Genomic DNA, 144,179 nt, shown 5'->3' on the forward strand with positions numbered 1-144,179 from the left:
GGTTTTTCCCTGCGTTAACTCTCCTTTATTTTGGGGACTCAGGGTAAAATGTCTTCCATGTTGTCAAGAGTGTTATTTCAGGTTCCAGGGTTATGGAGATTAAATATTACCCAACATCTTGTTGGAGAATGCGGGCATGCAGAGCTGGAAAGCTGAAGGCTTTCCCCAGGAGCAGAGGGGGGCTGGTTAGCTCCATGGAGGGGTTTCTGTGCCCAGCTCTCGCATGACGATTCATGGACATTACAAATAATCTCTCTCTCTCTGTGTGTGTCGTCCTTTAAGGTAATATGGGATAAATCTAAAATTACCTATCAATAATGAACCATGATGATTATTTATGATGATTATTATGAACCTTGTAATAAACAGTAAAAAGAGTTTATGAAAAATTATTATTTTAAATCTTGAAGTGTCCTTCATCTTGGGACGGAACAGCAGACCGATAAAAGCAGTCAGATTAAAGATGGTTTTCAGACTTTATGTCTGCTGTAATGGATAATCTGTGGGACAGAAGTTCAGCCAAGACAGCGTGACCTAGCTGGGGAAGTGTGACCTTTGAGTCACAAAATGAGGCCATTCATGTCGCTACATAAACAATAGATATAATAGATTGAAAGTGCCACACTCTAATCAGCTAATTAATCCAAAACATCTAAGTTGAATTACTGGGGGGAAAAAAGCACTTTTGCGTAGGGATGTGAATCTCAGAGCAACTCACGATTTGATTCGATTCCGATTCTCGGGGTGCCGATTCGATTCAGAATCGATTCTTGATTTAAATTGATTCACAATCAATGTTAACAAAGAGTGTCAGCTCCAGGATGAACTTGTCATGTTCCTGGGCAGAGGTGAGTCACACCTTCTCCTCTCACCAGACTCTAAGCTAATTCTCCACAGGTGAGGAGCAGGGGGAGCGGCAGCTGCAGGAGATTTCCCAATCAGGGACGCGGGTTCAAAAGGAGGATGGAGACACATCACGTTGCCGGATGATTGCACCAGTTTAGGTAGCACCAGCCATTGACCTTGATCAAGTTTGTTCGTGTTTTTGACTCGTGTTTGACCATTGGATTTATGACCTCGGAGTGTGTTTTTGGATTACGATTTGGATTATCCCTCACGCCTGCTTTTGTTCCACTCAGGATCCTCTCCTCATCTCCTCACCCTCGCTGTCTATGTTCCCTGGATAACACACATCACGTCCCGTCCTCCTCCGCTGCTCCTATTTGGCTTCCCTCTGCTACCTCGCCTCTCCTGGACTTCTCACCCTCTGCCCAACGTCCTTCCTGGCTTCCTCTCATCATCTCATCAACCTGAGCACTTCAGAGACTCGAGCCGTATTGCTCATCCCACAGGACTTCCCTGTGCGGTTTCAGTTCCCGTTTTTATAGTAAAGACATTTTACTTTACTGCTTTGGACTACGTGTGTTGATTCTGCATGTCTTGGGTTAGACACTTACCTCGAGCCATGACAGAACTACTTTGTTGTGCAAGTTAGTAAAAGCTATGGGAATTTTTTTATTTTACTTTAAACTGGTCAAGTATGTGTAGAAACAAGTTTAACATTTGAACAAGTTCAACCTGTTTAAAAAGTGCCTCAAATTTCTTACAAAGGAAAATGTGTTCTCTCATTTATCAATAACTTCAAATAAATACATGAGTAATCCTGAGTACTCACTTAACAACTTAGAAAATAAATATGAGAATATCTCAAATTTCTGAGTATGGAAAAAAATTATATCCTAGTCCCCACTTATCAGCAGATTCAAAAATAAATCATCCCAAGTTATGGGATCACAAAAGTAAACGGAGTACTAACTCTCCTAACAAAGACCAAAAAACAGACAAAAGTGCATCTCAAACCTATAACATGCCAAACATTTGAGTTCCTGGAATCGATTCTGAACCTTTATAAATAAGAATCCCGATTCAGACTTGAATAGATTTTTTTCAGCACCTCTACTTTTGCGTGATACTCTAATTTCTCACGTTTCACCTGAATGTCATCATGAACAACCAGAACAATTACATCAAACTTTTTAGCAACTCACAAAGGGGGAGGGGGACACGAGGAATAACAAGAAACTATTTGTGTCCCTCTATAGAGGGACACAAATAAAAAAATTATCTAATTAATCAGATGTTTTGTATTTGATTAATTTTGATTAGTCGCATTTTAATAGTTCAACACAATTTGCCTCCAAGCAATTAAAAAATAATAAAAATTGTGAGGCACACATTCCTACAAATTAATGAGTATAATTGTGTAACCACATGGTCTGGTTGATTACTGGTGAAGGGTCTCAGTCATCCAGATCACGGTAATCCAAAAGGGTTGAAATCAAAACAACTGGACTTGATTGGTTTCATGAAGACGTTTCATTTCTCATCCGAGGAGTTTTGTCATTACTGACTGGAAGATGGAAGTCAAGCTTATAAACTGTAGCTGTTTATGAATTGAAGAAATGCACTCCTCAGTGTCAAATGGTTTTAATGACAAGGATGAAGGAGCCCTGTGACGACATACAAAGCTGAGTGAGCAGAACTAACGGCAGCGTGAAGCAGCAGCATGGGCTGAAGAACAAAGCTAAGCAATGTGATAAAATAGGTAAATAAATGCAGCGCAGCTTAGCATGCATACCATCGACATATATACTAGACAATTCGATTCCAAAGCTCCAATAACAAGTTTTTTGTCTATAATGGGAGGTGGCCACCACCACCATTTTGACCGTGTCACAGGTTCCGTCCAGCCCAGACAATTCCATAAAAGGGAAGAGAGGAGGAGCTGAGGGTGGGGCTGTAAGGCTGGGATCGACTGACGACACCCGGTCGAACTAGCTACAAGCTAACCTGAAGCTAACCCTGGCTAACCCAAAGCTAACACAGAGGTGGGAGCCGAGCTAACGGATGTAGCCACCTAGCTACAACCCAACCGGAGCTAACTGTGGAACACAGACATCTACCTGAACCTCACACGAAGTTTAGGTGGAGGTTTTCGGCGCTTTTTCGTGAAAAGTACCTGGATTAAAAAAGTATTAAATCGGTAAGTTTATAATTTATTTCCGTAATGAACCCATATTTTGCTTTGAGCAACTTTTCAGTACCGTATTTTCCGGGCTATTCAAGTTCAATTCAATTCAAGTTTATTTATATAGCGCCAAATCACGACAAGAGTCGTCTCAAGGCACTTCACATAATAAACATTCCAATTCACAGTTCATTAAGCCAATCAGAAATAATGTTTCCTATATAAGGAACCCAGCAAATTGCATCAAGTCACTGACTAGTGTCAGTGACTATACAGCAATCCTCATACTAAGCAAGCATGCAGCGACAGTGGAGAGGAAAACTCCCTTTTAACAGGAAGAAACCTCCAGAGAATCCTGGCTCAGTATAAGCAGCCATCCTCCACGACTCACTGGGGATGGAGAAGACAGAGCACACACACACACACACACACACACACACACACACACACACACACACACACACACACACACACACACACACACACACAGACAGACACGTAATGTGTCAATAGTTATATTGTGATGTCTTAGTAAATATTCTATTTGGTGAAAGATAAACTTTATTGTATTTATCCCAGTGGATCTATAATTAAATGGATAAACTAGCATTAGCACATCAAAAGTCAATGAAAACAAAAAGTTATTACCAGGAGAGAGAGAATGTATTAGTGGTTAGCAGCAGTGTGCTAGTCGATGGCCCCCTCCATGAGGCCACCACAGCTCAGCAGAACGTCATTGTAGCTTCTTCTGGGGAGAAAAACACTCAGAAAGTGGTCCGAGAGGACTGGATTATGTGGAAAGATTGTTATTTCCTCACACTCAATGCCATAAGTCAGAACAAGGTCCAATGTATGATGGCAGGAGTGGGTGGAGCTATGTATTCTTTGAGTAAAACCAATTGAGTCTAAGTCGCTCCTGAGTCGCACCAGCCATTAAATGTATAATCAAGAATAAAAAATATATTTAAGTCGTATTTTGGGGGGACATTTTATTATTTTTCTTACAAAATCTGAGACTAAGCGTTTCACATTGCAAGACAAGCACCGGTAACCATAACAGAATGAACAATGCGGGCGCAGCAGCGCGCCATGGTCTCCAGCCAGCAGAGGACAGGATGGCGGTGTTTCAAACCCTCCCGGCGGGCGAGGAGAGCTCATTCCTGGGCTGGAGCCGGCCCTCAGCACCCCGCCACAGGCTACAGCAGATGCTGGCGGTGTTTGAAACCCTCCCAGCGGGACAGGGGAACTCATTCTTGGGCGGGTCGGAGTCGGCCCGCAGCAGCGCGGTGTAGCCTACATATTTTGTTATATAAGTCGCTCCGGAGTATAAGTAGCAGGACCGGCCAGACTATGTAAAAAAGTACGAGTTATCGTCCGGAAAATACGGTAGTTATTAGTATTCGAGCTAAATTAGCAGCCTAAATACATTTCATATATTTCCTAAATGTAATACCTGTTTGTATCTTGTACAGCCAAGTAGCCTTTATTCTGGACTCAGTACAATTTACCAAACGTAAAAAGACATTATACAGATGAAGTAAGTGTCAGACTCGAAGACTGGGTTCGGGAGTAAGAGCTTTATTTAGACTGCTGGTTGAAAGCGGTGCTGAAAAGGCTGGAGGTTGGATGAGGTCTGAGTAGGAAAGGTGGAGGTTTAGCTGTATTAGCTTCTGAATACTCTGATCATGGATCACGGTGGAACGATGACTGAGTGAAGAGCCGGTGTGGCGTCTTCCATATATAGACATGGATTGACGTAGGTGCAACATGGAGGGAATCCCCGCGAGGGGCATGCTGGGTAATGTGGTCCAAGACGGAAGCCGGTCAGCTAGGAGAGCCCGGCCTGGGGGCTTGGACTCTGACAGGACCCCCCGGTCCAGGGACGGCTCCAGAAGTCCCCGGGCCACCTCGGTGGGCCCAGAAGTCAGAGATGAGCAGGGTCCAAGATGGAGCGGGCCGGCTCCCAGGAGCGTTCCTCGGGGCCGTAGTCTGCCCAATCTACGAGGTACTGCCAGCCCGACCCCGGCGGCGAGCGTCCAGAATGCGCCGGACGGTGTAGATGGGCTCACCGTCGAGGAAGCGGGCCGGCAGAGGCGCTGGAGCCTGAGGCGGCAGGAGGGAGGATTCCACGTAGGCTTGAGCCGGGAGGTGTGGAAGGTGGGATGGACGCGAAGGCTTGTAGGCAGCCGCAGCCCGTACGTGACCGGGTTGATGACCTTCTGCACGGGGTAGGGCTCGAGGAACGGGGGAGCGAGCTTCCTGGAACCGGCACGGACCCGGAGGCCTGCAGTGGACACCCAGACCTTGTCCCCTGGAGCATAGGAGGGACCCGAGCGGTGCCTGCGGAGGTGTTGGTGTGAGTAATGGGCGTTGGCCCGGGTAATGGAGGCCCTCGCCTTGATCCATGCGTTCTTGCAGCGCCGCACCAGGGATTGAGCGGCTGGCACCGCGACTTCGGGTTCTTGGTGGGCAAAGACTGGGGGCTGGTAGCCGTAGCAGACCTCGAAAGGGGACATCTGAGTGGCCGAGGAGGTGTGGAGATTATGAGACAGTTCCGCCCAGAGGAGGTACTTAGGCCACTGCGAAGGCTGGGCCGAGACAAAGCAGCGGAGGTACCGACCCAACTGTTTGTTCGCCCGCTCCGATTGACCGTTGGTCTGTGGGTGATAGCCCGAAGACAGACTGACAGAAGCTCCCACTAGATGGCAGAAGGCCTTCCAGAAATGGGCCGTAAACTGGGGGCCACGATCTGAGACCACGTCGACCGGGAACCCGTGGAGACGCACCACGTTCTCCAGAAACAGTTCAGCAGTGCGTCGGGCCGAGGGGAGGCCCGGGAGGGCGAGGAAGTGAACAGCCTTGGGAAATCGATCAGTGACCGTCAGGATGGTGTTGAGGTCGTTTACCGGCGGGAGACCTGTGACGAAGTCCAGTCCCACATGGGACCAGGGGTGGCTGGGCACCGGAAGAGGTCTGAGGGTGCCAACCGGAGCCTGCGTGGATGCCTTAGAGCGGGCGCAGACGTCACAGGCGCTCGTGAATTCCTTAACGTCCCTCTCCATACGTGGCCACCAGAGAGCCCGTTTCAGGAACTTGAGAGTCCGAGAGAAGCCCGCATGACCAGACAGGCGTGATGAGTGGGCCCAGGCCAAGGCCTCACTGCGACAGGCCGTGGGGACGTAGAGACGACCGGCGGGGGTCTCTGGCGGCGCTGGGTCATCCCGGAGGGCGTTTTGAATGGCCTCCTCCAACGGCCACCCAAGGTGGGCCACAAAACGATGCTCCGGGAGGATGGGCGCCGGCTCAGACGTGGGCGCTGAATGTGTGAACTGGCGGGAGAGGGCGTCCGCCTTCTGGTTCTTTGTCCCAGGGCGATAGGCGAGATGGAACTCGTAGGGTTCGAAGAAGAGGGCCCAGCGAGCCTGGCGAGGATTTAGCTGCTTGGCGGACCGTATGTGGGTTAGGTTCTGGTGGTCAGTCCAGATGGTGAACGGCTTAGTGGTGCCCAGAAGCCACTGCCTCCATTCCTCCAACGCCCATTTTATGGCCAGCAGCTCGCGATCCCCTACGTCGTACTTCTGCTGGGTGGTGGAAAACTTCCTGGAGAAGTAGGCGCAGGGATGTAGCCTGTCATCTGGGCCGCCTTGGGACAGGATGGCACCGGCGCCGACATCCGAGGCGTCGATCTCGACCACAAAAGGGACTGCCTGATCCGGATGGCGCAGGATAGGAGCCGATGTGAAACGAACGACTAGGTAGTGGAAGGCCCGAACGGCCTCTGGGGTGAGCCGGAACGGTTGACCAGGTGGGCTCGGTCGGGTGAGAGAGGTGAGAGGTGCTTCAATGGTGCTAAAGTCTTTGATAAATCGACGGTAAAAGTTGCCGAAACCCAGAAAACTCGGCAGTTGCTTCAGGCTGGTTGGTTGGGGCCAGTCCTTCACCGCCTGGACTTTCTGAGGGTCCATAGTCAGACCTTGATCCGAAATCAGGTAGCCCAGGAATAAAACGTACCGCTGGTGGAAGGAGCACTTCTCGGGCTTACAGAACAGGTTGTTGTCCAGAAGCCGGGTCAGGACAGCGCGAACATGGTGGTGGTGTTCGGCCTCTGACTTGGAGTAGATCAGGATGTCATCCAGGTAGGCAAACACCCACTGTCCCAACATGTCACGGAGGACATCATTGATGAAGCGTTGGAAAACGGCGGGGTTATTGCACAGTCCGAAGGGCATGACCTGGTACTCCCAGTGACCGGTGGGGGGTGATGAACGCCGTCTTCCACTCATCTCCAGCTTTGATACGGACCAGGTTGTAGGCGCTCCGGAGGTCCAGCTTGGTGAAAATCCACTCCTGGGAGATGGCATCCAGGGCGGACGTGAGGAGCGGCAGAGGATGGCGATCTCTGACTGTGATCTTGTTCAGTCCTCTGTAGTCTATACAGGGGCGGAGATCACCCTCCTTTTACCTCACAAAGAAGAAGCCTGCAGCACCTGGGGACGACGAGGGTCGGATGAAACCCTGCTGGAGGGCCTGGTCGATATAGTCCTCTATAGCTCTGGACTCGGTGGGAGAGAGAGAAAAAAGGCGCCCCCGGGGTGGACTGGTCCCTGGCTGGAGCTTGATCTCCATGTCGTATGGACGGTGAGGCGGCAGCGCGATGGCTCGCTGCTTATCGAACACTGCGGCCAGGTCCCGACAGGGCAGTGGTAGATTGGGTGGTGCGGAACCGGAGCCACCCTCCGGGCAGTCAGGTCGAGGTGGAGGAGGAGAGAGGTGGGTCCGGCACTGGGCCCCCCATTCCAGAAGGCGAGCTTGGGACCAGGAGATCCGTGGGTCGTGGAGGCGGAGCCAGGGAAACCCCAGGATCAGAGGAGAGGAGGGAGCACGGATGATCAGGAAATGGAGGGTTTCCCGGTGGCCCTGGACTGTCATCTGGAGAGACTGCGTTCGGTTTTGGACAGGGTAAGGCTGGAGGGGCCTGCCGTCCACCGTAGTCACTGGTACAACCCTCACCAAGGGGGTAGTGGGGATCCGTAGGCGTTTAGCCAGGTCCACATCCATAAAATTGACAGCGGCACCTGAGTCCACCAGCGCGTGCATCTGGAGCGAGGTCTCGCCGTATGGGAGGGTGATGTGCAGAAGGAGCCGATTGGAAAGGGCAGGGGCTGGAGGCAACCCAGGCTGAGCGACCCCGAGACTCAGTGGGTTCCTTCGTTTCCCGAACGAAGTGGGCAGTTCATGCGTCTGTGGTCGGGGGAGCCACAGTAGGCACAGAGACCCTCACTATTGCGAGGAAGGTGGCCCAGTTGCATGGGCTCCTCAGCAGCAACGGGTCCGGAAGCAGGCGTGGGGGGATGCGGAAAAGGTCCAGGCGCCCTGGATGGGCGAATGAGAGGCTTGGGCCGAACCAAACCCCGCTGATCTATGCGCAACGCCAGATCCACCACTTCATCCAGGGTCTGGGGCAGCTCTTTTCCCGCCATCTCATCCCAGATGTAGGTTGCCAGTCCCTCCAAGAAGACAGCTCGAAGGGCAGAGTCATCCCACCGCAGCTTGGTGGAGATGGTGCGGAACTCCGACGCATATGCGCACACAGAGCGCTCCTTCTGGCGGAGTTTTAGGAGTCGTGCCTCTGCCCCCATTTCGCTGCTGGGTGGAACAAATGTCTTTCTGAGGGCAGCCACGAATGCAGTGTAGTCATTGCAGTCCGGTGATTTGGAATTGTAGAGCGCAGCAGCCCACTCTGCCGCGCATCCGGTGAGCAGGGAGGTGAGCTGTGCCACCCGAGAACGCGCAGTGGGGAAGCGTCCTGGGTGGCACTCGAACTGCATCTCGAGGGTAGCGAGCAGACCGTCTGGACTCCCCGTCTCTCCATTCCACTTCTCCGGGAGACTGAAGTGTGGCTCTCCCGTCGGTGGAGTGAGGGCTTGCAGGTGGAGAGCATGAACCTGCTGCTGGAGTGCCGTGACGGCAGTAGACACCTGCATGGAGAGATCGGTCTGGGAGTTCAGTCTGGTGTTAAGCCGGTCGACCTGGGCGTGGAGCTGAACGTTCTCGTTCACCAGTTGCTCCATCTTTCTCGTCACCTGCTCGAACTCCGCTGGATTAATGGACTCAGTCATCCTGTCAGACTCGAAGACTGGGTTCGGGAGTAAGAGCTTTATTTAGGCTGCTGGTTGAAAGCGGTGCTGAAAAGGCTGGAGGTTGGATGAGGTCTGAGTAGGAAAGGTGGAGGTTAAGCTGTATTAGCTTCTGAATACTCTGATCATGGATCACGGTGGAACGATGACTGAGTGAAGAGCCAGTGTGGCGTCTTCCATATATAGACATGGATTGACGCAGGTGCAACGTGGAGGGAATCCCCGCGAGGGGCATGCTGGGTAATGTGGTCTAAGACGGAAGCCGGTCAGCTGGGAGAGCCCGGCCTGGGGCCTTGGACTCTGACAGTAAGCACAAGATAACTTACTGGAAGAAACGGAATTATCATGAGAACCAGAACAAGAGAGCCCGATAACAGTCATGTGAAAATAATAATGAAAAAGTATGTATGTGTTGAGGGTCTGACCTCATGAGGAAATTACTATGCAGTGATTTTCTCCAAAATGACTGTGCTTAAATTGCTCTGAAAAGCAAATAATCACATCAGCGCCAAGAAACTTCATTTCCCATGATGCTTTGCACACGGAAGCATTGTGATGACGTCACCGCCTAGTACCAGAAACACGTTCTGCGCATGTGCGGGAAGCCGTGGAGCTTTTCCCGCGAACTAAGACCATAAATCTTCAGCAGAGACAAAGAATCCTCGTTCTTTTGCCCAGGATACCTGGCGGTAAGGACACGCTTGCCAACGCTCCGACAACTTGAGCACGCGGAAGCTCTAAGTGCCAAGTTGAGCCCACGGAACTGCTGGAAACTAAACTGCAAGCCCATCAGATCTGCTCGTTTCTGCTCCCCTCCAGCTGATGTTTGAGGACACAGAACTGCGGAGGAAAGCAACAACTCCATCAAGCACGCTGTAAGTTATAACTCAGCACAGAAAGAAACTTTGCTGTCTCTGTCCAGCCCGTGGAGAAACACTCGTGAACGCCAAACAACGGAGAAAGCATCAAACCGACGGACGACGCCGAAAGCTGCGGAGAAACACGGAGAACCGTCAAATCAAAGAGGGAGGGACGCCTCGCTCTTCTGGTGATCAGCAACTCATCTCTTTCTCTCTCTCCTTCTTCTTCCGTTAACTCTATAGTCCAGAATAAGCAATAAAACCGCGCTATTGCTTAAAAAGTAGCTTCGTGTTTTCCTCTTTCGTCCCAAACACGTCCGTCGGGTCATTTTGAAAGAATAAACTGCTTATTGATCATTGTTTGGTATCTTAAAATGGTTTCTGTCATGGCCAGGCTGAAACTAAAAGATATTAATTTGTGATTAATCTTTTGTGTTGTTTCATGATCTTTGGAAATGTTTTGAGTGATTTAAGGTTAAGTTACTACTGATTCTAAGTGCTTTGGAAGTTAAAGTGCAAGTTGCCACCCACACTTTAGCCAGACAAAGGGGTCAGCCATCTTGTATTCAAGACTCCATTTTGAATCCATACACACGCACACACACACACACACTACTCCTTTGTGAGAACAAAGGACCCCATTCATACATCCTCCATCACATGCAAACACATCCATCTTCAATCATATCACACGGTTATTATTCATCTATTCCACTGTTTATTCATTTGACAAATTGTTAATTAAATGTTATAAAATTCAGATTTTTGTGTCCAGTAGCTTTGTTGTGTCGAAGAGAAGTCTCTGCTCCGAGGATTCTACGAACTTCAAGAAAGACTGATAAGAGTTTTGGATTCATTTCCCTTTCTAATTAAAGGGTGGTGCCCCGAAGATATCTAAGAATATCTTAATTAATTAATAAATCAGTAAATAGTTCCATATTTACAGAATTTATTGAAGAATCCAAAAGTAAGTTAAAGCTTACGAATTGTTCGCTCCTAATAACCCCAACATTTTATTGGTGCCCCGTGTGAGGCTTGGATACACAGAGATTTCTATCCGGCACAAACAAACAAATAAATCCAAAGAGCTTGAATTAAAAATAATCCGTTGTTCAGCCTTGAACCAGCAACAGAGTGGTGCTGATTTCGCTGAGCAGGAAGCTGCATCGAACTCTCACCAGTAACTCAGTGCTTCTTTAAAGGTGCAACGTGTAAATTAATTCTGGTTGACCTTTTAGGTTAAAAATTCAGTTTTTCCTTAAAGGTGCAACGTGTAATTAATTCTGGCTAACCTTTTAGGTTAAAATTCAGCTTTTCCTTAAAGGTGCAACGTGTAATTAATTCTGGCTAACCTTTTAGGTTAAAATTCAGTTTTTCCTTAAAGGTGCAACGTGTAATTAATTCTGGCTAACCTTTTAGGTTAAAATTCAGTTCCTCATTAAAGGTGCAGCGTGTAAGTAATTCTGACTAACCCTTTTAGGCTAAAATTAACTGCTAATTTAGCGACTTTAACTCACAGTGGCTATTGTAACTAACTGAAACCTTCACTCAAAGACTGATAACACCTTGTTTGCTAATATTCTGAAGGAATAACTAGCATATTTAACACTGCAAGTGTTGTAAGACGTTGCTACGGCAACGCACCAGCTTTTGCTAAAATACTGAAAGGAATAGTATTTTAAGCGTCAGTCACGGCATTCCGTGCAATCTTAAAACGCTAAAACCTGTGCGCACAAAGGTTAATTTAGTGTTTTTCTGCTACAAAGCTAGCAGTTGCTGCCCAAAAGGTGCAGTTTGAGCTATCTGCAGAAGCTCTACTAGGCTATTTTTGGTTCGGTTGTTAAAATGGAGGGACAGAGTAGTGAACTGACCAACTCCCAGCAACCAGGTGGCGCTGCGGCCCACGACTATGAACCTGGCCTACTTTCTGGACAAATATTGTCCAAACTGGTCGCGGTTGCTCGAGAACCCGACTACCCTTCTAGGGATTTCACTGAAGAACAGCGTAGCGTCGAGCTAGAAGCTGTAATCGATCAAATAGAAAACCCGGATGGTACAAAACCAATCCAGGTTCACTTAGCTAAGTTAGCCTTGATCCTCTATCAGAGAGGACTCCAACGCGGTCAGAAGATCATGAACCTCCAGAGTATGCTAGCTGAAAAACAGCGAAATGGAAGGCTGATCGAGGAAGACAACACCAGCACCGATTCTGGGGAAGATGGGGAGAAGACCCCGCCCCCTTCTGCTGATGACAACAGACAGTGGGAAGGGGGGGAACACCGTGACTCTGAGGCTGAGCCAGAGTGCTCTCCCACACCGGTACGAAAGCAAGCCGGCAAAGCCAACCAGGGTCCGCCCAGGACGATCGCCAAAGACCAATTGGTTTCCTCCACCCAAGGTAGCGAGGGACCGCCGTCCCGCCGTAAAGGTAGGCTACCTCCTGATACGGCTCCATACGATAATCAACAGTATGTGGTGTGGGACTCTCTGGACGGACGCACGCCGCAGGGGAGAGATGAAGCTTATCTGTCCCAACCTTCGGCCCCATTCCCTACACACACTATAGGGCATTCAGGACCATCTAGGGGCCGAGGGCAGTTCGCCCTCGAACCCCAGGTTGGACCACCACCCTCATCTTCACGGCCTTCTCAATCTGTGAGAAGTCGACCAGCTGAGCGGCACCTCTATTTAGACCGCTCCCCCAGTCCACGAAGGGTGCAAGGTGCCGATTGGGGTTATGCACCCCAAGCTGCACCTCAACCATCTACCCATCCTAGCTACTCCGGTATTCGGCATGCCGATAACCAGCAGCATGACAGAGCATACTACGCAGACGTGCCCCGGGAGGAGGACCTCCCGGGACACCCACGTGACGTGCCAGCAGCCCGCCACAGCATGCCAGACCCCAATTTGGGTCCCAGGAGTCAACATTGGGAGCCCAGAGCACACCAGCGATATCCAGCGCCCTCTGAGACAGACCGTGGGTCAGAGTCAGAGGATGACGCGCCGTACCGTGAGTCAGGGCTCCGTGTACGTCAAATTGAATCGCTAGCTAAAGACATAGAACGCTTTGATCCTAACACCAATGAATCCAATGTCGACGATTATCTCAGGGAGATAGAACGTTGTCTGCTTGATCTTCCAGCACCCTCTTCAAGGGAAAAGCTCAAGCTAATTTGGAAAACCACATCTAGAACGGTGCACGGTTTCATGGAAACTCTACCACCTGACATTCGAGATCGGTACTCCTCGCTCTGCCGAGCGTTGAGGGATGAATACGCCACTTATGCAGACTCTGCGTCAGCTACAATGGGGGCCTTCTCCATCAAACACGGGAGGAACGAACCCCCCAGAGAGTATTATCGCCGACTCAAAAGTGCTTATTTCCAAGGTCGAAACGGCCCTGGGCTCGAGGAAGACCCTGCCTTCAGATCCCTGTTCATTCACAACCTGCACGAGTGTGTTCGCTCCGAAGTCTCAATGTATTGTCGGATGAAAAAACTGACAACTCAGGAGATTAGGAGATACGCTCAACAGGCTTGGGAAGCCGGCGGAAAGCCCCAAAAGCCTGACGCACGTCACCGCGTCATGCACCTAGCTCCCGACGCCGAGCCGCGTTTGGAGCTTGAAGGCACAGAAGCTCCACCCACTAAGCCAAAATCTGCTAAACCTAGACCTGTTAAACCGCGAGAGCAGTCCCAATCTCCTCAACAGGGGAAGGGGGGTGCTGATTGGCCGCCTAGGTCTGGACAATCAGACAGGAAGTGGCCCAACCAAAACCAACGGCAGGCAGGTCGGAACAGTGGAAGGTTTAAGGAGCGCCGCCCACAGGTAGGTCCTGAACACGAGTCCGCAGGTGAGTACTTGACTAAAGCCGACGTCCAGGAGATGTTTCAGCAGTTTCTAGCTAAACAGAAGGAACAGCTGAGATCTGCAGAAGAAACCCTTGCACCAAAGTCGTCTTCTAAGAAGCCAGACCCAGAGCCAACGTCCACATGACTAGGCGTGGCTCAACCCCCCAGCGTGGCCAGGACCTACCTGATCAGCTGGGGGAACACTACTGGTAGATCACAGGAGTCTCCTGAAATCTACCCCCCAGAGAAACCTGATACTAAATTTCTGAAGTTCCTTGGTGACTTAACAAACCATGATCATGCTCGCCGTTTGTACTGTAGCACCAACGTAGGTGGATGCAGACAGGTTGATGCTCTGCTGGATACCGGCTCAGAAATCACCCTGATGTGCTCCACGCTGTTCCATCGCGTGTCTGACACCATGCGGTCACTCGGGAAACCAGTCCAGGTAGAGCCCTGTGACCTGAAAATCACCAGCTACACCCAGACCCGGGAGTGTATCACTCACCGGGCGTGGCTGGATATCACCTTCCAAGACATGACTCTGGTTCACCCGTTTTATGTCTGCCAGCTAGACCCTGAACCACTTCTCGTTGGTCAGGACCTGCTTGAACGTCTAGCTCCCCTCATCGACTGCCAGAAGGGTCAACTCTGGGCCCAGGTGGACACACCTAAGCCCTGGAACCCAGATAGCAGCCGATCATCCTCCATTCTTGAAGTCAGCCTAAGTGAGCCGCAAAACCCTTGTTCCAAGGTCATGCCCCTCCCTACGGCTCCCACAGACGATGACCGCCTGCAAAGGCACGAAACCGCTCCTGGAACTCCGCTCCGCGCACATTCATCTTTTCTCTGCTCGCTGAAGAACGTCAGCCTGCAGCCATATGCACCACACATAGTTGGTGGTCTTACCATCAACTGCACCCACATCTCAGATGCTCGCCTTGCTCTTTGGTCTGAAAAGTCAGCCATCAGCCAGCAGACGTTTGAACACCTGCGTCAGAAGGACCCCCTTCTGGTCAGTGTGACACGTAGCCATCGGCTCCTGTCACCTACTTGGCCGCAGAGGCTCCTGAAAGCGCCAGAGGTCTGCTCTCTGACTATCCAGCTTGGAGCAAGACAGCTCACACATACATTCAGCATCATACCACAGCTTGATCCACCTGCACTCATCGGAGCAGATCTGCTGGTTCGACTCGGTGCCCAGCTGGACACTTGCAATCAAGTCCTTTGGGCCCGAGCCACACCATCCTCTGAGCCTCGCTCAGAAGGCCCTGAACACTTGCTGTCCGGTCAGACCATTCCACAGGCCTGCCGTGCAGTGGTTGAGGCCAGCACGGTTCTGCCCCCACAGGTAAAAGGAGTGCCTGTTCGTCTGACTCTGATGAAGCATCAGAAGCTGCCAGGCACACAGGCCTTCTTCCAGCCATCACCACACTTCTTGGAGCTCAACTTAGCCGTCTGTGGCACGCCACTCTTGGAGCTGAACAATCGTTCTGCCTACTTGTTGGTCGAAAATCCGACCCGGAGTCCTATCCACATGCCGGCAGGAAAGCCCTTGGGCATGCTGATAGATAGCTCATTCCATGACTTTGAACTTTTAGTCCCCGTGATCGGACAACTTCCGTTGTTCTTGAACGACAGACAGGTTGGTGCAGACACATTCAGTACTTTCCCTTCACAAATGATTACCATCAAGCGACATGAAGCCCTTCCTAAGGAACCCATTTGCAGTGCAACCTTAGATACTGACAGCGGTCAGTGTCTAACGGTTTTTGCAATAAATACTCAACCCTCTGAGTCACCGGTTGAAAGCCCGGAACACCAGAGACCCTCCTCCTCTGAACCTTATGACGGCTTCGAGGCCGAAGTCAGCCAGCAGCTTGACAAAGCGGATGCGCTGGAGTCAGAGGAGCAGAGAGCAGAGCTTAGAAGCCTGTTCTATGAGTTTCAGTCCGTCTTATCCAGGGACTCCCTGGACTGTGGACTCACAAACCTGCACACGGTTCGCATTCCGACGAACCCGAATGCCCCTCCTACTTTTGTACGTCAGTACAAGATTCCCCTCGCTGCTTATGAGTCGATCCAGGAGATCCTCGATCAGCTGAAGGAGAAAAACATCATCAGAGAGTGTAACTCCACTTACAACTCTCCCATCTGGCCGGTTCTGAAACCGACTGGGAAATGGCGTCTCACCATAGACTATCGTGCACTGAACAAACAAGTACCTCTCTCCAGGTGGCCTATGATCCATTTAGATCAGGAGCTAGCCAGAGTCAGAGATGCTCGTTTCTTCTCTACGGTTGACATAGCCAACGGCTTCTGGACCATGAAGGTTGAGCCGGCGGACCAGTATAAACTGGCTTTCTCCTTTGGAAATCGCCAATATCCTTTGAACCGCTGCCCCTTTGGCTACTCTAACTCACCTGCCGAGTTCAACATCTTCCTCCACAAAGCCATGTCAGATGCTGCTTCCAGAGGGAACCTCATATATGTCGATGACATCTTGATGAGGAGTCGAACCTTCGAGGAGCACCTGGCCGAACTCCGTCACGTGCTGCAACAGCTCGCTGACGCCGGAGCTAAATTGGCGATTCTCAAGGGACAGTGGTGTCGAACCAAAGTGGAGTATGTTGGACTGCTGGTTGGCCCTAATGGAGTCAAGCCCCAAGCGGGACGCATTAGAGCCATTCAGGACATCAAAGCCCCAGCTAATCTGACTGAACTCAGGAGCTTCCTCGGAGTCTGCAACTACTCCAGGCAGTTCATTGAGGAGTACGCTGAAATAGCGAGGCCCCTCACCGAGCTACTTCGGAACGACACACCTTTCGTGTGGGACAGACCCCAAGAACACTCCTTCCAGTTCCTAAAACAGAAGTTGGCGTCCGCACCCTGTCTGGCTTACCCAGACAAGGATAAAGAGTTCTACATAGAGGCTACTTTCTCCTCTCACTGCCTGAGCGCTGCTTTGAAGCAGAAACACGATCAGGACATGAGAGTTGTGGCATACGCCAGCAAGCCTCTGAGCAAGGTGGAACTCCAATTCTCAGACTGCGAGAGAGCTCTCCTCTCTACAGTCTGGGCCGTCGAACACTTTCGTAGTTACATCGGTGGACAGAAAGTGATCATTGAAACGTGTCATCAGCCTGTCACCTTCCTAAACAGCCAGCGTCTGCGCGAAGGAAGAGTGTCAAACAGCCGCATTGCGACGTGGATGATGGTGCTCCAAGGATACAACATTGAGGTCAAGTATGGTCAGAACACCAAGCTAGCGCTAGGACAAGGGCTAGCTGGCTGCCAGCACTGTGACTCTGACTCCGTCATGGGTCCCCTGGACACACCTGCCGCAGTCTACCCAACCGCATCCAATCATCGCTACTTTGATGAAAATGTTTGCCAAGGGCTTCCGAAAGTTTACACTGACGGATGTGCCTATCTTCACGAAGGCCAGCTCCGTGCTGGGGTTGGAGTCGTTTGGGTGGACTGTGACACTAAGCAACCAAATCACTACCGGTTGGGCCAAAAGTCTAGTCAGTACGCCGAAATTGCTGCAGTGTTGATAACCCTCCAGCAGGCGGCAGCCTTGGACATCACTCAAATCGTCCTTTGCTCTGATTCAAACTACGCTAGACACAGCTTCACCTCTCACTTCCCCATGTGGAAGGAGAACCACATGAAAAACGCCAGGAACAGAGACGTGAAACACTCGGAGTTATTCCTAGCGTGTGATCTGCTCACCACTGAGAAAGGCATAATGGTCTACTGGAAAAAGGTCAAAGGTCACTCCAGGACCCTAGGTCCAGAGAAAGATGGTAATGACGAAGCTGACCGCCTTGCTAAGCTCGGTGCTGACCAGGGAACCTGCTGGGAATTCAAAGACGAGTGGCTTCCACCCAAGGCCGTTCACGAGGTCTGCGCGATAACTCGTCGCCATGCTAAACAGGCAGACGAACCTCGGACCGTTGAGGTACCCGTGTTTCTAGGCAGACAACCACATGACGCGGACCTAGTCACCATGCAGGAACAAGATCCTGACCTGAAGCTCATCCGCGAGCTTCTCCAAAAGGGCCCGATGTCTAAACAACCATCACCACCTATTGGTGCAAGCCAAGATTTGGTAAACCTGCATCGTCAACTCGCGCACCTGAAACTACAAGTCGATTTGTTAGTTTACATGCGTGACGATCACAGTCCGCCGCGCTGGGTTGTTCCACTCGACCACAGAGGAGTGATGATTGCCTACGCCCACGACACTCCGGTTGGAGGTCACCGTGGAGCAAAAGCTACCCTCGCGTCACTGACAGAAGTAGCATATTGGCCATCGATGTCCAAGGACGTACACAGCTATGTCCAAGGCTGCCTCATCTGTGCCCAGTTTCAACCCTCCCAGCCGCTTGCTAGAGCACCACTGCAACGCAGGGGAATAACCTTCCCTTGGTCCCACCTGCAGATCGACTGGGTTGGACCGGTTCCCAAATCGGCAAGAGGAAACAAATATATGCTAACTGTAACTTGCAGTTTCACAAAGTGGGTTGAGTGCCTTCCAGCGCCAAACGATACAGCCGTCACAACCGCTGTACTGCTGATTAACCACGTTTTCAGTCGATGGGGACTTCCACTCTGCATTGACTCTGACCGAGGAACTCATTTCACATCCAGTGTAATGACGTCCCTGTTTGAACTTTTGGGAGTGGAAGTGAGATTCCACCTCCCCTATCACCCACAGTCATCCGGACAGGTCGAACGGATGAACCGCACGGTCGTCTCTATGCTCAAAAAGTACGTCTGCTCCACTGGGAAGGACTGGGACGTCAAGCTCCCTCTGGTCCTGATGGCCATACGGTCCACTCCCCAGCGATCCACAGGGGTTACGCCCTTTGAGATGATGACCGGCAGACTGATGACTCTACCACTGCACCTCCTGTATCACCCAGAGGATGTCAGTGTTGCCACTGCCTATACCGCTCATCAGTATGTGGCAGACTTGAAAACACACCTCAGAGCTACGTTCGCGCACGCTCAGAAGAAACTGGAGACCAACGTAGAAGGCGCTAAAGCCTACTACGACCAAAAGACAACCAGCCGCGAATACGAGGTGGGTGACAAAGTATTCTACTTTCGGTTCGCCCAACCGGCACGCAAAGCTAAGAAGTTCCTGCCCTGCTGGTCAGGACCATTTGAGATCGTGGCAAAACTCTCTCCAGTTGCATACAGGTTACGCATCACCAAAGCGAGACAGGAGCCTGTCTACAAATGGGTGCATGCAAACCAAATCAAACCCTACGTCAAACCATCCCCGCGGGTACAGAGACCAGACTCCCCGCAGGAGGTAGACGTAGTCGCTACATAGTTCTATGCATGGAAATGGAAAAGGGGGGGAAGTGCACGTTTAACCCACTAACATGTACTAACCGACAAAGAACCAAGCCCCCCCCGCCGTCATTTTCACTAACCAAGAGAAACTCCTCCTAGAACGCTAACAGGAAGTACTTACTAAAACCTTACAGGGTACTCTTGTAACTGTCAACCTACATTCTGCTCTGATTAATGAATCTCTACGTGCAATCAAGACTTTGTCTGAAACCATACATCAGGATATTGTGTACACATGAGTGGTGAGAGATTTGATGCAGGACCTGCTCAGGGAAGTAAGTTCCACGCTGGACAGCTTGGTTGAAAGTCGTATTTCCCCGTACTTGGTACCACTGGACCTGCTCAAAGATAGCTTGACAGCTGCTACCCCTCTACTGTGCACCTTTCACAAATCCACCTAGCGTACAGCCTAAGTAGTGCAATGCCCATTCACGTTGGAAAAAAAAATTAGAACTCGGTTTCCTGTTAAACGTTCCCATAATTGTGACACCTCACATCTATAGGTTTAGGTCGATGCTGAACATTGGTATTTGAAAGGACGGTAGGCATTTCCACTTTGAACTAGAAACCTGACACTCCATCACCTCAACCTCGAACAGCATGACTCAGAGATTGAGATCATGGACGCTTTCCGGGGTTGTAAATTTGCCTTCGATTTAGAAATTGACCAACAATTACTGATTGAAGGAACCAAATTTGTTAAGTTCACACAAAACCCGCGTGAACTTACTTTGACGCCCAAGACGCTACATTGACACAGATTATACAACTTTAATCTGCACATTGGTCGCCCTGGGGATGGAATGGCTCATCACGGCCGTGATAGCTTATTCCGCCTACAGGCGTGTTAATAAACTCCAAGATAAGATGCACTTGCTCACCTACGGTGTGCCTCGTGACCGCGTTCTGGGAGACTCCAAGCGTGAATGTACCACACCTGTCTAAAGGGGGTGAGCAACGTTTTCTTTATTATTTTGTAACCCTAAGAGTAGTTCTCATTTTAGTCTACCTCACATATTTATCTGAGTGTTGCAGTATGTCACATTCTTTATAAGCTACACACTGAATGTATGACCTAAGAATGTATTTTATGAGACCTCAAGGTTGCTATGAATTTTCTTGGATGTTATATGTTTTTTTTTTTGGGTTTTCTGTATTTTTGTTTCTTACTTGGTCACATATTGACTAGTGGTTATGTGCCGGCCCAGCTCAGTCTGTCAATGACTCTGTCTGACGCACCAGCACATTGTAGTACCTCTTAGTTTAATGGTCCTTGTTTTAGCCCAAAGACTGTCCTGATCCGCCCTTTGGACCAAAAAGGGGGGAATCTTGGGACCACATAGGTCAATGCGCGTTTGCGAACTATGGACCTCGTACATCACCGCGTGCTCCATAAACTGAACTGTATGGCCGGCGGTGAGATGCCTTTGTGTCCACTCGTGGAGTTAACCGCCCACCGACCTTCCTCCTTCTAGACTACTACCTCTCGCATGGACGACATCATCATTGCGTACCACCTGCGTGAGTGGCTTCTTCTCGTTATGCGCGTTGGGGACTATCCCGTTTCCTATCCTCTTTGTGCCTGACAAAGACAAAGACCAAAGGCGCCAGGATCCAAGACAAAGACCAAAGACAAAGGCGTCCAAGGAGACCAACGTCCTAAGGGACAAACCCACCTGTGCTTCCGACAATCAAGTCGACCTACGTTCATGAGGAACAAACCCATCTGTGCTTCCGACGATCGAGCTTTGGGCGCGATCCCCGAAACCAAAAGGGGGAATGTTGAGGGTCTGACCTCATGAGGAAATTACTATGCAGTGATTTTCTCCAAAATGACTGTGCTTAAATTGCTCTGAAAAGCAAATAATCACATCAGCGCCAAGAAACTTCATTTCCCATGATGCTTTGCACACGGAAGCATTGTGATGACGTCACCGCCTAGTACCAGAAACACGTTCTGCGCATGTGCGGGAAGCCGTGGAGCTTTTCCCGCGAACTAAGACCATAAATCTTCAGCAGAGACAAAGAATCCTCGTTCTTTTGCCCAGGATACCTGGCGGTAAGGACACGCTTGTCAACGCTCCGACAACTTGAGCACGCGGAAGCTCTAAGTGCCAAGTTGAGCCCACGGAACTGCTGGAAACTAAACTGCAAGCCCATCAGATCTGCTCGTTTCTGCTCCCCTCCAGCTGATGTTTGAGGACACAGAACTGCGGAGGAAAGCAACAACTCCATCAAGCACGCTGTAAGTTATAACTCAGCACAGAAAGAAACTTTGCTGTCTCTGTCCAGCCCGTGGAGAAACACTCGTGAACGCCAAACAACGGAGAAAGCATCAAACCGACGGACGACGCCGAAAGCTGCGGAGAAACACGGAGAACCGTCAAATCAAAGAGGGAGGGACGCCTCGCTCTTCTGGTGATCAGCAACTCATCTCTTTCTCTCTCTCCTTCTTCTTCCGTTAACTCTATAGTCCAGAATAAGCAATAAAACCGCGCTATTGCTTAAAAAGTAGCTTCGTGTTTTCCTCTTTCGTCCCAAACACGTCCGTCGGGTCATTTTGAAAGAATAAACTGCTTATTGATCATTGTTTGGTATCTTAAAATGGTTTCTGTCATGGCCAGGCTGAAACTAAAAGATATTAATTTGTGATTAATCTTTTGTGTTGTTTCATGATCTTTGGAAATGTTTTGAGTGATTTAAGGTTAAGTTACTACTGATTCTAAGTGCTTTGGAAGTTAAAGTGCAAGTTGCCACCCACACTTTAGCCAGACAAAGGGGTCAGCCATCTTGTATTCAAGACTCCATTTTGAATCCATACACACACACACACACACACACACACTACTCCTTTGTGAGAACAAAGGACCCCATTCATACATCCTCCATCACATGCAAACACATCCATCTTCAATCATATCACACGGTTATTATTCATCTATTCCACTGTTTATTCATTTGACAAATTGTTAATTAAATGTTATACAATTCAGATTTTTGTGTCCAGTAGCTTTGTTGTGTCGAAGAGAAGTCTCTGCTCCGAGGATTCTACGAACTTCAAGAAAGACTGATAAGAGTTTTGGATTCATTTCCCTTTCTAATTAAAGGGTGGTGCCCCGAAGATATCTAAGAATATCTTAATTAATTAATAAATCAGTAAATAGTTCCATATTTACAGAATTTATTGAAGAATCCAAAAGTAAGTTAAAGCTTACGAATTGTTCGCTCCTAATAACCCCAACATATGTATAATAGAAATAAAAATATATTAGAATTAGTGTAACTCACTGTGATCCAAACATTAAATCAGCCGTAGCGGAGATTAAATGAGGTCTGGGAGTTTTTAAGTTTCATTCTTTTATTACATTTTTTTCTTAAATCTGTTAAAAGGTCACCATGGCAGCCTTTGTGTCTCCAACATCAGCTACACAACGCTGCAAGTGTAAGTTCCAAATACCTGCCTCGACCACTTCATGAATGATTTTGTACTTTAAACAGCTAGGCCAAACCTGTTATTTTTTTTCTCCATAGCCATTTGGATCATCGTGACAGCTGAGTGAGGTGTGGTGCCCAGAGAGCTGCAGAGACCCTCTGACACAACCTTGGCCTCCCTGACGTCCGTGTCTCCTGGTTCGGTTGGGGCGGACTGAGGTGGAAAGACCTTCTCCCCTTCTTTTTCCACTCCCTGCATGGAAGAGCAGCTCCTCGTGTCATCATTCACTGCGGCGGCAATGACATGGGGGTGGTCAGCAGTGTGAAGCTGGTGAACATGATGAAGGAGGACCTGCACCGGCTTCACCTCCTCCACCCTCATGACCATCATCATGTTGCCCATCACCCAAAGGCGTAGATGGAGGGCAGGTGTAAAACCTGCCAAAATTGAGTAGGCCAGGAGGTTCGCCAACAGTGTAATGGCTACTTTTATTTCTAGTTTAAATGGTGCCGTTGTTGTGCATCCTCACCTCAGAAATGACAGTCCAGGGATATTTTTGTCAGACAGAGTTCATTTCACAAATAGGGGAAATTATATATTTTTAACTAATATTGCCGATTGTCTTAAAGGCCAGCTCCAAAAGCAGTGAAAGACTTCCAGGTGGGAGTCTCGCTGCTTTTGAATTTGGCCTTTATGACTGATTCATTTTCAGGCAAACAGGATAAACATATCCCTGACTGTTATAGCTAATGTGTTGATGTAATTTATCTGTAGCCATTACACTGTTGAACTGTTCTTCCTTCAAACCACAATGTTGCACTCACTCTGCAGCTCTCTGGGCCCATTTTATTACTTTTTTTTTATGTGCCGACACTTTGTGCCCTGTTTTATAAAATGTAGTGTAAAAAATAAATGTTTTTGCTCAATTACTGGAATTTCTTTGGTTAAGACAAAAAAGTGAGGGATAATCATTTACAAGTTATTTGTACAACAGGCCCATTTTAAATCCCAACAGTTTCTTAGCAGACAATAGAAATGTGTTCTTTACTCAATCAATCAATCAATCAATCAATCAATCAATCAATCAATCAAAGCTTTATTTATAAAGCGCCTTCCGCTACCCTGTCAGGAAGCCCAAAGCGCTGAACATTGTACAGTTGTATGTAAATATATTGAATAAATCAACAATAAAAGAAATTCAAATTACAAAATACAAAATGGAAATTACAAGATAGATGAAACATTCTGGTAAAGGACAAATGTGTGAAACACATTTGGATTGAGTGGATGGATTGAGTGTACCAATGAAAACTGTGGAATGGATTCAACATAAAAGAGGGCCAAAATCAAACATGTTCTGGAAACGCCAAGCGGAGGAGGTGTGTTTTTAGGTGATTCTTAAAGACTGGCAGAGAAGGGGACAGCCTAACTGAGGGTGGCAACTGGTTCCAGAGTGACGGTGCTAGGACTGAGAAAGCCCGGTCCCCACGGGTACGACACCTAGACCGAGGGACAGCGAGCAGGCCTTGGTCAGAGGAGCGCAGAGCACGTGATGGGGAATGTTTGTTCAGGAGTGAGGCTAGATAGGGGGGACCACCACCCTGGAAGAAATGATAAACAAAGACGAGGATTTTGAATTGTGAGCGATAGCAAATCAGAAGCCAGTGCAGAGAGGCCAGAACCGGACTGATGTGGTCCCGTTTCCTGGTCCCAGTCAGGAACCTGGCAGCGCTGTTCTGCACAACCTGTAGGTGATGCAGTGATGACTGACACAACCCTGCATATAGAGAGTTGCAGTAGTCAAGCCGAGAAATAACAAAGGCATGCAGTACCCGCTCCAGGTGGGCTCTCGACAGCATAGGCTTGATTTTAGCAAGGCGTCTCAGGTGAAAGAAACTGGACCGGATCACAGAATTGATGTGAGCATCAAATTTAAGTCCTACACCAAGTTTCACCCCCAAACTGGTAACAACTGGTTTTGAGTATGGAGAAAGAGGGCCAAGATCAGCATAACGATCCACATTCCTGCTGTTGGGGTGAAAAACAATGAGCTCTGTCTTTCCCTAATTCAGATGTAGATAGTTGGACATTAGCCAAGACTTCACCTCATTAACACAGGAGACAAAGGACTGAATAGAGTGACCTTTCTCCTGACACAATGGAGAGTAAATCTGGCAATCGTCAGCATACAGATGGAATGATAGGCCATGTTTACGAAAGATTGACCCCAGAGGTAGCAGATAAATGGCAAACAAAAGAGGACCAAGGATCGACCCCTGCGGGACCCCCCAGCGGAGCCCCTCCCAAGAAGAAAAAACATCACCCAGTTTAACGCAGAATGACCTGTTTTGGAGATACGATCTAAACCAATCCAGAGCTGACCCTTTGATCCCAACCCATCGTTCCAAGCGATCGAGTAGAATCGCGTGGTCAACTGTGTCGACTACCGGAGTTACTAACTGTGTCGACTACCGGAGTTACTAACTTTACTTGGTTTAAAAATCTTACTAAAATAAACAGAGTGCCGTATTGCAAAACCCAATCATACTCGTTATGTAAACATTAGCTTTGTAGATATTTTTTACAGATATATATTTGTGTGCAACAAACACCAAACAAATAATTTGTCATTCTTTATTGAAAAACAATAAAATACAGGTATAGAGAAAGTGTGGGAAAATGATAATGTGAAAGTATTGCACTTTAAATGTAATACTATTTATCTTTAAAAAGAAAAACTCTACAAATGTCATGTACAGCAACATGACAGAAGAATGGTGGTCTGTCTGTCAGAATGTGCTGAACAGATTTGCTCTATCAAGAGGAGCCTTAATGTGTACGAGGTTCCCCTTGAGTAGTATTGGTTTGGGTTATGTATCGCCACATCAGCATGTAAATGCTGAACCAATCTGGAATAAAGACTGCTGATAGAGGATAAACAAGTGTAACGTTATGACAGAGAAAGAGAGAAAAATTAATACAACTAGGAAACCAACATAAAAACAGCAACCAGCAGCTGCACCTGTGAAGAAACATTTCTAAGAATCATCAAGAAAACGTGGGATGAACAACTATAAACATGTAAACCATGAACCACAAACATAATGAACAACAAACATCAACAAGCATGTGTTCGTGTGTGTGCTGGAATGTGAAGTGTTAGACCTCCAAGGATCAGGTGCACTCTGGAACGGCCCCAGGCACCAGAAAACCTTGCTACAGATAAGTCAGCAAGGCCACATCCAGAATCGGGCTGACACAGGTCATGGGCCACAGGACACAGGAATCACACAGCATTTCCACCTGAAACAGAATCATTAAAATTAGAATCAAATACAATACGTTGTTCAGTATGACATCAAATGGATTTTTAAAGAAGGCAATCAGACTTCTTAGTTTTCATGAATATAGGAGGGTTGATCTTAAGCCTGATTCATGCTTCTCCTGCGTCAGTGCAGAGACACGCAACTCCATTATCCGTCCTTAGTATGGCATACAGACTTCTAACATCAAGCACTATCAACCAACTCACCGAGCTGCTGTATTTCTGCGGTCAGGTCAGGCTTGGGGAGGAATTATGACACGTCTCTAAATAAAGTAAAAATTTCTAGTGCAGAGTGGAGCCAACCCCATAGAAGCACTGATTTGATCTCATTTCAGAGAAAAATAGAACAGGTTAGATGCACCTAATAAATAAAATTACTAACAAACTCAGGAATCTGTTGCTTCACTGTTCTGGTGCTGAAAATATCACTGAGGCCCTGTCCACACGTAGCCGGGGATCTGCCAAAACGTAGATATTTTTCTACGTTTTGGTCTGTCATCCACACAAAAACGGAGTTTTTTCACACGAAAACGGATCTTTTTAAAAACTCCGGCCAAAGTGAAGATCTGTGTTTTCTCCGTTTTGGGTGTCTGCGTGTGGACAGACAAAACTGGAGTTTTAAGGTCCGCAACGTCACTTTCCGTGACAAAAAAATGCTGACATCACGTGTGCGACCTGTGTTTACACTAGCCGACAGCATGGATGCCCTCAGAGCTGCGCTCGCTTTATCAATTGTCCAAGCGCTTTTTGCTGGTTTGTTTTTGCAAGCGGAATTACTGCTCCTTGCGGAAGACCACAGACGAAGGACGAGGTTAAGAACGGGGGAAGTACTGCCGCCTACAGGTCTGGCATGTCCTTAACAACGTATTTATCTGGGAACGTGTGGACAGTTTTCTTTTAAAACGAGGTGGTGTGGATGCAAGTTTTTGGAGGGGCGGATATTCGTTTTTTAAAAAAGCCGGCTACGTGTGGACTAGGCCTAATGCGGACCAAAGGAGATACACAGATGAATGCACCTCCTATTTATTATTTGGAGACTACATTTACTGCAGCTGGCAGACGCAGAGATTTTTTCTATTGATACACAGATTTTACAGAATCATTTTAAATTTTAATAGGGGAAGACTGCAGGAGGGAGCGGTAAAATACAGGGGGTCCCCAGCAAAAACAAGAAACTTTACGAGTCTGATGAAACTTGCTGGTGTTCCTTCAGCAGGCCCGGTGGCAGCTCCAACGACCCAGTGGCTGTGCTGGGACAATGTTATCGAGCTCAGTCCGACTCGGCAGAGGGTGAACGAGCCAAGGCGGTGGGATTTAAGTGAAACCCTGTATGCCCTATAGACTTATGGAGACTAACATCAAGCACTATCAAACAACTCACCGAGCTGCAGTATTTCTCCGGTCAGATCTGTCTCCGAGTCCGAGAGCTCCACGAGCGGTCAGCCCGCGCAGCAGCTAGGCGCCGCATCGGGGCCTGACCGCTGGGGAGAACCGGATGGAAGAATGAAACACAGAAGTGTCCCTCCAAGCGCTCCGTCATATTTCAGCGATTTCAACCCATTTTATGTTAAATGCACTGGGTTTTACCCATCGACATATGCCCTATTAATTATTTTACCGTGTTTTACATCTAAATTTCATGGTCAAACAGTACATGCTACATGTTAAAATGATAGTTAGCTAGCTACTTCGATAAACTCAGCTAGTTTAAAGGCGGCAGTGACCTAAAATACATACATTTAATTTAACTTACCGAAAAAAAAATGAAGTGGAGACTCCTTGGATGCTCTATTAGTGCAATTAATGCCACAGCAAGTCATTTTGTCTAACAATTGCACAACTAATATCCAAAACAGAATTCACAAGCACAGAGACTCAAAATCCCGAAACAGTTTCCAGGAGAGACCGAGGCTGTACTGAGGCCTTTCCACGGAGCTAGCTCTGTGGTCACGTGGGTCTGAGGCGGTGGTCACGTGTGTCGGATGCTCATTAATTATACAGAATTTTAGGCTTTCAATACACTTAAACAGAAGAGTGAGAAAAAATTCACCCCCCTCAGAGTTGTCATGAGTGTAAACAAGATAATTTAGACAAAAAACATGTTCTGGTACCAGGCTGTAAACATGTTTATTTCTGCTGTGAAATTGGTATTTTTAACATGGGAGTCAATGAGGATTTGCTCGCTTCTGATACCAGCCCCCAGCGGATGAGGGTGGAACTGCAATTTCTGGTACTTCCGGGTTGGGACCAATTTTAGAGCTGCATTGTGGGGGCTTGATGCATACTGACAACCCTACTAACACAGAAAGTCGCCACAACGTCGCATTTTGCGACGTTTCGTTTGTGACGTAGTGACAACGTGGCTGCTACGTTTAGGTTACTACGTTCCACAGGGGACGTTGTTGTTACATTGCTGAAACGTCACACTACAACGTCCTCCAAAAGTCGCTTTATAACCTCTGTTAAATGTCCTCTCTGTAACTTATTCGGCACTTTGAATAACAACGTTGCTGCTACGTTGTTACAACGTGATAACTGTAGTTCCAGAATAAATAAAATTTGAGAGATTTTATCATCAAATTAGATTTTCAGCTTATCCATGAAAAATAACACACAAAGATATTTAATCTTTGGGTATTTTAATTGTTTTTTATTATTATTAGAGTTTTGACAATAATTAAATAAACAATTAGTAGTTGCAGTACTTGAATCATGTTTATAGCTAAAATGTCTTTCTAATTTAAAAAAGTTGGACTTTATATTTTATGGAAAAAAAAATTCTAAACTTTGTTTACTGAAAAACTCATTTTTGCTGTTTACAAATGTTACTTTCTAAAATCCACCAGCAAGGAAATGTAGGCTAATTTACATGTTACTTGCCTCACAGCATTCCAATGGAATGGCTTGTTGCAACAACCCTGTTCCAGCCAGTTATCTGATTTGTTATGGTCATCACATGTTCCACACCATCTTCCAATCAGCTTACTCTGCCTCTTTTTTTGTTCTTATTTCATCCCTTCTTTAATTCCACAAGATTTCCAGTTAGTTGCTCTTTGCTATTTGGCTACTTCGGATTTATTTGTCAACCACTCACTCCTTAGTTCGCTTGCTTCAGGTAAGAAAAAGTTTTATCATGTTCTAAATTTGGTTTACAAAAGGCAATAGCATATATCTGCCCTCAAACAATAGCTACCGCATGGTAGCTTACCTACTGTAGTTTATTCGGTCTGTTCAAGTAAAATCAAACAAACTAACTGGACTTTTCGCTTGAATTAGAATAATATCAATCTAATTTTAAGCAAGATGACTCTGTAACTATTCTATTGATATAACTACAACCAGTGTATTTGTAGAGTTAGCAGTCCAGCTACCGTTAGCCACAAGGTAGCCCCATTGCTAAGCGGTCATTACACGTGTTCTCACATGTCTGCTCGATCAGTAAACCTCTGGGCTAATGTTCTGCCCTAAACGTTTTGCGGCTCAGTGGTTTTTAATAATTAGGTAATGTTTATTGGTGTTTAAGCAAGCCTTTTCACTGTGTCTGTCGACTTTATTGAGATCTTGTGTAGAGAGATGGCCATGTTTAGCTAAACATGAATGGAGCGTTAGAAATTTGTGTTTGGGGCAGGGGGCGTGATGGACTTTTAGCCATTTGAGCAAGGATGTATCTAAAATATCCCAAGGACTGGACTTGGGCAACCCAGTCTTCCAAACTAGCAAAAGAACAAAGAATCAAATTGTTTAGTTAGCTAGTATTAAACATTGTAACACAAAGTATTGCTTTAGTTTGAGATGTGTAGTCAAAAGCTAAATTTTCATAAACAATGGGTGAGTTTGTTGTTTTTTGAACATGCAGTTTATGCAGAAATTCCTGTGGCTATGTGTCTGTGTAAACTTGGTTGGAAACTAATCTCTTTTCCAAAATCTTAGGTGCATTATTGTTACTGGACAGCAAACAAAACCACATTCAGGAACCTAAATGTGGAACATCCATCTCCTGATTGGACTCAACATAGAGTAAGGCTATTTCAGCGCCAAACAGGTACTGCAACTACTACTTGGCCATCACATTTAAATGGTTTCCTTCGAATCTTTTCATATGAACATGACTGTTATGCTTATTAAGAGGAATATGAAGAAGCCAAGTGTCTTGCCAGGCAGTAGCTGGAAGATTCCCAAGCCGAGAGTGAGAGAGAGAGAGGTGACCAAACGAAAGGTTAAGAACAATAAGCGGTACCTGTCCAGCTCTGATGATGAAGCAGGTAATGTTTCTGTCATAAACATGTTGTATATTCTTTTTAATAATATAAAATAGCAACAAAAAAAAAACATATCTGTTTGCTTTCAGGTCCATGCTCTACTGAGAGAACGAGAGGTTAGTTTTGAGCCGATGTTCTACTGCTAGAACTTGTGTTTTTAACTAAATCTAATTTTATTTTGTGGGGTGCAGAGCTCCATAGTAATTTTCTAGCCCAATAATGTTGTCGTTTTTTTTCTGTTTTTTTTTTTTTTTTTTTTTTTCATTTTTTGCAGTTCCCATGGCAGAGAGAACGCTGTTGCTGATAGAACCATCCAGCAGAGATGGTGTGTATATTTTCCTTTATGTTTATTTAATTTATTCAGGCCATACTTCAATTTGTCCTCTAGACTGCCCACCAGCTTCTTTAGACTGCTGTCAAATTTATTTGTTTAATTTAGTTTTGATATGTTTTGCCCCCTTCAGTTCCTGTTTCGAAGAGGACAACACTGCCAGCTGAGTCCCTCAACGGTGAAGGTACACATTTTATCTTCTGCTGTAACTAAAATGTCTACTGATTTGTATATTTGCCTTTTAAAACTTTGCACTACTACTATTAAAATGTGTTTTGTCAACTCATAGATTTAATGGCCACAAGTACACCAAGGCAAAGGGTCACCCCAAGGCAAAAAGCCACTGAAGGCAAGTAACTTAAAATACCTCTACCAAAACCTAGAGTGGTGTATTAAAATGTTTTGGTAGATTTTTTTTTGAGAACTTATAATTTTATCATTTCAGATCAAGCAGCAGGCATCGCTGATGCTTTAAGGAATAATGCTGCAATCACAGGTGAGATTGAGTTTCCCCTTTTTAAAAGGTCCACTTATAAGTTAAATCTATTATTTGTGTTGTAATTTATGATTCTTCTTTTGTCCAAGATATCTGCAAGTCACTGCTAATAAAAGTGAACATGATGGAGGGGAAAATGCACACCATGGAGAAGCTGCTCCATAATGTGGCTTCTCGGCATTCTGAGAGCCAAACTCAAGATGATCTGCGCCTGGAGCCTTGTAAAGATGCGGAGGACTTTACCTTGCTTGACAATAACTTGCAGGACAAGGCATATTTCCAGCAAGCTGTAAGTAAACAATTGTAGACATTCAGAAAATGGTTTTAATGAAATCTGATATTTTATTTGATCAACTTTGTACAATTTATAAGGTCCGTTTTCTAAGCCTCATTGGAGGACGGAAGCTGGGAGAAAATACAAGACGGACCATGCTGGCTGTCGCCAGCAATGCTGTTTGGTGTGGATACAGCCTGCATGGGAAGAAGCAGAAAGCCAAGCTGTGTAACCTTAAAATATTCAGGCTGATCAAACGTGAGTTGATGCTTTTTACTGGACATGTTTTATAGAATTTCATTAAATCTTACAGCTGTCAGAACTGTAAAACAGTTTAAGTAATCTTAAGGTTTCCTGTATATCACCTGTCTGTTCCCAGGTGCTGTGAAGACCTTGCTTCCAGACTCCACAGATAAGGACATAGAGGTGCAAATAATGGAAGTCCTTACGCATGCTCCCCAGAAAGTCAGAAGAGAGGTAATTGATTTATGACTGAAAGCTTGTTGGAGACATTTATGTGTTAATTGCTCACTAATGTATACCTCCTTTTTTTTCCTTCAGGCTGAAGCACAGCATCGTGCCACACAAATGGAGGCCCATTCTTCTGAGGAGGACTAAGTGAACCTGCACCCTTTCTGTTTTATTTTTCTCAGTTTTGTTCACAATTTTAGATTTTTCTATTTTTATATATTTTTTTTGATCATTTTTTTTAAAGCGCCTTGTGGTTTTTATTTTGAGAGGCGCTATAAAAATGTTTTGTTTAAATTGTGTATGCAAGTGTCAAATCTTTATGTAATAAAAAGCTGAAAAGTCAGTTTATTGTCCATCCTGTGAAATTACATCTGATCCTGCTGCCTACTATTCCATTCAATTCAAAAATACTTTATTAATCCCAGAGGGAAATTGATTGCTGTAGTAGCTCAGAATAATAATAATAATCAAGTCATCAGAGTTGTTGTATATTACAATGGCTGTTGGCAGGAAGGATCCTCAAGTCTTGTGAAGAGAATGCTCAGGGTTGTCCATAATTTTCTTGATTCTCTGGAGAATCCTTTGCATTATCTCCTCCAGTGGTTCCGAAACGAAAACATATGCATACTAAACATATGCAGTAGAGCTTTTAAATGAAATCATGACACCGCTGTCCTATATTACTTGTTTTTAAGGTTTTTATACATTTGTTTTTCCATTCTGGTTGTTTTTGCTGTTAATCTGCCATTAGTTTTGCACTATAATTTTCTGTGGTAAATAATAAAGGTGAAAAAAAAGGTTAACCTGAAAACGTCTCTGCAACGTGCCACAAACATTTAGTTGGTACGTTGTCACAACGTTATAATAGCGATGTTGTCACAACATTGCAGTAAAGTTGTGGATATGTCGCGACAACGTTCCAGCAACGTCCTATGTGACGTTCTGACAACGTCGTAGCGGAATTTCACTTTGGAAGTCGCTACTACGTAACATGCGACGTTCCTGCAACATCACAAGGTGTCAGAAAATACGTTGCGACTACGTTGTTGCAACGGACCTGTGTTAGTAGGGAAGGTGACCATTACATTAGCTTAACAAGCAGGTGAAGACTTAGAGATACAAGTCGAACAGTAGCATAGATAGACAGCAGTGTGATGGTTGGGCAGCAGCAATCCAAATGAGAGGCAGCAGTATGTACAGTGAGGGATAGTAACATGTACGTGACTTCAGGCACATCCCTGAATACACCTTTTTCCCTCGAGGCTTGATCACAGCACACCCTAGTGGCCAGTGGTGACCTCTGCACCAACCCCCCCCCAGTCCAGAAAGCCGTGTGACACACCGGCGCAGTGGACTCATGACCTAACCCACTGGCCAGTTTCAGGTACATACCGCTTGGGTGGCCGTCTTACCCGACCGGAGCCCGCTGGCTGGGAGGAGGGAGGTGATGGGCACTGTTACGGGGTTGCGCCGCTTGGGCAGCATCCCCGTTGGCTACGTCTGGAGGATTCGGTACCGGCTGGGCGGTGCCGGGGTTTGTGCCTTGGGGCTCGGGTGGTGTGTGTGACTGATCTGGCAGGGGTCCCGCTGACCCCCGGTTGGCGGGACCTAAGTCGTGTGTCTCGTCGTTGGACGCAGGCAGGGGCGCAGCACTCTCTGGGTGAGTGCGAGGGGTGGCCGGGGTGAAGGCGCGGAGAAAGCGCCGGTTGCGCAGGGTGAGGCAGCCAGACCCATCAATCCTGACACGGTATTGGTCGTGTCCTAGTGACTCTACTACCACCCCAGATCTGCCCCATGCCCGCGGGCTACCGCCAACTAGGTTCTGGAGGAACACCGCCTCCCCGACTACGAGAGGGCGGAGCGGTCGTACGTGTTCTCTCAGAGACTCAGTGGTACGGGCCATCCGAGTCCGGAGGACCTCTTCCTTCGCCGCCCATGCCTGACGCCAGAGCGGAGGGATGTGAGGGTTGGAGAACTTCTCCAGCCTATTAACAAATGACAGCGAGTCCCTGAGGGAGCGACCAAAGATGATTTGTGCGGGCGACTGGTCGCAGTCGGGGTCAGGCATATTACGCAGTTGCAACATTGCACGCAGAAAGCGGCCATGGTCGAGGCTCCCGGTCGGGCCGGTGTTTGAGATTAGTAGGCGCTTCGCCATCTTGACAGCCACCTCCGCCCTTCCATTAGACTGGGGGAACCCAACCGAGGACATGCGGTGCTTGACCTGCCATAAGCAGAGGAAATCCACTGTGCGCCCTGCCGAGAACTCCGGGCCTCCGTCACTTGACAACTCCTCGGGCACACCAAATGTGGCGAAGAAAGCCCTTAAGTGACGGATAAGCCCAATGGAGCCCCCGAGATTGGTGCCCGCGGGAGAGCTCATGACTTCCACCCAGCCAGAGAGGTGATCGCCAACGACCAGGTAGTGGTGACCCCTGTAGTTGAAGAAGTCTGCAAACACCTCCTCAAATGGCGTGGATGGCGGTGATGCCGGCATGGGAGGTGTGGCCGCCTGCGAGGGGGCATTGCGGTTACAGTCTGCGCATCGCTCCCTGGTCAACTGGATGTCGTTAGACATCCCAGGCTAGTATACAATGGAGCAGGCCCGTCGTTCCATTGCCGACTTGCCCTGATGGACGATGTGGAGGTGCTGAAGTACCGCACGATGAAGGGACGTGGGGACAACGATGCGGTCACAGTACAGCAGGACCCCATCTTGCGCATACACTGACTCACAGACCTTAGACAGGTCGGCCAGCGCCGGGTCCTTTGGGTCAGTGCTGCCCCCGTCTTCAATGAGGTGCAGGAGGTGGGAGAGGCATGCCTCCGTGGCCGTCTCCTGTGCGAGGAGTGGCCATGCAATGGCAGCAGACTCCAGTGCATCGCTGCAAATGGATGAAATATGCACCGACTCCTCGCTATCAGTCACATTCCATATGCCCATGCCGCGGCCCTCATCAGAGCCAGAGGGCGAGGGATACCTGGAGGCTGTGTCGGCAGTGCAGTTGCTCTTGTCAGGCAAGTGTACAATGTGAAAGCGCCATGGGAGTGTGCGCTGTTTGAGCCTGAACAGGTGAGAGTTAGTTATCTCATCCAATGTCCGGTCCCCAAGGATCTTCACCAGGGGCTTATGGTTGGTGACCACGACCAGATTGTCGCACCCCTGTGTGAAGTATCTGGTCTGCTCCAGACCCCATGCTGCAGCCAGGGCCTCCCCCTCAATAGCGACGTATGGCTGCTCAGCAGAGGAGAGAAAGCGTGAGCCGGCCAGAGTAATTTTCCATCCATCCCATGGTGGGTTTTCAAAAGTAACAAATGGTGGTAGACAGGATATGATTTAAATGCAAATAACCCCCTTCGAGCTGACGCCCATTAAGCATCCTCATTCAAGAATCTAGTAGCTCCTCCTTAAACCTTTTGGTACATTCAGAACTTGTTTTTGCCAAATGCAAACACGTTTTTTTTTTTCAGTAAACAAAGGTTAGAAACGTTTTTTTCATAAAATAAAAAGTCCCATTTTTTTTTATTAGAAAGACATTTTAGCTATGAACATGATTCAAATACTGCAACTACTAATTGTTTATTTAATTATTGTCAAAACTCTAACAATAATAAAAAACAAAGCATTAAAAGACCAAATTAAATTATATCTTTGTGTGTTATTTTTCATGTGTGTTGAGGAAAACATTTTTAATTTTAACAAATCCAGATTAGAATCACAAAATATGGACAAGCAGAAAATCTAATTTGATGATAAAATCTCTCTTAAATTTTATTTATTGTGGAACTACAGTTATCACGTTGTAACAACGTAGCAGCAACGTTGTTATTCAAAGTGCCGACTAAGTTACAGAGAGGACATTTAACAGAAGTTGTAAAGCGACTTTCTGAGGACGTTGTAGTGTGACGTTTCGGCAATGTACCAACAACGTCCCCGTGGAACGTAGTAACCTAAACGTAGCAGCTACGTTGTCACTACGTCACAAACGAAACGTCGGGAGTTATTGCTGAGCTCCGGCTGGCAAATGTATTGAAAATGAAAGTAAACACGGGCAATAAGGTTTGCTTTTTGAACAAAATCAGCTGAGATGGCAGACTGGAGCGCCGCAACGCTCCATGAGCCTCTCCGTTAGAGCTGAAGCTCAGATCACCAGAGACTGCACAGGGACTGATGGGGACAGACACCTTTGGGAGCTGCTTGTTAAAAAAAAACTTAACGATCACGGCTTCAATCACAATAAAAAGCAAGTTATGTCCAAGATAAACGGAAGTCTGCGGCAGCGCAAAGACCGCCCCATACCCCCTTTATGCCGCCATCACCTAATCTTTTATAAAATTGCCACGATTGCACCACATTACCGCCACGGTCTGATCTTATAAACAACCTTTATCCTCCCTAGGGAGCCGCGGCAAATCCCATTTTGCAAACGCTCTCGTCCTGTAAAAACTGCTTAAGTCAGACTTCCTGCTTCTAATCAACACAATGACTCCCTCTCAATAAAGGCTAACGACTCATCAGGGGGTAGAGGAGGGGTACTCAGAGTAGTTTCTGCTCATTAAATAACAACAGACAAATAGACAAAGCTTGACTCTCCCATATTCCAGTCAGCATGGACAAAGCTCCTTGGATGAGAAGCGAAACATCTTCAAGAAACCAAAGAAGCCCAGTAGCATTCATTAGAACCCTTTTAGATTACCCTGACCAGGGTGACTGAGAACCTTCACCTGTAATCAACCAATCAAAGTCCAGTTGCCTTCATCTGTTTGATTACTTTGGTCTCATCATAAAAGTAAACATTTTGGGAGTTGTTGGGATGTGTACATATTAGTACAAGTGTTTTTGATGAAGTGTAACTGATGTAAGTGTACTTAACTGAGCACTAGGTGGTAGAAGAGCACTGCTAATATGTATATAGAGGTGTAGTGTAGAGTTCAGGGGAAGTTCTGCTGAGGGTTATGTTGAGGGTATGCCCTCATGAGAAATTGCTGCAGTAATTTTCTCCAAAAGACTGCTAAATTGCTTTGAAAAGCAGATATTAAACATCAGCGCCAAAAGACACTTCATTTCCCATGATGCTTTGCACACGGAAGCAATGTGAAGACGTCACCGCCTAATACCAGAAAAACGTTCTGCGCATGTGCAGGAGCTCATGGAGCTTTCCCGCGACTTCAAAGGCTATAAATCACAACGGAACAAAGAAACTTTGTTCTTTTGCCCAGTTCTCTGGCTGTGAAGGACACGCTCGGTCGTACGCTCCGACTAACTTGAGCACGCAGGAAGTCTAAGTGCTCCATCAAACTCACGAAACCGCTGGAAAACTAAGCTACAAGCCCATCAGGTCTGTTAAACCGCTCACTGCCTTAGCTGCTGAAGAGGAAGAACACACCGAACCGGGCTGGAAAAATCAGCAACTCCGTCAAACTCACGGAAAACGCCGAAAACAGAGGAGAAAGCCATCAAACCGACGGACGACGCCGAAAACTGCGGAGAAACACGGAGAACCGTCAAATCAAACGGCGGGGGACGCCTTGCTGTTCTGGTGATCAGAAAACTCATCTATTTCTCTCTCTCCTTCTTTTCTTCTCCCGTTTCCTCTATAGTCCAGAATAAGCAATAAAACCGCGCTATTGCTTAAAAGTAGTTTCGTGTTTTCCTCTTTCGTTCCCAAATACGTCCGTCGGGTCATTTTGAAAGAATAAACTGCTTATTGATCATTGTTTGGTATCTTAAAATGGTTTCTGCTATGGCCAAGCGGTTAAACTAAAAATATATTAATTCAGGATTAACCTTTTGTGTTGTTTCATGACCATTTTGAATTGTTTTGAGTGATTTTAAGGTTAAGTTACTTCTGATTCTAAGTGCTTTGGAAGTTAAAGTGCAAGTTGCCACCCACACTTTAGCCAGACAAAGGGGTCAGCCATCTTGTATTCAAGACTCCATTTTGAATCCATACACACGCACACACACACCACTCCTTTGTGAGAACAAAGGACCCCATTCATACATCCTCCATCACACGCAAACACATCCATCTTCAATTATATCACGTGGTTATTATTCATTTATTCCACTGTTTATTCATTTGACAAATTGTTAATTAAATGTTATAAAATTCAGATTTTTGCCTCCAGTAGATTTGTTGTGTCGAAGCGAAGTCTCTGCTCCAAGGATTATACGAACTTCAAGAAAGACTGATAAGGTTTTGGATTCATTTCCCTTTCTAATTAAAGGGATGGTGCCCCGTAGATATCTAAGAATATCTTAATTGATTAATAAATCAGTAAATATTCCCATATTTACAGAATTTATTGAAGAATCCAAAAGTAAGTTAAAACTTACTAATTATTCGCTCCTAATAACCCCAACAGTTACAAGACGAACGCCGTGTATGCGTGTCCCTCCTGATGTAATAAAGTTCGTACAGATAAAGTTACTGCCTGCCTGCTTTTTACCAACTACAAAACACAACGGGAAAAGGTTAATTGTTTCCCTTTCTTATTTTTCACATGTATCTTTTGCTGCTTGTATGTTTTTTTTTTTTACCTTGTATTATAGTTCTTGTCTTTATTCTTTTCTCATGGAAACTGTTCCTGTTGACAACCCACTGCTGGAAAACTGAATTTACTAGAGAAAATAATAAAGTCATTTGCAATCTAAATTGTTACTTTAAGTCTTTAAAAGTTCTTTACTCCTTTTGTAAATGTTTGCCTCTCGTTCATGGAGCGTTCTCAATTCAACCTATACAGGGCTGTTTAAATGGTAAATGGCCTGTATTTGACATAGCGCCTTCTAGAGTCCTGGAACCCCCCAAGGCGCTTTACAACACAATCAGTCATTCACCCATTCACACACTGATGGGGATGAGCTACGATGTAGCCAAAGCTGCCCTGGGGTGCACTGACAGAGGCGAGGCAGCCGAGCACGGGCGCCACCGGTCCCTCCGACCACCACCAGCAGGCAACGTGGGTTAAGTGTCTTGCCCAAGGACACAACGACAGCGACAGACCGAGTGGGGCTCAAACCTGCAACCTAAAGTTAAAGTTAAGTTAAAGTCCCATTAGTTGTCACACACACAGGTGTGTGTGCGAAATTTGTTCTCCGCATTTGACCCATCCCCTGGTGGAGCGGTGAGCTGCAGACACAGCCGCGCTCGGGAACTATTTGGTGGTTTAACCCCCCAATCCAACCCCGTAATGCTGAGTGTCAAGCAGGGAGGCATTGGGTCCCATTTTTTCAAAGTAACCTTCCGATTACGGCGCAAGCACTTAACTCCTGTGCCACCACCGCCCTACATATATAGCGTATAGCGCCTTCTTAGAGTTCTACAACCCCCCAAGGTGCTTCACAACACAATCAGTCATTCACCCATTTACACACACACATTCACCCTGGTGGGGATGTGCTATGAAGCAGCCATAGCTGCCCTGGGGTACACTGTGTAATGTACCAAGTGGTCAATTTTCCACCACCAAACAGACCAGAAAGTAACCTTTCCTTTGCAGACACGAAAACCCCGTCTGTCTGGGCTCCAACTTCCACAACAAGACTCGGACATGTCCGAACGGTGCACCGTTCTGGCTACCACAAGAAGCCAAAGCATCTTTGCTCAAGGCCTCAAGTCAGACTGCTGCTTTCTCACTGAATAAAGTCAAACTCCTGGCAGCTCCTACATGACTTTAAAGCTTATAAGATACAATAATCATATGTGTTGAGTGAACATGATGTTTAAATCAAAAGTTTGAATAATCTGTGCCTAAATCAATGATGGCTTTACAATGAATATTGTTCCTGCAATGATCCAATTCAGATCTCATCTACACCAGATCAGTATGTTTGACTTAACAAGTTAATCGATATCTACACTCATACACATTACTTAATGTTAATATTCACTTCACATAAGTGTTTTAAAACATTCTCATTCACTAAATGTCTACCACCTTTGTATCTGAAGGAAAGTTTTGGTAAAGCCCTCTGTAACGGAACAGAATGACTGTTTTTTCCCTCCTCTGCACAAGACTAGTCTGCATGAGAGACAGTCTCAAGGTGTCATGCATTCCTCCTAACCTGCTTATTTTCAGCTCAACAGAAGAACAAAGAATGAACTCTTTTCTTTTAATCAATCAAAGAACTCTATTTTAATAAAGCTAATCCATCAAAGTGTTAGTCAATAAATAATATGTGAAACCAAAATATTAATTACTTTATTATGATCCTATAGAATATAAAGGTACTGTGACTTTAAGTGTTCCAACAGGACTCATTTCACGTAGCGTTAAAAAGACATGACGCATTACTTTCACTGATCCAATCAGAATCTTACAGATTTGACGGAGGCGTGGTTCTGATAGTGTTTGGTAATTTTTCATTCGACAATAAACCACAACATCCGAGGTATAAAACGACGCCACGTCATCTCTAACTCCAGTTCAAAGCGTTCCAGAGAAGGCGATGGAGTGGCCAATCCTGATCTACAACTCTTTAACCGAAAGAACCAACGACAAGCTGAAAAATTTGTTGCTATTCCAACTGCGGCAACAGTTCCTTTCAGAATAAAAGCTGAACCATCAAGACCCAGGCTTGGGTCTCACCAGACGCCAACAAACTGTCGTGTACCCGGAAGTAACTCACAGACTGGACTGATCGGAACCGCTGCTTTTCCTACCGGCTCGGTTCCAGAGAGGGTCGAGCTGGACCTCGATATTCCTGATCTATCGGGGACTTCCTGAAGGGTAGGTAGACCGGCAGATGGTGTCTCATGTGTTCATGGACCTCCTAACCAAAGCTTAATGCGAAGACATCACCTTCAGTTCCCGTCAGAACTAATCGCTTCTTCGGATTTGCTGGTTCTGATCAACATCACACGTCATCCATTCACCGCCTCATCCACTTTAGTTACACCATACATTTAGTTTTAAAGTCAGTCTAGTTTAATTTGTTAGTAATAAAATTCTTAACTTTTAAACTTGACTCTCTCTCTTCTGTTGTCTCGGAGTGAATACGAAGCGGTTACCTAATCCCTGCAATAAAAGTTCCAATCTTCTGGTTTAAATAACCTCACCGATCCGTAAGGTGGATTTCATATTTCCTATGGAATCCCACGCCTTATGGCTCATTGAATAACCTGTACTCCAATTCATTACACCTCAAACATGTCAAATTCTGATTTGCCAAAAGTTATAAACAAGGAGTTCAATAAAACAAGAATTCCTTCCAGATTAATTCCGTTTCTAGCCGATTCCCATTTCAGCATTTCGGGGAAGAAGCATTTTTGAAACCATCTTCTCCTTTCTCCTTGACCTCCAGTCAAAGCCTCTCTGCAACGCTGCGAGTGATGTCAGACAAACGGTTCTTCTAAGAGCCGAGCAAACAGACTTAAACAAGCATTCCAGCTTGCTGTCATCACCTGGAGAGATCTCAGAGTAGACGGGTCCTATCGGAGCTAATCCACGGGTTCCTGGTACCGAGAGGTTCACTCCATCAGCAGTGTCCATCACGACCTCTTGACCCCTTGGATTGCAGGAGAATCTCCACAAAAGGGTGCGTGGCCTTGGCACAGATTGTGTCGGATGGTTTTATAAACCAATTACTGAATAGTCTGACTTACAACCCAGACTTCACAAATTCTCTCAGATCCAAAGAACGGTTTTGCTCAAACATCTAGCTTCCATTACAACATTCCACACATCACATTACGTCATACCCATTACATTACATCTCATTATTCATACTTGGTCATGTATGACCCCTAGTTTAGGAAAAATAAATTCATTTTTATAAACTACATACTTGACTGTCTGAATTAATATGAAGTGTGTTTATGGTCCCTGAATAAGTACAGCAACTAGAATCTTCTGATTAAACATTCAAAGATCAATCAGGTTGATATTTCATATTTATATGAAATCATCACATCTTATCGGTCATATCAATAAAAATGTAGTCAATCATTTTCACTACAACTGACAGAGGCGGGGCCTGCTGAACACTGGCGCCATCAGTCCCTCCGACCACCACCAGTAGGCAGGGAGAGTTAAGTGTCTTGCTCAAGGACACAACAGCAGCATTCTCAGGCGGGAGCTGGGATCAAACCTACCCTCTGTACCTCCCACTGCCCAGTAACATGCATACAATTCAGCTTACACAACTTATTTCCACGTTAGCACTGGTTGTGGCTCATCACTTTGTACCAAACTCCTATCAGAGAATTATTGGTCAACTTTCAATGTATTGTTAAATCTCTGGCAGGAGCTGGAATCTAACCTACAACCTTCCCATTACTGGATAACCATCCCTACCTCCTGAGCTACTGCTGACCTGCATGACCCTCCACTAGCATTATGAAGTCTCAAACGATCTCTTTACAAAAATCCTTACATTTATTTCACAATTACATTTTAGTTGAAATACTGCCAGATAATTCTGTCTCATTTATTGCATCTGCCTTGAAGCAAAGCCTTCACGTTAGCGACTAAACAGAGGCTCGAAATCTTCAGGAACAAAACGGGTTTTCTGCGTACTTGTGTTCTTATTACGAAGGTCTTCTGTCTGCAAAACCTGCACATTATTACAATCAATCTGTGACAATAATGAAGACTCCAGCTTATTTCCTTTTTAAACAATTTTATTGTTAAAAAATTCAATGCTAATTTTCTATCTTGATTATTAGAAAAAAATACTGATTGATGATATAAGAAGATTTATTACAAAAGCCCCCAGAGGTTTTATTGTGTTGTGCATTGAAATATTACAGTTTAGTAAGAATCCTAAAACATTCAGTTACTTCATGGAAAACTTTAAAAACAGCTTCATAGTTTTCTGGCAGGACATCACCATCGCTGCTCTGATGATGTGGGCGATTAGAGGTTGGAGCGTGTGAGCCAAGGAAACTCCTGCAAAACACACACACACACACACACACACACACACACACACACACACACACACACACACACACACACACACACACACACACACACACACACACACACACACACACACGGTGGTACGCATGTTCCTCTGCAAACGATTCATGATAAATCCCACCTGTGTGTACTCAGGTGCTCATGTCCGTTCACCATCATTTACAAACAGAAACACCCTCAATTAACTATATTTGGTCACAACACATCCTCAGCTCATGAGGAAATCCCTGCATTCTTCTAATAAATAAAAACTTTATTGGCAGTGAGAAGGAGGCACTGGCTGCAGAAGTAGAAGACGACCATGGTGGGGACAGAGGAGAGGTTCCTGTCGGAAAGCGTAGAATAACTGGATGTTCCCTTCTGTTGTCATTTACAGTCTAGATGAGTAGTTGTGTTAGGAAATGTTTGTTGTCTGAGTGCAGAGCTACACAGATGTCAGTTTGGCTGTGTGTGTTTCTTCGGGCAGGCAGTTCTGGCGCGTTTGCTCTCATAGCGGATTCGGATTAGTGCGATGTGTCTGTTGCTCCATAAAAGGGCCCAAAATCACGACATAACTCCAGAACGATCTCCTTCCTTGATTTCTGAAGGAGACCATGCAAGACGTGTTCCCTCCAGAGTGCACGCTCTGCCAAATCCTCCAAACCCACAAGACCCACCATGTCAGGTTCCTGTTGGTCCTGGTGTCTTCTACAGGTTCTCACACCAGTTATGAGGTAAAGCTGTTTCTCCCTAGACAAAATTACTTATTGTGTTCAAGTAATTTGTGGATGAGGAACATGAGTTGATGAGTGAGACCTGCAGTTCTCCCATCCTACCACTAGATGCTGTTTCAGATCTGTTCTTATATTTAGGATCATTTCTACGTACAAGTACAAACTGGTGAAACAGATCTGTGCGTAAGTACATGGCTGATAAACGAGGTCCCTAGGGCGTAGGGACTAATGGTCAGGGCGGCAGGTCAATCTCAACGCGCTGAGAGGACGAGACGAGAGCCAGGGTTGTTGAAGTTGTACACAAATCTTAAATTTAAGAGTCACAGCTTACTTTTCTGCTCTGGCACGTTTTACTTCCCGTGAGTTTCACTTTTTCACTAAAAAGAAAAACATCTGAATGCAGATGTTCTTTGAACAATCTTTTGTAAATGAAAGGAAACAGTTTGTATCTGTTGTGGATTTCAGACGTGCGCTCATACGCACACATTTGATGAGATTTAATCCCCAATGTGAACTGGCATTTGGAAGAGCTCTGGATGAGTTGTAATTCTTAACAGGAGCCAAAAGATGGAAGAGTTTTTCCTTACAGCTGCAGAGATGACCTTAAAATGTCTAAGAATTGTCTTCGTGCAGTGTCATATCAGAGTGAACTGTCAGAATCAGTTACGCCCTCAACCGCCACAAAAGGATTCATGCCTCTGTAAAGCTGCGAGTACCTGCTGTTTTCTATCCGATGAGGGGTCTATGAGCACGTTGAGGAGACTGGGGTTCTCCCAGTCACTCAGGCTGGTCTGTAAGGCGCTACGAAGCTCCTCCACAGTCCTCACCAGAAACCCCCGGCCCCCAAAAGCTGTCATGACCTCATCATAGCGAGCCTCAGGTAGGAGGGACACAGGAGGGGCTCTAAAAGGCAACATCACATCACTAACAGACACAACATCATAGTGTACGTAACAACATATGATCTTTATTGTCACACTCACACAGAGGTCAGATCTCCCAGCTTTGCCATTTCTTTCCACGTCTCAGCATCAACACCGCTGTATATGCCGTTATTATTAACCACAATGATAACCACAGGTAGATTATACCTGGAAAAACAAGATGATTGTGAATTCAAGATGTTTTAAGAACAGAACTAATTAGTTTCCACTTTATCTGAGTGGACTCAACCTGCACATGGTCTCAACCTCCATCCCAGAAAACCCAAAGGCACTGTCTCCTTCCACACAGACCACCCGTCTGCCTTTCTCCCTGCTCCTCTCTACAGCAGCAGCTGCAACAGCAAACCCAAGGCCAACTCCCATCGTCCCAAACGTGCCCGCATCCAACCTGAGTGTCAAAGCAAAACGAATTTAATCCAAAAAACAGACTTTGAAATTATTTTTCTAAATGTCAGAATTCAGTTGTAGAATCATTGTTGGAACAACTCCAGGGAATAACGTTGCTGTTTAAGGTTTGACCTACTTATTTATTGTTGAAATGTCCAGGAACCTCATTTATACCACTTACCTAAACCCACAACTGCACAAGTGACTTTCCACACAAGCTCTGTCATTTATAAAGAAAACCTTGACAGAAAGATGTACGTAACTTTAAAGGTAATATGCAAGAATTTTACACCCAACAGTCTCGATTATGTTGTAAGGAAGGTTACATTTACACAGATCTTTCTCTGGGGGTTGTCAGATTTTCTTCTTTCAAAAAAGCTAAAGAGGAAAATAGTCTTTGTTTACAATACGTGAGCCTGTGAGGTCGTCGAGTCAGCGTGAGCCAGCACTGCAGCAACAGCATTTGTAAATCGACACCGGTTGGCAAAGTGCAACAGCATTATTGCACACAGCTTCCCTCTCCCTGGGCTGCCACCTTATTGTGGTGAAGGGATGTGAGTTTCTCAGCGACCCTACGAGCTAAGTTGTCTGGGACTTAACACCCCCTGGTAGGGTTACCCCTGGCAAACAGGTCCTAGCTGATACATCACCTGAGGGATCTGTGGGCGAAGTAGTTCAATCTCCTCCTCCATCCCACCGGATTGTCCAGTGAGGATAATGGAGTCTGGGGACCTTGGGTTGGAATCTCCAATCTCTGGTGCTGAAATATCCGAGGTGGTCAAAAAGCCTCTCGGTGGCAGGGCCACCAGGGTGCATGAGATCCACCCGGAGTTCCTCAGGGCTCTGGATGTTGTGAGACTGTGTTGGTTGAAGCAGCTCTGCAATATTGTGTGAAGATTGAGGCAGTTCTGCTGGACTGGCAGACCAGGGTGTTGGTCCCCCATTTAAAAAAGCGGACTGCAGGGTGTGTTCCAACTACAGGGGATCACACTCCCGAGTATCCCTGGTGAGGTCTATTCAGAGGTTCTGGAGAGAACAGTCTGGTGGATATTCAACCCTTGAATTTAAGAGGAGCAATGTGGTTTTCGTTCTGGACCAGCTCTATACCCGTTGCAGGGTCCTGAGGGGTGCATGGGAGTAAGCCCAACCAATCTAAATGTGTTTTTAGGACTTGGATGTGGCATTCAGCCGTGTACCTGAATGATTTTTTTGAAGGCAAATGAGAAAATTCCAAATGTGACATATTTATGAAATGTCCTGGAACCTCATTTATAAAACTTTTGAATTTTGTGAAGTGCCTTAAGACGATGAGTCGTAATTTGGCTGTCTGAGAATCTGAGAAATGACCTGATTCTCTGCCTTGCCTGTGTCGAGGTAAAGAGTTATTCAGCATGGTACGCCCGACGTCCATGGTGTTTGCACCCTCGCTAACAATGATGCAGTCATGTGGCAGCAGCTCAGAAATGTGGTGAAACACGGTGTAGTAGTTCATCTGTGGTGTGGCTCTGAGGGCAAGAGCCTAAACAAAGACAATAAATGTGTAAAACGACATAAAATATAAAACAGGAAACATACAACAGTTTTATATGGTAGTGGGGTCAAACTTACCTTTGATATTTTTGTATTAGCAGCGGCCTTCTCTCTCAGCATGCTCCACCACTCGGTGTTAGAAGGATATTTCCAGCCATCTTTCTTGATAAGCGCCACAAGCTGACAGGAAAGTGGAAGAACAGTTCTGAAAGTACACTGAACAAAAGCACACACACCCAAAAGCTGTCAGTGCTTTTTTAAGGAAGCTGTGATCTCACCTGAGAAACTACAGCTTTGATGTCCCCCAGGAGAGCAGCAGCCGGCCTCACGTTGTTCCCCATCTCCTCAGCACAGAGATCCACCTGCAGGAGGAGCACACCAGTTACAGATAGTAGAGCATCTGCAGTAGGTTTAGAGCAGGAGAGGTAGTCCAAACACCTTAACTGCATCGATTGTGAAATCAAGACACATTCCTGGCTTCATGTCAGCCGATTTTCATAACTTTACAAACCTGGATGATCTTTACGTTGGGATTAAATCTGGGTGGCAGACCAAAATGCAGAATCCAGTTTAGTCGAGCTCCAAGCAAAAGCACAACATCAGCCTGGAGGAGAGCTCTTCGTGGCACGGACAAAGGAATGATGCATTCCTTTTTAAGCACATTTTTAAACACGTAGAAAACTTAAAACAGTAGAAAATGAATATTTTCTGGGTATAAAGTGAATTTTGCGGAACAGTTTCACTTCAAACAAGTTTGGGTAAAATGACTAGCATTGCTGCAGGTTGGGCTGAATAAATAAAGTTCAGTCCTGCCGCTTGCTCTTTTTGAGTGCGTCTGACCTGGAGCGGGCAGCAGACACACAGTTGGGGTGATCATCAGGTACGACTCCTTTTCCCATCGGTGTGGGCAGGAACAGCAATCCGCTTGTTTCCACAAACTCCCTCAACACTGCCTCTGCTCTGCCGTAGGCTGCTCCTGTCGAACAAAACACCCTTCCAAGCATCAGAATGCATCTGTAATACCAACTGTACCCACCAGATATCCTCCACGTGCATGTTTAGCCTGATTAGTGTAAGAAATTGAGAAGGAACAGCATAACTGTTTCTACCTTTGCCAATGATCACCAAGGGTGCTTTTGCTGCCTTTAGGAGAGCAACGGCCTCTGTGACTGAAGTGTGGTCGGCCAAGCTCACGGGAGGAGGTGAACAGCAGGACACTCCTCTGCAGGAGAAAACCCAATCAACCCAACTCCTAGAGAGTCTTACTCCTGGTTTTACTTAAAAATGTGGAAAACAAACCTGACTTTTGTCCTTTCTACTTTAGCATTCACCATGTCCCCTGCAATGTCAACGTAAACAGCACCTGGTCGCCCATAAATGCTGGTGCGTACCGCCTATGAAAACAGAATAAGTAGACCCTGACTGGTGTAGGCCTTTGGTATCATCCAGGAACAGCTGATGAGTCAGCAGACGAGGACAAACATGAGTAAAGTGACCACCTTTTCCATGACTGATGGGATGGCTTCCAAGCTGCTTGGCCTGGCAGAAAACTTGCTGTACAGACGGCATGCTTCCACCTGGACACAAACAATCAGGGTCAACGCAACGACGAACTAACAGGCAAAGATAAATATCTGTTTTTTCAAAAGACATCAAAGACCTGTGGAAACTCCTGAAAGGCACCTGCTGTTTCCTGGTTTCGATCCGAGGACCCTCCAATAACAATCACAGGCCTGAGCAAAGGTCACCGGGCTTCACAAACAACACAGTCGCTATGAACTTCAGACAAATGGAGTCAAGATGTTTGCTTTTACCAGCAGTTCATGTTAGCATTGGCCATCCCACCCAGAGCATGAATGAGCCCAGGTCCAGACACCACCAGGCACGCTCCTGGCCTGCATTCAGACATTAACAAGTGACTCAGGGACTACCAGCAGCATCCATGATCCCCCTCACCCACTCTTACCTCCCAGTCATGTATCCGACGGCTGAGGCTGCATAGCATGCCTGTGGGAGACATCATCCTTCAGTAAATGTAGAAACATCACAGCTGCGGACCGATCTGCTCGCATTTACCGCCTGCTCGTTGCGCATTCCTACATATTTGATCCCCGCGGCCTGAGCAGCCATGGCCACTTCAATGACAGGAACACCAACAATCCCAAACATGTACTCCACTTTCTAAAGAGAAACCATTTTTGTTTATTCTGGTAATTAAAAGTGATATTAATGAGTTTATTAACCCTGGCAGCCCAGGGAAGCTGAACGCTGACACAGAATGAGGAACACTTGTGAAGAGTTTATTTTTCTGACTTACTATCGACATATGTACATGTATTATATACATATACGTACATATATACATACATGTACCTTACCTGAGCCTTCAGAGACTCAGCAACCAGCTGAGCGCCTGTCACTTCATCCATGACTCCTCCAGAGACTATCGTTAACTGGTACCACACTACTAGTCTTTTCGCTCTACGTACGCCCCATGGTACGCCCCTTGCTTGCCTTCTGGGTAACTAACCAATCACCGGAGTTTTACCTGTGACGTCTAAGCGACTGTCTTAAAGAAACACACACGGACGTAAATTTGAAGGAGGCAGGGGGAACGTGGCCCTCTTAATACGGCAGTTCAGTTCAGTTCATTTCAAACATAAACATTCACCAACATTTCATAAAATCCTTCCAAGCAGTTGTTTGAAAAGGAGTAGGCAGAAGTATATACTTATTTAGCCCCACCCCCTCAGGTTTACATCCTCATCATCTCAATTTGAACAACAAAACATTTACAACACCTTCAAACAAAAAGAAAAATAATTCTCATGTTCAACTAGAACTATATTTAGATTTGCTAATTTGTAGAAGAGATTAAACATCAGTTTGCATGCCGTCCTGGGTTAATTGTATTTTCTTCGTTCTTATACTTGTTTGAGTTTTATTTTGAACTGGTTTATATCATTACTGACCTTTATTTCTTCTGTTAACTCATTCCAGAATTTAACGCCTGCTATAGATAGACATCGTTTTCAATGTTGTTCTTACTCTTTGTACTTTTAAATTCCACTTCCCTCTAAAATTATACCTCCCTTCTCTTTCTAAGAACCGTTTACTTATTTCAGTTGGGAGCATCCCTTTCCTTACCTTATATATTATTTGCACTGTTTTAAACTTGACCAGGTCCTGGAATTTTAAAGCTTGCGTCTTAATATAGAGTGCGTTTGTATGAGCCCTATACCCCTCCTGATTTATTAGTCTAATAGCCCTTTTCTGCATTATGATTATAGTCTGAATATTACTTTTATATGTGTTTCCCCAAACTTCTACACAATGACTCATGTATGGTAATAGTAAAGCACAATATAACATATATAATGTTTTCCTATCCAGAAAATGTTTTACTTTCCCTAAGACAGCAATGCCCCGTGCTAACTTTCCCCTCACATAAGTGATGTGTGATTTCCAACAGGCCTTATGATCAATGCTCACACCAAGAAATGTTATGGTATTAACCCTTTCTAGATACACATTATCAACACAAATTTCAATGTTAATATCTTTCTTATGGTTTCCGAGTAACATAAATTTTGTTTTATTTAAATTTAAGGACAATTTGTTTCTATCAAACCACGTCTTTAATATCTTTAACTCCTGTGTGATCACCTCCACAACCTGTTGAAATTCCCCACTTGAACAAAGTAAATTGGTATCATCTGCAAAAATTACAAACTTTAGGATCTTCGATACTTTACAAATATCATTTATATACATTATAAACATTTTTGGTCCCAATACTGATCCTTGAGGTACTCCACACTCAATATCCATCAATTTAGATTTAAACTCATTTATTTGTACATATTGCTGTCGATTCATCACATAGCTTTTTATCCAATCCAATACCACACCCCTGAACCCATATTTCTCCAGTTTGATTATTAAAATTTTGTGGTCAACAGTATCAAATGCTTTTTTTAGATCTAGAAAAACTCTAAGTGCATACTTCTTGTTATCCATACATTCTGTTATTTCTTCCATTAAATCCATCAATGCCAAAACTGTTGATCTGTTATTTCTAAACCCATACTGGCAATTTGCCAACAGATCATGTTTATCCACAAAGTTATCAAGTCTTTTTAGAAATAGTTTTTCCAGTATCTTAGAAAACTGGCAGAGTACCATCACTGGTCTATAATTTGTAAAACAATGCTTTTATCCTGATTTATAAATGGGAATAATTTTTGCTACTTTCATTTTTTGTGGAAAAACCCCTTCCTGGAAAGACAAATTAAAAATATACTGTAGCGGTTTTACAATACCATCAATTACTCTCTTTACTGTTACCATATCAATATCATGGAAGTCAGTACTTGTTTTGTTCTTAAGACCACTGACAATATCATATATCTCCTTCTCTTCCACTGCTCTTAAAAACATTGAACTTGCATTCCTTTCAATGTTTCCTCCAGTCTCCCTTTCTATCATATCAACCTTTATTTCCGCAGCTAGTTTTGGCCCTATATGTACAAAAAAATCATGACATTCATTTACTACTTTGTTCATTTTACTAATAGTATTTGTCCCTTCCATTAAATACCCAGGGTAGTCATTAGTCCTTGGTGCATTTTTTATTATACTATTTAATACATTCCATATCCCTTTCATGCTATCTTTATTATCTTCTAACTTTTTGATGAAGTGTTCTTTTTTACAAGTTCTCATTATGATAATTAATTTATTTTTATACTTTTTATATTTCTTTTCAGATTCTGTAGTTCTCTTTTGAATGAATTCTCTATATAAAGTGTTCTTTTTTTACAGGCGTTTTGCAGTCCCTTCGTCATCCATGGTCTTCCTGTATATTTGTCTTTCCTGTTGACTTCAATAAGGAGGCTGTTTTTCTCTAATAAGGCCATGAATATACTTAAGAATGCCTCATAGGCTTTATTGACATCCTTGTGTTTATATACAATAGTCCAATCTTGTTTTATTAACTCATTTTTGAGACACTGCATTGTCTTTTCTGTTCTAGTTGTTTTATATATCATCTTGCATACATTTCTATGAACTTTATAGCAACAGTCATAAGTTACAAAGACTGGTAAGTGGTCATTTCTTTTATCAATATCCCGCCTTTTATATTTTCTTCCATTACATTTGTAAAAATATTATCTAATAGAGTTGCACCATGAGTGCTTATTCTCGTCGGTCTTGTTATCAGGGGAAATACTCCCATACAGTACATTGCCTCAATAAATTCTTCAGTACTCTTATTATGATTTGGGTTCAATAAATCAGTATTAAAGTCTCCACAAATAAACATTCTTTTCTGATTCAGATTTGTGTACAAGTCCTCCATAATGTCCTTAAAAGTCTCAATCTTTGATCCTGGTGTTCTATATATGCAACTATGATATTTTTCCTGTCTTTTCATATATATTTCCACTGTTATACATTCCATCACGCCATCTACCACCCTCGTCATTTTACGCATTTTTTCAAACTTTAAATTTTTATCAACATAGAGTGCCACCCCACCTCCTTTTTTATTTGTCCTATCTAGATGGAGGAACTCACATCCTTCCATCTCAAAATCCTCTTCTTTTCCAGTGTTTATCCTGCTTGGATTTATTCATGATTTCTAATTATTTTTTACTGAAATTATATTCTCTCTCTCGTCTTATATTGAGGTCTACTGAGCAAACACACACACCACTGACTGTAGAAAGGAGTGGACCGGTGTCAGTACAGGATCGGCTCGGGGTCCTTCGACTGCCGATGACGTCACATGACTGCAAATCTACTCGGCTTTCACACGTACGTTTTGGAAAGACATCAGCAGTTTTGTTAATAAATTCTTGTTTGTTAACACCTAAATGTTTTCTTTATAATTGTAATTTGTTAATAAAACACCATATTATCTTTGCTTTGTAAAGAATGTGAAACTGCATAAAACCAACATCGGACTGACAAACAAACAGTTCTTATATGTGAAGCCATATCTGTTTGTATTAATGTGGAGTTCGTCTGTTTATTTCCTTAGTTGTTATCTTAATACATTATCTGATTCAAAATATTGCTTGGTGTCTTTCAACAAAGTTCTTATATTTTATTTTGCCCCATTTCATCAACATCAAGAGCTTTTGAGGGTCACCGTTTATCATTTGCTTATATTTTACATTTCCTTTAGAAATTCAAACATATTTTCTCCAGCAAGTGTTGATTTTTGGACTACAGGACTACAACCGCTAAGACTACGACTGCAAATTTGTTCTGACCAATCAAAATCATAACGTGATAACGTAAGTTCCGTAAGCTTCATGTTTAGCCAATCAACTACTTTGACGTCATCGGCAGTCGAAGGACCCCGAGCCAATCCTGCACCCGAGCAGATCCTGTACCGACACTGGGACGAAAGTTTGGCCTTGCATTTTCATGAACTGGTCGGCCCTCAGGGTGGTGGTGGGGGGGTGTTTGGGGTGCTGCTGCTGTCACCTCTATTGGGCCATTCCCATCTGTACCGGGTCGGCCCGGGCCGGGTAGCCGCAGTCGGCCCCAGCCTGGCCCGGTTGATTCCACACATCCTTGTCTTACGCCCATGTGGGCTGATTCTACCCACCAATCAGAGGCTTGCTCTAATGGAAGGTGTGAATTTGCTGTCAGCAGTGGGCGTGTTGGCCCTGGTCGGCCTGAAGCAGACCCCCTCGAGAAGAGGGCTGAGAATGAGCCTTGGTTGGCCCGGAAAAATACCAGGCCACCCAGATATGTAAACAACCTACGCTACCCGGCCCGGGCCGACCCGGTACAGAATGACCCATATAGACACTTTAAGTGTTGAAATAAACTCTGACAGTGTTAATTTGAGCATGCTGAATTTTCCACGGTCCTGTTTAAAACAACGAAACAGCTCACAGCAAACAGACTCGTGTTCATTATTAAATAATTCATTTATTCCTCTTAAAATATACAGCAATCTCAGTACTGAAAGAACTCACTGGGATTTTGAATTCAGTCAAAACTTCTATATACATGCTAGTTTCATTCCTCTTCAAGGAAAAGCTAAGAAAAGAAAAAATACATTTCCATTCTACTGAATCTAGCAAATGTACAGATTTCCAGTTAAAAATTTTATTTTCAAACCGACAAAATTGGGAATTTTTGAACCATTGTACAATAGTTTTTTTATACAAGCAAAACTAACACCAGAGCAAACGGAATATCACTCAGAAGATGATTAAATGCTGTCCTGTCATTGTTTACAGTGTTCCTCCTTATACAGCAGAGTATAGCGCTCAGTACTGGATCAGTACTAGAACACTCACCTAGTGTTCACTTTCACAGCTGACTTTACAAACCCTTGGTCTTTTCGTTAATTACTAAAGGCACAAAATGAACAGAAACCAAAAGTAAACAAATAATTCAATCTTTAAAACCAAACTGCAGCGAACAGGTGAATGTAGAAAAGCAGGGTTGTTAACCTAATAATAATAATCTTTTAAAGGTTTGTAAACTTCCCAGTGAGTGAATTCGACTTTTGGGAGTTTAAGACAATAAGCAAGTATATAAAAAATTTGCTCTTCAAAAATAAATGATTTTTCTCTCCCCCTGCATGAAGTACAGACTGTGAAGCATCTTGACGGTTGCAGTGCTAAAGATAACCAGTGAGAATTCCCCCTTCATTCTTGGTAATCAACAAACCTGCCTGGAGCCGTTTTACAGTTAAAACTGGGTTAAAAATGCTCCCGTGGTTTTCTTTTTTTGGTCCCTGTTGGATCAGTTCTCTGTGTCGCTCAACCACACATCTTCAGCATGTTATTGCTGTAAAACGGTCGCCATCCGCCCAAGAAGTTCAGATTTTCACACGCGAAGAATCAAGTGTTGGTAAAGCAGTGGTCACCGACATCCTGTCTCTGCCAAAGGTCGCCTTGTGCCGGATGAGGTTGGGATGGGTGTGGGCCAGCCTGCTGCACCTCCTGCTCTGTGATTTTAGCAGGGACACTTATTGCTCCCGTGGGGGCTCCCCTTTCTTCCAGCCTTCCCAAGCTTGTGGCAAGTGATTTTTTTTAAGACACAGCATATGAGTTTGTGCATTTAACGCTATCTCCTGTCCTTCAGTACGTCTCTGAATCGGAGTCGTTGAGGTCCTCTTCCCTGTATAAGCCATCATGATGGCCGATGTTGTTGAAGCTGCAATAGGAGGTGTGCTCGTCGCGTACCGTAGGCAGGCTGTCGAAGGAGATGGTCATGGACGGGGTGGTGGTGTAGTGGTTAATCACTCTGAATGGGTGGGGGGGTGCCGGGGTGCAGGGGGACACAGGGATCATGGTAGACAGGATGAGGGCTAGGCAATCTGCCACGTCTTTGTTGGGGGCACAAGCAAGGGCTGGAGTGTAACCTGGAGGATGTCAAATATATGAAAGCGTTAAAGTTTTAGGGTTGGTCCACCATCTGTTTGATGCCATGTTTCTACAAGAAAATCATCTAAATCATTGATGTTCTTGGGTCTCTACCATAAGAGAACACGTGTTCTCTATTTTCCCAATATACGACTACGCTAAAGCCTCCTTTCCACCGGACACGAAAGCATCGGGAAATGGCCGCGTAACGCCAGTTTTCAGACTTCTGAAATCACGCGTGGTGCTGCAATTCTCCCGTGATTTTTGTGACCTCACGGGATCAGCTGTGTAAAACGCTTTAGATCCCGTTTGGTGTCAGAATTGCTCCCAGTTGGACGGGAGCTTGTGGGTAAAACGCCTCTATGTCGTTACACGCCGCTTGGTGTCCAGTGGAAAGAAGCCTTTACAAGTTTAAAATGATTGAACACCATATGCATTTTGCAGTAAGTTGAAGATTGTGGTTACAAATTTTAGTGAAAGCAGGAAAATTTTGACAAGCTTTGCCAACAAAACAGTTCAGGTGCGTCCTGCATCTGTTACTCCCAAATAAATGTGAAATTATTTTACAACTTAAAAGCTAAACTGTTGTTTACGTGAGAACTCTTCCGGTCGATAGGTTTCCTACCGTCTCCAATCAGACAAAGGTTTCCCAGTTTTCCTTATGAACCCTAAGAGCACCAAAACAAAACAAAACAAAACAAAACAAAAAAAGCGGCGTGTTTACCATTTTCATCGACTGCAAGGACACTGGCTCCCTTTGCAAGCAGCTCTTGCACCACCACAATCAGGCCGTTTCTTGCAGCCACGTGCAAAGGCCTTACAAGAAATAATTATTAGTCTGGTGTATTTAGATTTATTATTGCAAACTCTAAATAAATTCAGATGATAGATGACTGAGTGGTACATACGTCTGTAAGGCGGCGTTCGTAGCATTAATGAGGTTCCTGTCTGTAATCTTCTCCAGTATCATCAAGGCACTGGTTTCATGTCCCTGTGCACACACATGCATGATGTAAGCAAGCACAGGTCACACACATGCAGCCAGCAGCACCAACACTAATACCGACCTTCCTGCAGGCCAAGTGAAGTGCAGTATTCTTCAAAGCATCTTGTAAAGTGAGATCTGCTTTAGCGCTGCTCACCAGCAGCTCTGAGTGAGAAATATCACACGCAGGGAAAACAAACTCCGCTGAATTCAATATTGCACCATTTATTAAAGCACCACTTCTCTTCTAATCATTTTTCACAGTTGCTGAAAAACATAGCCAGGTGTTCATACCGACAGCATTGTTCTGTCCATTCTCTGCAGCCATCATGAGCGGCGTTTTCCCTGCAGCATCAGCACAGTTGACCTGAGCATTGTGGCTCAGCAACAGCTGGAGACACTCCACGTGGTCAGCGAAGGCTGCAGCATGCAGGGGGGTTCTGCACAATAACATGCAATACATCCGAGTTCATCAGAAAAGCAAACAGACGTTCACGTTTTTTAGTGTTAACTCACGACTAACTTTTAATTTACTGAACAAAATCCCCAGAGGAAGAACGTTGCTCGATGACCTTTGGGACTGTGAGTACCTGTTTTTGCTGTCTTTGGCATTAACAATGACTCGACCAAGAGTGTCTATCAACATTTCAGCAGCACTTTCGTTGTCACGGAAGCTAGAAAAGGAGAGGGAGAAAAAGCTCAAGTGTTTACTCAGTCAAGAGGCTGGGCCTTCCTTTGGCACATCGACTGAAACTGAAGACGACTCAGGTTCTTACACAGCACAGTGGAGAGGGCTGAAGGGGTTGCCCTCTGCCTTTTGGAAAATCTCTTGTTCCAGTAAAACCTCCACACACGTATCGTGACCTGCAAAATAGAAAAGCATTAATTTACTCTCAAAGAAAGAAATGCCAACATCAGAAATAAAATAAAAAATAAAAACCACCGTCGGACTGTTTTAAAAGCCCATTCTTAAGGTCTCCATTATACCAATCATGATTTATTTAGGTGCATACACGGTTAAACACTAGACATACATTTACATATATGTATTGACTGTTTTGTGTAAAAGCCCAGGAAATCTTCCTGACCGTACCGTTGTAGCAGGCCCAGTGCAGCGGGGTGTAGCCCTCTCTGTCTGTTAGGATGGGGAGTGTTTCTACTGACTGGGCGGCATGCAAGAGACCCCCGAGTACCCCGATGTGACCGCATGCTGCTGCCAGGTGGATCGGTGTGCGTCCCTTGCAGTCCTGGGCCAGGAAGTTGGTGCTATGCTGAAGCAAGGCCTCCACACATTCCTCGTGACCGGTCACCGCCTAATTACAGAATACATGAGATAGTATTTTAGAAGAATTTCACAACAATGGTGTTCCTTCTAAAACTCATCTATGCCGACCATGTTGGTAAATCCTTACTATATAATAACATGTTAAAACCTTTAGGTGTTAACCAAGCCTCCCTGTAGCTTCTCGGGATCCTGCTTAGTAGATATTTTATTCTTCCTCATAACTTGCTGAGAAAAACTCAAGTTTAGGCAGTGTTGCTAATCTTCATGACTTTCCTGTATAACTGTTGGTTGTTAACTTTTATATCATGTAGGAGGCACACAGTGATATTTGAGAAGTGAAAAAAAAAATTAAAAATGACAAGAAAGAGTAATTAAGGGGGTCAGTTGTAAGTTTCCCTCCTCTTTGAATATTCTCTGAAGAGTAGCAACATGGAGGTCTCTAAACAACTAATGACCTGAAAACTAAGATGGTTCACCATCATGGTTTAGAGGAAGGAGACAGAAAGCTGTCTCAGAGGTTTCAGCTGTCTGTTTCCACAGTTAGGAACATGCTGAGGAAATGGAAGACCACGGTTCAAGTGAAGGCTCGAAGTGGCAGAACAAGAAACATCTCTGGTAAACAGAGGTGAAGAATGGTGAGAATAGTCAGAGTCAACCCACAGAGCAGCACCAGAGACCTACAACATCATCTTGCTGCAGATGGAGTCACTGGGCATCGTTCAACTATTCAGCGCACTTTACACAAGGAGATGCTGCATGTGAGAGTGATGCAGAGGAAGCCTTTTCTCCACCCACAGCACAACCAGAGCAGCTTGAGGTTTGCTAAAGCACATCTGGACAAGCCAGCTTCATTTTGGAATCAGGTGCTGAGAACTAATTAAACTAAAATTGGGTTATTTGGGCATAACAAGGGTCGTTATGCATGGAGGAAACAGAACACAGAACTCCAAGGAAAACACCTGCTACCTACAGTAAAGCATGGTGGTGGTTCCATCATGCTGTGGGCTGTGTGGCCAGAGCAGGGAATGGGAATATTGTTAAAGTTGAGGAACACATGGATTCAACCCAATATCAGCAGATTCTGGAGACCAATGTCCAGGAATCAGTGACAAAGCTGAAGCTGCACCGTGGCTAGATCTTTAAACAAGACAACGACCCTAAACACTGTTCAGTATCTACTAAGGCATTCATGCAGGGGAACAAGTACAACGTTCTGGAATGGCCCTCTCAGTCCCCAGACCTGAATATTATTGACAATCTGTGGTGTGAGTTAAAGAGAGCTGATGGAAGCCATCCAACCTGAATGAACTAGAGATGTTTTGTGAAGAAGAATAGTCCAGAATACCTTCAACCAGAATCCAGACTCTCACTGGAAGCTCTAGGAAGTGTTTAGAGGCTGCTGTTTCAGCAAAAGGAGGTTCTACTAAATAAATGCGCCAAGATGGCGCCGGTGTACGTGGCAAGCCGTCTGTCTCCTGTCAGTTATTTTATCTTTTTATTACTTTTTAGTGTTTGCGTGTGTAATGTGACTTTGTTGCCGACTTATGACCGAGAGGCTCTTCTAGAACTTCGGTCGGCTGCTGGCCTAGTGAAACCGGGTGCTTGGACGGGCTGGAGGAGTTCCAGTTTTTCGTCCTCATGCCAGTGCCGCTTGGCACCACCGCTTGTGCCTCGACAGCTCCTGGATCGGGCTAACTGGAGGAAGCGTTGTAGGGGCCGTGGAAGGCGTGGTGGACGGCGGGTGAGACTACGGTCCGAGCTGTCACGGTCCCGTAGGGAGCTTGCTGAGCTGACGGGTATCAGCTGTCATCTTGTGGCGCCGTAACGCCTGTTGGAGCCGGCCCCGTCCTGCCTCGTGCCGTTGGTGGGATTTGAAGAGGAGACTGCGTACCCGCGCTTTCTTCCAGTGTCTCGGTGCCGATGGAGGGGAGTCAACCCAGCGAATCTCCACCCGGTGACCTGTACGGGGGTAGCATCCACGTCCCTGGGCTTAACTTTGGTTTCTGTTTTGAGGGGTTTTCTGGAGGTGTGGTCCCTTTGATCAGCTGTTTCAGTTCAAGTGTTTTGTTTTCAATAAACTGCTGCTCAGAAAATCTTTCGTCTCACGTCCATTTCTTGTTGCATGGTGAAACTATGTTGAACCTTGCTAAGATCCAACCATGCAAAATATGATTTTTGGTCATTTTTCAAGTGTTCTTAAAATTTTGATCGGGACTGTATTTTGTTTTTCAGCACACAGTGGTCCCTCACTATAGCATGATTCACTTTTCGTGGCGCCGCAGTTTCACGTTCTTTTTTAGGGAGGAATTTTGATGCATTTTTCTTTTCTTTTTTACAGTGAATTGTGTTCTGCGTCTGAAAGTACAAAGGTTTGAACTTTGACAGTGTTTACACAAGAGAAAAGCCTGAAAATGTCAATGCCTGTCTGAGAAAAGCGTATAAAGTGTGAAGTGAGGGGATTTACAGCCTTAAAAGATTATGGCAGTGTGCTGGGACGAGCACGTCTGCGGAGGAGAGGAGAACGGCAGTGTCAGTGGTAGCGCGCTGTGCCACGGCTGGAGCAAATAAAACTTATAACCCCTGCATGCATGCTGGAAATAAAACTGTTGAGAAACAGATATTCTGGTGTGTTTTGTGTGTGTGTGAACCCAATAGTAGCTGTGTACACTACAAACATCTATAACTGTAAAGAAAGAAGCTAACTACTTTGCGTATTTCTCATATTGCGAGTTATTTTTAGAACCCAACTCTCGTGATTAACGAAAGACCACTGTTAATATGTTTTTCTGTATAGTGTTTTATTCTTGTTTTTATATTTTAGCGTTTTAGGACTTATTCCAAATCTGAAAAAGGAGTCTCCAACCAAATTAAATCCAACCACAGACTTACCTGTAAAGAATGTCCACCTTTATAAATAAAAATACAATCAAGAACCTTTAGGAGTGGCTTATGTTAAAGAATACAGTGCACTTTTTAGCACGGAAGTGTAGAGAAGGCGCAGGTGTGTTAACGAGTGTCACAAAAGTGGGTTCTGTTAAAAAATCATCCCAAGCAAAACAGCTTTTGAGTGGAATGCAGCCCTCGTTAATACACCTGAGCCTTACCTACACATTCAAACTGCTGTGAAAAAGAGAATAAACTCCATTAATGTAAAAACAACAACAACCAAAAGAACACACATATTAAACAAAAACACTTACTCCTCTATGCAAAGCTGTTCTGCCCAGTTTGTCCTTGGCTTCAACGTTGGCTCCCTTATTAAGGAGAGAATACACACACTCTATGTGTCCACTCAGGACTGACAGCATCAGCGGGGTTCTGAGAAAGAACAGATCCTACTGTTAACATTGATCAGAAATATTACCGAGGAAAAGTTTGAAAACGTTATTTTACTTACTGTCCTTTTCCATCTTGGATGTCTAATGCACTTTGAAGATCAGAATTTCCAATCAGCAGTCTCAAACACTCTGAATGACCATTAGTAGCTGTAGAAGAGAAGAAAACAACCGTATTTATCATACGTTTTTATGTAATTACTCACAGAACCATGTTTAGATTCCCGAATCCGAGTACCTGCAGCATGTATGGGGGTTCGTTTCAAGGTTGAATCTTTGACAAAGATGGAGGCTCCTTGGTTGATTAGGACGTCTACACACTCCACGTGGCCTTTGAAGGCAGCCAAGTCTAGAGGTGTACGTCCTTCCTGGTTTCTAACATCCAAATCCAGCAAAGACTGCACCAGAACCTCCATTGCCTGATGATGACCGTGGTACGCCTGAAGGATGAATCCAGTACAAAAAAGTTTAAATTAGGGGTGAGACTGTAGCACATTAATTATAAATAATTATTAGAAAAAATTATGCGAATTCATGCATTTAATCAGAGATTGCATTTCAGGCAAGGTGGAACCTTTGTCATTGCACGATTTCCTGGTAGGCCGGATATCACTGAAGCACACAACAATGCACAGTGCTCTGCTAACGGTTACTAAAAGGGGATCATTTGAAGGAATTGGCTGGCTTGGACTGCTGCAGTATTTGGGAAAACTCGTCAGCCTCTTCTCTTAACTTGTAAAAATAAAATAAACTTCCTGAAAACTACGGACTCCACGACGCCGACAATTTTCAGAGATCGCCTCGGATCTCTGCTGCTACTGCAGTCACCAACCGGCACAGACAGCTTTACAAATGTCGAGGAAAGCTGTATTTTTAACATTCATGTGACATCTGTGCAGCACTGAAAGCACCAGACAGAATGACGCTTTGCTCTTAGCAGAAGTTTATAAAAGTATTGAGAGGAAAATGCTCCGTGTCCTCACTACTCCGTAAACAGTCACAAACAACGGGTCTTAAAGCAACAGAAACACTCTAGAAAACTATCAGAGAGATTTAAAAAATTACGCCAGTTAATTAGATTTTTGTGAGAATAGCGACAGTTTCAACATCGCAGAAAGGTGTTGAAGTGGTCAGACATCAGCTGATAGGGAGCTAAAGCGGCGGATGTTTAAGCAGCACATCAGGGGAGGCGAGGAACCAGAAAGGTGTGATCATGCTGGAGATCACACCAGACTCGCTGCTGCTGCATGAATCTGCAGGTCTGCAGCCATCACCTTTTTAATGCGACAGCGGGACTTCCCATGCCAGAAAGGTCCGCTCACCTGTTCACAGCTCAGGCGTCAGATCATTAAATCCTCGTCATGATCTTTTATCTTCCCATCATCCTCCAGTCATCCAACTGGAACCAGTTAGTGTTCCTGATCGTTTTAGTCGCTGTAACGCTGACTGTATCAGTCTCTAAATATGTCATGCATGCTCTGGTATTTAAAATGAGTACATTTAGGTCTTCTGTCATATTTGTGTCTGTTCTTGTCTCATTTTTAAGGATTTTTTTCTAGATATGTTTTTACTACATTATGAGTAACAGAAATGCTAAATAAAACATCCAATTAAACAAACAAGTGAAACTGGACGAATGATTATGGTGCAAAAGTCCATTTATTTCAGAAATTCAACTAGACAGACACAATTTAGAAGCTCAGGAACCAGTTGCAGGTGTTTTCTATTAGTAATTATACTTTTTTGTTGACTTGGTCTTGTTTCTAGTCACAAAGTGACATTTGAAAAATTAGAATACATTTTCTTAGAAATTAAAAGAGCTTGAGCTTACAGTAATAATATCTGTATCTAACGTTTCTCTGCCTCATTATTTTCAATTAAAAAAATTGCTTTGAGGGCGCATTAACATCAACGATTATGCGATTAATTTCGATTAATTAATTACAGAGCCTCTAATTAATTTGATTTATTTTGTATAAAGTCCCACCACTAGTTTAAATCATTTTAATCAATAGAAACTCATCTCCATAAATTTTCCACCAGCCGAAAACAGAATGACATCCTTTGGCCAAATTTTGGTACTGGTGTCCATTTCTCAAACACTCTCACTCCTGACGTGTGACGTTCATGGCTGTGCCTCAGCACCGCTCAGCACCAGAATGTTATGGCTGATGAGTGAAGACCAGTCATACACAGTAAGTTGTTAAAGTGCAAGTAATCTAAATCAACTATTTTGCTGATAACCTGTATAGATGGTTGTCTAATAGTGCTGTAGAAGTGTGCAGTCATTATTTTAGTGCAACTTGCTTAAAATTTTATATTTCAGCCCCAAAACACACACACCCTTTGTACTCCCTTACCCAATAAATTTTTTCTTATTCCAATTTCTGAAAACTGGCAATGACAGGCGTGTTCAGCTACTGAAATCCCAGTTTTAATTAAATATAAAGTTTTCCTGTGACAATGAACTGGAATATTTGGATTTCGGTTTCTTAAACAACTCTACAACAAATCAGTTAAAAGCAAAGCAGCCGGTTATTTCCCAGGGAGGCTGATTGTTAATCAATAAATCCCTTCTGATACAAGCTGCTGCACTGCATCATGGGACTTGTAGTATTTGTAACAACACTTGAAATCATTATAAACTACAAAACATGGAACAACTAATGCCACCAGTTAGGGCTGCAACCAACGATTATTTGGATCATCGACTACTCGGATGGGGATCTCGACTCGATTAATTGGATTAAATGGGAACATTTAACTCATTCACTGCCAGCAGTTTCCTGATCGGTAAAGCCCTTCGCTGCCAGCGTTTTTCACCGTTTTTACTGTTTTTTTAAGAGTCACAGAACGTTGCGCGCTAGGATGATGTCAATGCCAAAACAACCAAAACAAAGCGGGGACTCGCCTCTTACATCAGGAAGAATCCGAGCGTTTCGAGTGTTATCCGTTCTTTCATAATCTGTTGTTGAATTGTGATCGGCAGACGCTTTTCCAGTTCGCTCCTCTTTTTTTTTTTTTTTTTTTTACAGCACTGGCCCAAAACGATCTCCTAACACATGGATGTTCTGCTTCCTGATCACATGATGTGTGACGTACACGGATGAAGATCAGCTTTAGAGCTGGGATGTTCGTTCTCACGGTGCGGGGGCTCGTTCCGACGCCCACACAGTAAAAAAATGCGAATGACAACTTTAGTCATCATTGGCAGTGAATGAGCTAAACACTGCTAGGGAAACATTTTTACTCTCCTTCCTTTACTTTATTTAGCAAAGCATAATTAGAAAACAGTTCAGTAGTGTGCAAAACAACATGCCATCACCTAAATATATCCATAATTAAACTATAATTAGTAAAAATTTAATGTATTTCATTAACATGCTCAGTAGTAAGCTACTGAATATGCTAATAACATTTCATTTCTACTGCATGGTGACACGTTTATTATGTACAAGCTAGCAATAAACCAATTTAAAGGGGCGTTATGGAAGTTTGACAGCCAAAACATGTATAGAAATAATAAATGTCTTCTTCATACATTCTCCTGCAATGCCCTGGTCCTGTAGAATGAGCCCTGGCATTTTTACTGTGATTGCCTGTTTTTCCTGTAAAATCACAGAAAAAGAGAGCTGCTTGGGTCGAGCAGGCTGCTTCATGTGCGTTCACGCTCAGGCATAGCCCGTAGCATTTGCTATCAGTAGCTTTAATTTTAATTGCCGCTCGGGAATAAATAAATAAAGTTTTTCTGATTCTGATTTAGCAGCAGAGAGAGAGGAACAGCGACTTTGTCGCTGTTCCTAACGCCTAGTGATGAACATAGCTACATTTCTGAGGACCCTCAGCTACTTTCTTCTAGATATTTCCTGCAAATTAGCAACAAAATAGCCATTTTCGCTCCGAATCGTTCTTTGAACGTTGTTTCAACTGTCATCAATGATATAAAAGTTACAGATACAAAAGATGACACCAGCGCTGTAGCTCACCTAGTAAGACGTTGGTCTCTCATGCTGAAGACCCGGGTTTGATTCTGGATGTCAACATAGTTTATTTTTTTACATTAATGATGTATTTTTTTACAGTAAGATGCCCAAATTTTTATTTGAGACTCGCCGAACGGCATTGAATTCACAGACAAAAAAGATGTGGGTTCAACTTTCATTTTGGAACAATTTTTCAAGCAAGGGAAGGGAATGATCTGAGCATGCAGGAGGACTGACCCATCATAAACCTTTGTCGGCTGTGCTGAAGAGAAAGGTACAGAACCAAATTATTTAATTAATTAGCTGCGTGTTCCACACACACACACACACACACACACACACACACACACACACACACACACACACACACACACACACACACACACACACACACACACACACACACACACACAGGACTGTCTCAGCGGTTATTTTCGTTAAGGAGTGTGCACGTACAGCATGCGCGCCTCGTGCACGCGCCTACTATTGAAGCTGCCGTTACACTTTCGGCCTGAGGGGGCAATCGCGAGCATAAAAATTCTAAACTCCATAAAGTCCCTTTAAATTATGCTCACAGATAGACGCGTTTGTGAATTACATGCTACAGTAGCTTGCCATAATCCTGCAGCAGTGTTTAGTAGTGCTGTACGATACTGCAAAATTTGGTATCGATCCGATACCAAGTAAATACAGGGGTTAGTATTGCCGATACCGATACCAATACTGATACTTTTTACTAGTCTAGTACCATCTAGTTTTGTGGGATTTATTAAGATAAATAAGATCAATAAAACTTGAATTTTCAGACAAGATTCTCAAGTTTTATTGATTACTTAATTATTTTGTAAGTTTTCCTTTAATAAATCATGTGTGCGATGATAATAAAATACAGGGAACATTTTCAGGCAAATAAAGTTGTTATTAGGAAACTCAAAATGGTTTAAAAATGGTTAACAGACTCAAGATTTTTTTCTATTTGAAATCTAAAAAGCTGTGTAAAAAAAATTCCAAACGGCGCTCCTTTTTCGGTCTGCCATCACGCAGCCACAACAGCGCTCTCTGCTGTTCTGTGCTTGTCTCGTGCTGGCGCGCTGTTTTACTTTTTTTTTTAATGTAACGGCAGACTGCCCCATTGACTGACATCCGTGGCGTTCCCATCACAGTGCTTTAATGGTTTTTTTGGGCCAGTCACAGTGCTCTTTTAGCGAGGTAGGCGGGATGTCCCTGCAAACAAACATGGCTGCCGCTCAAAACGGTCCAATCACATGTATCAGCCAGGTAAACTACAAATCAAGATGGCTGCCCTTCTGTAATGGTCCAATCATGGCGCTATATAGATTTCATGGGCCAATAGCAACACTAAGTAGTCGGGATGTTATTGGAGAAAAAACCCAAACGTGACTAGTCAGTGGTCAGCCGCTCGTTTGAAACGGCTTTGGCATCAAGTTTGGACTATTATGACTTTGGCTTTTGTTTGAATCAAGATCAGATGGAAGTACTAAAATTTATTTAGGAAAAGGATGTGTTTTGCATCTTCTTTGAAGGAGTTTGGTGGACTGCCTCCTTGACCGACATCTGTAGCAGTGAGTAAGTCATGGCTTGCCAGGCTAGAAGAAACGGAATCAATTCCATCACGCAGGTATCTAGTAAATACTCAATACCAACGTTAGATCGATATTATCGATATTTTAGATCGATCCGCCCAGCCCAGTGTTTAGCAGAGCAGACTCGAACCTGACAGCAGCGGTTCTGCTCCATAGCGCTGCAGTCAGCTAAGGATAAACAGGATGGTGGGGACTTTTCTTCCACTTGTAGAGTTTAGATGTTCTTAGTTTCACGACCATCATGTTTTTTTCAGAACCCCACTTGATCATCAGCCTGCTACCTGCTAGCATAAGCTAATCTGCCCATAGTTGCACTTTTGATCCCAAACCGTTTCTACATTTGTGTCTTTGCTGGTTTCTGTTTTCCCACACCACCAAGATGAGCTCATTGTGCGTCAGTGCATCATTTATTGGGTCGGCAACAAGATGGCGCCTGTGCTTGGCTTAGCCGCAGTCACCGGCCACCTTTTCAAACTTTTCTCCACTAACCTCCTCTTTTCCACCTTGCTCCTGTCTGCGATCCTCTTCAGTAGTGTCACCGCTACCATCTCCTATGATCGCCAGACTCTTTTGTCCTTCCGTTCGTTCACGATCGCCCAAGATGCACCGAGGATTTACCATCCTGTTTGTTTACCTGAGTGGCGCACTGGCCCGGAGCCAAACAATGGTCACGAGCTGCCCGCCTCCAGCGATGTTTATCCGGTCCCAGGAAAACGTCAGAGAAAAAGAGGTAAACGAGCAGGAATCCAGGTGAGAATAAGACTTCTCTTAAAGCGTGGTTTATCTAGTAAACATCGGCGTGATCTTCTGGCTTCTCTTCCTTTGTTTGGTGACCTGAGCACCACTTCCACATTCGCGCCAGGCCGCGTTGCAGCGCGGTTCGTCCGTCCACGTTTTTTAAGGCTGGTTTATCCTCATTCCTCAGTGGTTTCTCCTCCTGTTCCCTCCATAAGTGGTTTTTATAAACACCGTGGATCTAACCCCGCTAATTTACGTCCATTTACTCCAACTGTTTCTGTAGTTTCGGATTCCTCCACCTCACTCAGCATGGCTCTATTAAACACCCGCTCTGTTAACAATAAGCCCTTCCTGATCAATGATCTAATTCTCTCTAAAAACCTGGATTTTCTGTTTCTGACTGAAGTTTGGCAGCAAACATCTGATTACTCTGCTCTGATTGAACTCTGCCCGAGTAGTTATTATTTTCTTAGCCAGCCCCGGGGTTCTGGTCGTGGTGGAGGCCTAGCTGTTGTTTTCAGAGACCATCTTCCATGTAGCTCTACGACCTCTGGTCACTTTGCTTCCTTTGAACTGCAGCTGATTAAAGTCGGGCGTAAGGACCCGTTGTGATCTATCGTCCACCTGGTCCAAACAGTTCTTTCCTTCAGGAGTTTAGTGACTTTCTATCCTCCACTGTGAAGCTGTCCAGACTGGTGATTGTTGGTGACTTTAGCATCCACATTGATGATCCCTCTGATTACTTTGCCATGAATTTCTCCAGCCTGATGGACTCCTTCAGCTTTACCCAGCATGTTTCTGGCCCCACACACACCAGGGGGCAAACTCTAGACCTTGTTTTTACCCTGAGTCTAAATGCTGACAGTGTTTGTCCTGAGGACGTTTATATTTCAGATCACCATTGCATTTTCTTTAACTTGTCAGTTTCTGCGTCCCCACCTCCTGCTCACCGTATGGTTAGTTCTCGTTTTCTTAATGAGAGCACAGCTAGCAATTTTTCTGCTGCTTTGATCCACCCTGTTCTTCTGATAACGACCCAGATTCCTTAACTTCTCAGTTTAACGAGCACTGCCTCTCCATTCTGGACAACATCTGTCCTGTCAGAACCAGATCAGTTCCTGCAGTGAACCCTACTCCCTGGTTTAATTTCAGCCTTCACAGCCTGAAGCGCTAATGCAGAAAAATTGAGCGCTTGTGGAAGAAAACCTGTCTCCACGTCCATCTGCTGCACCTAAAGGATCTTCTGACATCCTTTAACTCTGCAGTCAGAGATGCGAGGGTTTCCTATTTCTCCAACCTGGTGTTCCAGAGCAAAGGGAACCCCAAGGTGCTGTTAAACCCCATCAGCAGCATCGTCTCTCCTGCCTCTTCTACAGCCTCCATCCACTCTGTTACAGACTGTGAGAACTTTCTGTCTTTCTTTGTGGACAAAGTCAATAAGGTTAGATCTAGCATCTCTCCTTCAGCCTTATCGCCGCCTCTCCCGACTCCAACCAGGCCCATCATCCTAGATAGCTTTGCTCCTGTTTCTTTGCCTGAGTTAACCAAACTAGTTTACTCTATGAAGACCTCTGCATGCCCCCTCCACATCTTACCCTCATCTTTGTTTAAAAGTGCTTTTCAGTCCATTGGTCCCAGCGTGCTCGCTATAATTAATGCTTCTCTGGTTTCTGGTCAGGTCCCTGCTTACTTTAAGAAAGCTGTAATCCACCCGCTTCTTAAAAAAACTGAGTCTCGACCCCTCTCTCAATAGCAGCTTCAGACCCATCTCTAAACTTCCGTTCATCTCCAAGATCTTGGAAAAGGTTGTGGCTAAACAATTCACAGCTGCTCTTGATGAACATAACATCTATGATAGCTTCCAGTCAGGTTTTCGTAGAGCTCATTCTACTGAAACAGCTCTTCTGTCTGGTCCTGCTGGACCAGACTGCAGCTTTTGACACTGTTGACCATCACCTGCTACTGGAGAGGCTGAGAGACTGGGTAGGCCTATCAGGATCTGCTCTGGAGTGGTTCTCCTCATATCTTTCTGAGCGCTCCTTTTCTGTGGCCGTCTCCAAGTTTAGGTCCTCCACCACCTCCCATACCCATGGTGTCCCACAAGGTTCTGTGCTGGGGCCTCTGCTCTTCCTCCTCTATCTGCTTCCTCTTCAGCACATCCTGAGATCCTTCAAAGGAATCTCCTACCATCTTTATGCAGATGACATCCAACTGTACATCTCCTTTAAACCCCATGAGATGTCTAAGCTGCAGCTGTTACACACCTGCTTAGACTCTATCAAAACCTGGATGGCTGGGAGCTTTCTACAGCTGAATGAAGATAAGACTGAGATCCTCATCTGTGCCCCAGACAAGCTGGTTCCCAAAGTCAGAGACTCTCTTGGTCAGCTTGCTTCTCACACCAAACCTTCTGTCAGGAATCTTGGTGTGACCTTTGACCCAGCTCTCACCCTGAATTCTCATGTCAGTTCTCCTGTTGGCTCTTCCTTCTTCCATCTCAGGAACGTTGCTAAGCTGAGTCCCATTCTGTCCCGCTCTGAACTTGAAAGTTCTCCACACCTTCAGCTCCTCACGCTTAGACTACTGTAACTCTCTTTTCACGTGTCTGAGCAGAACCTCCCTGAACCGTCTACAGGTGGTTCAGAATGCCTGTGCTTGGCTTCTGACCAAGTCCTCCAAACACACCCACATCACACCGCTTCTCCTCCAGCTTCACTGGCTGCCAGTCAACTTCAGGGTTCATTTCAAGATCCTGGTTCTGGTCTATAGGGCCTTACATGGACAAGCACCATCTTACATTGGTGATCTTCTTAGTCCCTACACCCCCAGCAGGTCCCCGAGGTCCAGTGATCAAAGCCTACTGGTTGTGCAACACCAGGCTAAAGACCAAAGGTGACAGATCATCTGCTGCTGTGGCCCCCAGACTCTGGAACTCTCTCCCCCTGAGCCTGAGATCAGTGGTCTCCTTTAAAAAGCAGCTGAAGACTCACTTGTTCAAGCTGGCTTTTGTATGACCTTCTTCACCACTCTCTCTTTATTCTGCTCTCCCCATCTATTCCACCTTCCTCAGGATCCACTGGTTTCCCTCTTTCCTATTCACTCGCTCTCTTTCTTAACATATTTTTATCACAATAGTCTATTTTTGCTCATTTTAAATATATTTTTAAACATTTTCTAAATGCTTTTTTATATTTTTACTTTTTTTTGTTTTTGTGAAGCGCCTCGTGATTTTAATCTTGAGAGGCGCTATAGAAATGATACTTTTTTCTTCTTCTTCTTCTTCAGTAGGCAACTTACTGTTCTAAGTGTATCGTTACTCATCAAAACACCGGCTTTCTCTCTCGTTCTGATCTGCCTTGGTCTGCTCTGTTGCCTCCTGCACATGAGCTGCACGCATTGACGGTTAAAGGTTGTGCAACTCAAAAAAAAGTTGTACAACACAATAAATTGATGACAAAATGTGTTGCTAGTGCATTTCGGCATCAATTTTATTGATTTGTTGTTGCAGCCCTACCACCAGTGCATTCCTCTAGAAAACCGTAAAGCATCAATAGAAAGGCAAAAACAAGCACCTGTCCCAGCTTAGGACATGTATCGTGCTTTAAGAACCAGTATTAAAAATCTGGATGTTTTTAAAACACTTAAGGCCTAAAAAGGAAGTGAATAAATGTAAGATTTTCTGTGACTTTTTATGACCCAAAGGAAAGTTGATATAGACGTTTAAATCATTGGTTCTTCTTGAGAAGAAGATTCAGAAGGAAAACAACCTAAACAACAGAAATGTTTAAATAAAACATAAAAACCAAGTATTAAGATGACTTACAGCGAGGTGCAGAGGGCTGACGGGAGCCCACACGTCAGAGTCATTCAGGATGTCGGTGCCTGAGGTTTCCATCAGCTGAATAATTCAGATAACATTTGTTAACATTTTCATTCTTAAATAGTCGTTTAGATTTTTACTTTCGTTAAATTTTAAATGCACACTTACCACATCTAATGGTGTTTCACTTGCAATCTATCAAAGAATAAATATGAAAATTAGGGATGTAAGAAAATGTCAATATGGCAATATATCATGATATTTTTTCCTGCAATATTATATCAATATTCAAAAGCTGTGTGTCTAATTTTTGGAAGAATTAACAGTCAAACATTTGCTTATTTTCTTTTCTTTCGGTGCAATTAAAATGCCGACCGCTAGTTGGCAGCAGTGTGCAATGGGCTTCATTTCCACCATTGAAATGTAAATCCCTCTGTTATGGTTCAGATACCTCATGTTAAACATGTTAAGTATCGGTTTGGACTGTTTATTGTATTTTCCTACAAAAAAAAAATCTCTATCTAATCGTTGACTGAACGTATCGTATATATGTTATGCAGTGGGGCAAAAAAGTGTTTAGTCAGCCACAGATTGTGCAAGTTCTCCCACTTAAAATGACGACAGAGGTCAGTAATTTTCATCATAGGTACACTTCAACTGTGAAAAAAAATCCATGAATTCACATGGCAGGATTTTTAAAGAATTTATTTGTAAATCAGGGTGGAAAATAAGTATTTGGTCACTTCAAACAAGGAAAATCTCTGGCTCTCACAGACCTGTAACGTCTTCTTTAAGAAGCTTTTCTGTCCTCCACTCGTTACCTGTATTAATGGCACCTGTTTGAACTCATTATCTGTATAAAAGACACCTGTCCACAGCCTCAAACAGTCAGACTCTAAACTCCACTATGGCCAAGACCAAAGAGCTTTCGAAGGACACCAGGAAAAGAATTGTAGACCTGCACCAGACTGGGAAGAGTGAATCTACAATAGGCAAGCAGCTTGGTGTGAAAAAATCAACTGTGGGAGCAATTATCAGAAAATGGAAGACATACAAGACCACTGATAATCTCCCTCGATCTGGGGCTCCACGCAAGATCTCATCCCGTGGGGTCAAAATGATCATGAGAACGGTGAGCAAGAATCCCAGAACCACACGGGGGGACCTGGTGAATGACCTGCAGAGAGCTGGGACCACAGTAACAAAGGTCACCATCAGTAATACTCTACAACGGCAAGGAATCAAATCCTGCAGTGCCAGACGTGTTCCGCTGCTGAAGCCAGTGCATGCCCAGGCCCGTCTGAAGTTTGCCAGAGAGCACATGGATGATCCAGCAGAGGATTGGGAGAATGTCATGTGGTCAGATGAAACCAAAGTAGAACTTTTTGGTATAAACTCAACTCGTCATGTTTGGAGGAAGAAGAATACTGAGTTGCATCCCAAGAACACCATACCTACTGTGAAGCATGGGGGTGGGAACATCATGCTTTGGGGCTGTTTTTCTGCTAAGGGGACAGGACGACTGATCCGTGTTAAGGACAGAATGAATGGGGCCATGTATCGTGAGATTCTGAGCCAAAACCTCCTTCCATCAGTGAGAGCTTTGAAGATGAAACGTGGCTGGGTCTTCCAACACGACAATGATCCCAAACACACCGCCCGGGCAACAAAGGAGTGGCTCCGTAAGAAGCATTTGAAAGTCCTGGAGTGGCCTAGCCAGTCTCCAGACCTCAACCCCATAGAAAATCTGTGGAGGGAGTTGAAAGTCCGTGCTGCTTGGCGACAGCCCCAAAACATCACTGCTCTCAAGAAGATCTGCCTGGAGGAATGGGCCAAAATACCAGCTACTGTGTGTGCAAACCTGGTAAAGACCTATAGTAATCATTTGACCTCTGTTATTGCCAACAAAGGTTATGTTACAAAGTATTGAGTTGAATTTTTGTTAATTTTCCACCCTGATTTACAAATAAATTCTTTAAAAATCCTGCCATGTGAATTCATGGATTTTTTTCCCACATTCTGTCTCTCACAGTTGAAGTGTACCTATGATGTAAATTACTGACCTCTGTCATCATTTTAAGTGGGAGAACTTGCACAATCGGTGGCTGAATACTTTTTTGCCCCACTGTATATCGTATCGTGTATAACCTTTAACATGTATTGTGATACGTATCGTATTGCCAGAATTTCACCAATACACATCCTAATGAAACTGAATTGAACCACCATAAAAACAAGATGATGGAGGATTTTAAATGGCATGTATTTCTCACCAGCTCCAGACAAAGCCGATGTCCATATGCCGAGGCGTAGTGCACGGTGTTGTAGCCCTGATTGTCCCGGATCCCCGGATTTGCATCATTTCTCAGTAAGTATTCCAGGCACCTGAAGGTACAACAATCACGTTTACTCAAGAGGGAAACAGACTCTCAATGAGGCCACCCACCCACCCATCCATCCATCCATCCATCCATCCATCCAGTGTTTCCCCTAGGAATTTTTCCAGCTGTGGCGGTGGGGCTTGGGGAGAAATTATGACACGTCTCTAAATAAAGTAAAATTTTCTAGTGCAGATTGGAGACAACCCATAGAAGCACTGATTTGGTCTCATTTCAGAGAAAAATAAAACAGGTTAGATGCACCTAATAAATAAAATTACTAACAAACTCAGGAATCTTTCTTTACTTCACTGTTCTGGTGCTGAGAATATCACTAATGCGGATCAAAGGAGATACACAGATGAATGCACCTCTTTTTTATTATTTGGAAACTACATTTACTGCAGCTGGCAGAGGCAGAGATTTTTTCTATTGATACACGGAATTTACAGAATCATTTTAAATGTTAATAGGGGAAGACTGCAGGAGGGAGCGTTAAAATACAGGGAGTCCCCAGCAAAAACAAGAAACTTTACGAGTCTGATGAAACCCGCTGGTTCTCCATCAGGCAGTCACGGGGCAGCTCCAACGACCCAGTGACTGTGCTGGGTCAATGCTATCGAGCTCAGTCCGGCTCGGCAGAGGGTGAATGAGCCGAGGCGGCGTCGTGCTCTGCTTAAGAAGAGGTGTTATTTTCCCGCTTCAGAAGAAGCGTCCAAAGTGTTTTTACGCTTTCTCCGAGACATGTCACGTCGCTAAGTTGTTAGCGCCGCGCGCTAACGCGTCAATAGTGCAGCGTAGCCTGCTGGAGGTTTTAAGAGTTCAGATGAAACACCCGACCTCTCAGGCTGCTCACACATCGATCTTAAGTTGTCGCTGTTGCGCTCACGCCGTAATACAGTATTAGATGCGGTTAAAGTCAGACACAAAAAAAATTTTTTTTTACATGAATAAGTGATGGTTAGCCTGGTGGGGGGAGGAGAACCTGTCAAGATCGTCAACACTCGTTTATCTTAATGCTATTGAAACATGTAAACCAAAAAGCATTATATCCACTGCTACCTTTCTAATTTTAAACTCAGTAACTTCACCTTGCCCTGCCTGCTCCTCCTTGCTGCCCGCCGGCTGTGATCACAAGCGACAACATAGTAGTTCCTGCTGCTTCTTTGGGAAACAGCGCAAAAAAAAAATAAAAAAAATAAAAAAATAAATACTTGGGATCTTGTAGGCGTGGCAGTGGGATTTCAGCCGTGGCGGGTCGCCACGGCTACGCCTATGTAAGGGAAACCCTGATCCATCCATCCATCTTCAGCCGCTTATCCAGAATCGGGTCATGGGGGCAGTAGCCTAAGCTGAGACGCCCAGACTTCCCTCTCCCCAGCCAATTGGGCCAGCTCTTCCGGGGGAGTCCCAAGGCGTTCCCTGGCCAGATGAGAGACATAGTCCCTCCACCGTGTCCTGGGTCTACCTTTAGGTCTCCTCCCGGTTGGACGTGCCCGGAAAACCACACCAGGGAGGCGTCCAGGAGGCATCCTGACCAGATGTCCGAGCCACCTCAACTGGCTCCTCTAGATGTGGAGGAGCAGCGGGTCTACTCCGAGCCCCTCCTGGATGACCGAGCTTCTCACCTCATCTCTAAGGGAGAGCCCAGCCACCCTGCGGACAAAACTCATTTCGGATGCTCGTATCCACGATCTCATTTTTTCGGTCACTACCCAAAGCTCGTGACCATAGGTGAGGGTAGGAACGTAGAACGACCGGTAAATCGAGAGCCTCGCCTTCCAGCTCAGCTCTCTCTTCACCACAACAGACCGGTACAACGCCCGCATCACTGCAGATGCAGCACCAATCCACCTATCGATCTCACGCTCCATTTTTCCTCGTACTCAGTTATTGATAATGCCAGTAATCCTGAATACAAAAATATTCACACAGAAAACGCTAAACATGTAAAATGTTACTGACTTTCCATCTGTGTCCGAAGCAGCTGCGTAGTGGAGGGGAGTGCATCCCCGCTCGTCCAGGTCGTTGACGCCAGCCCCCGAGCCCACCAGAGCAAACAGGCAGTGGTAGTTACAGTTGGCAGCAGCATAGTGCAAAGGAGTCCTGGATAACAAAAACAAACAGCTTTAGCTACCAGTACAAATGTGGTCTGGTGATCCAGGTCCATCTGTAAACACCACAAACCTGCCAAAGCCGTCCTTTCTGTTAAAGTCTGCCCCAGTGTTGAGAAGAAGGTTGAGACATTCCAGGTTCCTAGGAGGATAAAAATGAGTAACCACAAACATTCTCTTCTGTAACATCTTTAAGTACATATTCATAGATGATCATCAGCTGGACTCACCCTCCCGCAGCTGCAGCGTGTAAGCAGGTCCTTCCAAAGTCATCAGGAGTATCGATATCAAAGCCTGCACAGAGGGACGAGTTATCAACAACATCGCAAGATGACAGAGGGCAACATCTGACTGTCAAAGAACTGAACATCAGATGTGATTTTGTGGAATAAAGAATAATCACCTGATGACAGGAGCTTTCGACAGCAGTCCGAGAAGCCGCTGAGAGCAGCTAAATGCAGCGGAAACATGCCGTGAATTCCTCGTCTGAAAATCAAACAAAACTGTTTTCGTCAATTATAACAGAACTTGATGAATTGGCTCATTTGATCACATGCTAACAATTGTCGGTCTGAGATGTCAAATTGTTAAAACCTGCAGCTCTTCTGCAATGTTCACTTAAGTCAGAGGGGAAAAAACAAGCAGCAGCAGAAAGGCTTCCTTACTTCGCTGTGTCAGCTTTATTGGTGATGAGTGTGTTAATCAGGAGCTCGTGTCCATATCGCGCTGCGATGTGTAGTGGTGTGTTTCCGTTTTTGTCTTCACAGTCAATCTCAGCACCTTTATTTTGGGGTGGGGTGGGGGGAAGAAATATGGATAGCAATTAGCTAGAGACAAGTTTTACTTTTCCATTGCAGCAAGACCAATAAAGTTCATGAAACTACATTTTAAGAAGGAGCCTCACCATTTTCAATGATTGCTTGAGACCTTGAAAACCTCCCGTGGATCGCGGTCATGTGTAGGGGGGTTTTCCCATCTTTACTCTGAGATCAAACAAACACATAATAAAATGACATGCTAGGTTATTAAAATGCTACGCTAGTATCTGACCGATATCATTTTGCATACACAGCAACAACTTAGAGGAGTTTTGGTTTAACCTTTATTTAGGGCAGCAAACAAGTCAAATAACAGCTGCAGGTAGTGAACTCAGATAAAATGTGTTATTGATTTTAGATGAGCAGTGTATGCCAGTTAAGCATAAAATACACCCAATGACACATTCCACACACACTTCTAAAAACTCTAAATGTTCCTCCTCTAAAGTGGTTTCAGATCTTAGAACAAATTCTATTTTAACCACAGAATTAATGTAAAGCTGAATCAGCAGTGGAAGAATGTGACGTCATTGATCATCTTCCTGCTGGTTGTCTTAGTAGCACGGGGCGGTCACATTATGCACCTCACAGAGACACAAAGCAATCACTGTTGACTGAGCTGAGGCTGAAACGGTAGATCTACTTGTTGGGGTTGGGCCATTAGCAGAAATTTTCCCATCGTCAGTCCAAAAAAAGACGACGGGCGTGGGCGTGTGACGTCATGACGCACGGACTGATTTGCAAACACAAAAGAAGCCAAAAAACTGATTTGTTTTTAAACAAGCACAGTGCATATGTTTGCTGGAACAGAACTGTAGATTGTTCTTTTTGTTAAATTTAGTATTTGTAGTTTGGTAGAGTCACGTATGACACAAAGTGTTAAAAAGAAGCCTGGTCTTTGGTACCCACCATTGTGCTATTTTATTGTAGCTAAATGGTTTTTTCTGAACATAGACTACTGGCTTTCTTCCTGTCATGACTGAGTAGGAAAGGAAATGAATCGCTGCTGCGTTTGGACACTCTGAAGCAGCATGTGCTCGCTGCCAGAAGTCACGTGACCCATGTATCCCCATCACTTTCATTTTTAAATAATCATTTGTTAAATTTCTATTCATTTTAATTAATATTTAGTTCAAACAAGCTGAACAGAGGGCTCCAGCAACATATACAATGCAATTAAACAATTTCACTTAAAGAAGGAACTCTTCACCTGCTGCGGCCCGAACGCACGTTCTTCCTGCTCCGAGTCAACCTGAACTGGTCACCTGCCGCTTGTGTGTAATCACACGTCTCTAGGGAACTTGCTGAAGGGGTTATGGGGGCTGGATTTTTGTCTCAGACAGACTCGTGGCTGTTTAAATGTTCTGGATGGATCCACGCTCCGCTGACACACTCGAAGCAGGTGCTGAATAACGATGAACGCTACTTCAGCCCAACTTTTTAAATCAGGAAACATTTCTCCAAATAAACTAACCAGAAATCTTCCAGACTCTGAAAGATAGAAGGGTTTCCACTTTCCACTCAACACGGCGCTCCCTGAGCCCCACCTCAGTGCGTGCACTGTCAGCAGCAGGAGGCGGAGAAGTAGTAAAGATGCTCAGATGCGCTGATGGAGACCTTTTCTTGACTGTTACCTCCACGATGTTCTCTGTGCGTTACGTGTAAAATATTTGTCATTAAGAAACAAACGCACGGGCAAACAAACAAACAACTGGCCTTCTGTAAAAAACCAACTGTAACATCTCAACCCATCGCTGATGGCCAATTCATTCGTCCCATCGCCCAACACAGCGTGACCACACATTTAATCCACCTCAGAACCCAACAGTTATAACAGAATATTGTGTCACTCTAAAATGTGTCAGAAAAGGAGAAGAAGCAGAATTACTGGGTTTTACGGACATTCAGGTCTGGGACGACAAGATCTGCTATCAACATTATCAAGACTAAAACAACCACTTATGTAATGTTATTATAATAATGCAAGCAACCCCTTTAATATGCAACATTTAAGCCTTTACTTACTCAAATGATAAACATTCCGCAGTAATGAAACGTCTGATCTCTGTTTTTTGAGGTTGTAGAGATCTACGTTATTGATCGCAGACAATTTCTGAAAATACCGATCTCTAGCCTCCTTCACGATTTTATTCCTGTAAGGGATGCGCTCATCCTTGTTCTTTTATCCATCCTTTTGACTCTTGTTCTGCTTCAACTCCAGCTTCCCCTAGCAACGCGAGTCTTACACCTACAATGGCACTAAGGGGGTGTGGCTGACATGCTGGTCATGTGTCTGGCGAAGACCGATATATGGAGGCTGGTAAAAATATTGAGTTCGTTTTCATCTATCCTACGATTAACTGATTGTTTATCGTCCCAGCTCTACGGACATGTTTATTATTATTAGTACAGGTACTAATCAGCTATTGTGTTACTCAACAACATTTTATCAGTAGTAAAATCTGAAATGAGGAGTTCAGCACTAGCTTTCTAATAATGATGCTGTGTAGATTGTGCAGGACGAAAACGCAGTGCACCCACTGTTTCTACCGATTCCTTTTTGGTGTTACGACCCGTACTTCATACATATTAAACACAGGTAGGCCTGGTCTGTCTGGGTGCTACACATAAATACCAAGTTAACTCACTTTTTCCAACACATTTGCAGTGGTCTCTAGTATAAGTGAATGCATTAAGAGTTGATCCGTGTGGGAATACATCCCTGGAGCTCTTGTCACAGGAAATAGAAGTTAGCAAGAGGAGCACCAAGGATTTGGAGTCTTATTTCCTGATATTTAGACATCTCACCTCTGATTGGCTAACAACAACACGACTCTACCACTGAGTCTGTTTGCTTTGCAACACTGATGTTTTATCCCCACAAATAACATAAGCCTGAAGGTGCTCTGCCATGTTGTGGAGTTGCTAATGCTAATAGTTAGCTTATATTAGCTGAGACACGCTCTGCCTTCTCCTGGACAGTAATCCAACAACAGCCTTCCCTGTCCAGAGCCAAGATGGGCGAGTTCATGAATGCTAATTCAACATGTGACATAGATACGAGTGGCTTTTCTCACCAGAGCGTTTGCTCATCTATTTTCTATTGGTGGCTAATGGAAATGGAGGTAGAAGACTATTTTCACACTCAGCCTGCATGTTGAACTCAGAGTGACCAATCAAATAAAAAAATAAAAACCTGGTAAAAAAAACAAGTTTCTCAATTAACTTGGTCTTTAAGAGCAAATCAACTTTCTTTAGCTGCTAAACTATATATGAGTGTCTAATCGTGCTGTAAGCACGTGTATTCACTTTAGTGCATCTTAGTTAACATCTAAATATTCAGCCTAGAACTGTCATTGTTGCGCCCTCTTCAGGTAAAAACTTGAATTTAAATCTGCCATCCCAATTGGCTAAGGGGTACACTATGATGTTAGCTGGTACATTATGATGTCACAATGCCATTGTGAGCATGTGTGTGTGTATTTGCTAGCGGCTCCGCCCTCAGTCTGCCAGTTAACAGCAACTGTTGCATTTTTGAAACAGGAAGTGAGAGTGGAGTAAGACTCTGTTAGGGGGTGACTTGCTCTTTAAGAGTTCAGCCTTTGCATTTCACCTTTTATGTAATGTAACTGGTAACAGAAAGTGTAACAGTTTTCCCCGATCCGGGCTCAGAAAGCTCATTGTTGCTTTTGGTTCCGAGGTCCCAGCTGAAGTTGAGGAGGAACAGAGATTTCTCAGTGATGGCCCCAAAACTGTGGGATGATGCTTTGCTTCATATTAGACAGCCTACTTCAGTGGTGGTTTTTATATCCAAGTACTTCTTATCTTCTGTATTTAATTCTGTGGGGTGACATTGTTGTGTTTTATGTATGATTGTTTTATGGGATTCTATTCTTTTGCAATGTTTGCATGTCCATATTCATGTCTGTACATAACTTTGTATGGCAAAAAGTCATTTTTAAAAGTGCTTTATAAATATGATAAATGACCCACACTTGTATACAGGTCCTTCTCAAAGATTAGCATATTGTGATAAAGTTCATTATTGTCTGTAATGCACTGATAAACTTTAAACTTTCATATATATTAGATTCATTACACACAACTGAAGCAGTTCAAGCCTTTTATTGTTTCTAATATTGATGATTCTGGCGTACAGCTCATGAAAACCCAAAATTCCTATCTCAAAAAATGTGCATATTTCGTCCAACCAATAAAAGAAAAATGTTTTTAATATGAAAAAAGTCAACCTTCGAATAAGTGATGCACTCGGTACTTGGTCGGGAATCCTTTAGCAGAAATGACTGCAGAGTGCAGAGTTGGCTCACTGCATCAAACGCAGCCACTCACCAACATTCATCTGCGTGAACGTGACCATCAGAAGGCTGAACAACAACCTACCGACAGCAGCTACATTTAAGTTTCCCCTCTGATGGAACCGCTGCTGCAGCATGTAGGTGTAGATGTCATCCTGACAGTTTTAGGTGAAAGCAGCTGGACGTTTCGGGTTATCTCAGAGACATTCTCATCCTAGAGACTTCTTCAGTTCCCAGACTTTGGTTGGGAGTTGTGGTCAGAAACAAACACACTGGTTTTGCTGCAAGTCTTTTTCTTTCTTTTTTGGGGCAGCAGCAGCTCAACAGGTTGAGCAGGATGTCCAGTAATTGGAAGGTTGCAGGATCGATCCCAGCTCCAGACAGAGAATTCTGTTGTTGTGTTCTTGGGCAAGGCACTTAACCCACGTTGCCTGCTGGCGGTGGTCGGAGGGACCGGTGGCGCATGTGCTCGGCAGCCTCGCCTCTGTCAGTGCGCCCCAGGGCAGCTGTGGCTACATCGTAGCTCCTCCTCCTCCACCTCATCATCATCAGTGTGTGTGTGAACGGGTGAATGATACACTGTAGTGTAAAGCGCTTTGGAGTCCTCTGGCTCTGAAGGGTGCTATATAAGCGTGGGTCATTTATCATTTCTTTCTTGAAAACATGTTTTTGTCTAAATGAAGGTGATGTTACTGTTCTTAGACATTAAAATTCATGTTGAAGTTCAGGTTATTCCATTAAATAGGACCTGTGGTGAGCTGGCTCACTTAAAAACATGTAATGTTTTTGGATTCTGCCACTTGAAAGCGATCCTAGACAAGGAAGTGGCTCTTCGCTGGAGCCAGTTTAGAACCAGCTCTTCCAAGAGCTCTGAATGGATGCTGAAACAGTTTCAGTTGGAAAAAGTACAAATGTTTCATCTACTGGTGCATTTACGTCTACTTAGAGCTGACCCAGTGTGAGTAGAGTGCAACAGGAGCATGCTGAAGTCAAGAGTTTCCCCAACAGGAGCTCTAAAACTATAAAAACGACTGTTAAACGTGCTCTAAACGTTTCTACTTGGGAAACGATTTTACACTTTGGAAACACAATGAAGTGATTAACTTATACATTTTGTGACACAAACACTTGCCAACATTGTGGTTCTGCTCACCTTTATGTTGACGTCCGCTCCATTGCACACCAGCAGCTCCAGACAGAGCGCTCCGTGGCGAGAAGCTGCGGTGAAGTGAAGAGGTGCAAAGCCTTTCTCGTTCACCTGGTTGACATTCGCTCCACTTTCGATGAGCTCATTCACGACCACGTCCTGTCCGTTATAGCAGGCCACATGCAGGGGGGTGTTGCCATACGCATTGGGCTCATTAATCTTAACAACAGCACAAGCACAAAGCAGTCATTTAAACAATGCCAGCGGCGTAGAGGTGATAGGTCTGTGAGAGGAACTTACATCCACTCCCAGGTCCAGAAAGTATTTGACAACACTAATCATCCCACTAGAGGCTGCTGCATGCAGGGGAGTGTACGACTTCTTATCCTTACAGGCCACTTCAGCTCTGTGAGAAGCTAGCAACTTCACCACTTCTATGTGCCCTAAAAGCACAAAAGACACACAATCATGGCAAAACTCATCAGGATCTTTTCTAAATTAAGCTGCTGCATGAAAGTGAACGCTACAGATTATTTTTTACAAAGAATAAAAACCCTTTCCTCAAACCTCTACCACTTTATAAACAAGATTCTGTCTTTTTACCCATGTAGGCAGCCCAGTGGATCGCACGGCGGTCCTTCTTATCGAAAGCATTGATGTTAGCTCCTCTGGAGAGCAGCAGCCTCACCATCTAACAGCAACAAGACACACACACACACACACACACACACACACACACGCACACGCACACACACACACACACACACACACACACACACACACACACGCACGCACGCACGCACGCACACAGTGTTACTCCACACATGTAATAATATTCGTCTACCCCCACCCGGAAGTTCCAACATCAGTGCTGATCACTTCTGAATAAATTAGGATACTTTGAACTTGTGACCTTTCCACTACATGTTGTAGTGTTGTTATGTTGCTAAAAAACACCTGCTGCAGGTTTTGTCACCATGTCACAGAAGCCAGACTCTTCCTTGGCCTTGGTGTTTACTACGGTGCTAGCCGGGAGTACTGATCTAGCTAGAAGGCTGTCACAACGGCTCCACATCCACGGCTTGCATAAACACTTCTGGTCTGCAGCTACATGATTATTGTGAACCGTTTGCTTGTGAGAGCACGACTGCACAAGAACACTCAAACTCCTAGAAAGAATCCAACTGTTTCAATCTGCAGCAAAGACACTCAGGTTTATTAGCTGAAGCGGTTTCTGCAGGACTGAACTGGGTTCGTGCCCGTCCCAACACCAGAGTTGGTTGTTTTCACAAAGTGCAGCCGGAACAAAAAAACAGCTCAGCCGAGTTAAAGGCTTAAAGCATCCAGAATGAATAGCTACAGAACACAATCAGACAGTTACATGTCATTTGTTAGTGAAATGCATTTTTAAATAGATTAAACATTAAAAGCTGCACACTAAACCCAAAGGGTGCATTGTGGCTGGTCTGGCAGCTGCTGACAGGAAGGAATGGGCAGACTGGGATGAGGATGAGAAGAGTTTCATCTCAAACTTGTCAAAGATGCGGCTGCTGTTCGGTTTGCTTGGTTAGCTGCTCGTCGTGTTTGCAAGTTTTAGGAGGAAAACAGAAACATGCCCTCTGGGCAAAATAGAAAGAGACAGGGAAGTAACTACACAGTAAGGAACAGAACACCATGTTCTCCCACTTAGAACTCATGGAGGGGTCTGAAATTCAAATACTAATGTTCTGACTGTAAAGTCAGGTCTGACAGAAACAGAGCCAGCGTGGGACTAGTGACGGGAACTCCGGCTCTTTTAGGAGAACTGCTTCTTACGGCTCGGCTCTCAAACGGCTCCTCACATGTTTTGTTTTTTAAATTATTTATCACCAGAAAATTATGTAAAATGTGTTAATATTGAAGTGTGAAAGCTCTCCCCAGCCATCATTAGTGTCTACAGAAGAGATTCATCACTAAATCAAACATATCAGATGTGTTCATGATCTAAAGCATGCAGGAAACCTGCTGGAAGCAGCCTGCAGCACCAGGTATGTCAGCTAAAGAGCGGCCCGCCACACTGAGGTTGTGAGTGTTATATTCTGGCTACAGAGGGCGGTGGGGTCAGAGACTTTTCATTAACCCTGTAAAGGGTCATTTTAGCACAGACTAGCTCAAGAAAAGGATCTAAAAATGTGAAAAATTCACCTAGCATCCCTTTGAATAGCTTCTAACATTACAACACAAAACAAAACTCATTTTAAATAACTAAAACAAACTGTACGTAAAACATTTATAGACGTAACTATTTACAGGTAAACAACTTATAAAGCAAAGACAATCACACAATAACATTTGTAGAGTCTGGTGAAGAGATGCTTTTGCCTTGCATAGTCTACACTCTTCCTGTGAATTGTCGATTAAATGTGTCCAAATCTGGCTGCATTTCCTGCTTCAACTCACGTCCTCCCCTTGTCCCCCTCCCTCCACTGCTCTGTGTGTTGGTTTACACCCATGCCTGTCCCCCGCTCCTCCCCTCCCCTCATGCACGCTGCAGACACAAGAGGAGCCGAGCAGAGGGCTCATCGATGAGTAGAGAGAGAGAGAGAGAGAGAAAGAGAGAGAGAGAGAGAGAGAGAGAGAGAGAGAGAGAGAGAGAGAGAAAGAGAAAGAGAAAGAAAGAGAAAGAGAGAGAGAGAGAGAGGAGAGAGAGAGAGAGAGAGAGAGAGAGAGAGAAAGAAAGAGAAAGAGAGAGAGAGAGAGAGAGGAGAGAGAGAGAGAGAGAGATGTCCAAGACTGTCAGTGCCAAAATTAATGCTGTATGCAGTCATGTTAGGTTTGACCTCCGTTTTCCAACAGATGTATAGTCGAGTAATGTCTGCAAAGTTTATTATGCTGCCTATGTCCAGATCACCAATGGGCTTGTGTCCACTGGCCGCCCCAGAAGCGTGGCTTAGTAGCTTAGCTCCCCAAAATTTACACGTGCAGATTTACTTTTATGTAAATCTAAAATAAAATACGCCATGACCTGTGACGACTGCAGCCGAAATATAAAAACTGAAAACAAACCACAGGCCTTTAGGATACATGATGCCGTATTTATTCTAGCTTATTATATGAAACGGCGAAATCTCACTTGATCTTGCAATTCTGTGATTTGGTGATCCCTGGTGACCAGCTGCATGGATCAGATCTGCAGCCGCTGCACATCTGAAATGCTCCTTGTTGGAAGGGACGAACCACTGAGGTCATAGGGAAAACGTGTCTACTACGTTACACATCTCAGTTACATCAGAGTTCTGTGTGGGCGCTCCGAAAAGGAGCGGACCCAGAATGATAAACTAGAAGCAGATACAGTTTGAGGTTGGCGATACCGTCGTTTCTTGTTTGGCAATGTTAATGTTTATTAATTATTTGTAATTATTTGTTAATGTTTGTTTTAATACTAGGCTTAAAATATTTTTATTTGATAGGGCCTATGGTTAAAATCTGATGTTAGCCTAGATCAGGACAAGTGGAGGAGTAGAGGGAGGTGGAGTGTACAGTCGGTAAAGACGGCTCTCCCTTGCCCTGCCGCCAACATGCCTCCATCTAAATAGGATAGATTATCCAGAGTTATCTCTGTAGTTATGCTGCTATAGGCTTAGACTGCTGGAGGACACACTGACCACATTTCACACTCTACTGCTTTCTTCTACAATCTGCTCTTTAACTGTATTAGTTCCTGCTATTTCAGCTGTTAACTTTATTTTTTCTCTAAGTGTTTTTCTCCCCAGAAGAAGCTACAACGACGTTCTGCTGAGCTGTGGTGGCCTCATGGAGGGGGCCATCGTCTAGCACACTGCTGCTAACCACTTAAACATTCTCCCTCTCCTGATAATAACTTTTTGTTTCCTTGACGTTGGATGTGCTACTACTAGTTTATCCGTTTAATCATAGATCCACTAGGATAAATACAATAAAGTTTATCTTTCACCAAATAGAATATTTACTAAGAAATCACAATGTAACCATAGAAACACTATTTGGTGTGTGTGTGTGTGTGTGTGTGTGTGTGTGTGTGTGTGTGTGTGTGTGTGTGTGTGTGTGTGTGTGTGTGTGTGTGTGTGTGTGTGTGTGTGTGTGTGTGTGTGTGTGTGTGTGTGTGTCTTCTCGATCCCCAGTGAGTCGTGGAGGATGGCTGCTTAGGTTTCTTCCTGTTAAAAGGGAGTTTTCCTCTCCACTGTCGCTGCATGCTTGCTTAGTATGAGGATTGCTGTATAGTCACTGACACTAGTCAGTGACTCGATGCAACCTGCTGGGTTCCTTATATAGGAAACATTATTTCTGATTGGCTTAATGAACTGACCTGAACTGGAATGTTTATTATGTGAAGTGCCTTGAGACGACTCTTGTTGTGATTTGGCGCTATATAGATAAAATTGAATTGAATTGAATGTTTATGGCTAGAGACCAGAGTAGTATTTGGAGGATAATGTTTATTTTGCTGCTCCTCTTTACGTTTTTAATTAAAATGCTGAGTTTTCGTTTTAGCTGACAGTGTTAGGGCTGCAACAAACGATTATTTGGATAATCGATTAATCGGATGGGGTCTCGACACGATTAATCGGATTACATGGGGAAATTTTTAAAAACTGCTAGGGAAACGTTATTTCTCTCCTTCCTTCACTTTATTTAACACAACATTATTAGAAAACAGTTCAATAGCAGAAAAACAACATGCCATCACCTAAATTGTCTTATAAGGTGTATAGACAGAGACCCTAAGCTACATCTATCTGTGACCTAAAATGCTTGGTCCAAGTTAAACAGCTTAAGGGCAATTCTCATCTGTTTTGTTTGATCTCATCTGTTGACATTTATTTTAAATGTAATTAAACATAGGCTGTGAATTAATCAAAATTGATCACTATTTCCTAAAATGACTGAAAAAATACCAAATAAAACAAAAGTAAATGAATGCCATCCTCCTTGCGATGATGCCCTGGGCAACTGCCATAAAGTCACATCAAGAAATGCTGCTGATCATTCCAATGATCCCAAATAGACTCACATTAGGCCACATGAAAGCAACTGAACCCAAAAATATATTAACCAGTATATAACTGCACTCTCACACAACACGCCTGCAGCAACAGTTAGGACTCCTCCCTCCCTTTTAAAAGCGTTTTTGCTTCTGAGGACATTGTGGTTGTAAAACCACATGCTAGTAGTCTGGCCCCGGTGTGATCAACCAGTTTCTGCGGGAATGTGACGGCGGAACCAGGGCCAGATTAACACTTTGTTGTACCCTGGGCAACAATATTCAAGGGCTCCATCATCACGACCCAAGGATCACCATAATGTGGTCACATACAGAATATTTTACTGTAATATACAGTAAATATACTCAATACTTGAATGCCTGACAACACGTAACCCGCCCAGAGTAACCTTTGACCCACCTCGTGTGGACTGACCAATGAGGAGAGGGTCTTAACTTGAGGCCCTCTCTTCATTGGTCAGTCTGCATGAGACTGACTCTCAACTGACGTTCAGTCGTAGGCAGCGAAGCGTCTCTGTGCAGTGCAAAAGCCCGGGTGGACAGTTTGTTTAATGTAGGGTGACCATATTTCCATTTCCAAACAAGAGGACAGGGGATCTGTGCCTATGACGTCACACTATGGCAACGCCACACAAACAATGTTGGGACCCATTTTTTGTAAGAACTAAATTAATATCAGATTCTGCCAATTAAAGGGCTCTAAAACAATTCATATGTAAATATTTTGCATATTTAATGCAAAATCTAATTTTTCTGCTTTAGTGCTGCAACAAGGTTTTATTAATAATAAATTATTATACCTTTTGTTTTACTACAGCATCGGTAAGCTTCCTGTGCACAGATTATTAAGGATGCTTGTTTCAGCTGTGAGATTAGACGATAGGATCAATGAAAAAATAAGTTGTCACACACTCCATGGAAACTTTCAGAGAATCCACAAATAGTGGCTTTCAAATGGTTTTGTTACTTTTTGCAAGTTTATAAAAGAAGCAGATGAGACAGCATGTCTGATAATTTAGTTTTTCATCTGATAATATTAGAACATGTCAGTAATGTCTGAGGGGCTTTTATAAACACTGTATAACTAACACTACTGGAGAGGGCATGAATTACACAGAGGCTTCTGGGGAGCCCAGTTATTGGGGGGGGGGGGGGGGGGCATTTTGCCTTGGCCCCCAAAATGTCTTGAAACGGCCCTGGGTGTGTGACTGAGTTTTGAAGGTGATCTGAATTGTATCAGATGTATAAATATAACATGTGTATAACTTATTGTTTTTTACTGGTAAAAACGTGTAGTGGTGATAAATCTACCTACATTTTACTTTTCAACACTTTGTTTTGTTTTCTTGTTTTTATTGAACTATTTTCCTGTCCTGTCTGTCTCTCATCTTCCTGCATCTCCTCTTAATTCTCCAGAAAATCTGTTGCCTGGATTCTTACCTTTTCACCTCATCAGTTACTTTTGAGCAGATCAAAGGGATCTCCTGACCGAAAAGCGCAGAGCGCGTTTTCGATGCTGCGTGAGGTGACATCACCACAGCACAGGTGATGAGCTCCGCAGTAGCGCGCTTCAGGCACAAATAAGACAGAAAATAGAGAACATGTGCGGACATGAACGATCGTGTGCTAATTATAGTTTTTTGGTTGCGCCACTTTGAGAATGGACCGTGCGCTGGAAGCAGATGCCTGGATCGCTGTGCAACAATGCGGAACCGGTTCGCAGCAGCGCAAGTCTGCTGGCTCTCCCTCGCGCTGATCTGCGGCTCTCCCTCGCGCTGATCTGCGGCTCTCCCTCGCGCTGATCTGCGGCTCTCCCTCGCGCTGATCTGACTTGCTCTGGTCTGCGCGCAAGGGCGGGCGGGAAGGGGGGGGCGCTTTTGGAAGAGTTGTGCGACACAACGAATCGATGACGCAATTCGTTGCCAACGCTTTTAGTAATCGATTTTCATCAAATTTATCGATTCGTTGTTGCAGCCCTAGACAGTGTATTTTGCATAACGGATGTCTAATTTGCTTCAATAATTAATAAATCGTACATCAAAGACTGACTTCATTCTTCAGGAAAACACAACCCACTCTGCTCCTGTAGGACAAGACCCCCACTGAAGGGCTTGTGGCAATAAATTCATCATGTACAGAAGCTCAAAAAATACAGAAGAGAAACATGCCGTTTAGTCATCGGCACCAACAAGCTAACCTGCAAGAGGAAGTGAGGAAATTTTTATATTTTAGTAGATGTTTTTACTGAAAGCTCTGAGTAGAGTTTCTGCAGACATGGTTGAGGCTGTAACATTACCTCCAGGTGGCCGCTGAAGGCTGCGTGGTGCAGCGCAGTCCGGCCTGCTCGGTCTGATACATTCACATTGCTAAGAAGAGGGACGAGAGCTTCGGCGCAGCGGACCGCCTTATTGGCTGCTGCGATGTGGAGCGGCGTCTGCCAGTTCTTGTCTCTGGCATTTACATCTGCAGAGTGTTTCACCAACACCTGGACAGCCTCCTGCAAAGAAATGTGATATAAATGTTTACATATAGATTTGCTTAGATACCGTAAATCCTCTAATACAGGCCCGGGCCTGTATTTGACTCAAGCTCATCAAGCTCCAGGCCTTTATTGGAAGGAGGGCCAGTATTAGAGGCAGGCCTCTATTTCTATTTGAGCAAAATGAACTAATGGTTCGCTGGAGTTTTTGACAATTAAAATTGCGCCCACATTTTCAAAGTTAAACACATTTCTTTTAACAACGGTAGTTTCTGCTTCAGCCATCTCCCCCCTCCTTCTACGCAGCGGCCGCAAACTCAATGATGTGCCTGCAGCCTCTCGGAGTTCCTGCTGCTCTAAACATTAAAATAATTATTTCATTTTCTGGTCCTCACTTCACCTTCAATGGTGTCTGTTTGTTGCAACCACCAGGTACAAAAACTAACTTGTTTTTATTTGACTATTTTTCTGTCCTGTCTGTTTATTATCTTCCTGCATCTCCTCTCAATCCTAAAGAAAAACTGCTACCTGGGTTCATATATATTCACCTCATGAGTTACCTTTGAACTGCAGTTCTAAAAGATCTACCGACCGCAAAAACAGCGGAGCGCTCCCTGCTTGGCGGCCGTATCATACAGTCCGAGCAATAAACGCGGAAGTTAGATACAAACACCCGTTGTGTGGGAGAAGCATCGAAATGAACTGTTTAATCTGCCCATCATTGTGTTGAGAGATCAGCAGTGTTTGGATCAACAAAGTGTGACTACTTTGATAGTGGAAACTGTATTTATGGCTTATTTTGTGCATTTAAAGTTCAGCCGCCATTGATAGTTGTTAAAAGTTGTTAAACCTGTGCATATGAAACAAAAAACGCCTTTTGTTTATCGATTTATTGTGAAAAAAGGAAGTTGTGCTTGCTCCTTTTCCTGTTGGGCAGTTGTGATTTCTGTCCATTGACTGCGGAGGTGCTCCGGCGAAAATAGGATCGATTCTATTTTTGCCGGACGCCGGAACAGAGGGCGGCGCATGGCGCCGCACTGCCGGAGCACGGCCGCAGTAGTAGAATTGCTCTGACTGACTACAACGGGACCGATTTTGCTCCGGCGTTTGTGTCGGAGCGGAGCGGAAGTAGTGGAATTTGCGTCGGAGGACAAGGTGATGCACGCAGCGCCCCGCTCCACAGCATGCAGCAAAACGCATCAGGCGCAAATAAAAGACAGAAAACATTAAAGGAAATGAACTGACATGAACGATCGCGTGTTAAATTAGTTTTTGAGGTGGCGACACCTGATTGTGACCGTGCTCAGGAGGCAGATCTACTGACCGCGAAAACAGCGGAGCTCTCCCTGCTTGGCGGCCGCATCAGTGATCTGTGCGTCGGAGGACAAGGTGATGTGCCCCGCTCCACAGCAGCGAAACACATCAGGTGCAAATAAAAGACAGAAAACATTAAAGGAAATGAACCGACATGAACGATCGCGTGTCGGTACCTATGCTCTGACACAGCGCGTTGCCCCCCCGAGCGCAGGAGCTTGTCACCTGCTGACAGCAGGCTGCTGTCTTTTCCGAGGGCTGCATCTTGCCGGTCATCATCACGTGACAGCGACTAGTCGACGACAGGCATAAAAAGTCACTATAATGAAGTCGACTAGTTCATACACCCCCTACTGCTGCTCTCCAGAGTGTTCTGCAGCATAATCAGCACGTTCTCTTTGAACTTGAGAGTGTAATGACCTGGCTGGGGTTGTAAGCCAGGTGCATTCTGGGTATTGTGTTATATGTGTTTCCTATCGTTGTAAGCCACAGGGAAGGTGATGTGTGTTCTGTGGAGCGGGTTGAATTAGCATGGTTAACTGACACCGTGACTCTGTGTGGTAGGAGCGTGATAGAGGATCGTGTCTGTAGCGTTAAAAAGCTGAATAAAGGTCTGTGTGAACCTCTACTGCCTCCTGCTGGTTGATTTGGGGACTATAACTCTGCCGCTGGACGCTCATATTTGCTTGTTACCACATTCCACCCGGCCACAATAAGAGACCGGCCATTATTCACCCCCGCTGACTCCGGCACCAGCCTAAATTGGAGACCCGGCCTTTAATTGAATACCGGCCTTTATTAGAGGATTTACGGTATATGGAAGTGTGTCTGATGTGAAGGAGAAGGGTTTTCCTACCTCGCTGCAGGAGGCCACTGCTCGGTGCAGGGGAGTCAGCCACTTGTTATCTTTGGCGTTTACTCTCGCACCTACACGTCAAAATGACACATTAAAGCACTTTATATCTGGAGTGATGTTTAATAAGTATATTGGAATTTTGTTGTTTAAAGAAGCATGATATGGCATCTACATATGTTTGCAAAAGTCACTGACCACTAGCCAGAGTACGGGTCTTCGTACGTCTAAACTAAGTGATGCGAGTAAAATCTGGGGATTATTAACCCTCTGATGCATGAATTATGAAATCTTCAACCACGATTTTTTTAAACAATTTTTTTCATTCATCTTTAGGTGTGAATGAAACAAATTTCAACAAATATTTTTTGTAACATTTTGTTAATTTACAAATAATTTATTACATGTCCATCTCAGTGGACAGCGTGCATTCTGAACATGAAATATGTTGGCTTGCCTTACTGAAGTCCAAATGGAGGGGCTCACATACAGTAAAGTCTTCAACAGCTGTGCTTAATAGCAAAAATAAATAAATAACAATTTTGAGTACCTGTCCACTGTAGTGACCATTATGCATCAAAGGGTTAATGAATTTGAGGTTTACTAGGATGTATAGCACCTTCTAGGATTCTACAGCCCCCCCAAGGCACTTCACAACACATTAGTCATTTCATCCACATGGGGGTGATGCGCTACAACACAGCCACAGCTGCTGTGGAGCACACTGACTGAAGCGAGGCTGCCGAGCACTGGCTCTGCCGGTCCCTGCGACCATCACCAGCAGGAACCGTGGGTTACATGTCCTGCTTAAGGACACACGGCCTGACTGAGCGGGAGTCAATCCTGCAACCCTCCGGTTACGAGACAGGCACTTAACTGCTCCACCACCGTCATCCCTAGCTGATTTTTTTAGCTCAAACGTCAAAACCATTTTCTAGATAACCTCTAAAAGTAATCCACAGCATTTCCATACAGGGTAATGAAATTAGCCTCTATCTTGGGAGAATCGAAGGCTAGAAGATGGCAGTGGATTAAAAACCACACCTGAAAGAATCAGCAGCTCTATAATTTCTGCGTCTCCGAGATAGGCAGCAGCATGTAGAGGAGTTCGCTTCTCGTTGTCCTGTAAGCAGTGAACAAAGAGACACAGCTGTGGATAAAACCAAACAAAAACAGCTGGAGCCGTTCCTCTGATCTACTTTCCACTGGTCAGGTCTGATCAGACAGTAAAGGATGCAGCTTTTTTGTTTCATTTTATTAAAAGAAGAAAAACAAGCAACTGTCATGTTTCACAGCACTGAACTGGGTTAAACCCCAAATTAGAAAGGCATTTCAGTAAAGCACAAACAAGTGCAAACCAGCAAGGCTCTGGAAACAAACACCTCGATGAGAACAGTAATGCAGAAGGATGCAGGTAAATAAGCACATCCAGACAGAGCAGTAGGGACTGTAAAAGGACAGGCTGATTTACATTCAGCTGCACGAGGCCCTTCAAGGACAATTCATACAGCAGACAGAGGGTTTATATTCAGTTTTGCAGCGATATTATTAAATTACAACAATATGAGGAAACAGTTGCAGACAGTGGGGATAGTGTGGGATTACCTGGACATTCACATCCTCTTTCTTGAATATGAGTGACCGTACTTCATCTGGGTCCACATTGAAAATCGCTTTCAGCAAAGAAGGCTGGAAAAGAAGGATATTTTGGTTGAATGAATAATTTCAGCATTTTTCTCAAAACATGACAGAATGTTATCATTGAGTGTTCAAGCTGGATGTTGTGTGCAACATGGGACCAATGAGAGACGGGCAACAGCTCAGTGCCAGAAGGGAAAACTACATTGGTTAAAATTTCCTAAAATATCTAAATTCCTCCATAGAACAAAGAAAACTAATGAAACGTTCAGCAGAATTGTGATGACAACATCAGCGCAAGATCTGCTTGTAGCAGTAGATGGAATATGCATTTTAACAAAATAATCACAGCATGATGACAGAAATCTGACCTGATACTATGGTCTCTAGTGTATGTTGTCCAGCAGAACAAAACAGAGACAACTATCAGGTTCTGATAGACCTCCTTAGGTCTTAAAATGAACACAAAAATGGGTGTAACAAAATACAGCTAATCTATTTCAAAACATCCAACACCAGACGAGAGCAGGATGACACCCATGTGTCTGAATCCTGGCTTAACTTCTTACTAAGTGGTTGATTGGCTCCACCCTCCGAAGACAGAAAAACTGTTATTGTACTCAGCTCGCGCTGTCGGGCAAAATTACCACGCCAGCAATTCTGAAACTGGGATCCAGATCTAGCCTAAAAGGCAGGTGAGTCCCTACTCAGCCCATGAATTGGATCCATAATTAGTACCGTGTAATGATGTGACTGTTTACATTTTCAGGAAGCATTTAGGAAGTATCCTCCCCTTCCGGTCGGCTCATGGCTCCTCTGAACGAAAAGCATAACTGGATGAAAGTGAACGGGGCTATAAACGCTATTTTCTTTTTTGCTTAGTCAAACGTCCTGAATCACACATGCAGTGCTTCAGTTTAAATGATAAATAATTACGTGTGTTTCACTTAAGTCTGTCACATAATTTGAGATCTATTTGTTTGTAAAAACTAGTCATGCTGCCAGATTTAGGTGGTTTTTTCACGTTTAGTGCTCGCTCTTTTGTCCTCGCTAAACTCAGCCCTATTTCTTCTCCTGACGTAAATTTGGTGAGATGGGCCTGTGACATCCTCTGCGTGTTTTCACCAAGGAGCAATCCCGGCCGGTCAAATGTGAAGCCAAGCAGGAAGTGACAAAAATTGCAGTTTCCCATCATCCGCGAAGGGGCTGGCACCAGTAAGAAACAAATTCCCATTGACTCCCATGTTAAAAATGCCAAATGCACAGCAGGAATAAACATGTTTGCAGCCTGGATCAAAATAACATTTTAGGTTTAACAGGTTCAGTTTACAGACACGACGAGGGGAGTAGATTTTTGTAACTTTTCCATTTAGATGTAATTGAAGGCTTGCAATTATGAATAATAGGGATGTAAGTAAATGTCGATATGGCATTATATCACGATATTATATCGATATTCTAAAGCTGTGTATTGAATTTTTGGAAGAATTTACATGCAAACATTTGTGCATTTGCTTTTTCTTTTGATGCAAATCAAACGCGACTGCTGCAATGGGTATTTGTTTCCACCACTGAAATGTAAATCCCTCTATTATGGTTCAGATACCTCAAGGTAAACATGTTACATATCAGTCTGGATGTTTATTGAATTTTCCTACAATAAATCCAGTCTAAAAAATAATCGCTAATATCGTCTGGCTGAGTGTATCGCAATATACCACGATATTGTATCTTCTCCCCTGTATCATGATACGCATCGTATCGCCAGAATTTCACCAGTACACACCCCTAATGAATAGTTAGATATCACTGACAGGTAACATGAGCGTAAAAGCTAGCACTAGTGGCTAGGTCTGGGGCTGCATGGTGACGCTGTTGTTAGCACTGTTGCCTCGCAGCAAGATGGTTGCAGATTCGAAAGTCGGTTGCGGACTTTCCTATACTGCGTGGAGTTGCATGTTCTCCCCATGCATGTGTAGGTTTCCTCGTGGTACGGCAGATTACCCCACAGATCAGAGCATGCCCTATAAATAAAAAATTGTATGTCACTTTTAGGGTTGTCACGATACTAAAATTTCAAACTCGATTCGATACTTGAAAAAAAACTCGATACTCGATTCCGATACTATTTAAAAACACCAATTTATTGAACAAGTTTATTCAAAAAATAACATTCCTCAATTTATATTGCAAAAATTAAATGTTAAGAATTAAGTGTATAAAGTGCTTAAACCTTTCAAGTATCAGCATTTTTTAAAACGTGCATACAAAAACTGGCGAAAGTTAACACTTTAAATCATGAATTGTCTCACTATATACACACTATTTGCAGAGTGATGTTTTGCTGCTTAAACTCTGTTTAAGGTGCATTTTTGTCATAAGCTGTAATGCCAAATGTTTTGTTCTGTACTTTTGAACAACTCTGTTGGTCAACAAAGGGAGAAAACGAATTTCTCCACAGTAGGACAAAGGTACATCTACCGGTAATCTTAATAAAAACAGATTGGCGCACGGCAGTGACGTCATTAATAGCGCCGGTTAGATTAGCCGCAGCTAGTCTGCTTACGCCTAGAAATCCCAGACCCGCTCCAAACGAACAGGGGAATCACGTTAATGATTCCCAACAAAACCTTTCGACACTGAGATGTTTTGGTGCAGATAATGTCTTATTTCGAGGCTGCACCAGGGGTGCCCGTCCGCACCCGTTATATGGATATACGCTGACGGCGATTCGCCGATGGATCTAAATACCCCGGGGAATCCAAGTAGCACCCAAGTTGTCAGCGTGAGTAAACAAACGTACTGCATGCTAGAAATTAAGTCTGGGTTGCAATAAACGGGAGTTTTCCTTTAAGCACATAAGCGTGAATATGCAACTACGTGTCGGACTTGGTATGCTAATTAAGTTGGGCTGTGCAGCGCCTCCCAAATTCGCGGTTTATGTTTTTGTTTATTTATTTGGCAGACAAAACTTGGATCGGAGACAACTCGCATGGGAAATTGCAATGTAGCCATGCGGCGTCTTCTTCTTCCGTTTGTCTGGGAGACGGAGGTTGCTTTACGGCATCTGGCTGTCGTGCGTGTCGGTGTACTTGGAGGCTGTGTATAATAGTCCATAATATCGATACCACAGGGATGGAATATCTTATTTAGATACCACTTTTAGCATCGATTTATATCTAGGTATCGATTTTTTTGACACTAGTCACTTTGGATGAATGCGTCTGCCAAATAAATAAACATAAACATAGGTCTGGGGAAGGCCTCAGCCTCACGTTAATAGTAATCTGTCATTTCCATACTCTGAACTTTAGTTATGTCCTCTGCGTGTTTGCGTTTGGATGTTAATCAGTTATAGGAAAAAGAGGGCAAGCTGTGGTATCGACTGCAATAACAGACCATCTAACAAGTCTTCATTTTAAAGAGGTGAGTAAAATTATTTTTCTGTATTTTATTTCGCTGGTAAAAAAGCGTAAAATGCCGTGCGTCAAAATGAGTTGAAATATGACGTGTTGGTAGGGCTGAATGCCGAGACCTGCTACCAGAACTCGCCGGCCCAGCTGATCTCCCAGCGCTGCACAGGAGCGTAGCGTGGGCTCATGCGGCTCAGGCGCACAGCTCTAATCACAATGATTGTATTTTAACAGTCAATGGTTAGCTCCTGGCTCCATGTAAAAAAAAAAAAAAAACATCGAACTTATATAGCGCTCTATTAGGAAACTCAAAGACGCTTGTGTGAACTCACATTCACACACTGCTAGTGATGGTAAGCTACTTGTAGCCACAGCCGCCCTGGGGAGGTCTGACAGAGGCGAGGCTGCCATTTGGCATCGTCGGCCCCTCTGACCACCACCAACACAGGCAAGTTGGGTGAAGTGTCTTGACCAAGGACACAACAGCAGAATACCCCTGGCGGGAGCTGGAATCAAACCCATGACCCTCCGATCATGTGGCAACCCGCTCTACCACCTGAGCCACTGCTGCCCTATGTTTTTGTGTTAGCTCCAGGTTTGCACAGTTAACTGGTAGCTACATCGGTTCAGGGTGGGTGTCAATCACTTGCTCCAAACCACAGAGCTCCACCTCTTTGTTAATTTTTGTATTTGGCGGTATTGATGACACGAGTTACGTGGCCAAGATGGAGGTGGTCAGAACCGCCCATTTGATTTCTTTTTTTTTTTCTTGTCCTGTCTGGCTGTGAAGCAAACAGAATTAACGTCTGAATGCTGGTAACAAGCCTTACAGATTTACTCTCAGGTGGAGCATCAAAGCATCTGCTTTTAATGTCACGCCTGATAATTGTTATTGTTTTTGAATGCTTTGTAATTCCGACCAGACACGGAGACAGAGGTGAAAGAAAAAGGAAAAGACAAAAGGTGTGTGTGGGGGTGGGGTGGGGGTGGGGGGGACAAGTGTCTGCTTCTAGACCTGCAGAAAGAGAAAAAAAAGGGACACAACAACAATACAACAAGATCAAGCTATCACTGCGTCAACTTGATGAAGAAGTATAAAATCAACATTGTTTGACTGAACAATCACACGATAATAAATCACAATGCATTTAGTGCCAACCACAGCCTTAAGACATGTTGAACGTGCCTAAGTCCATACTTATGAGAGCACCATGGGAGCACCTGTGTGTGTACATGCGCTTGTTTATGTAAGGTTTCTCTATAGGAGCATCCAATAGAGTGTGAGGGGCCACAGATCTGCCCCCCAAAGATGTGTAGGAGATGGCGGGAGCTCCAAGTCCCAGAGATCCAGGAGCTGCCCCAGAACACAGGGACCCCAGGGAGACTGTGACCAGAAAAGCCCCTGCTCCCTTTGAGAGGTGCAGAGGATTGCCCCGGGGGGCCACAACCAGCAGCCGTCAGAGTCCTGGGAGATATCAGCTGCAAGCCCACATGCCCGCCTGCAGCCTCCCACCCCCTAGCCGGCCGAGCCCGGGACCCAGCGACCCGGGACCCAGATCCCACCAGGCAGCCACCGGGATTGGTCAGGCAGACGCCAAAAATCTTAAACTCCCTGACCCGGGAGCCACGACCCAGGCAGACCAAGGCACCGCACTCCACACCAGGTGTGGCAGGGAGAGGGGAGACAAAGATCTATATCACCAAAAGAAGTCCCAGGAGAAGGGAGGAGTCAAAGGCCCCACCTGACATATACAGTCATACACAAACACAGTCACACACTCCCTCCCTCATGCTCACACATACACATACAACCAAAGACTAACAAAAATGCACGCCGGACATCTACTCATGCTCCCCATACACACCCTATTCACTCTGGTCCCGGTACTGCTGCACCAGGGTTACAACCATTACCGGTTCCCAGATTTCGGCCCTTTCTGCTGGGGTGCTGATGAGCAGGCTCCCCCGCCCAACGCTGAGCACAGCAACCCACCACCCCAGACCCCAACCAGATTGCCAGATCTCCCTCCTGGCCTCCAGCCCCGAGAAGCCAAGTGACAACAGAGGTGTGCTAAGACCCCTAGTCTCCCTCCGTCTGCTCCAATATAGTGTTAGTGAGTGTTGATGAGGGGTATTCCATGGCTGTGGTGAGCGAGCAGTGCGGGCATCGTCTGGCCTATGCCAGCGGATGCCACCACACCACCCCACTTGCACCCACTGCCCTCAGTGTCTAAGTGCAGTTTAAAATTGGAAGTGGGCACCAGCACTTGGGATGAGGCAGAAAAATCCCCCTGCCAACTGCCGTTGAATGTGCTCACTCCCAAGGCCCTAAGTGTGTGTCTGTGTGGAATGTTGTTGGTGGAAGTGTTTAAGGTGCAGATAAAATTGTGAGGCAGGTTGCCACAGGAATGCGGAAATGGGGTCCATAGCCGCACCCCCTGACTTGTCCACCCCCCAAGGTCCTATGTGCTTGTTTGTGTGATGATATGAGGGAGCAGGAGGAGAGAAATGATTGATTTCAAACAAGCCCTCTAGAAAGCTATGTGGGGTGTCATGAAGGCTTCGTCCAGAATTTTAATAGTCAGTGATTGTCACACAAAACTTAAAGTAACTTTGCTGCCTGAAAACTAGACACATTCTTGGCATCAAAATGTGTCTTTAAAATTCAGAGACATCATTTGTGAAATCCATGGTGCACATCAAACGGGATCAGGAAACCACTTATCGGCCCACAGAATCCCATTCATCTTTTTAGCTGTGGGGACCCATGGTCCAGAAGTAGATGGGTGTGGTAAGCAGCTGCTTTCAAAAAACACTAAACAGTCGTCTCATTTATGATGCTCATGAATGCCTGCAAGGCACAACAAAGGCTAGAGTTACTGCTGGTTAATTCAGAGTAACAAGCAGGCGATCCCGCAAAGAATTTTTGATTTCCTACATGATTTTAAAAGATAAAGGGGATGATCTGCATTTGGGTTGTATTTGCTCTTTTACAACAGTCCTGGGTCATGTTGCTCAGAGATAGACTTTTCTTTATTGGTTGGTGTTTTTATTTATTTTTTTAAATGATTAGTGACAGAGTTTAAAATGCATGCTGAGTGTGAAAATTGTGTCCTACTCATATCTCCTGCATTAGCTCCTGATAGAAAGTAGACAGTGAAACGCTGGGATTTGAAAAGCCTGAGAGATCTATGTCAAGCTGTCGCTTGGACTCACCCACCTTGACTTGTGACATCCAGAAAAAAAAAGAAAAAAAAAAAAGAACGTCTCAACTAGTAGAAGCTAAATGTTAGGGCTGCTCGATTATGGCAAAAATAATAATCACTATTATGGTGACTGAAATTGAGATCTCGATTATTTAGGACGATTTTTCTATTTGTTGATTTTATTTGTTTTTATTCAGTCATAAAATTGCTCAGGGCACAATCAGGACAAAAATAAATAAGAAACAAGATGATCACTAAAATAACTCCTGATTCCCAGTATAAAAAGACCAGTATACTTATAGCTCATAGTTTATGACCCAAGGGCTATAGACCTTGGTTTAACTCATGTAAGTCTAACCAGTACAGACCCAAATACCAATATCTTGCAAATACTGACAGCAAGAATTATACAGTGGCATTTATAACAAATAAATGCAAATAAATTGATGTTCACAAAATGTTGCATAACATTTATTGAGTCATGTCAAGGTGCTGTAGGAGAGTGCACTAGCACCGTGTCCTCAGAGAGATTAGTTATTATTTATCAGCATGAGGAACTTATTTCTATCTATTTCTACCTTATTTATAAACTATGTATGTACAAGTCCATCAGTTAATGTAATAAATGTCCCAACCACAGCTGCACCCCCCACCCCCCACCCCGGTCTCACAGCAATCAGTGGCAAGCTGCACGTGTGTTTAGCACGCCGCACACGCACATTTAGCTGTTTTTAGCGGCTCAGGAGTCCGCAGGTGCGGTGTGTGTGTCACTCACTCTGGTTACTCCAACAGGAAGCCGGCTCCGAGAGCTGTTTCTTTAGCGACTGACACATCACTACATCATTCCCTTTCCTAATGTCCTGAAGAACGGTCCGGAGCGCAGGCGGAGTGTTTAGCTAACCTGCAGGAAATGTCGACGACAGTTATCCAGAAAGTAGCTAAGGTTTACCAGAGATGTTTCTGAGGTGTTCGCCAGGTACTTTTAAGTTAAAAAGTCAAGAAGGGGGTCTGAAAAGCTGTTAGAAATAGCGTCAAAGTCGCCAAGTTGGCAACACCCTAGGAGGAGCGTTTCATTTGCAAATCAGGGCAGCGCAAGTGGGAGGAGCAAATAATCGGCTTGTTTTGTTTTTTATAATCGTTCAAAACTCAAATCGTAATCGTGATTAAAATTCGATTAATTGAGCAGCCCTACTAACTGTTAGCATTAGCAACTCCACTACATGGCAGGCTTGTGTTATTTGTGGAGATAAAACATCAATGCTGAAGAGTAAAGTAGCTTGCAATGCTGTTCTCCAATCCGAGGCGAGGTGTCCAAATATCAGGAAATAAGATGCCAAATCCTGTCGCCTGAAGATACTTTCTCCTCTGAGTGAATTATCCGTGCTGGAAAAAGGCGCACCGGAGCTGATTCTTCTTCTGGCTCTTGGAGAGTACAGACGCTTTTTTCCTCCTCTCCTCCCTAGCTTATCCCAAGGCTCTTTGTTGTTGGGTGGACGGCGCTTCTGCATTTTTTCTGGAATCTGGAAATTATTAAAAATGGACCTGGTCAGTTGGTCTCTCAACGCGATTGACAAAATATTTTCAACGATGTGGTGTTGGTGTCAGGTTTCCTGCTTTTTGGCCTGAGCGGTTACCTGGCTTACCAGAAAATTAATGAGCTGTCGAGGAATATCGGCTCAATCCCGAAGCTCAGGGATGGATTACACCGCGCTATGAATGTACAAACTCATAATTGTCGAGATGAGCCGTAAGCTTGGAACTTTGGCTGAGATTCGGACTCTGGCGCAGAAAGTGGATTCGATCAAGGAGAAATTTGACAGATCAGCACGGATTGGGATAGATTAATTTACGCCATTATTGGGATTTTGAGAGGTTGAGGACCAACGGAACTTTAAGACAGAGCGGAAATTATCTGTTTGGCCCCAAAACAAGTTCTTATCTGAATCTGGTGCCTGTGAGGGTGAAGTGATTACTCCCTCTCAGAAGAAATGTGGAATGCTGCCATCGCCATGGCAACTCTGTCTCCCTATCCCAGCCTGGGCGGGACTGCGGCCGGTGAAGGCCGTTGAATAGTTTCCAGGAGTCACTGTGCTCTCTAAACCCAACGACTTCCCTCCCCTGTCCAAACGGAGGTGACGAGCGCCGCTTATCGTGGCTGCATGCACTGATGTGTGGAGAGTCCCCAACCCTACCTCCCCACCTAGTGGACACTTATGTTGTGTAATGTCTGTTGCATTTCTGTCTGAGGTGTTTTTTGCCTAGCAAAGCTGCCCTCCTGGTGGAGGGTAACTCTGAAGTGCCTTATTTTCCTCCACCTGACTCAATTCTCAAACCGTCTGATCTCTATTAAGGTAGTGCGACTCGGGTTGCGAATCACCAATTCTTGTCATGTGTCTATGTATGTATGTCTGATCTCAGAATTGTGTGTCCTGAAACTCTAATTTCCCTCTGGGATTAATAAAGTATCTTTGAATTGAATTGAATTTTTACCCCAAAGCACAGCTCAATAAGCTTCAATCCTACTAGAGACCACTGCAAATGTATTAAAAGATGAGTGAAAAACAAACTGATAAAACTCGATAATCTTGTCCCAAAAAGACAAAAGAAAAGCTGCATAAACAGACCTGATCAGCCTTCTTCCCTTTTTTTTGCAACAGCTGAAAATAAATGTTAATAAAGCTCAGAATTCAGGAGGAAGAGAACAAGCTGAGTGACTGTATTTAAACAGTCAGTTTCTGTGCATAAAGCAGCATCCATGAGCCCATTTCCCTCTACAGAGTCAGAGGAATGCAGCATGTCAAGTTACATTAATTCACTCTGCAAGTCCTACTTATTTATCTCATCAGGCGCCCTGACTGGTCAATTACTTTAAGTGCAGCCATGCAGTTGTGAGACTGTGTGAAGAAAATTCATCTAAAATACAAGCTACAAGTTTAGCCACATAATGTGCAAATATGATCAGACTAAACCTATGAATTCAACACAATCTGTCTTTTTGTACCACTTTCCAATTTGTCGTACTAGGTTATAAAAGCACAAATATTAACTTTAATAAAAGCTAAACATGGCGTGTGTAGTTTCAGCTACACCCACCAGACAGGTTACACTTAAAGTACACAATAAGACCACAACTTTAGGATTAGTCAAACCCAGAAGATGAATAATCTCCTCCACACTGTGGCTTGTTTGTAAAACAACAGAAGCTGTGGCAGCATGTTTGTTGGAAATATCAACACGGCTTGTCAGCAAGCTGTGGTTCAATGTAGAATGAGACTGTTTTCCTTTGAATTAGAAATAAAGTGACACTTTTATTAATGGTTTTTGTTTAACCGTAAGGCACACAAACCACTTTAACTATAATTTTAAAAGTAATAAGTCATTAGAATAACCTGAACAATCAGCCTTGTTGCCTTTGAGGGACGGAGAAACATGCAGCTGCTTTTAAAAAACACAAAACAGTCCTCTCATTTAAGATGCTCATGAATGTCTGCAAGGCACAACAAAGGCTAGAGTTACTGCTGATTAATTCAGAGTAACAAGCAGGCGATTGTGCTGCTCCCGCAAATAATTTCATATTCCCAACAAGATTTAAAATAATAAAGAGGATGATCTGCATTTGTGTTGTTTTTGCTCTATTACATCAGTCCTGGGTGAGTGTTGGTGAAGATTTTCATGCTCCTGCTGCTGGACTGTGTACCTCCTCTCCACACACACCAGCCAGGCTACTTAATACCATCACCATGGAGACGGCTCTTTGGCAACTCCACCAGCTCACAGGAAACCAGGCACACGGTCATTCAAGCACACAGACAATGATAGACACATGCACATAAACATATATGTGTGACAAGAATAGCCCGCATGGCCCAAACAAGTCCTCAGAGCTGCAACAGAGAGCTATTCTCACTTTCAGAAGTGGGTGTCAGGTGTTAAATATAGAAAAAGAAGGGACACCTCCAGCTCATCAAGGCAGTAATCTCCTTTACATTTCAACTATTGCACAGAGATTCAGCTGCACATTCAGCATTCACCTTTTAAAGTGCAGTTTGGTTAAAAAAGAATAAACAGATTATGGAAACATATTGAGATATTCAACTAACCCTAAAAACTCAACCACATGCAGACTCCAACCGATCACCCAGTGAAGCATGTACTCTAGCTTCAGTGTTTACATGTTACCCCACCACAAACAAATCAGCGAGTGTTGCCAAAGCGTTCATTTCTCCCCAAAGTAAAGTTGCCATAATCAACTGATAGCATTGGCTGTTGACAATCGACACGTCCATCGTAGCAGGAATTTTATACCTCTTATTAACTTTACTTTCACTTCATGAGACAACTTAAGTATAGTTTGGTGTTTTTCAGCCAAAAATACTTAACTAGTTACTTCCCAGATTACCGACAGAACTCATTTAAATGCAGGATCGTTGGTGGTAAACACTACATCATTAGCTGTTTTTAACCAAACAACATATCGTTTTGTGACGTTTGTGAGTTGTGTTTTTAAATCACTAAACTGTGCCTCAGTTTTCCTTAACGTAAATTATATAATTTAATCTCGTTATCCCAGCTTCAGGAAATGCATTAAAACATGCTTCCGTTTCAGAGACTGGCAGCAAAGACGAGCTGTATTCTGTTGGGAAGCTAAGCTAACGTGAGCAACCCACATTATCTTAAACTTATGTCAGCTTTTTGACAATTAATCATTTACCTGGTCTCGAATTTTGAGAACCACCATGTTTTTGGGTGTCTAGGTGTTCTCATCCAGAAGCATAAAGCCGTATCGATCACTTTCCAGACAGCGGTGTTTGATCTTGCCTGCTAAAGGCCTGACGAGCTCCTCGGCTAGCTTCCTATGCTGACATCATAAACGCACCGGAACAGCGGAAGCTCTATAACGTTGCCGCCATGGCATTTCACCAGTCAAAGAAACGCAAGGTGATAGGCTGAGTCTGCGTGACGCATCAGCATAAAACCTTTTGATTGGATTTTGCTAACCACACAAAGTGACAGGCGCACATTTCTGCGCTCTTATTGATGTTTAGTTAGGGAACGTCTTAGCCCTAAAAATAAAATGAAATTAGTTTTTGACATACCTAATAATTCCCATAACTAAAAAGAGACTTGCAATGATTGTTTAGTGATTTTATGGATCAGTTATTTTTATGCTGCCCCTTTTCCTGTATTTACATTCCAGTGTGAGTGTGCACAGTCCCAATTTCATTCATATATAGCATTTTTAGTACTTTTAAAGTTTTAGTAGGTTTTAAAAATATTATTTATTTGAGATGTATTTCCTTGAGAGTTTCTTTTACCTCTGCTAAATCAAATCGAATAGTCTTTGTCGACTCAACAGGGTTCAGGGTATTGAGTGAATCGAATAGCTATTTGTCGATCATCTTCGTAGGACAGGTATAGTAAATGTGAAGTAAATAAATGGCCCCTCTACCTATCACAAAAACGGCAAATTGATGAGGTTCCATGTGCTTTTAGTTCCACCTTTAAATATGATGAAATTTTGCCCTCTAGTGACTTTGTCCCTTAAGTACATGTGAGTTCTGAAAAGAGCCAACGTGCATCTGCAGATGCATATGTCCAGTGGTTTCTAAATCTAAAGAATGTTAGGAAAAACTTTTGGACTGAAAGTTTTTCTCAGTCGCTTTGGTTCATTTCTCACAACAGTATGAAAACTTTCACCACTGCTAAGGCATTTCTCAAAACAATTCGTGCAAACTGCAAAACATGGTAGGTAACCTGCAAAAGTGAGTCACTTGCACAAAAGCAAGCCTGTTTACCAAAATGGTTCATTTGTTCTTCAAAAGCAAACTATTTATGTCAGTGAAAGTGTCAGTGTTGTCAAAATGACACCAGCATCTTTAAACAAGTAAGTCAAAAGGTTTGAACCCGTTATCATTGTGACAGATTACTCTGGAAGTACTTCCCAATGAAGTCAAGACAGCATTGACAACATCAAGCAGGGCATTTAGAAAACTAGAAGTAAATAAAAATCAAGACACTGAATATACACATCACGTTATATTTTCAACTGTTCACAGCATAGTGCAACTAAACGAAAAAATATCAACAAATAAAAACTCCTTTTGGCTCAGTAAACCATACTGAGGTAGTTTTGAAACTGCAAATATTGTAAAACAGACAGTGCTGCAGCTCAATCATGGACAATAGATGCTCCCGTCTGTCTGGTCACATATTTCCATCTACATCGCAGAAAATGTCAGCTCTTTCAATGCACCGAGGAAAGTTTCTTCTTGAGTGCAGAATCTATTCTCTGCAGGACTCCAATGTGATCTCATCACAAGCTGCATCCATTGCTGCTAGCTGGGAACGCTCCATTGGAACCTTTACGGGCCCTAGCAGGATTCTGCAGGACCAATCACAGCTCTCTATAGGGGTTTCAAACTGATAGAGTGCTGTAATTGGTCCACGAAGGTGGAGCCAGCTTGTCTGAAACGGCTTTTGAATAAATTTTGGACTATTTGTTCTTGGGCTGTATTAGAATAAGAAGCAGAAATGTGTATTAAAGTCCATTATTTAGAAAAATATGTATTTTTGCCTTCAATAGCAGACCACCTTGTTTTCCGACATCCATTGCAGTGAGTACGTCACGTTGTTCGTTTCCATTAGCACAACCAGTAGGCTTTGGTCACTGGACCTCAGGGACCTGCTGGGGGTGTAGGGACTAAGAAGATCACCAATGTAAGATGGTGCTTGTCCATGTAAGGCTCTATAGACCAGAACCAGGATCTTGAAATGAACCCTGAAGTTGACTGGCAGCCAGTGGAGCTGGAGGAGAAGCGGGGTGATGTGGGTGTGTTTGGAGGACTTGGTCAGAAGCCGAGCACAGGCGTTCTGAACCACCTGTAGATGGTTCAGGGAGGTTCTGCTCAGACACGTGAAAAGAGAGTTACAGTAGTCTAAGCGTGAGGAAATGAAGGTGTGGAGAACTGTCTCAAGTTCAGAGCGGGACAGAATGGGACTCAGCTTAGCAATGTTCCTGAGATGGAAGAAGGAAGAGCGAACAAGAGAACTGACATGAGAATCCAGGGTGAGAGCTGGCTCAAAGGTCACGCCAAGATTCCTGACAGAAGGTTTGGTGTGGGAAGCAAGCTGACCAAGAGAGTCTCTGCCTTTGGGAACCAGCTTGTCTGGGGCACAGTTCCCAGCCATCCAGTTTCAATAGTCTAAGCAGGTGTGTAACAGCTGCAGCTTAGACATCTCATGAGGCTTACAGGAGATCTACAGTTGGATGTCACCTAAGTAAAGATGGTTTGAGATTCCTTTTAAAAAGTTCAGGATGTGCTGATAAATAAGCAGATAAAAAAGGAAAAGTAGAGGCCCCAAACACAGAACCTTACAGGACCCCATGGGTGAGGGAGGTGGTGGAGGACCAAAACTTGGAGACAGCCGCACAGATGAGGATCTCAGTCGTATCTTCATTCAGCTGTAGAAAGCTCCCAGCCATCCATGTTTTAATAGCAGGTCTAAACAGGTGTGTAAATGCCGCAGTTTAGACATCTCATAGGGCTTAAAGGGGATGTACAGTTGGATGTCATCTGCGTAAAGATGGTAGGAGATTCCTTTGAAGGAGCTCAGGATGTGCTGAAGAGAAAGCAGATAGATGAGGAAGAGCAGAGGCCCCAGCACAGAACTTTGTGGGACACCATGGGTGAGGGAGGTGGTGGAGGACAGGTCCAGCAGGTCAAGAGGCTTATCATTGGTTGCAAATAATTGTTCACACACCCTTTTCATCAGTGTAAGATAGATGTAACCCAGAAGCTAGAACCTTAATGAGGTATTAACTAATTGGCTTACTAATATGATCCATCCTCAATTTAGATAAAATATAAAATATAAATTAAGGAAATTAACAATACTAATTAATAGATATCTAATTAACTAATAGATAATTTCATAATGAATTATTGGAAGGGTGAATAACTAAAATAACGAGTTTAATATTAAACATCGGTTAAAACAAGAATCTTGAACATCCCTAACAGAAACAGAAGAGGAAAGCTGTATACTATTGGTCCAGGTGGGAATCTGAAATTTCATTGGCTGAGAGAAATAAGTCCCGCCTCCGCGAAATAAAACCGTGCGACGCAGCTGAGCGAGAGGAGAGACAAACGGCTGTGCAGCACGCAGATACAGAAAGCAAAGACTGAGCGGTTAGAGAGAGAGAGAGAGAGAGAAAAAAAAAAAACAACGGTCGAGGCCGTGAAGAACCCTGATTTGGGTGCCGCATAGATAGAGGGAGAGGCGGACTTGACTCCTTCTAATAAGAGCTAGGAACTTGGAACCAACGCGGTGAGTAAAGAAAAAAGAAGAGAAAAAGCTAACGATGCAACTTAAAAAAAAAGGAAACTTAAATAGCTTATCAAATTAATTCCATTCTTATAGATTTGTGTGGAGACGACAGAGTGAACCAATCCTCTGTAGGAGGGAACCGTTGGAGCGCGTTGGTGAGTGAATGAGATTAAATTCAGTAAATTATTAAATTCAAAAAGCTAATTACAGCAACCGAGGTGACAGCAGTGGGCTGCTAGACGTTAGATCCCAGGAGTTAACATCTCAAACTACCAGTTAACGGTGGTAGGGCATATAGGAGTTAACGGCTCAAACCGCCAGTTAACGGCGGTAGGGCATATGGGATTCCCAGGAGTTAACGGCTCAAACCGCCAGTTAATGGTGGTACGGCCTAGATGTACAAGGTCCTCAGGGGCGTTATAGCTAACGCCATAGAATTAGCAATGCGTCCCTTAACCAAACATTTAATAATAAAAAAAATAGATAAATAAAAATAAATAAAAGCTAACTGATTAGGGAGGAATTATTTTACAAAGGTGGACCAAAGGACCAGAATTTATATTTTGTTGAATTTTGTTATAGAACATTTTATTTATTTATTTATTTATTTATTTATTTATTTATTTATTGTGTTACAGATATACAAGGTGTCACAATGCTGTATAGAAACACAACTAAATGTATCCTTGTTGTCATGAATGTATTTCTTGTTGAATAGTGTAGAGTAATAGAATCTAACTGAGCCTATTGAGCTGAACAATTGTTGTCATATGTAATTATATTTCCAGAGCTACTGAGAATTATTTTAATAGACAATCAAATTGATGTTATGTTAGTTGAACTGTGAACCCAAACATGATTGGCTATGCCAATAGAGTGAAGCATTTGTTTAAGTCTGTAAGACTTTATGCTGTGATGTGACGAGAAGGGTCGATGCCAACTCGCTAACAGTCCTGTTGTTTACAGGCTGGGTTTTTTTTTTCCTTGGGTTTGATCCCGACTCCTATGATCACTCACTTGGAACGAGAACTGGATTTCTTCCTGACGAGGGAGATGGCGAGCCTTAACCACTGAACGAACCAGGACATCTCAAGTAACTGAAGAGCAGACTGCTCTCTTCTGTGAACAATCTCAACGGTGCGGTAGGAAAAAATCGCACCACCGGACTCTGACTTTCACCCCAAGCGTGGGGATTTGACTTGACGCCGGCTGACTTGTGACTCATATGATCAAATCTCATACCGAGCATTTTACTATTGTCGATTGTTTTCATCTGTTTTTGTGTGTTATCTTTATGTGTTATATTTCCCATTATTATTAAAATTTAGTATATAAACCGTTTCATGCTATACCCGTGACTCCAGTCATTCTTAAACAACCTCCAATTCTCCCCGAACCTAATTATTGGCCCATTTGTTTATTTTTTCTTTTAATTATCTTATTGTATCCTGTAATCCGGTTACATAAAACTTGGCGAGCCAGCCAGGAGAATTGTAGAGTTGTTACCTTAGCTAACCATTGACTGACATCATAAGAGTGCCTGGAGGTCACAGTGGTTTGCCATTTTGGCATTATTGGTACTTTTGAGTGTTTTAAAATGGAAGTTGTAAAAACAGAAAAGGTCAAGGTTTCAAATGCTGTTTTAATCAGTGGGTTAACTGATACAGACCTTGATAACGAAGTCTTTGGGTTTATGGAAGGATTCGGACCAGTTAACAGGCGCATTAAGTTACCAAACTGTGATCAGATTATTGTGGAGTTTCAACATGAAGCCACTGTTAAGGAATTAAAGAAACAATGTTTACCCTATGACAAACCTTGTACTAGGAACCCAGATGTTTTCTTTCATATTCAAGACCTAGCCAGCGCGTACAGTCTAGAAACTAGCACATCTGCCACTGATGCCTATCTGTCAGAGCTCAGGGACATAGCTGCGCGTAGCAATCAATCATTTAAAGACCTTCTAATGGAGGAACTGGCAAAAATTGGGGAATCTTTAGGAAGGGATACCCATGCATCTGAACCAGTCACTGAACTAGAGCCAATGCTCCATAGTGACCAAGTTACATATTCCCTGCCTTTAACACCAGAAGTTAACTATATGAACAACTCAAAGGACAATTGTCCACCTACAGAGACTGGAAAACAAAACCCTTGCATTCCACCAAATCTTTTAAACACACCTGAGGTTCAGCGAGTTATTGTGGAACACATTGTTAAAAGCAGTGAGGTTATCCCTCCGCCTACTTCACAATACAGACTAAAACCGTTCTCAGGGCGAGTTCCACACCCTTCTTTTGAAACTGACTATGATACTTGGCGTAGTAGTGTAGTGTTATGCATAAATGATCCTTCACTCACCAAGTCCCAAATTGTACGAAGAATCGTGGAGAGTCTGTCAGCCCCAGCAGCGAGCATCGTTAAAGCTCTTAGTCCAAAATCCGACCCGGAAACGTACCTTGAACATCTCGATTCAGCTTACGCAGCTGTCGAAGACGGCGACGAGCTCTTTGCTCGCTTCTTAAACACAAACCAGGACAGTGGTGAAAAACCTTCCGATTACTTTCAGAGGTTATACACCTTGTTAAACCTAGTTATTCAGAGGAATGGAATTTCCTCCAGTGACGCCGACCAGCAGCTGCTCAAGCAGTTTTGCAGAGGCTGTTGGGACAGCTCGCTGATTTCAAACCTGCAACTCGAACAAAAGAAAGACAACCCGCCTCATTTTACAGCACTTCTCCTCAAACTGCGCACTGAAGAAGACAAACAGGCTACTAAAGCAGCACGCATGAAACAACACTTAGGGGCACAACGAACTAGAGTGTATTCAAATGTGCAAACAACATGCTCTCAGAGTAAAAACACTTGTGAACTGGAAATAGATGATAACTGTGATGACTTACGCAAACAAATCGCTGAGCTCAGGAGCCAAATTGCACAGCTTAAGGTTAACAACACAGATAAAAAGGCAAAGAAAACTCAAAAAGAGTCAAAACCCCGTGTGGGGACTAAAATTCCAGATGGGCCCAAACAGATTCAGCAGATAACAGCAATGGTGCCCAGACCAAAGCCTGGATACTGTTTTAAGTGCGGAGAAGATGGGCACATAGCTTCTAGCTGTAGCAACGAGCCAAATCCAGCACTAGTTGCAACTAAAAGACTTGCTCTTAGACAGAAGCAGCGCGAGTGGGAGATGTCAAAGCCAATTGCTCAGTCTCCTCCTTTAAACCGGTAGAAGCTCCTATCGTGGGACAGATAGGTGCTAAAGTAGAACCAAGTCCCTCTAAGGAAAGGACAGAGAGACTTTTTTGCAAGCCAGTTCATGCTCATTCAGTGCCAAAACTTCCCAAAAGATTAGTGGGTGGGCGATGCACAGCTACAGTCTCAGTTAACAGTGTTGAATGTAATTGTTTACTGGATTCAGGGTCCCAGGTAACCACCATTGCCAATTCTTTTTACCAAGAACACTTACCTGACCTCTCAATTAAACCCATCAGTAATCTGTTAGAAGTCGAGGGCACAAACGGTCAAGCAGTTCCTTATTTAGGATACATAGAGATAAGTGTCACATTTCCAAAAGAGCTCGATCAGTCTGGACTTGAGTTACCTACCCTTGCGTTAGTGGTTCCGGATATAAGCTCAAACTCTGATACACCACTACTCATTGGCACAAACACACTCGATCCTTTGTATGAGCAATTGTCTGCCAATAACTTACCTGATTCCAAGGCACTCTCTTATGGGTATCAACACGTGCTAAAAGCCTTAGCAGTCAGAAAAAAACAAAGCAAAGATGGACGAGTTGGTGTGGTGAAGCTTCGAGGGAGAACCCAAGAAGTTCTCCCTGCAAATAAAAAACTGTTACTAGAAGGGTTTATGCAACCCAGCCAAAACAAGCATGAGCCTTATGCACTCATTGAACAACCCACCAATGGTTCTCTACCAGGGGGTATAATTGTAGACTGTTGCCTCATTTCCTTACCTTCACATGGTCCATACAAAGTACCTGTTGTACTAAGAAACGAAACTAACCATGACATCACATTACCCACTAACTGTGTGATCGCTGAGTTAGTTAAAGCCGATCGTGTTATGCCATATCCAGAACCTGACAAAAGTGATCAGAAAGTACTTGCGGCGTGTAGTTCGCAGCAACAGACTTCACCTTCAAACCCTCCTCTCAGTTTTGACTTCGGTACTTCGCCCTTGTCCGAAGAATGGAAAGGGAGGATCACCAACAAACTTAACACTTACTCCGATGTGTTTTCGCACCACGATCTTGATTTTGGTCATACACAACAGATAAGACATCACATCAACTTAAAAGACGAGACCCCATTCAAACAGAAATCTCGGCCGATCCATCCACATGATTATGAAGCCGTGAGAAAACATTTGGAAGCCCTCTTGGAAACCGGTATAATAAGAGAGTCGGAGTCTCCATTTGCCTCACCAATAGTGGTAGTTCGGAAAAAGAATGGTGAGGTACGTCTATGTATAGACTATAGAAAGCTTAATCTGCAAACCATTCGCGACGCATATGCCCTGCCTAACTTGGAGGAGTCCTTTTCTGCTCTCGCTGGATCACAGTGGTTTTCTGTGATGGACCTCAAGTCAGGTTACTATCAAATAGAGATGTGTGAAAAGGATAAACCTAAAACTGCTTTTGTTTGCCCGTTTGGGTTTTATGAATTTAACCGTATGCCACAAGGAATAACAAATGCTCCAAGCACTTTCCAACGGGTTATGGAAAAGTGTATGAAGGACATTAATCTGAAGGAAGTGTTAGTTTTCCTAGACGACTTGATCGTCTTTTCCAACTCCTTGGAAGAACACGAAACCAGACTTTCTCACGTTCTTGAACGGCTTAGAGAATACGGACTCAAGCTATCACCAGATAAGTGTCGTTTTTTCCAGACATCTGTGCGTTATCTTGGACATATAGTATCTCGAGATGGCATAAAAACCGATCCAGATAAGGTGGAAGCACTCAAAACATGGCCGAAGCCTCAGACTTTGAAGGAACTCCAATCTTTCTTAGGATTTACCGGTTATTACCGACGCTTCGTTAAAGATTACTCAAATATTGTCAAGCCACTAACATCTCTCACGGCTGGTTATCCACCCAAACGGAAAAACTTTAAAACACCACCATGTAGATCAAAGTACTTGAACCCCAAAGAACCCTTTGGGAATCGTTGGAGCCAAGACTGTGAGAAGTCCTTTCAAACTATTATTGAAAAACTTACCACTTCGCCAGTTCTTGGCTACGCTGACGCAAAACTCCCATATCTAGTACACACAGATGCTAGTACGACCGGACTCGGTGCAGCGCTATACCAAGTGCAAAACGGTGTCACACAGGTAATCGCTTATGCAAGTCGCGGTTTAAGCTCTAGTGAAACTAGGTACCCTGCGCACAAGTTGGAGTTTCTAGCCTTAAAGTGGGCCATAACAGATAAGTTTCATGACTATTTGTATGGGAACACATTCACTGTCATTACTGATAATAATCCGTTAACTTACCTCTTAACAACGGCAAAACTCGATGCAACGAGCTATCGTTGGCTAGCTGCGTTGTCCACCTATAATTTTGACATCAGATACCGTGCAGGTACACAGAACGTTGACGCGGATGGCCTGTCTAGGAGGCTGCATGATAAACCTGAAGACAACTCAAAATTCACTGAGGAATGCCAACGACTAGATGAGTTCCGATCTCATCTTTTATCCTCTGTCAAAGAAGTCGAGCTTCAACTTCAAGCCGAAGCAGTGAAGGCAACATGCCAAAAGCACATGGTCTTGGATGAGACTGATTCTCCTTGTGGTTTAGTTCAGTCACTTGCCATGTCTGCAGCGGCCATTCCAGACCTATTCCAGTTGGAAGACAATAGTGACAGTTTCTTTGCTGTGCCCAAGTATAACCATGCTGACCTTGTCTCCTTGCAGAGGAAAGATCCAACCATTGGCCGAGTCATTCAGCTGCTTATGACTGACAATAAACCGCCAACTGATACTATTGCAGAACCCCCGGTGGTTCTTAACCTTTTGAGAGAGTGGAAACGGTTTGAGTTTCAAAATGATTTACTGTACCGGAGACGCCAATTAGGACCAGAGACATCATTGCAGTTAGTCTTGCCTGATTCATTACGTTCAACAGTCATGCAAAGCCTACATGATGATATGGGGCATCTTGGGGTTGAACGTACGACAGATCTCATTCGGTCCCGTTTTTACTGGCCAAGAATGGCTAGTGATATCGAAATCAAAGTTAAAACTTGCGAAAGATGTATCCGTCGAAAGGCCCTCCCTGACAAAGCTGCTCCAATGGTGAGTATTACCACCACCAGACCTATGGAGTTAGTTTGCATGGATTTTCTCTCCATAGAACCAGACAGTAAGAACACTAAAGATGTCTTAGTGATTACAGACCATTTTACAAAGTATGCAGTGTCCATCCCAACCAAAGATCAGAAAGCCACCACCGTCGCGAAGAACCTGTGGGAACATTTTTTAGTCCACTACGGGTTTCCTGAGCGTCTTCATAGTGATCAGGGACGGGATTTCGAATCACGTACAATCAAGGAACTTTGTTCTTTACTTGGTATCCGTAAAGTCAGAACGAGCCCTTATCACCCTCGTGGCAACCCCGTTGAACGGTACAATCGTACATTACTCAGCATGTTGGGAACTTTACAAGCCACTGAGAAACATCACTGGCGCGATTTTGTAAAACCACTTACTCACTCGTACAATTGTACAAAAAATGACGTGACGGGATACTCTCCCTACGAGCTAATGTTCGGTAGGCAGCCTCGGTTGCCTATAGATATTGCCTTTGGGTTACCGCATTTGAACAAGCCCTCTATAACTCATTCTCAGTATGTTAAAGAACTGAAGAGTCATCTGGAACAGAGTTATGACATTGTCATAAAAAACTCTCAAAAAACAGCGAGGAAGAACAAAGAACGGTTCGACAGAAACATTCGTGAGTCCACACTAGGTGTGGGAGATCGTGTTTTAGTCCGAAATCTTCGCTTAAGAGAAAAGCATAAATTAGCAGACAAATGGGAGCAAACAGTGTATATAGTTCTCAAACAGATGGAAAACTTGCCAGTATACACTGTAAAACCAGAGAACGGAGAAGGACCCAACAGAACACTCCACAGAGATCTTTTACTGCCTTGTGGTTTTCTCTCTTCATTAGAAAATGAAACAGAACGCGTTACGAAACCTAGCAGACCTCATACAAGACAGAGTTCAGCCTTAGAACCTGACCCAGATGAGCCACTTGACGAAGAGGTAGATGAGTTTTATTACTCTGATCTTCCACAAGTGCTAAACCGACCATCCTATCAAATAGCGGTCACCTTGCCAAATAGGGAACTCATAGCAGATTCAGGACCGGTAAATAATATTCAACAACAAAACACACTATCCTTACACACAGGGGATCGCAAGGAACCAACCTTAGCTGGTAAGGAAAATGCTGAATTGTCCTTACTTGACAAAGGCATCAACACCGAAACATTCTTACCTGACAGAATGAGTGAAACTGCGACATTCTTACCTGAAAGAGTGAAAGAAGCAGCAACATACTTACCTGAAAAAACGAAAAAAACCAAAGTATACTTACCTGACGTAGAAACGGGGGATGAAACTAACACAAACCTACCTCAATTGGATGGTGTCCTAAAGTCGCAGCAACGTGATGTAAGTTTTGAACCCATCATACACGATCAGACACATACATCTGAAAAGACCAAAGTCTTAGAGAATAGCTCATCAGCTCTGTCGGAAACAGAGAGCTCACTTCGTCCTGTCTCAGTTGAGAATCAAACCGAAACGGATGAGCATGATACTGTGCAACCAGAGATGTATGTCAGGAGATCTGAACGAAGTAGTCAGCCTCCTCAAAGACTAACTTACTCTCAATTGGGCAATCCACTAGTGACCGTAGTTAGGTCCCTTTTCCAAGGACTTAATAAAGCTTTTATTGACTCTCTTACTCAAGAAGTTGTGTACCCCGTAGAAACAATGCACAGGGACGTGCATGATATTTAATGGGGGAGGATGTAACCCAGAAGCTAGAACCTTAATGAGGTATTAACTAATTGGCTTACTAATATGATCCATCCTCAATTTAGATAAAATATAAAATATAAATTAAGGAAATTAACAATACTAATTAATAGATATCTAATTAACTAATAGATAATTTCATAATGAATTATTGGAAGGGTGAATAACTAAAATAACGAGTTTAATATTAAACATCGGTTAAAACAAGAATCTTGAACATCCCTAACAGAAACAGAAGAGGAAAGCTGTATACTATTGGTCCAGGTGGGAATCTGAAATTTCATTGGCTGAGAGAAATAAGTCCCGCCTCCGCGAAATAAAACCGTGCGACGCAGCTGAGCGAGAGGAGAGACAAACGGCTGTGCAGCACGCAGATACAGAAAGCAAAGACTGAGCGGTTAGAGAGAGAGAGAGAGAGAAAAAAAAAACAACGGTCGAGGCCGTGAAGAACCCTGATTTGGGTGCCGCATAGATAGAGGGAGAGGCGGACTTGACTCCTTCTAATAAGAGCTAGGAACTTGGAACCAACGCGGTGAGTAAAGAAAAAAGAAGAGAAAAAGCTAACGATGCAACTTAAAAAAAAAAGGAAACTTAAATAGCTTATCAAATTAATTCCATTCTTATAGATTTGTGTGGAGACGACAGAGTGAACCAATCCTCTGTAGGAGGGAACCGTTGGAGCGCGTTGGTGAGTGAATGAGATTAAATTCAGTAAATTATTAAATTCAAAAAGCTAATTACAGCAACCGAGGTGACAGCAGTGGGCTGCTAGACGTTAGATCCCAGGAGTTAACATCTCAAACTACCAGTTAACGGTGGTAGGGCATATAGGAGTTAACGGCTCAAACCGCCAGTTAACGGCGGTAGGGCATATGGGATTCCCAGGAGTTAACGGCTCAAACCGCCAGTTAATGGTGGTACGGCCTAGATGTACAAGGTCCTCAGGGGCGTTATAGCTAACGCCATAGAATTAGCAATGCGTCCCTTAACCAAACATTTAATAATAAAAAAAATAGATAAATAAAAATAAATAAAAGCTAACTGATTAGGGAGGAATTATTTTACAAAGGTGGACCAAAGGACCAGAATTTATATTTTGTTGAATTTTGTTATAGAACATTTTATTTATTTATTTATTTATTTATTTATTGTGTTACAGATATACAAGGTGTCACAATGCTGTATAGAAACACAACTAAATGTATCCTTGTTGTCATGAATGTATTTCTTGTTGAATAGTGTAGAGTAATAGAATCTAACTGAGCCTATTGAGCTGAACAATTGTTGTCATATGTAATTATATTTCCAGAGCTACTGAGAATTATTTTAATAGACAATCAAATTGATGTTATGTTAGTTGAACTGTGAACCCAAACATGATTGGCTATGCCAATAGAGTGAAGCATTTGTTTAAGTCTGTAAGACTTTATGCTGTGATGTGACGAGAAGGGTCGATGCCAACTCGCTAACAGTCCTGTTGTTTACAGGCTGGGTTTTTTTTTTTTCCTTGGGTTTGATCCCGACTCCTATGATCACTCACTTGGAACGAGAACTGGATTTCTTCCTGACGAGGGAGATGGCGAGCCTTAACCACTGAACGAACCAGGACATCTCAAGTAACTGAAGAGCAGACTGCTCTCTTCTGTGAACAATCTCAACGGTGCGGTAGGAAAAAATCGCACCACCGGACTCTGACTTTCACCCCAAGCGTGGGGATTTGACTTGACGCCGGCTGACTTGTGACTCATATGATCAAATCTCATACCGAGCATTTTACTATTGTCGATTGTTTTCATCTGTTTTTGTGTGTTATCTTTATGTGTTATATTTCCCATTATTATTAAAATTTAGTATATAAACCGTTTCATGCTATACCCGTGACTCCAGTCATTCTTAAACAACCTCCAATTCTCCCCGAACCTAATTATTGGCCCATTTGTTTATTTTTTCTTTTAATTATCTTATTGTATCCTGTAATCCGGTTACATAAGGTTCATCTGAGAAAAGTTATTTATGAACAATTCCATGGAAACAATAAAATATTTTGAAAATGGATGTTCAAGATGTTTGACATGTTCAACTATTGCAACTAGTGCAATGACACAAGCAACTAAAAGACGATTATCAGTTGTATGAACAACAACACTTACTATTGTGCAAAGTTTAATTCTGTTGTGAGAAATGTACCAAAGTGACTGAATCAGAATCAGAATCAGATTTATTGCCATGTAGGTGAGAGCCTCATCTACTAGGAATTTGCTTCGGTGGCAACGTGTAAACATACACTCAAGTCAATTTGCTCTTTAACTGTATTACTTCCTGCTATTTCAGCTGTTAACTTTATTTTTTCTCTAAGTGTTTTTCTCCCCAGAGGAAGCCACTAGTGATATGTCGGTCTCGAACGAACCGGCTCTGAGAGCCGGCTCTTTGAAGTGAACGACGGGAGCCGGCTCGTCATTGGAAGCCGTCCCCTCCCCCCTCCCCTCTTGCTTTGGTGAAAGCTACAGGCGATTGGTCAACATGGGTCACTGTGTGCCCAGACTGTCCACACACAGAGCAGTAGGGGCAGGGAAGCGGGAGGATCACACTCAGACACACAGCAGAGCACATGCAGGTGGAGGGAGACGAGAGGGAATGAGGAGAAGGTAAAAGGCGAGCGAGAGGGAGGAGAGTGCGACGAAGACGGTGAGAAAATGAGAGCCAGCAGTCGGAAAGTGAAGATTTCTGAAAGTGTTCAGTTATTAAATCCAAATAAATGATAAAAATTTGATATTGCATTTTTTTACATGAGCCAATCATTTAACATATAGTTTTGCATTATTCTGGTTATAAATGAACTCTTAACACAACAGAAAATCAGAGGAGTCACTTGGGAGCCGAAAGAGCCGGTGAGCTGAGCCAAAAGAACCGGCTCTCTAAAAAGAGCCGGAATTCCCATCACTAGAAGCTACAACGATGTTCTGCTGAGCTGTGGTGGCCTCATGGAGGGGGCCATCGGCTAGCACACTGCTGATAACCACTAAAACATTCTCCCTCTCCTGATAATAACTTTTTACTCTCTTTGACGTTGGATGTGCTACTACTAGTTTACTCATTTAATTATAGATCCACTAGGATAAATACAATAAAGTTTATCTCTCACCAAATACAATATTTGCTAAGAAATAACAAAGTGTGTGTGTGTGTGTTTGTGCGTGCGTGCGTGCGTGAGTGTGTGTGTGTGTGTGTGTGTGTGTGTCTGCTCTGTCTTCTCCATCCTCAGTGAGTCGTGGAGGATGGCTGCTTATACTGAGCCAGGATCCTCTGGAGGTTTCTTCCTGTTAAAAGGGAGTTTTCCTCTCCACTGTCTCTATATGCTTGCTTAGTATGAGGATTGCTGTATAGTCACTGACACTAGCCAGTGACTTGATGCAACCTGCTGGGTTCCTTATATAGGAAACTTTTTTCTGATTGGCTTAATGACCTGACCTGAATTGAAATGTTTATTATGTGAAGGTACTTGAGATGACTCTTGTTGTGATTTGGCGTTTTATAAAAAAATAAAATAAAATAAAAAGTAAAAAAAGTCAAAGTCTGAGACTGACTGAGAAACACTGTAACAAAAATAAAAAATAGAATATGGTACAAAAGTCAATTTGTTTCAGTGATTCACTTAGACTGAGAACCATTTAAAGGCCCAGGAAGCCTCTGACTGTGTTTTGGATTTTTGTAATTAGCTGATTAGAGTGTAACACTTTGAGCCTTGAATATTGGAACTTTTCACAATATTCTATTCGTCTAACGTTTTTAATTTTGTGTTTTCATAAGCTGTAAGCCATAATCATGACAACTATAACAAATAATGACTTGAAACATCTGGCTTTGCTTGTATAGAGTCTATCTCATATTAGTATTATTTTAGTTTCAATAAACTAATTAACGTTTACATGATTTTCTAATTTTTGAGTTTCACCTGAATGGTTTTCTTGTGCGCTGTCTTGAAACAGCTGACTGCATCATATAATATGACGATATCTCAAGGTTGTGCATAAAATAAGACAGTCTCATGCAGACAGGCAGGCCAGACATTGAATCAAAAAGATAGATAGGAGCATTTGAACATTTTTCGGACTTCTGCTGCCACAACAACTGATAATCAGGAGCAGTAATTGTCTCTACTCTCTGAAGCACCACACATAAAGGAGGATTGGTCAGAATGTTGTGGGCTGGAGGAGTGCCAGCAGGCTGGGACTGTTTATGGTGGAGTGTGACTGTAGTGTGAAGCTCTCTGGAGTCCCGTGACTCTTAATGCACCATACAGGTGCAGGTCATTTATCGTTTATCATTCAAGACTCAGTGATTCAATCACAGACTCAAGCTCACCACAGCCTTGAGCCTTCAGTTCATCTAAAATGTGTCTTCATGTGGTACAGCTTGAAAATGTTTGTCATACTTGAAGCCTCTGATGTTAAAATTGTCGTGTTAATTTAATATTCAGATTGCATTATTCCTTCAGATTTCAGTGCAATAATGAATCATCCAAGTGATTGCCCCACAGCTAATGTGCCAGGCATAGACGTGTAAGCTTAGTGATTAATAGCAGGGATCTCTGAGAAAAATGTTGGTTATGTTCACCAGCTTCCCAGGGTGGTCTCACATTTCAGTATGTTGGATATTTAAAAAAATGCAAAGACTGGAAAATAATATGGCAGCTATGCGGATCATGTTGGTTACACACTGGTCACCTTTGCTGAAAGTAATCCTTCTGAATCTGTCACTAAGCCCCACAAAGGCCCAAATGACCCCAGCAGAAATACTTTCTCACCAGGGTTGCTGTGATGGAGCAGAGTTCCCACAAATTAAATTAAACAGAGGAGCAGAGGCATGAATGCAGAAAACAGATGCTCACAGACATACCTTTCCTTTTCCCGCCCAGCGCTGAAGCTGCTCTCTGACCCTGTGCTTTTACTGCTCTTGTTTACGGGGCTACATGTTTATAAAGGGGAGGAGGTGGATTTTTCCAAATTTATACAGAAAATGTTACAGAAGAAGAAATGAATAATCTTCATAAACCCTTTTAAAAGCTCGCAGACATTCTTACCGATGTGAACATCCTGAAAAATGACATGGTCCTTAGCATTCGGATAATAGCTGGAAAATTCTGCATGGCCACACGGGTGTACGTAAAGGATAGTGCTTCGGAAGCACTGATGTTTGGCTCTGCCCTTTTCTGTCCAGATGTCAGGATGAGAGATAGCATGCAGCTGGATGATCCAGATTCTGGGATGAAAGCGATGTCACCAGCTGGGTCAGTCCCAGCTGCTGTCGGACGGTGGCAAAACGGGAAGAATTTCAGCTCCGACTTTCCCACTGCTCATCCTGGAGAGCTGGTACTTAGCCAGAGGTCACACATGAGGAGGCTCCTGTTGAACCTCGTCACGGTATGACATTTTATGGAATAATATTTTCGCACAAATTAAGTGAAACCTCTCAAAGATGAAAGTATGGTCCAAAACATCCCAGCACCGCAGGATACAGGCACAAAACTGGTCCAGTATAGTTAATTGTTGCTTGTTTCTTTCGTTAAGGGAGAATATTTGACTCGGTAACTGTGAGCCGAGAAGAAGAGGTCCTGAAGAATGCTTTGAAGTGACAAATAAAAATGTGAGACCATGGACAGCTGTAGATTTACAGCAATGGCAAATCTGCATTAAATATTTGCTGGTGACATAATCAGACAGAGAATTTTCATTCTCAGCCCAAAAGCAGCTTCGTCCCAACAAGAGGATAGATGAAAAATCCCAAAGTGGAAAAAATAAGCCTCAAAATTTCATATTTATTGACTCTTCTGTGCATCAGAGGCATAAGAATGCATGTACACTTTTTTGATGAGTAGAATGACTTAAACAATCACTCAGCTACAGTTAAATACATTTGTCTGTTTCATTAATAAATCCCAGGCAATTACCGTCTCCTGGTTGTTGCAGATATATCCAGCAGATGGCAGTGTTTCCCACAAATGGTCTCTCCCTAGATTTGTGCAGTTTTTGGAGGGTGCCCATTTCACAGCTGCAAAAACGTTCAAGTTACGTATCAAAAATAACTTCTAGCTCATTAGCATTGAGGCAGTTGTTCTAATAGAACAGGTTACCTGTTTTATTATTCATGCAGAGAGAACTGAATACCAGGAAAGTTAGAAAGGTCTGATCTAAGTTATGAGCTGAAGGTTTTCAGGAAAAGCCTCAAGCGATATAACACCAGTGGAAGTTTTCATCAGCTCTACTTCACTGTTTTCTCCCCCCATCCAGCATCAAAGGGAGATGACAGATGAAAGTGCTGGTGCACCTGCTGAGGGCCAGAGGTCTCCCTCGCCTTCCTGTCACAGAGATTATCCAAGGACAGAGGAGAAGACAGAACTCGTTCTGCCTCTACCTATCATGGGATGTTAGAACCGTTGACCAAGGGAAGCTATTTATAGCATCGTCCTCAAACAGACAATCATCACATCCCACATCCCACGGTCCTGTCCTCAAAGGTCTGGAGTGAACACTCCAAAGTCAGTCCTTTTATATTTAATACAGAGTGACAAGTATGTAGGACTGGAGTGAGATTCACAAAAACAAAACACAAAACCACTAGGTCAACTTGAAGCATTAATAATGTAAGAATGTCACATGTAATTTGTGTTTTTCTGAGCATTAGGACACCATAGACAGGATCATCTGCGATATTAGCTGCAACAGTTGGTTCTGTGGACAAAACAGGTGTCCGTCTCCCTGTTAGCTGAGACTCCGCCAGTGAAAGTGGACCGGAACTAAACTCGTGACATTCCTCCTACGGCCAGAACTAAAAATGGTCTTTTGCTAAACTACTGATTGGTCTCATCATCATCGCTGGTTTCACAGACAGTTAATAATTTCGAGATGAGGGGTGCTGTAGTGCAAGCTGTCAGCTATAAATAGACCTGCTTGTGAAAAGCATGACTGCATCACAAGGGAAGTGAAGTGTGAAAGTATTTATTGAAGAATTTGTCAATTACCACAGATGCATTTTCCTCTTGTTTAGAGCCAGAATGGATTCAACAGGCAGATATTTACATTTTATTTTGAAATGAGAAAATTGATTGGGTCATTTATCTGGAATTTGAAGCAGATTAGTGCTGTGACTAATTGGTTTTGGTTGATAGTTTGAATAGATTTTTTTTCTTAAAAAATCCTTAAAAAATAATTTTAGGGCTTCAGTTTTGTTTTTTTCCCTCTGTGACGTGTGCTCAGTGTTTTCCTCATTTAGCTACATACATCTGCAAATAAACCCAGCTGTTAGTTCTTCAGTTATCACTTCATGCTCCACAGTTTTTATCTGGTCTCACCATAACTGTTTCCTCTGCTCTCTATACACTCTATAGCAGGGTCTGCTCTCTGCAGTTCTGGAGATGCAAGTGGCTCCTTGGATCTTCCATAATGGCTCTTAATAACTTTAGATAGAAATGATAAAGAAACTAACACATGTTTTCAAATATAGAAATGATACAGAAGGCTAATTTAATCAAATTTTCATTTTTTCATGGATTAATTTAATCAAATTTTCACAAGCGAATGATACTAAAAGTATCAGTGATATTTTTAGATTTATTCACGTTTTCTACATGCCTGGAAACCCATCCTACACATATGAATATATAGTCTGGCCATGACTCATAGATAGAGCTCAGTCATGGGGCGAAATCTATGGCTGTCTTTCAAACTGTCTCCACATGCTCTTGTACAACAAACAACGTGACATACACACCGCTATGGATGTCAGTCAATGCGGCAGTCCGCCATACACTGTAGAAGAAGATGCAAATACGTTCTTTTTCTAAATAAAGGATGTTTTAAAACTACCAACATTAAGTAAATAATTCACTCATTCACTGCCATTCCATTGGCCTAGTCGTCATTTGAAATCCAACCGTTTATTGGACTAAAGCCGTCTTGCATTTTTTTACTGTGTGGGTGTCGGAACGAGCCCGTGTCATGATCTGCGTCTGCGTTTCCCCTCATGTGTCTCCTTGGCTGTGTCTCAATTCAGGGTCTGCATCCTACCTCGGCCGGATTCGTCGGCCGGTTACGTCACAGCGCCGCGACTCGGCCTGTCCCAATTCGAAGACTCCTTCAAATGCGGTCGACGAATGCGGCCTTCTTTTCGCCTGAATGAAGGATGGGTCGGGTGTATCCTTCAACAGGTAGCATTTCCCAAGATGCCTTGCGGGCCGGCCGGCAGAAAAACTTAAAAACAATGGCGGACAGTGAAGCGGGAGCTGTCGGAGAGGATTGCGCATATAAATGTAAGTATAAACTTGAAAACTGTCAGTTTAAGGACTTTTTGTGATACATGAACGTTATTTTAGTTAGAAATGTTACAGTAAAAGTGCTTGTATTGCGGTCTCGGCTCGTATGTTCGGCCGCGCTCGGTGTCGTACTTCTCCCGCTACGTTTCCCCCTGATTTTAATAGAAGTTTGTATTTTAGGACCAAAAGAGAAAACCAGGGAATTTATTAAGCTTAGGGCGGAGATGGACCACATGATCACCGGAGCAAAGTATTCGGCGGCTGTGGCATGGAGGTACAATAACATCTCATATTTTAAAAACTCGTTTGAGTATATTTTTTTCTGCGAAAACATGAAAGGAATAACCCGTTGTCCTCTTTTCTCTTCCTGTTTCTTTTCTTACATGTTTGTTAAGACTATTCTGGAGAAAATGGGCATCCAGGGGAAGGTGCCAGCGATGAGCTTCTGGAGCTGATCAGGGAGGATATGAGGCTGCAGAGCAGCAGAGAGCACAGGAGAGAAGGAAGAACTTTGACAGCTTTTTACTTTGCTAGAAAAAAATGGTTAATGAAGATTAAACATGTACATGTAAAAGAAATATCTAAATAAAATCAGTTCTGCATTAAACTCTTGAATTTTATTTTTGTTTACAAATGAGAATTGTTTACTAGAGGGTATCCGCTGGGTCTTGAAAAGTCTTAAAAGGTGATAAATCGGTTTTGGTCAAAGTAAGACCCTTAGAAAGTATTAAAAACTATTATCACATCTTTGCTCAGGCTCAGCTAGTCTAAAGTATTTTCTCTGAATTAGCTCTCCAACAGTCAAGGAAATGATTAACCCCCAGAGACCCACGGTTGTAGTATTACAACATCAGATTTAAGTCTACAAAAATAAACCTTCCCCATTTTTTTTCTTTTTAAAACCACATTTACATTGCTAATAGGTCCTATTCAGTTCTGCAACACTATTGGCTGTTAAAATGTGTAAATAGGCCCGTTTATCTGGCCTCCTAGAACAGCATGTGAAAGGTTAAAAAATATTTTGCAGTTGTTTTCTAAATTTGGGTTTCTGGGGGTTAAAAAGCTAAATAAAACGTCGAGCTCCATCGTTTAAGGTTCCTTCTGCCCAGCGGTTCCACGGTTGCTAGGCGACGGAACGTTCGCCGAGGGAGTTCATGAAGGCTAGGCCTGTCCAAATTCACAGCCGTTAACATCCGGTCTACCCGGCCGACGGAGGACGCAGCCCACGTCGGCCGGGTGCAGGGATGCAGACCCTGAATTGTGTTATCCATCCCTCTCTAGGTCCTCCCTCTGTGTCTCCTAGCGCCCTCATGTGTCCTTGTCTGCATCTCATTTTTGTGTCTCTTTGTGTGTTTCATGTGTCTCCTGTTTGCAGCCCTCCAGATCTTTTCTCCCAGGTCCTGTGTCCCTTCACGTTCTGTCCTTGTAGCTCCAGCCCTTTTTGTCCCCAGCTCTCTCCTGGTTTTCTTCATGTCTCTTAGTCTCCCCATCTTAGTTCACATAGGTCTATTATTTCATTTTAGTGTCCTTCCCCAGCTGTGTGTGTGTGTGTGTGTGTGTGTGTGTGTGTGTGTGTGTGTGCGTGTGCGTGCGTGCGTGTGTGTGTGTGTGTGTGTGTGTGTCTTTCCCCAGCTGTGTGTGTGTGTGTGTGTGTGTCCTTCCCCAGTCAGGTCTGGTGTCCTCCCCTGCTCCTTTCTGCTCCTCTCGGTTATTGTTTTCACCTGTGCCAGTTCTCTACACACCTGCTCCTCGTCTCCTATCACTCCAGCCCCAGTGTATAAAACACTGTCCTTGTCCAATGTTGTGTCGGTCCATTGATGTTGTTGTTCTGTCATTCTCGTCTCGCTTGGATCTCTAGTGTTATTTGTTCCTCTTGAGTCTCTAGTGTTTGTGGATCTCCAGATCATTATCTGGATTTTTGGTTTTTGGCTTCCTTCCCCTTTGGATTAATTTTGGTTCATCCTAAATAAAGGATTTTCTTGATTTTCACACCTGCCTCGTGTGATCCTGGTGTAAGGTTATGAAGTTCATCATTTTCAGCTCCACACAGCTGCCCCCTGTACACAGTAACACCCGTGTTGAAAACGCCAAGGTCGGGTGTTCCTCAGACTGTTTAAATTCCAGGAGAAGAGTCCGAAGGAGAAGAAGAACGCTTTCAATAATCAAAGTACTTAATTTGTGATTTAAGCTATTCGAAACAGATGTTGATCAATAATAATCAAGTGAATGATCTGTGAAATAAATATGTCATGATTTATGTTTAATGAAAACAGGACTATTGCACAGACAGACTGATCCTCATCTCCATAGAAACGCATGACACATTGTTCCAACCAATCAGAGCTTTCGGCTGCCGCAGGACAATCTGGCTTGTTGACTTAAAGCATCCAATCCGCTTTACTAAAACTTATCAACAATTCAGAGATATAAAACAAGGCAACGCCATTTTAAGCGCAGTTCCATTTTGACTTCAGTTCTAGTCACCGTCATCCTAAAGAGAAGCACAGCCTGGCCAGATGTGTTTTCTTCTTTAAACTAAGAACTGTGAAGTTGGAGATTTTCATCGTTTAACAACCAGACGACATCCTTTCAAAATAAGAGCACCTGCTGACGCTGCCAATCGGTACCGGGGTCGACCCTTCAGACGGGCTTTGACGTGCTGCGACCGCTGCTCCAACAGCTCCAGTACACATCCGAGGTCTCCAGACCTGGCATTTCCTGATCTACCTGGGAGGCCCCCCACTGGGTACGTACACGGCAAAATAGCGGCTCATGTCATCACTTTATAAGCCTCGTGATATCTAGTCATAACAAAGACGACCAGATTCAATGACGTCAGCCTAAGGAGACTGAACCAACCACACACACACACACACACACACGCACCAACACAACATCCAAATCCATTTTCATCCATCACAGAGTTAGTCCTGGTAGATTGTTTAGAATTTATAATTAAGAAATTAAAGATTCTCAAATGATCCCAACTCTGTCTCTTTTCTTGTCTCAAAGTCAATACAGAGTGTTTAATTAAACTCCCTGATGATAAAAACAGCCTATTCTTCTGATTATAAAAAGTGAACTACTTACAGTGTATTAAAATACAACTCTAGATAGTTACATCACTTCAATTCCGTTACACTGGGTATCTGCATTTTGGGTCCTAAACACCTCCTTGCTCGTATCGTGACAGAATGGACCGACCAACCCAGGAACCAGCAGCAACCCCAGGTAAACGGGATCTTCGCCATAGGATGTGCAATTTCTATGGTGACCCGGACGCCTGTCGGGATTTTATTTTGGACTTGGTGAGATTTTATGGCGTGGACTGTTTGGACACAGACTTAGTTATTTACATGGTGCTCAGCCTAAGGGGAAGAGCCCTGCAATGGGCCAGCCGCTGCCTCAAGCAATATCCTTTAGAGGAGATGGATTTTTGGGTTTTCGCAGAGGATCTGCTGGACGCCTGCTGCAGCCCACAAGCTCCCTCCTCACTCATCTCCCCACCTTCCTCCGGTCCAAAAGGTACTACCAGCTCTTTTTCGATGGATCACTATCTGTCAGCGAGCGTAAGGGCCGCCCTCTCAGCATCTCCGAAGTGCCACACCTCCACACCTTCGCCTGGTCCTGACAGTGCCACCTCCCTGTCTCCGGTGGACTGTTACTCCTCTTCTCCCTCTGTTTTAGCCGACACCATCATGGCACCTCCGATGGCCCGAGCTTCCACACCTCCACCTGTTCCAGACAGCGCTGCTGCATCCTCTCCGGTGGGCTGTCATTCCTCCTCATCCTCAGTTCCCGCCGACGTCACCCCCGCACCTCAGAGGAGCCGTGCTCGTTGCAGACGTCTCCGCCATCACCCACAGTCATCTACAGCCAGAGTTGTGCCGCCTGACCAAGAGGCCCCTGCTCTGCAACCCACATCTGAGCTCCATCTGCCATCTCCGCACCCTATTCTGGCAGTGAATCCAGTAGTCGCTCCGTCCACTCCGGTCCAGCCCTGTCCACGAGGCTCCGGTCCAGCCCTGTCCACGAGGCTCCGGTCCAGCCCATCCACGAGACTCCGGTCCAGCCCGTCCACGAGGCTCCGGTCCAGCCTGTCCACGAGGTCCCGGCCCAGCCTGTCCAAGGGTCGACGCCTCCAGTCCAAGGGTCGACTCCTCCAGAGTCTACGTTCCAGCCTGCAGATTGTTCACCTGCAGAGTCTACGTCTCCTGAGCCGCCACCGGCAGAGTCTACATCCCCGTCTCCAGAGTCTACGTCCCTGTCTCCAGAGTCTACATCCCCGTCTCCAGTGTCCCTATCTCCAGAGCCCCATTTGTCCCAGCCTCCTGAGTCTCCAGAGCCCCATTTGTCCCAGCCTCCTGAGTCTCCAGAGCCCCATTTGTCCCAGCCTCCTGAGTCTCCAGAGCCCCATTTGTCCCAGCCTCCTGAGTCTCCAGAGTCACATATGTCCCAGTCTCCTGAGTCTCCAGAGTCACATGTGTCCCAGTCTCCTGAGTCCCCAGAGTCACATGTGTCCCAGTCTCCTGAGTCCCCAGAGTCCCATGTTCCTCCGTTACCTGAGTCCTTTATTCGTCTTCCTCCTCCTAAGCCCCCGACCCCTGGATTTCCCAGCTCCCGTCTCCTGGTTCCCCATCACTGGCCCCTCAGAGTTCCCTGTTCCCGGCTCCTGTCTCCCCATCGCTGGCCCCCCAGAGTTTCCTTTTCCCGGCTCCTGATTCCCCGTCGCCGGTCCCCAGAGTCTCCTGTTCCCTGACTCTCCGTCGCCGGTCCGCCGGACTCCTCTGGTCTCTGGTCCCCTTGTTTTTGTTTGTCTGTTGTCTTGTTGGCATCTAGCCGATCACAATTCGACAACTGATTACAAAAGAACGGATAACGCTCAAAAGTGCGGATTCTTCCTGGTGTAACAGGTGAGTCTCCACTTTGATTTGTTAGTTTTGGCGTTGACATCATCTTAGAGCACAAAAAAACCCCAGTGAAAACACTGAAAAACACTGGCAGCGAAGGGCTTTTCTGATCAGGAAATGGCTGGCAGTGAATGAGTTAAGTGGTTCTCTCACATTTGTCTAAAAATCTCGGTCAATACCACGACTTGGACCGAAAGCAACTATTGGACCATCTGGTTGTTTGTCTCGCTGAACCACAGCACTTCTGCATTTACCTGGGTCCTCCACTTATTACATTTCTTACACATTTTGCAACAGAACTCCACGGGTGTGAGAGGTTTTCTGCTCAACAACATCAGAGAAGGAGAAACAGCCAGCTGCTACCACTGCAACTTTAGGACAAACTACCAGACTCCCAAAAAGACAAACACCATTTGAAGTCACGGGCAACAAGATGTTTGGATGTAGAAAATGGCCACTGGTGTTTAGCGCTCTCTTGTTCCCTCCGACAATGCCGGTTCTGGTTTCGGTGGACGTGATTCAGGGTGTTTCTCAATGTCAAGGTGCCCGGCCTGGCAAGGCGATGTCTTGCCAGGCCGGGCACCTTGCTCACAAGGACACTGTCCTTCCTTGGTCAAACAAAATGGTTAAATGTGTAACGGAATTTAAGTGATGTAACTATCTAAAGTTGTATTTTACTACACTGTTAGTAGTTCACTTTTATAAACAGAAGAATAGGCTGTTTTTATCATCAGGGAGTTTAATTAAACACTCTGTATTGACTTTGAGACAAGAAAAGAGAGAGAGATGGGATCGTTTGAGAATCTTTAATTTCTGAATTATAAATTCTAAACAATCTACCAGGACTACTCTGTGATGGATGAGAATGGATTCGGATGTTGTGTTGGTGCGTGTGTGTGTGTGTGTGTCTGGTTCAGATTCTCTAGGCTGACGTCAAAGAATCTGGTCGTCTTTGTTATGACTAGATATCACGAGGCTTATAAAGTGATGACATGAGCCGCTATTTTGCCGTGTACGTACCCAGTGGGGGTCTCCCAGGTAGATCAGGAAATGCCAGGTCTGGAGACCTCGGATGTACGATGGAGCTGTCGGTGCAGCGATCACAACGTTTCAAAGCCCGTCTGGTGGGTCGACCCCGGTACCGTTCGTCGGCGTCAGCAGGTGCTCTTATTTTGAAAGGACGTCGTCTGGGTGTTAAACGACGAAAATCTCCCGCTTCACAGTTCTTAGTTTAAAGAAGAAAACACATCTGGCCAGGCTGCGCTTTTCTTTAGGATGATGGTGAATAGAACTGAAGTCAAAATGGAACTGACTTAAAATGGCGTTGCCTTGTTTTATATCTCTGAATTGTTGATAAGTTGGAGTAAAGTGGATTGGACACTTAAAGTCAACACCAGATTCTCCTGCGGCAGCCGAAAGCTCTGATTGGTTGGAACAATGTGTCATGCGTTTCTATGGAGATGAGGATCAGTATGTCTGTGCCGTAGTCCTGTTTTCATTAAACATAATTCATGACATATTTATTTCACAGATCATTCACTTGATTATTGTTGATCAACATCTGTTTTGCTTAATAATTTTAATCACAAATAAAGTACTTTGATTAAGTAAAGTTTCTTCTTCTCCTTCGGACTCTTCTCCTGGAATGTAAACAGTCTGAGGAACACCCGACCTTGGTTTTTCTACACGGTGTTAATGTGCACAGGGGGCAGCTGTATGGAGTTGAAAACAATGAACTTCATAACCTTACAAATGGAACAGACTTGCATCACGTATTTGCGGTGGTCATGAGAGGTAACGTTATATTTTATACGTATAAGTTTCAATATAAATATATGACGAAAATTGTTTATATATTTGTTAAATTAAATATGTCAGCAAGTTACTACCTGCTAGCCACCGAAGCCGCAACTAACCAACCATAGATAGCTTCTTTGTATATTTATATATATATATATATATATATATATATATATATATATATATATATATATATATATATATATATATATATATATATATATATACCAGGGAATGTGTTAATATAAACATTTTATCAGGCTAATGGCTACAATTAGTTGACTTACATTTAAACTTGAAATTTGCCCCCAAAGAAGCTGCTGGCTCCTGATCTGCCATCCTTTTGAAAATACAGTGCAGTATCCTGGGAAATTTTTGACCATGGCTAGGCTACAAGGCACCTCCTGTGTATCCTTGCACAGCTAGCTAAACGGCTAACAAACAGAGAGAAAACGCCTCAGTGGAACATGAACATCAGAACACGCCTTGGCGATTCCTGATGACGTATCTCCTAAGCAACTGAGGAAGGACCAAGACACCAAGGCAAGGTTCCTTAGCACTGAAAAACGCCCTCAAGGTTAATAGCTGACGGGAAGGGTGAGTTAGCTAGTTTGTTTTGGAGATTTGCTATTGCAGCTTTAAGTACCTCTATCTGCACTTGACTCAAAGGTGAACATGCCAGTGAAAAAAATTCCATTTGCAATTAGCAACATTTTTACACATTTTTCATGTTTTAAAAATTTTGTAATAGAAACAAAATGGTGTTTTTTTTAATAACAACACATTTCTTGTAGTAAGTTTTGTTTCTGCACTATTGTCTCGTTTTAACCAACATTTCTGTTTCAAATGGCATTTGTAACAAGTTCTCTGTCCACAGGTGTCAGGTGGTGACAACATTTCAATCTGTAATGGAAAAGCACAACGATCCAAGACCCTCTAGAGCACATGTAACATTTTCATTTCAACTGCGGCACAAGACAAACAAAACACTCGACATGAAAGCCTTTCACACAGCCAGTTGAAATGACCCTTCAGCCATCATTCTGTTTCAGAATATTTATGATACTTTTACATTAGACTTGTTCTTGGCAGGTGGCTGCTCACAGATGTCTACACAGCTCAGATGGCTTGAGGGGGCAGGTACCATCTGAGCTGTGTCATGGAGAGAAAGTCATTTTAACAGCACCTTACACTTAGCCTAACACATAATTTCATAGTACCAGGGAATGTGTTAATGAGACAAAATGTTTTTGATAGAACAAATTCTGGCAAGCATTCGTGAATTATTCACTGGACCTGATAAGTTACCATGTTCATCTATTCATTTGGCATATAAGTGTTCACAGGAGCAGCATGTTGCATGATATCCCCGCTGTGGGAGGCCTGTCTTGGTCTTTAAAGAATTTGATAGTACAGTTCAAAACTGGCATCTGGCAGGTTAGTATCAGAAATAACATCATGCATGAGAATTAAATGCCAGCTAGAGGCATAGATAACAAAGTTAGTACTCCTTTTTCCCTAAAGCGATGAATACGACTATCATTGTGGATTTATTTCCTGTGCAAGGATGTGATGTGTGAATGGAATAATTATAAAGCAGTCTTTGATTTAGCATAACGGATAAATCCAACAGAAACTGGTGTGTTTGTTTGTGTGTATGTGTGTGTGTGTGTGTGTGTGTGTGCGTGTGTGTGTGTGTGTGTGTGTGTGTGTGTGTGTGTGTGTGTGCGTTTCCTAAGGGGTTTTTGTTTCCTGCCCTTGAGGATTTTTATATTTGTACATTTTAGATCTACTTTTTAGTTTCTGCTCAGGGAATCTGTTTCTCTCTTTGAGTGCAACAAGTGCCTGGTTGTGATCCTGGACAGACCCCCGATTCATGTTCCTACAGTTTTGGTCTGCAACACTAAATGAGACAAGACACATCAGTAAAATGATGGGGTTTTTTTGCTGAAAACTGTGACTGAACAGACTAAATGATGTGTTTAGTCTCTATTGTATGTTTCAGCCTAATTAACTTATGTTTATGTTTATGTGCTTAGCAGACGCTTTTACCCAAAGTGACTAACAATTTTTTTATTATTATTTTTTTAACCTATAGAGCATGTTGTGATCTGTGGGGGAAACCGGAGGACCCGGAGAAAACCCACGCATGCATGGGGAGAACACGCAACTCCACGCAGAAAGGCCGCAGCCGAGTTTCGAACCTGTGACCTTCGTGTTGCGAGGCAACAGCGCTAACCACTGTGCCACCATGCAGCCGAGCTACTAACTGAGCTTGTGCACAAATTAGATTTAGATATATGTTTTCAAGCTGTGTCTAAGAAAGGTTTTTGTTTGTAATTAGCACAGAACGTGTCATTCTTGTGAGTTTTGTATTTAATTACAGTGCAATAAAAACAGCCCATTCAAGTCACATGGCCACTCCTATGTGCTTTAGTTGATGTTTGACACTTTTAACATTTATTTGATTTTCAAGGTGAAAAATTAAAATGCTTTTGATGTCTGGGTAAAACCTTAAAGGCGAGTAGGTCTGTGTGGCGGCATTCAATGGTTGCTGAAAATGACAGTTTTAGCACCGATGAACTGACATTAGTGCCACCTTTACAATAAAAACAAACATGTCATCCAGTCCTTCCCATCATCACCACAATGGAATAAAACAATTCAACCATAAGTGGGTTTTCTTTCTGAAACACAGATTTCCCGTTTCTCAGCTTTATGTTGGCCGTGCTTGTTGACACCCTTGAACTATTTTTCATGGGGTCCATGGTCTATTATTGGCTCAGACTCTAAGTGTTTTCTGTGTCAAAACAAGATGAATCCCCAACATGGCATTAGGTTACCAGGCAACAGCGTACACTCCACGGCTTGGTTATAATTTTCTTTGTGTAGTTATGATGTTTAATAGTAAGTGACTGCATGGCAGTCGTCCAAATTTAACCGCTGTTAGCAGAGCCTGTAGAGCTTGATATGTGTCAGGCTATATTTGGCTGCTATGTTGCCTTCAAAGAGATGACTTCTAGGTCTGGACCTGACATTTCTCTTAGACTGGAAAATATAGGTTTGGGTCACTGAATGTTTCTTTATTTTTATTGTATGAGGAGGAGGAGTGTTGATGCCCAGAGGAAAGGTGCTGGTTTCTGCACTGCAGTGTTTGGTTGTTATTTTAAAATCCTTCTGTTACACAAAAAGGTGACCAGGAGTTTCTTACAAAAGTTTCATGTTTTTATAATCAAACAAAGATCCTCGGAACAAAAGACAAGTTGTCATCTGGTGAGATCTTTGTTTTGTGATTCTAATGGTAAAGAGTCCGTTCTTTAGTGTTTTTTCAGTAGTTCCTCATTGGAAAGCAGCTAAAAGAGACACTGGAACCTTGCCGTCAGGATTCCTTTTGAGCTGCAAGAATTGTGAGCTTTGTTTAGGGAACTATATTTATGCACTCGTGGTTATAAAACAGGTTCCTCAGTTTGAATCGGGCTGAGCAGCTGCAGTCCTAATTTGTGATTTTGTTCCAAACTCATGTATCCACTGCAGTATTCACAACCATAAATGTAAGGGACGTCATGAATGTGTTATCCAAAGACCTGTTTCTGGTTAGGCTGTTCCTGTGAGCCGTATATCAGTTCTGAGCTTAAACAGAGTCCTTGGCTCCATCTTGGTTTGTCATTAAAATAAAATGGGGTCCTGTTCACACTTTAGTTTGTTTTGCTGCTCTTGGCTGTGCTCTCCTGATGGCTAGAGTGTTCTTGGACAGCAGACACTGTGCAGGCAAACTGAACGTAGCCCAGACGCAACAAATGACCTTTCCCTTAGGGAAACTTTTCCTCATTTAAATGTAAGACTGTGTTATTTCTTTTTAATTGTACTTTTTTTCTTGAGTTATAAACAGACTGCTGCTGCCCTGCAGGATGATGTGTCCAGTGTGTTGAACTCCAATCCTAACTTGAGATTGATTAAACGAATCATCTTGCTCTCATGAGCAGAGAGAGCCAGGCTGTTGGTGAAGAATGTGGGTAGGCAGTGGTGGATGTGTGAGGAATATTTTAGAGCGTAAGAGGAGAGTTGTGGCTCGAGGGAGGCAGAATCTGGCTCCTGTTGCAGCTCTGAAGCAGAGCATGGTGGGATTAGCCTGCTGTCCATCTGCTGGCTGTACACCTCTGGATCCTCTTGTGGATCCTGCCTCCATTTGTTTTTGCTCCCTGTCCAAATGGAGCTAAAGATGAACTATTCATGTCTCATGTGAATAAAATACAAGCAGATTTAAGGCTTAACTTTGAGTAAGAGAAGTGGAGGACCGTCTCAATTCAATTCAAATTCAATTCAAAAATACTTTATTAATCCCAGAGGGAAATTGATTGCTGTAGTAGCTCAGAATTCTAATAATAATCAAGTCATCAAAGTACCAAATAGTAATGAGGGCGCTTCAGTATATATATATATATATATATATATATATATATATATATATGTATGTATGTATATATATATATATATACGTATATATATGTATATATATGTATATATATATATATCTATATATGTATATATAGATATATATACATATATACATATACATATACGTATATATATACATATATATACGTATATATATATATATATGTATATATATATATATATATATATATATATATATATATATATATATATATATATATATATTTCTGTAACGCTTTTTTTATTTGCAACTCCTTCCTAAACTTTGAACAGAACAACAAACATGTATGTGGAAATGGTCGGTGGTCCTGTCGTGTGGAGCTGCCATCCGTTTCCACAACACATCTAGTGAGAACACCCAGCCCTCTTTAGGGCCTCGGGATAAGTTTGAAATAAAACTTTGTTTAAATTTGAAATGGGACGTGGAACATTCGATTTTATTAGTCTAAAATTAAATTTTGATTTCCTTCATGGTTTTTACAGCTTTTTTTTGTTTATATTTTATGATTTTGGTAAACGTTATAAGTAATGATCAGTTTGAATGATGTCATGGACTCCACTTGTTGAGCTGTCTAAACTTTCCAAAGTCTGCAGATGAACTCTTCCTTCTCCTGCACTCTTCCACAGTTTATGTTTATTTATTTGGCAGACGCTTTTATCCAAAGCGAAGTACATTTTATAACCTGTAGGGCATGTTGTGATCTGTGGGGGAAACCGGAGTACCCGGAGAAAACCCATGCATGTATGGGGAGAACACGCAACTCCCTGCACAAAGGCATCAGCTGAGTTTTGAACCTGCAACCTTCTTGCGGCAAGGCAACAGTGCTAACAACTGCGCCACCATGCAGCCCGTCAGTTCTTATGTCAAAATAGGCAGTGTGTGTGTCTCTCGTTGCACCCCCAATCCCACCAAAGTGCAGAGTGCAAAGACCAATCTGAGCTCAGATTATTTCTCCTCCAAACTGAATGAAGAGTTTGTCTCATCTCCTGTATCGCTTCAGATGCATTAAAAATGAGTGCATGAAACATCTGTGGTGACCATGGTGACATTTCTCTGTAAGACTTGTACACTTTGCACAGCTACTGTTTATGTGAGTTTTAAAAATCTAATCTGCATCTCTGACTGTCTCTCAGTCTTATGACCAGCACTTTCAGGAAGTGACAGAAACAGGTGTGTGGTTGTCATGGAGACACAAAGGAGCCTCTGGCAGCAGCTTTATTAGTTTTGATTTTATTTTCTTGGTTCTTTTTGCTCGTTTAAAAAATGTGTTCTTAAAAATGTTAAAAGTTTAAAAAACATTATCTACCTTAGAAAAACTCTTCAGAATGTTCTGGTTGTCACCTTTTGCTCCTCTCTGTGTGTCGTCATCCTTGATGTTCAGTAAGGTGCTTTGTTTGTCATGACGCCCTCTGACAGGTGGCTCAGAGGCTATTTTAACCTGAGAGTGTGCTGGCAGAAGGCCCTCGACCCAGGACACGTTGGAGAGGTTACATCTCCAATCTGGTCCGGGAACGCCTTGGGGTCCTGCCGGAGGAGCTGGTGGACAAGGCCGGGGAGAGGACGGCCTGGAGCTCCCTAGTTGGGATGCTGCCCCCGCGACCCGGACCCGGATAAGCGGAGGAAGACGAAGACGAAGACGAAGACGAAGACGGAGTGTGAACTCTTCAAGGTGAACTCGGTGATAAATTAGATACTCAACTTGATGGACAGCCTGCCACTCAGCTGTGATGAGGCTAAGGTTTTTGCCTTGATGGAAGAAACAGACCACCCTCAGACTTCACAAGCCCATTAGATGTCACTGCATACCACCTGATCACCCTTTGAGGCTCCAGCTGCACCACCGTGCGCTACGCTAAACTCTTTTATCGCTGCCTCTTCTTTCAACCCATCCTGTAAGTTATGGGCCGGCAGCAGGTCACGGCCGGAGCCTTCCCCCCCCAGCGTGAAATGTGTGGAACAAACAGATCCAGGCATTACACAGAGATTGGACACACTTGCTGTATATCTAAGAGCAGAGTTCACACCAAAGGTATCAGTGGCAAAATAGGTGTGAAAAATCCCATCTGCTTTTAGATCTGAAAGTGTTCCCTCTTTGAGGCAAAAACCTAAGAATAATAATAATATTTACTTCCTTCTCATGTTGGGTGCCATTTATCTCTCTAATGTTACTGAAAAATGCTTGAAAGAGTCGTTTATTCACTTCACAAGAGAGAAATGACAGTCATTCAGCTTTATTCACATTGTTCAGTTGCCTCGTAATTCCCACGATGACATCAGTGAACACGTTGACCCAAAACAAAAACAAAAAAGAACAAAGATGGTAAGAATGCTTGAAGTGCTTTCTCTCACTTAGCAGGTCTAGTTTTAGTTGTAGAATAAAGGGAATCTCTCTACTCTACACAGCAGATGGAAAAGCCCCAACACCCCGGGTTTTGGCTCAAACGTGCAGAAAGGTCCTTTGGTTGTAACAGTTTTTGTTTTTGTGTCGGTTATTTCCACATGTTTGTGAACGAGAGAGCCAGCACGTGTTAGGGCTGAGATGAATGACTCTCCTGCGTTTAAAGTGAGTTTTGTGTCTGAACCTCTCTGCTGCCATTGCTTCACGGTCAACTCTTTCTCGTTTTCTGCTCTTCGACCTCCTGTTCTCCATCCTCCTGCAGGGTGCGCTGTTGCTGAAGGATGCAGCAGGACTTTTGCTCCACTTGGACAAGTCCTGCTGCCTTATTTACAGCTACATTTTTCCTGGCACAGTAGAGCTGATAAAACTCACAAGTAGCGGAAGCGATAGTTCGAGCAGGAATAGGGAATTTGTAATGCCTTCATCGTTAACTCTTTTAATGACGTAAACCTCAAGGCTATTTAGCCGTGCCAGTTTGCTATTACGCCATACGAAAATGTAAACACAGCTAAAACACTAGTGGTTTAGTCACATAAACTACCAACAAAGAGGTGAGATGACCCTGAACCAGTTTTAGACAGGAAATGGGTTTTTGTGACTCAGTCAGGAATAGAGATGTGCATTTCAGAGATTGTGAATCACCAGCTTTTTGTCCTCAACTGCATAGAAATATGCCAGCGAGTCAGAGTGAATTTGTCTCTTTGCAGTGGGAAAATGTGCATGATGCTGTAATAAAATACAGAAAGTCAAGGTCACCACAGAGAAGTGTTTAAAAATACATCTGCAGTCCCTGCAGCTTGCATGTGGAGCGGTCCAGACTTTGAGCTTGGAACAGAGGTGCACTCTGGGACATTTCCTGGTATGCATGAGGCTACCTTAATAATCAGAGGAAGAGCTATTTTTTAGAGGTATTGTTGTGCCGAAGACCTTTGAGGCACCACAGGAGGAGATCACGGTTACTGTTCTCTAAGTAGAGAAGTGATGGCGTAGGTGGAAGCAGCTTGGACAATAAGCGTCGACCCACCCTTCCCATATAGTAAACTTCATTTCCTGCTAGGCTTTTTTTCGTTAGACAAACCTTTAAAATCCATGAATGAAGTTTTATTTGCATCCTTAAATGTCATTGACAAATTCCATCAACATGGCAGGTGGTTTAAACATCGTTTGTTACATAAGGTTGACGTGCATGCAAAAGCAAAACTGGATGAACACTGCCCACACCTTCTGAGCGAGGCAGAGATTTTTACCCAAGGACTGAAGCACCAGGTACAATTTATCTTCTGGAAAGCAGCAGCAGCAGCACCATGTGCTGCGATGACACACCCGTTTAACAGGTTGACTTGCAGACTGAATTAAAAGTATGCCTCAGAAACAGACAACCTTTGTTCTTTAATTCCCTCGGGAGTTTTCTAGGGTCCGCTAAGCTTGGCCCGATTCCATCAGAGTCACATGTGTCTGCTTGGGCCGTGTCTTTTTATGATGCTGTAGCTTTATTTCATTCCTCCAGGCTTCCCAGTGATGCAGGTCTGACAGCGTCTGCTTGTTGTGGTTTCAGGGAGAAACAGCCTGCCTAATGTCCAGGAGCTCTATAAAAGGCCAGCTGACGTTAAAAGTGAACTTTCTCGGGGCACCGATCAATGCTAAGCCTTTTGGTTTGAGATGTTTTCCAGAGATGTGTATTGCTTTGAAGGCTGTGGAAATTAGGACAAAGTGCGACGTAACGAGCTGCAGTGACGAGTGAATCTGGACGCCGTGCAACGTCAACGTGGTCAGCGTGATACAAACAGTGGATCAATGGTTTCCAGCAGAGATGAGAACATTGATCAGCAGAAATACAGAGCTGTGCTCTGCTTTTGTATGACAGTTATTTTTAGAAAGCCTGTGGCTGTGGATGAAGGCATTTCATCAAGGACCCATTCAAAGTTAGAGAGTAAACGGACCTCAAGGTCACTTCACAAAGACTGGATGCTTGGAAGCTGGGTTTTGGAGCTTAGTTATTCCTCAACCTTCCTCTCACATCGATGAAGGGGTTTCTGGAAAGGTTTTCCTTTTCCTTTCATAGATTTATTTCTCACAAAATGCCCTAGCAACAATTTCTACAGGAAATCAAAACATGACCGTTTTTCATGTTTTCATGTTATTTGATCCAACCTGTTAAGTGCAGCTCAGCATCCGAGAGGAAATCCCACAGGACGCCGGACAGTTAAACCCAGCAAAAACAGGAGCACCTAAATCATTAGCGGGGAGGAACACGCTCACATACAGTAACTCACCCAGATGCACAGGCTAATTGGATTTTACCATCAGATCAACAGTTATGGTGCCTTTGTGCTTTTATGAGACCTAACCACAAGGTAAAAAGAGAATAAGAAAGGGACGTTTGAAGGGGCAAACTTCAACCGGGGCTTTTAGCACGGAACAGCTGCCCACTGTGGTGAGCTGGTCTCCACGTGCAGTGTATGACTTCACACTATAAACTGATCTGAGACCTCCACCACCTTTAATGACGATGACTCAGGCTGATGTAAGAAAAATGGATGAGGTAATTGGTGCAGGGAGGTAATTTCCCCTCTTGTACCTGAGCTGCTCTCTGAGCTGAGACGCCCACTAGAGACTCTAAACTCAGAGGACATGGAGTTGCTGCTGAGGTGCACAGGAGCATGTGAGAAGTTGCCCTCCTCTTAGGAACGAGTGGAGAAACCAGCTCCTAACAAGGACCACATCCGCCCCTGTCCTCCCAAAGGTGGCATGATGAAATCTGCATGACAACAGGCAGAGAACAGCTCTGAAGTTCGGAGAACACAGAACAACAAAACACTCCTGACCCCCCCCCCCCCCCCCCCATCCCCCCCCCATGCATGGGTTGTTCTCTTTTAAGAGGAACAAAACACTTTCTATGATGGAGTAAGATGGAAGGTGTGGTGTTTGTCCACTTCTCATATCTGTTGTGACACTTTAAGTTCTGCTTTGCGGTCTGCCTCTCTGCTGGGTTTCATCATGCACAGCGTGTCACGAGGCAGCAGCGCTATGATGATTACACCAGAGAACGTTTGGGAGTTTATTTGGAACCACGGCAGTGATTGTTATCATGCAACCAGGCTCACTTATTACTCTGTGAAAAGTACAGGCTCCAATACAGGCAGCACCTCCTTTAAGAACCAGGGACTTTTGAAATCATTTGATAATGCAGCTTCTTGAACATTTCCTTGGGACATTTCTTCCTCTCAAATAATATTCCCCCACTCCGTGTTTGTGCTCTGGTTAGAAAACAGACGCACACGCAGCCGCTCTCACACTCTGAGTTGTGTTTGATATGCGGGAGGTGACAGACAGTGAAGGCCTTGCCTCGGAGTGCGGAGCAGAGTGGCTCTCCAGCAGGGATGCTGACGTTCAATGCTTTAATAGGACTAAAGCAGACAAAGGCCGCCAGTGACGCAGTAGGAGCTATAATGGGCTTGCCACATTGCAGGTTTACTGGACCCTGCTTATTGGGCAGAGCTATTTCCAATCCCACAATCCTTCATCAGCCTCAGGAAGCTAGTTATAAATAAAAAGTGTAGGTTAATCGCTGCTAAGAGAAATATCTTAGTGTTATTTTTTAGGACCACGTTGTCAGACACTTCAGGCTTTTCAGGAACATGCTTTAACTTGGCACCAATAAGAAACTTCTGTACCAGTGCAAACATGCAGGAATTCTTATTTCTTAATGAGACACATATGGAACAATGCAAATGAAGAAGTAATTAGCAAAAACCGATAACTTTGCTTTTTCGATTGAAAAATGCACCTTTTTATTATCTACAGTACTTCCTGGGAAATCAGTCCAAGTGAAGTTTGGTGAATTTGATCAAAAATTGCTTTGATCTGTTTTGTCAGCAAACGGACTTTTCTAAAAATGTGCAAATTCTTCTCAGACTAGAATTTAGTAAAACTGACTTTTTAATCTATTGTGCAATATTAAAAAAAACAGGAACACTGCAAATCTTTGCCTTTTAAATTTTAGCATTTGGTCAAATTCAGATATGACACCAAAATCAGAGATTTGTGCGAGATTTATGACAAAATCTGACTTCTGCTTTTGAGCAATCATGTCAGGGCCAGGGCTTGCCGGGACTGACAGATATCATGTCAGATGGCGCTCTGGGTCTCTAGCCGTCCTTGCGGCGGACCTGAGGGCTCGTCATCGCTCTGAACATCTTACATCCAACCGGGAAGTCAGAAGTACTTCATGAAGATCAGGGATGCGTCAGACTTCTTTAGCTGTGATGTGTCACTAAACTAATTACTGTCACCACAACATATCCACGTTCACTTTTTTATGTGTTTATTGCATCACTGTCTTACTTTGGATTATCATTTTTATGAGATTTTGGTTGTTTTTATAACAACAACAACAACAACAACAACAATAATAACCATTTACATGTAGCCTGTCTCTGTTTGTGTGACCGCTAAAGTCACACAGCACATCAGACTCAGATTTGTTTTGGGCCTCCAAGCGGTGCGTTTCCTTCTTGGCTTGTTTGGTTGTGCTGTGATAAAAAAGGCTTGAGGGGGTTAAATGTTTGTCCAGCTGAAACAACACACTAAAACTCCTTCTCTAGCCCAGTCGTCAGAGCTCGGGACCTAAAAATAGCAGCGCTGGCTCCGCGCCCCTGGCAGGGGGACAGGTCAAATTATGAAGGAAGATGAAAAATTTAAAGGCACAGGCTGCTTTGGCCACAAACCCTGCCCTGCATCACACACACTTTTGTCTTGGTTTAATGGGAGGGCGTCAGACGGCGTTATCAGTGACAGAAACCTTCAATAGGGCTATTCAGATCAAACGATTAAAAAAAAAATCAAAGTTTTTATTTTGTTTATGTGTTTGTGGATGGAATTAAAAAGGGTTAGCCTAACTCTAACCTAACGGAAATTGGATTTGAGGTGGTAAGGAGGTCTCACAATTAGAGGTTTATGTAATTACAATCATGCTGTAATGCCATCTTACAGCTGGCTTCCTTGGTGAGCTGAAAGCATGCTTCCTGTGTAGCAGTCCTGCCCCGGTTACACACTAAACCTCTTGTATTTACTGTGCTAATGCACTCAGCTTACTCTGCGTCTCAAGTGAACGCTATGCTCATTAGGTCTCTTTCTAAACGCAAAGCTCAGGTCGTTCAGGTGGGGTTTGTAAAAAGGTTATGAACAATAAAGACAATGCAACAAAAAGCCAAGATCAATGAGCTAACAGCTAGTCTTAGCAGGGTAGCACAGCAAAGTGGATGTCATCAAAGTCTTCATGGTAGAGTGGTCTGGAAAATTATGATTTTCCTACAGGAAGTGCTCCAGGCTGCACTGGAAGTAGTCGGATGGTTACGGCCCGCATCTTTCTTGAGCTCGTTCAAACTAGCCGTGAGACTGTTGACCTCATAGATGTGTGCATACTGACCAAACGCTGCCGTTTTCTTAAGGCCAAATCATCCTGTTCACACTGCATTTTTGTACTAAAAGTCAGATTCACGTAATCAGTGTATTTATAGGCAACCATTACAGCTAAATCAATAAGGAAAATGAGCACTTAACTCTTTCACTGCCAGCCATTTCCTGATCAATAACGACCTTCGCTGCCAGCGTTTTTCACCGTTTTTACTGTTTTTTAAAGAGTCGAAGAACGTTGCGCGCTAGGATGATGTCGACGCCAAAACAACCAAGACAAAGTGGAGACTCACCTCTCACATCAGGAAGAATCCGTCTGTTTCCAGCGTTATCTGTTCTTTCATAATCCGTTGTTGAATTGTGATCGGTAGACGCTTTTCCGGTTTGCGCCTCACTTTTTTTTAACAGGAACGGCCCAAAACAATCTCCTAACACAGGGATTCCCAAAGTGTGGTGCGCGAGCTGCTGCTAGGGGGTGCGCAAGGTGAAAAGTGTAATGGCTGCGGAGCTCAGAGAAGTCTGTCAAAAGTCACCATTAGCGTAGCCAGAAACTCATTTGTGGGTGGGTCTAAGAAAATGTAAGTGGGCCCAATAAACGTAATTGAAAACAAGTATATTTTGCTTGTGTGTGTGTGTGTGTGTGTGTGTGTGTGTGTGTGTGTGTGTGTGTGTGTGTGTGTGTGTGTGTGTGTGTGTGTGTGTGTGTGTGTGTGTGTGCGTGCGTGTGTGTGTGTGTGTGTGTGTGTGTGTGTGTGTGTCCTCCGCACATGCCCTAGCACAGGGGTCGGCAATCCGCGGCTCTGGAGCCGCATGCAGCTCTTCCATCCATCTGATGCAGCTCTCTGTGCTTGTAAAATAATGTAATGGATATTTAAATAAAATGCTTTATATTTTACTGCATAAATTGTACATCTGTATGTAAATTCTAAATGTAAAGATTGTCTGTGTAAACCTGAACAGGTCCAGCCCGGTCTTACTGTGTGACCGGGTTGACGCGTCACGCTTGTGCGTAATCATATCAGCGCATTCTGAGCTGAAGAGGATGTGAGATTCTGGGACTCTCCTCAGACGCCACATTGGAGACAGGAACAAGCACAATTCAGCCAAAGTTTCATCATCAGGGAACATTTTCTAAGTGACAAGTCTCTCTGAGAGACCGGGTTTGGAAAACTCTCGCTTCAGTGGAAGGAATCTTCCCGCATGCGCTCTGGTTCTGCGACACGCTCCAAGCCCCTCTCCACATCTTCAGCTCGCTGTGCACCTTATGTACGCACTGACAGCAAGCTGCGCTGAGCGATG

General features: G+C 43.9%; 3 protein-coding genes and 1 long non-coding RNA gene across 6 annotated transcripts; 2 read left to right on the plus strand and 2 right to left on the minus strand.

The window, feature by feature from the left end:
- The first annotated feature begins 28,982 nt into the window (after window positions 1–28,982).
- On the plus strand, window positions 28,983–32,181 carry LOC107372748 (uncharacterized). Of its 2 annotated transcripts, none has more exons than XM_054740303.2 (12): window positions 28,983–29,122; window positions 29,938–30,049; window positions 30,134–30,269; window positions 30,356–30,382; window positions 30,541–30,591; window positions 30,731–30,781; window positions 30,887–30,946; window positions 31,043–31,093; window positions 31,183–31,382; window positions 31,466–31,625; window positions 31,747–31,844; window positions 31,929–32,181. In XM_054740303.2, exons 3-12 carry the CDS (start codon window positions 30,140–30,142, stop codon window positions 31,983–31,985), a joined length of 885 nt encoding a protein of 294 aa, XP_054596278.2. In that variant the 5' UTR covers window positions 28,983–29,122; window positions 29,938–30,049; window positions 30,134–30,139; the 3' UTR covers window positions 31,986–32,181. The 2 variants fall into 2 exon arrangements, with proteins under 2 accessions (XP_054596278.2, XP_070407734.1); XM_070551633.1 differs by having other exon boundaries at window positions 30,165–30,269.
- A 10,265-nt stretch (window positions 32,182–42,446) lies between these two features.
- On the minus strand, window positions 42,447–48,843 carry hacl1 (2-hydroxyacyl-CoA lyase 1). Of its 2 annotated transcripts, none has more exons than XM_015949041.3 (17): window positions 48,717–48,843; window positions 48,415–48,519; window positions 48,305–48,345; window positions 48,153–48,233; window positions 47,999–48,071; window positions 47,838–47,915; window positions 47,638–47,732; window positions 47,448–47,560; window positions 47,179–47,314; window positions 46,850–46,877; window positions 46,617–46,700; window positions 46,417–46,518; window positions 46,173–46,327; window positions 44,651–44,809; window positions 44,461–44,568; window positions 44,194–44,380; window positions 42,447–42,731 (listed from the first exon to the last, which is right to left on the minus strand). In XM_015949041.3, the coding sequence occupies exons 1-17, from the start codon at window positions 48,765–48,767 to the stop codon at window positions 42,699–42,701; spliced, it is 1,629 nt and encodes a 542-aa protein (XP_015804527.3). In that variant the 5' UTR covers window positions 48,768–48,843; the 3' UTR covers window positions 42,447–42,698. The 2 variants fall into 2 exon arrangements, with proteins under 2 accessions (XP_015804527.3, XP_015804526.3); XM_015949040.3 differs by having other exon boundaries at window positions 46,850–46,955.
- A 4,835-nt stretch (window positions 48,844–53,678) lies between these two features.
- On the minus strand, window positions 53,679–104,043 carry ankrd28b (ankyrin repeat domain 28b). Its single transcript, XM_054740300.2, has 28 exons — window positions 103,895–104,043; window positions 92,532–92,615; window positions 91,971–92,049; window positions 90,930–91,000; window positions 88,577–88,777; window positions 81,864–81,951; window positions 81,561–81,703; window positions 81,267–81,479; window positions 75,884–75,962; window positions 75,645–75,759; window positions 75,383–75,465; window positions 75,210–75,273; window positions 75,053–75,121; window positions 74,831–74,971; window positions 72,761–72,872; window positions 70,656–70,682; window positions 70,491–70,565; window positions 60,581–60,782; window positions 60,405–60,492; window positions 60,208–60,325; window positions 56,816–57,035; window positions 56,499–56,586; window positions 56,313–56,396; window positions 56,017–56,162; window positions 55,805–55,887; window positions 55,646–55,728; window positions 55,462–55,553; window positions 53,679–54,736 (listed from the first exon to the last, which is right to left on the minus strand). Exons 1-28 carry the CDS (start codon window positions 103,919–103,921, stop codon window positions 54,453–54,455), a joined length of 3,159 nt encoding a protein of 1,052 aa, XP_054596275.2. The 5' UTR covers window positions 103,922–104,043; the 3' UTR covers window positions 53,679–54,452.
- Window positions 104,044–123,821: 19,778 nt separating this feature from the next.
- Window positions 123,822–124,366, plus strand: LOC139070092 (uncharacterized). Its single transcript, XR_011520739.1, has 3 exons — window positions 123,822–123,898; window positions 124,082–124,175; window positions 124,297–124,366. It is a non-coding gene; the product is annotated as an uncharacterized lncRNA (long non-coding RNA).
- The last annotated feature ends 19,813 nt before the right edge of the window (window positions 124,367–144,179 follow it).

The sequence above is a fragment of the Nothobranchius furzeri genome, chromosome 5 (assembly GCF_043380555.1).
Source record: "Nothobranchius furzeri strain GRZ-AD chromosome 5, NfurGRZ-RIMD1, whole genome shotgun sequence".
NCBI lineage: Eukaryota > Metazoa > Chordata > Actinopteri > Cyprinodontiformes > Nothobranchiidae > Nothobranchius > Nothobranchius furzeri.

Excerpts from the sequence above, each read along its gene's own strand:
- hacl1 (XM_015949040.3), bottom strand. The coding sequence starts at position 48,767 with ATGGATGAAGTGACAGGCGCTCAGCTGGTTGCTGAGTCTCTGAAGGCT. Across the intron at positions 47,916-47,998 it reads CCTTTCAGGAGTTTCCACAG|GTGGAAGCATGCCGTCTGTA; the intron begins GTCTTTGATGTC and ends GTTTGTGTCCAG. Across the intron at positions 46,328-46,416 it reads CTAATACAAAAATATCAAAG|GCTCTTGCCCTCAGAGCCAC; the intron begins GTAAGTTTGACC and ends GTCTTTGTTTAG.
- ankrd28b (XM_054740300.2), bottom strand. The coding sequence starts at position 103,921 with ATGGTGGTTCTCAAAATTCGAGACCAG. Across the intron at positions 81,952-88,576 it reads CCTTCAGCGGCCACCTGGAG|ATGGTGAGGCTGCTGCTCTC; the intron begins GTAATGTTACAG and ends TGTTGCTGTTAG. Across the intron at positions 81,704-81,863 it reads CCACTGGGCTGCCTACATGG|GGCACATAGAAGTGGTGAAG; the intron begins GTAAAAAGACAG and ends TTGTGCTTTTAG.
- LOC107372748 (XM_054740303.2), top strand. The coding sequence starts at position 30,140 with ATGAAGAAGCCAAGTGTCTTGCCAGGCAGTAGCTGGAAGATTCCCAAG. Across the intron at positions 30,383-30,540 it reads CTCTACTGAGAGAACGAGAG|TTCCCATGGCAGAGAGAACG; the intron begins GTTAGTTTTGAG and ends CATTTTTTGCAG. Across the intron at positions 31,383-31,465 it reads AGGCATATTTCCAGCAAGCT|GTCCGTTTTCTAAGCCTCAT; the intron begins GTAAGTAAACAA and ends ACAATTTATAAG.